At 44.9% G+C, this 144,179-nt stretch overlaps 1 protein-coding gene and 1 long non-coding RNA gene across 2 annotated transcripts; one reads left to right on the top strand and one right to left on the bottom strand.

The window, feature by feature from the left end:
• Positions 1–32,606: 32,606 nt before the first annotated feature.
• On the top strand, positions 32,607–35,829 carry LOC138283804 (uncharacterized). Its single transcript, XR_011201308.1, has 3 exons — positions 32,607–32,943; positions 34,368–34,470; positions 34,996–35,829. It is a non-coding gene; the product is annotated as an uncharacterized lncRNA (long non-coding RNA).
• A 9,855-nt stretch (positions 35,830–45,684) lies between these two features.
• Positions 45,685–129,431, bottom strand: DHCR7 (7-dehydrocholesterol reductase). The gene is made up of 8 exons (XM_069221910.1): positions 129,333–129,431; positions 92,775–92,881; positions 86,227–86,449; positions 83,793–83,883; positions 79,042–79,255; positions 68,936–69,140; positions 52,085–52,216; positions 45,685–46,256 (listed from the first exon to the last, which is right to left on the bottom strand). Exons 2-8 carry the CDS (start codon positions 92,873–92,875, stop codon positions 45,792–45,794), a joined length of 1,431 nt encoding a protein of 476 aa, XP_069078011.1. The 5' UTR covers positions 92,876–92,881; positions 129,333–129,431; the 3' UTR covers positions 45,685–45,791.
• Positions 129,432–144,179: the final 14,748 nt, after the last annotated feature.

The raw sequence follows: 144,179 nt of genomic DNA, 5'->3' as shown, positions 1-144,179 counted from the left end.
CAGGTGGCGGTCTTGTCCGCCGTGCAGGTTGGCGGCGACTTCCCTTTCTTTCTCTGGCCCTTCCCCACCTTGGATGGTGGCGCAGCTGTCTTGCCCCTCCCAACTGTTATAATGGCTGAGCCCTTGGTGGCAGGTGTTTTGGCCTTATTCCTCTGGGCTGTGGGCAACTTCTTTTGTTTTGGAGGTGGGGGAATGTCCTTAGCCTCGCTCCTTTGGACACTGGCTGCCCTGCTGCTTGGTGCACTCCAGAAGCCGGTTACTGCTGGCACCACTGTTCCTGGTGATGTGGTGGCTGAGGTGCTGGGTTGGGACCTGGAAAGGTGGGCCCTAGGGGACAGAAGGGGTGGGGGAGGTGAAGGGAAGAGGTCAAGGTTTGACAGGAAAAGTTTTTTAGACACACTGGGACGGGTAGATGGAGGCGGTTTGGGAGTGGAGGAAGAGGTAGTGGTTGTAGGAGGTGTTCGTTTGCTGACTTTGGGTGAAGGTGCATGGGCTTGAGGCTGTCGTGAGGTGGATGGCTGTTGGGTGGGTGTGTGACTGCATTTGTGTAGTTTGGGAGGAGGGCTCACAGACACACTGGGAGAGGACACAGGGGATGTGTGAATGGTAGTGGGGTGGTGAGTGCACATGAACGGTGTGTGGTGATGGGCGTTCTGGTAATGGAGGTAGTGGCTGAAGATGTAGTGCATGCAGGTGTGAGTTGAGACGTGACAGTTAGGGAGAAGGGAGACGTGGAGGAGGGGGACACAGTGGAGGCAGTGGATGTTGGTATGGGTGCATGGGTATGATAGTTGTGTGAGTGCCTGTGGGATGTGTGGTGGTTATGTTTGCCAGAGCTACCCTTGTGTGTTGAGGTGTGTGCATGCTGGTCTGATGGTGTGCTTGGGATAGGCTGAGGTACTGGGGATTGGGTCTGGGTGGAGAAGGTTGGAGGGGGAGGTTGGACACAGGGACAATGGCTGCCATCAGTGCTGAGGCCAGAGTCTGAAATGCTCGCTGTTGGGCTGCCTGGCCAGAATGAATGCCCTCCAGGTATGAATTTGTCTGTTGCAACTGCCGCTCTACACCCTGGATGGCATTCAGAATTATAGACTGCCCAACAGTGAGGGATCTCAGGAGGTCAATGGCCTCCTCACTGAGGGCAGCAGGGCTGACTGGGCAGGGGCTGAGGTGCCTGGGGCGAAGGAGATGCCCACCCTCCTGGGTGAGCGGCCATGGGGCACATGCTGAGGGGCTGCTGGGAGGGCAGTGCTGGTAGGGGGGGTGGTGGCTGTACCTGTAGATGTGGTGGGCACAGAGGGGCCCGCCACCGCAAGGGAGCTCCCATCAGAGGAGGAGTCGGTGTCGCTGGTGTCAGCTCCTGTCCCCGCCGTGGAGCTCCCCTCGCCCTCCGTCCCACTGGTGAATTCTGAGTCCGAAGTCTCATCCTCCAGGGCCATGTGGGATGCAGCTCCCTCCTGCTCCAGTGGCACAGCTACTCCGCCTGATGATGCTAATGCATACAAGAACAGGGAGACCACAAAGAGGGGGGGAAAGAAAGTAGAAAGACATGTTCAGTGCATGCAATACTGATACCGTTGGCGGACACTAGAGACACAGCAGCCTTCTGCACTACGCCTTGCACTTTGAGTTCCCTAATTGATCACAGGGACATGGGGTACAAGGCCTATGCCCGATTGCTGCACACATGCAAGTCACAGGAGCCTGACTAGGTGTAGATAGCTCTTACCACTGGAGGGGATGGGGTGCCACTGAGCCTGCCTCACAAAGGGTCCTTGCCTACAAGGCTCGCCCTAGCCATGGGGAACCCACAGCCCACCTTCCCCACCCAGACACCTCCAATGCGATCTGAATCAGATGGATGTGAGTGTACTCACCCCCTTGTGGCTGCTGTGATGCCCTCAAGCACCCATCCAACTCCGGATACGCCACCGCCAGGATCCGGAACATCAGGGGGGTCATGGTGCGACGGGCACCCCTCCCACCTTGGGAGGCCATCCCCAGCTGGGCCTCCGCCGTCTTCTTGCTCCAGCGCGAATGTCTTCCCATCTTTTACGGCAGTGGGTGCTCTGTCTGTGGTGGACCCCCAGGGCCCGGACGTCCTTGCCGATGGCACACCAAATATCCTTCTTCTGGTGGGCGCTGACCTACAGGAATAGTACAGGGGAAAAGGAAAAACTATAACCATCCGGACCGTCACAGTCATTGGCCCACGTTCCCACCCTTGCCCTGATGCATATCCACTCACCGTTGTTTCATGCACGCCTCATTCCCCCCCTCATCTCCCATCCACACCACTCCAAACAGGCATTGCCCATACAGCATGCTCACAGTGTACTCACCTGTCTGTCTGGAGGCCCGTAGAGTAGCGTGTACTGGGGGAGGACCCCATCCACTAGTTTCTCCAACTCCTCCGATGTGAAGGCAGGGGCCCTTTCCCCAGACACTTGAGCCATTGTCGCTTCCAGACTGAGGTCACAGCAGCACTTGCAGTGTAGGTCCTCTCCTGTCGAAGATCAGGTATCAAGTGAGTGAATAGAGATAAAATGGTGGTCACGTCCGCGGCAGTGCATACCGTCACCGCTGGCGTACATCATCATTAGCTCCTGGGACCCATAGAGTCCAATGTTAACCAATGCAGGATTGCACCGCGGTCTTCGACCGCCTACCGCAACGGTGTACAATGCCAGCGCAGTTACCTCATATCCCCTTGTCCCACATTACAGGTCAGGCAGCCGCCATTTCAGGGGGCCACATGGCATTAATTTAAATGCGTCACACCAATGTAGGCGTTGCATACACACTATGACAGGCACATAGCGGATTGACAAATGTGTGCAATAAAGTTGTTTATTTCGTACCTCAGTATTGGCTGACCCTCTGATCGCTGTTCTCATCCTTAGAGCACGTCCGCTGGGGCAGATGAGGAGATGGCGGCATCCTCCGGTGTACAGACCGCTGGTGGACCTGTCGACAATGGAAGAGCGACATGTAATAGTCACCTACAGTCTTGATCGTGCCACAACCCAGGAACTGTGTGCCCAGTTGGAGCCAGACCTGATGTCAGCTATCCGCCATCCCACAGGAATCCCCCCTCTAGTATAGGTCCTGTCAGTACTCCATTTCGTGGCAAGTGGGTCCTTTCAAACAACAGTGGCCATTGCATCAGGAATGTCCCAGCCAATGTTCTCTAACGTGTTGTCCAGAGTGTTGTCTGCCCTGCTGAAACACATGCGCAGCTACATCGTTTTCCCTCAGGTGGAGGATTTGCCTACAGTGAAAGGTGACTTCTATGCCCTGGGACATATCCCCAACATCATAGGTGCCATTGATGGGACACATGTGGCCTTGGTACCCCCCCGCAGGAGTGAACAGGTGTACAGAAACCGGAAGAGTTACCATTCAATGAATGTGCAGATGGTGTGTTTGGCCGACCAGTACATCTCCCATAAGAACCCCAAGTTTCCTGGCTCAGTGCATGACGCTTACATTCTGAGGAATAGCAGCATCCCTTATGTGATGGGGCAACTCCAGAGGCACCGTGTGTGGCTATTAGGTGAGGACATGGAGCCTATACAGTGTGAATAGTTGTCTGGGTCTGGGGTTGTCCCTAAGGGTTTCTGTGTGTCTAACAGTTGTCCTTCGACATTTGCAGGTGACTCTGGCTACCCCAACCTGTCATGGCTACTGACCCCAGTGAGGAATCCCAGGACAAGGGCAGAGGAACGCTACAATGAGGCACATGGGCGAACTAGGAGGGTTATAGAGAGGACCTTCGGCCTCCAGAAGGCCAGGTACAGGTGCCTCCATATGACAGGTGGTTCCCTATACTACTCACCAAAGAAGGTGTGCCAGATCATCGTGGCCTGCTGTATGCTGCACAACTTGGCTTTACGATGACAGGTGCCTTTTCTGCAGGAGGATGGTCCTGAAGGAGGTGTTGTGGCAGCTGTGGAGCCTGGGGACACTGAAGAAGAGGAGGCAGGAGAAGAGGACATAGACAACAGAAACACCGTGATCCATCAATACTTCCAGTGAGACACAGGTAAGAAGACATCACTGCCTCCTACATCTGATAAAATTGTTCGACCTCTCATCTGTCAGTCACTTTCTCCTCCTGTCCGGTGACATTGGGTAGGGGTCCTGCAGGGGTGTAAAGGCATGATTATTGCATCTGTGTGTGCCATGGTGTGCAATGGGTGGGTGACCCTGTACCCCGTCCTTCCATTCCTGTGTAGGACCTTGTGTGATCATTGTTTAGGGGTCTGTGTGGGTATGTGTAGTGGACATGCATTGGTGATGGGTCTCCATGCTTTGTTGTTGCATGCAGGGCTTGGTGTTGGGATGTGTGATAGTGGGACATATGTGAGGAGTTTGAGTGATGGGGGTGAGGGCGAGGGTGGGGGTATGTGATAGCATGCAGGTAGGGTGGGGGATGAAGTAGTGAAAGATTTAACTTACCAGAGTCCATTACTCCAGCTACTCCTGCAAGGCCCTCAGGATGCAGTATAGCCAAGACCTGCTCCTCCCATGTTGTTAGTTGTGGGGAGGAGGTGGGGGTCCGCCGCCAGTCCTCTGAACCGCAATGTGGTGTCTTGAGACGACGGACTGCACCTTAACCCGTAGGTCGTTCCACCTCTTCCTGATGTCATCCCGTGTTCTTGGGTGCTGTCCCACTGCGTTGACCCTGTCCACGATTCTGCGCCATAGCTCCATCTTCCTAGCTCTGGTGGTGTGCTACACCTGTGATCCGAATAGCTGTGGCTCGACCCGGATGATTTCCTCCACCATGACGCTGAGCTCCTCCTCAGAAAACCTGGGGTGTCTTTGCGGTGCCATGGGGTGGTGTGGGTGATGTGTGAGCTGGTGTGTGTTGTGATGTGTGGGGTGATGTTTAGGAGTGGGTGGTGTTTTGTGGATGGATGTGTATGTGTGATGGTGTTGTGTGCCTCTGTATGCTGGTGTTGTCTTTGCTTTGCTGTCTCTCTGGCCTTCTTCAAAGTTTTTGGTAGTAAGGGTTTGTTGGTAATGTGGGTGTGTGTTTTATATTGTATTGGGTGTGTGGGAGTGGTGTGTGTATGTGTATCAGGTGTGTGTATTTTGATTTGTCCAATGTGGCTGTGTTTTGTAAATGTGTGTGTATTTTGAGCGCAGCGGTGTGTACCGCCAATGGAATCCGTGGATGAAAGACCGCAGCGTGGATTCATGGGTCGTGATAGTGTGGGCATATTCCTGTTGGCGTGACGGTGGAGGTTTTGTTATCGCCATGTTATCACTGACCTTAGGTGTGGCGGACGTGTGTGGGTGTCTAGATTAGGCGGTTTCTGAGATGTGGGTGGTAATAGCTGTGGCGGAATTCCGCGGCGGTGTGTTGGCGGTCTTCTGAACGGCGTTAGGCGGTTTTTACCGCCGATGTTGTAATGAGGGCCTAAGTCTTTATTGCCTTGTCTCAATTCTAGCAGTTCTCGGTCTGCGGATAAAGTGACTGTTCTTCGATCAAACACTCTTTCAAATTCTCAAATTATAAAGCAGGGGACTGTCTTTACGCACAAGAGGGATTGCCCAAGTGACCGCGTCTCCAGCCAAATAGGATAGCAGGAAGGCCACCCTGAATTGGGCATCAGGGAAGGTGTTTGGTCGACAGGTGAAATGCATTTCTAATTGAGTCAAAAAGGATTGTGCTTTCTGAGTATCACCTGAAAACCTTTCTGGAGGAGCCAAAGGAATAGCTGAGGGAACTGTGAGGGAAATGTTTATTGGAGGGTTTCCTCCTGAACCTTGAGAAGGAGGACCAAACCAACCTGTACCCAGAGGACCTTGCTCCTTCTTTTCTACTCTGTATTGCAACTGACTCACTCTCTCTGCTAGACTGGTTGCTACATCTTTAGATGCTACTACATCCGATTGGAGCTGCGTAATTACTTTAACTAACCCATCCAATGTGGCCATATTGACAACCTAGCGCAAACCAGGAGGATTAAAAATTTGTGGGCTCACTATTCTGTCAGAGTCCGGATCCTCGGGGTTTGCGCCTGTTCCCAATATGTCCACCTCTTGGCAGCTCCAAACTCTACTAGCTATTATAGCACAGAGTTAAAGAATGGCCAAGTGGGGGATGGGGTTTTAGGTTGGGAATAGCGGGGAAGGAGACCTGTGGAAGCAAAAATTAAGAACACAATAGCAAGATTACTCACATTGACTTTCATAAACTTTGTTCCTAATATTTATATACTGATAACATGAATGATCAAGAGCTTTCCTCTATCATGACCTTATTAGCTCTGGGTAACTGGAAAATAAAGAAGGATTATGCAAACTTTCTTATGTATGTTTTTAGAATAACATCTTTTGCTCTGAACCTTGAACTGTCTCAAGTTATTTCTTGGAATAGCAACTACATTATACCAGTAATCAATGAACACATTAGTTTTCAGGAATAAACTACGTTAGACTCATGAATGATACTGCAAGGTCACACTCTGTCTTGACTTTCAGAATTCAATTGCTTAGATATTATTATACACTTTAATATCAAACTGAGCATCAAGATTTCAATGCCTAGAAATGATCGCGCACTCTGCCGATCTGAAACACAGGGCATAAATGCCAAGAATGAATCATGCACTCTGCTGCCGATTCAACCATCAAGTTTCAAATGTCAAGATACGATCACGCACTGGGTGGCATGGTCCACCAAGACCAGGATGAACCTGTTGCCCAGGGCTGTCTTGGGGTCCAAAGGGGTGCTCACAACAGGAAAAGGTTGGAGGGGAGCTTTATGTTTCCCTCCGCTTTTGCCACTTGCTTGGCAAGTCTGACAGGCCCTACAGAAAGCATCTGTATTTTTCTCATTTGGGGCCAGTAGAAGTGGGTGACAAGCCTGTGAACGGTTTTGACCTGCCCTGAATGTCCTGCCAGAGGCACATCATGAGCCCAACCCAGCAGGAAGGCTCTCAAGCACTGGGATACCACCAGCACATGGACTGCCCCAGGCTCAGCAGCTTTGGGCTCGCTATACAGGAGACCATTCTCCCAATAGATCAGGTGATTCTTGGGCTCAGCGCCAGCTGCCTGCTCCCTAGGACCTATGAGAGTAGAACACACCTTCTGCCCTGCACAGAACTCTTCCCTGGTGGGACCCCCTTCTTGCTGCCAATGGGTCAGCTCAGGTAGGTCTCAGAGTTCAGCCATTTGTTCCCCTGTAGGTGCCGGGACACCCCCTTGAGGTCAGCCTCCTCCCGGAATTTGGGAACTTCAAGGGTGGGTTTCCAGTGCCCCTTGCCCTTTCTTTTGGCAGGCACCTGGGCCACTCTTTCAGACTCCAGGTTCTTCTGATCACCCCGACTGGTCAACATTTACCGAGTGGTCACGCATGCCCACCTGCAACCCCAACATCCCCAAGTGTGACCAGAGCTCCACCTCCTTCCATGCAGAAGCCTTCAGGTCATGGCCCAGCAGACAATCAACTGGCATGGTGGGACTCACAGCTACCCTCAAGGATCCTGAGACCACCCCCCATTTAAAGGGAATCTGCGCCACACTGGCGCTCTGAGTTGTCCACTGCAACTACTTAGTGGAATACACCAGGGACTATCTGCTCTTCAGACACCAGGTGATACCGGACCGTGGTCACACTGGCTCTAGTATCTCTGAGAGCTTCTATCCTCTGCCGATTGATGGTTACCCACTGCATGTATTTTTTTGTGTTACCAGGCGTTAGGTTTCTCTGGACCATCTCACCGTCCCCTAGTGAGACAAGGGTCATCTCGGTTGGTTTCTCACACCCACCTGGTACCAACTCCTCCCCAAGGTCTACACTGTCCAACCCCTTGGCCTGCCCACCGGTGGGTGGCTGTGCCCACTTGGGACATTTGGGATCCTCCTTCATGTGACCCACCTGGTCACAAGCAATGCATTTACAGGGTCCCGCCTCTGCAGGCTTTCCTGAAGAGGCCCATAGTTTCTTATCTCCTGGGGGGTGGGACTTTTTACCCTGGGTACTAGATTGGGGCCCTTTGGAGGACTCCTTTTGTTTATCCCCCCACTCTGTTGCTGGGGACCCTGCCCACCTTTAGCGGAGTCTCCCCATTCTTGTGGACCCTGATACTCACCAGCCGTCCGCCTCCATAGCAAGCTTCCTGGGGTCAGTCAGCTTACTATCAGTCAAGTGCTGGTACCTCTCTGCAAAACACAGACTAGACAAGTGCTCCCATGCAATTAAGTTGTACAGCCCCTGAAAATCTGTGACATTACTGCCCTTCACCCAACCACCCTGTGCCCTGCAAAAGGAATCCACAGATTCCAACTAGGTCTGTGGTTCTCCTTCTAAACGGATCTCTGTACTTGTCAGGAGTGAGACCATACCTGGTGAGAAGGGCCCACTTCATGTCAGAATAGGTGAGGTTGTACCCTTTACCCAAAGCTAAAAAAGTGTCCTTCCCCTCCTCTGTGAAGTGGTTCCACAATCCTGCTCCCCAATTCTTCTCAGGGACTCCATTCATGTGGATAGATGCCTCATATTCCTCAAACCTCCTCTGGCTATCATCTCCCTTCTTGTACTCTCTTCCTACATTCTTGAGAATGTGTACTATTCTGTTTGAGTGCACTGAGGTATTGCTGCCACCATCACTGCTAGATCTACTCCTCTGATCCAGCTCCTTTAATCTGAGGTCTAAAAGCATCTTCCTTTCCTCCATGGATCGCTTCTCCCTTTGGTCCTCCATTTTTAGCCTCTCCAACTCTATCTGATGTCTCCTAGTTTCCCTCCTGTCCCCCAGCTCTTCTGGGGTCAGACCCTTGGAAACACTACTGCTGCCTGGCCCAGGGGATACCTCTCCCCACCAGCAGCTCCTGTATCCTCAGCACATCTTCCCTTGGATTTGGCTCCACGGTCTCCCCAGTTGGATCCTCAGAATTCCCACTGCCATTTCTGGCTGCTCGCAGGCCTTCAGCACCTTTTGTAGCTCCTCCTTCTTGGTGAGGCCTCTAACTTGGACTTTGAGGCTATTGCAAACTGACTTCAGTTTCTTCACGTGTAGGTTTCCAACCTATCTTCTTCAAAAACCAAATCCAGGGATGTAACTGATGATGCTCTTGACTGAGACATGATGTTGGAGGACGCAACTTGAACGCAAGACCAAAAGTAACAAACAGTAACAAATCCAAATCCAAAAACAACAACCTGTATGTTGTACGTAGTGGTGTGCAATATTGTAGTAGTGCACACCAATCACTGTAGGTCAAGTGCAAATGCAAGTCCTATCCTTACTGCTGACAACCAATGTTAGAAATGGGGTCTGTAGTTGGCAGTCGGTTTGCACCCTGTCCAAGTAGGGACCCTCACTCAAGTCAGGATAAGGAAGATATCCAGCTCAGACAACTTCAGCTCACCCCCTTGGTAGCTTGGTATGAGCAGTCAGGCTTATCTCAGAAGCAATGTGTAAAGCATTTGCACATAGCACACAGTAATACAATGAAAACACTATAAAAGGACACCGCACCAATTTGAGAAAAATAGCCAATATTTATCTGTGTAAAACAAGACCAATATGAGAACCATCCAACATACAGTAAGAAAGATATGAATTTTGCAATAATTACTTCAAAATACAGTTCCTTGAAGTTGATAGCTCCATCTGGGGCTATCACAGCGTCGTGAACAACAAATCTAACAGTTCAGGCCGGCGGCGGCGCCGGGGGCCATCTACGGTGTCGGGAAGACCCTCAAACAGTACCTTGGAAATACAGAGCGTTGTAATCCTCGCGATGAGACCCGGAGTGCGGCGTCGCTTGTATCGGTTCCGGAGGTCGTGCGGGAGTCATCAGGCCCTTGAAGTCACAGGCGCTGCAGTTCGAACTCCTGGCCGATGATGAAGTCAGGAGTGCTGGTGTAGATGGCGTTGGGGCTGTGGTGCGAATCAGGACGATGCAACATGTGGTGCCCACAGGTCACGGTGAAGGCAGCGGCTCGGTAACAGCACCCTGCTGCGTCGGTGAGACTGGAGAAGTGTCTCCAGGTCATGGTGCAGGCAGCGGCATCATCATTGCTGAAGTGCTCTCGTCGGTCGGCCCAAGATGGCAGGGTAGCGCGGGTTCCATGTGGTGCCCACGGCTCGTGGTGCAGACATGGTGTCTACTGATGACACTGGAGTTGATGGCGCTGGCGTCGGTGGACCGGGGCTGCTGAGCAGGACGGGACGGTGCTCTGTGTACCTCACGAGCAGTGTCCTCAGGCCACGGTGCAGGCAGCGGCGTTGCAAAGTGCGGGTCCCATAAGTCACGGTGCAAGCAACGGCTCGGTGACGGCGTCAGGTGGCGATGTTGGTGAGACCAGGGTTGCGGTGCGATATGGGGCACGCCTCTGTGTGGTGTCGTCAGGTCATGGTACAGTCATCTGCGTCGTTGACGCCGTCACAGTGGTTTTTGCAGCAAAAAACAAACAGTTCCCAGTGCTGCAGGCAGATGAAGCTAAGTATTTGATATCCCTGAGACTTCCAACAGGAGGCAAGCTCTGCTCCAAACCCTTGGAGAAACTTCACAAGCAGGATACACAGCAAAGTCCAGTCTTTGCCGTCTTTAGGGCAGAAACAGCAATTGCAGGCCAACCCAGCAACCCAGCAAAGCACACACAGCAACTGGGCAGTACTCCTTCTCCAGCTCTTCTCCTTGGCAGAGGTTCCTCTTGATCCAGAAGTCTGGAGTTTTGGGTCCACTATGTATACCCTTTTCTGCCTTTGAAGTAGGCAACCTTCAAAGAAAAGTCTGTTGTCAACAATATCCTGCCTTGCCCAGGCCTGGCCCCAGACACACACCAGGGGGTTATAGACTGCATTGAGTGAGGGATGGCACAGCCCTTTCAGGTGTAAGTGACCACTCCTCCCTCCACTCTAGCCCAGATGGCCCTTCAGGTTATGCAGGCTATACCACCAGCTCCCTTTATGTTACTGTCTAGAGGGAATTCACAACAGCCCAACTGTCAGTCTGACCCAGACAAGCAGCCAGAGGCACAGAATGGTTTAAACAAGAAAATGCCCACTTTCTAAAAGTGGCATTTTCAAACAGACAATTTAAAAAACAACTTTACCAAAAGGTGTATTTTTAAATTGTGAGTTCAGAGACCCCACAACTCCATATTTCAATTTGCTTTCAAAGGATATGCAGGCTACACCTAAGCTCCCTTTGTGTCACTGTCTAGAGGGAATTCACAACAGCCCAACTGTCAGCCTGACCCAGATGTGGAATACACAGGCATGCAGAGGCACAGAATGTTTTAAGCAACAAAATGTTCACTTTCTAAAAGTGGCATTTTCAAACAGAGAATTTAAAAAACAACATCATCTAAAGGTGTATTTTTAAATTGTGAGTTCAGAGACCCCAAACTCCACATTTCAATCTGCTCTCAAATGGAAACTGTACTTTAGGGATATTTAAAGGCAGCCCCCATGCTAACCTATGAGAGATAGGCCTTGCAACAGTGAAAACCAAATTTGGCAGTATTTCACCGTTAGTACATGTAGAACACACCAGTACATGTCCCACCTTCTAAATACACTGCACCCTGCTCATGGGGCTACCTAGGGCCTACCTTAGGGGTGCTTTACATGTAGTAAAGGGGAAGGGTTGGTCCTGGCAAGTGGGTACACCTGCCAGGTCGAATTGGCAGTTTAAAACTGCACATACAGACATTGTAGTGGCAGGTCTGAGACATGTTCAGAGGGCTACTCATGTGGGTGGCACAACCAGTGCTGCAGGCACACTAGTAGCATTTGATTCACAGACCCTGGGCACCTCTGGTGCACTTTACTAGGGACTTACCAGTAAATCAAATATGCCAATCATGGATAAACCAATCACCAACACAATTTACATAGGGAGCACTTGCACTTTAGCACTGATCAGCAGTGGTAAAGTGTGCAGAGACAATACACCAGTAAAAACAGATCCCAGCATACCATAAAAACAGGAGGTCAGAAGGCAAAAAGACAGGGGAAACATGTCAAAAGATGCCAGGTCTAACAATGGTAATTGATTAAAGGCCCAACACATCAAGGAGGTCATACTCTTGATCTGATTCTGGCCCCAACAGACCTGAATATAATAAGGGATACGATCCCAGTATGCTGGTCACATCACCGATTAAGAACCTCTGGTCTAGGGGGCCTAAAATGAAAGAGGACGGAAACATAACCACAAGGGTAGTGCAGAGTAGAGGCAAGATAAGGAAGTTGAAAAAGGTTAAACTATGCATAACAACTAATTGTTACCAAGAGAAATACACGGGGATGAAAACTATGTATATTTTCAGAATTCCATCGGAGATACCCTAATTATTATATTGGTGCCTGTGATTTGGCAAGTGAAACCAAAACCATCAGCCCCTTCGTTTACAGAAGCCTTGAAAGAAAGTAAAACCAAGTGCAGGAAACCTGAAAGGCAATGGCGAAGGACCTATTTAGAGAATGATAAACTGCAATTAGAAACTGCACTAAATAATTTAAAAAATGAAATTAGAAAAGCTAAAGAAAACTTCTACACTAAAACTATGACAGAAGCAGCAAATTGACCGAAAAAATATTTGGCATAGTGAAAAAGCTGGTAAATCCAGACTGTTGAAAACAAACTGTGAAACCTTCACAAGAGTTGTGTAACTGTCTGTCAGAATTTTTGAATAATAAAATCGAGCTAGTAATAAACCACATAAAAAAATTACTCTCTGATAATGACCTTCAGTGCGACAAAGGGTATACTAGTAAAACCAGATGATCAACACTTTTACAATCTAGAACGACCAGTAATAGATTAGAAACTATAGAAATTCTGAATGAAGAGGAGTTTACACTGACCTTGTCAGTCTCCTCACATTGCTTATAAGATCTAATTCCACCCACTCTGTGAAAGGGAAAAGTACACAAATTGGACCCAGCCTTATTAAAAATATGCAATCAAGCTTTGTCTGGGGGCCTCCTGGAAGAAAGCACTGGTTTCCCCTTTATTTAAAAAGCCAACAGCTGATATAAATGATCCTAATAACTACCGGCCACTCTGTCATCTCCCCTATCCGGTGAAAATTGTGGAGAAATACGTTAGCAAAAAGTTAGCTGGCTTTCTGGAATCACAACATTTTGGAGGACGAACACACAGGCTTCAGACCAGCACATGGCACAGAAACAGCACTAACTTTAACCATGGATGGCCTGAGGATGATGGTTGACAGAGGCCAGGTAGCAGTACTGATATTATTAGATTTGTCAGCTGCATTTGTTTCTGTCAACCATCAAACATTAATGCACAGACTGGAAGAGGTAGGATTGGAGGGCACCTTTTGGAGTGGATTAAATCCTACCTAGTAGATAGATATCAAGCAATCTCACCCCCCTCCCTGGTTCTGCTCGGAGGTGAAGGAAATTATACATGGGGTACCTCAGGGATCACTGTTAAGGCCCATTCTCTTTAATGTATATTTACGACCACTACTGACCCTGATTAAATCTCATGGGATTTTGTTCATCAACTACACGGACAATTCCCAGTTAATCCTGTCCTTGAATGAAAACAGCTCGATTCAGATTGAAGGACTGCATAACTGCCTGAAAGAGATAGCAAATTGGCTCAGGAGGAACACATTAAAATTTAATGGAAGTAAAACTGAGCTCTTATGCTGTTCTCCTTCCAATGTGCCTTACTCACTCCCGAACAATTTCTGGCTGTGGACCACCTCGGGGAACCTGTAAACGGCGCTGGCAGCACGAAACCTGGGAGTTATTGTGGTTGAAAAATTATCTATGGGAACTCATATCAATAAAACTGCCACATGTTTTGGACTGATGAGGAATCTGAGAAAAATTGTTCCACTTTTACCCCAGCCAGTTAGTAAACTAGTGGTACAATGCACTATATCAAGCAGAATTGACTACTTCAATACAATATTACTAGTAGGTCCAGATTATCTTATTAAAAGACTATGGGGGTTATTCTAACTTTGGAGGAGGGGTTAATCCGTCCCAAAAGTGACGGAAAAGTGACGGATTTACCACCAGACGTATTACGAGTCCATTATATCCTATGGAACTCGTAATACGGCTGGTGGTATATCCGTCACTTTACCGTCACTTTTGGGACGGATTAACACTCCTCCAAAGTTAGAATAACCCCCAATATAAGGTCCAAACAATAGCAGTGAATCTGGCACTGAATAAATCAAGATATGACTCAGCTTTGAGTAACCTAAAATAACTTCACTGGGTACTTGTGAGAGAGAGAACTGCCTTCAAAGCACTGTGTGTGATCCATAAAGCCATACATGGGTTAGGTTCTGTGTTACTGCAGAGGAAATTAAGGCACTATAGGCCCCAGAGGTGTTTGTGGACTTCATCAGCTAATTTAGTCTGTGTGCCAAGGTTTCAGAAAGTAAAGTCGGGCAGTAGGTCTTTTCAGGTCAAGGCAGCCAAGTTGGGGAACAGAATTCCAGCCTCCTCAGAGCTAATGACAATCTGCGTAGCTTTATGAAGAAGCCAAATTAGAAGTTTATTGGACTTGACTTTTAAGGGTAACTGTTGCAGAATTGGGAAGGTTTTTGCGATGCAGGACGTATTGATAGCACCCTGATACCTGTTAGGTGAACGCTGTGTTCTACAAATGTTTTTATTATTATTATGATGATTAATAATATTATTATTATTATTCACAGTATTATTATTATTATTATTACTTATAATAATAATAATATTAACAGGAGCTCATAGTTTCATGTAGTCGCCTACATTTACAGCAATCTCCTTTACTCTTTTCAGCAAATCAAAATGTGATTTCATCTCACACAATTTCTTCTGCACATTCGTTCTCCAGTAATCCTTCACAGACACTGCAGCCCTCCTTTCTTCCAATCCATCCATCCAGGAATTAACTTAGAACAAGGCTTTCTACCCTGAAATAATTCAAATAGCATTTTCCTAGTGGTAGAGTGTGGGTATTGCTCTTGGAAAACTTTTTCCCCAGTCAAGTCTATTGGATACATTATTTGATGGCTCTGTTAAAGTGGTCAGCAATACCTTTAGTTTCTTGATGATTGGAGCAGGGTCAAGACTGATTTGCATATGGCTAGTTCCAAACTGAGTTGGCATGGTGAGCAAAAGAACAATAAGTTGTGATGATACCCTGAACGATTGCCAGTGGTTAGACAAATTGCAGATAAATTAAAAGCATTCATCCCATCACTTTCAGTGTGTTTGAATCCTTGCTGTTTGCCATGTAACCCACAGAGAATACAGTTCCCTTTAAATAAAGGAGTAGGCTTATGTACTCTCACATACCCCTGTGTCTCAGCCACACAGACATATGCTTTTAACTTGCCCACCCCCTTTCAATTCCTCTTCTCAACTTCAGCCCGTTTTTCATGTGCTATCATTTCACACAACGTTAGTTCATCTTCGAGCCGTAATTGTTCTCTTATTTCTGTCTTATTTTAGCTTAACAAATTGATCCCTTATCCTTTCTTCACACCAAGTTCAAACTTTGCATGAAGCTGCTAACTTCCTTGAAGCAGTCACATGCTCCTCAATCATTTCATTATTTTTTATACTCTGCTTCTAAAATAATTTCTTTTGAGAATAGTGCCTATTCTTGGTAGAGTTTTAAATAAAAATCTAAAATATGTTCAATCCTTCTGCATCTTCTGAATCAAGAGCACTCTTTTTCTTCTGTGGTTAAGCTGGAACCACAAATGTACCATTATTCAATAATACTGTCTTCTTATTTACCCCATTGCAACACGTCTTCAGGTATGCAAGAGATAAAACAGCAGAGGTGCCATGTTTTGAATGCTGGCTTCCAGCCTTTACTTCTTTTGTCTCAATGCTTTCGCCAAAATATAAACTTGGATCCCAACTGGGTCATTTGAGGAATGGTCCAATGACTCAAAAAAGTAACATATGTTCCAATTTGACCTTAATTCATACAACAACATATGCACAGATGCCGCTTATGGATTAATTTTAAGGATGCTTAACGTGACTGCTTCGATAAGCATTCTTAACATTAAGCATCCAGTAGACAAATACTTCCAGTTGCTCGATTTTTCATTGCATTAAGCAAGGTACAATGAATTAACTGGGGAGCACAAGCACACACATAAAGATCCCACTTTAATAAAGAGAAACTAGCTTCAAAATCTCTTTAACTTAACCCCCTTGGCCTGTTAGGAGTCAAATCGTTCAGCAATGCTTCTCCACACCATGCCTTTACTAGGATAACACCCCAAAACTGGGTTGCTGCTTTTCAGTTAGCATTTTACACAATGGGTCTGATTCACAAAGGTAACAAGCAATTTTTATGTATGTATACATTTCTATGTTCGTTTACTACTTTTTGGTATTCATAAGACCCCAAATGTAAGTTACTAGTAAATAAAAAAACATAATAAGTCCTGCACTACACATGGCCAACCACTGGTACTGTAAAACCCTCCCATAGAAAATAATGGAGGTGGCCACTTAAAATAAAACCCAATAGGAAATAATGTTAAATGAAATTATTTTAAATAGTATATATGTATTATTTAATTAAAATATTTTGACTTTAAAGATAATGTAACAATACATTTCATGAAAAAATAATTAAAGTGATTTTAATCTTATAAATCACTTGTAATAATTATTAATAATATACATTAAAATTATTTTTTTCTTAACTTAGGAGTTTGTTTAAATGTAAACTTCAGAAAAATAATTTTAATTTAATATATTTCCATTGATTAATGTTTTAATTCAAAATAATTTACTAGTGCTGTAGCATTTGTTTTATATTTTGCTGGTCATTTAAAGTAAATTTATACCGTACAAATACTTTTAATATTTATTTTCGAGTCAAATATTTTTTTTTGCATTTTTAAAATGTTTCCTATACTTTACTATAGGGAGACTTTGCAGTCGGGGTGTAAAGCTCCACAGATCATCATCACTGTGGAGACGCATCACTGTGGTGATGCCCAAAACAGGAGGCTCATGCAGGAGTTAGGCAGGTAAGAACTTCATTATCTCCTCATCCACCAACGAAGCTAATTGTATGCACTACAGAGAATCTGGGAGAAGTAAAATCCTATTTGATCTTTTGACAATGTTTAATTTGGTCACTGAATGTGAAATGACTGGCTCATAAGAGACTTGCCCAATATGTACTATCACATTTTCACATTTTTATTATTTCATAGACACAGAATGGATAGGTAAAACCGTTTGCTACATCAGCCCCCTTGGTCTAATGACAGGTACAGGTGAAAAGTGTGTTTTCACCATGTAAAAAGAACAGTGGTGAAAGCATGACACAACAATTTGTATGTAGAAAAGCAGCAAAACAACAAACTTCATAGCTGCAAGGTGTCTCACAGTTAGCTGTGTCACCTTTGGCTAATCTTGACTTTTTTACCCAATTGCACTTACACAGCTGGGCTTGTTAACCCATGCTTCCAATGTTAACAACAAATATTTTAAGTCCCAGAATACAATATTATGTTGGTTGAATGGTCATGACTAACTTAAAGTGAGACACTTGACATGCACTTATGAGAGTCCTCACAACAACACCACAACAATCTGAGTATGCTCAGGTTAAGAGTGCAGAAGAGAAGTGGCATGCATGCTGAAAGCATCAGGTTTCAGGTGTTTTAGACTGCAGGGCTACAAATTAATCTGGAAAATTAACAGAAAAAGTGGCCAGGTATAGAGAGGTGCAGTCTCAGGTGTACCAACATAAATTATAATAGAGAAACCATATATGGTATACAAGAGAGGGTGAAGAGCCACCTCAAACTCTGTATAGAAGCCTAGGCTTCTTAATCAAACAACACCAGGCTTCCCTGAGTGACCAAAACGTATTGATTACCATCAATTGTTAATATTTAAAAAAAAAATCCTTTATTCAGGTCTTCAAGTTCTTCAAGCATTCCAGATGAACATCGTAGCCAACACATTTCGTCACTGTGGTACAATAACCAATGACTTTGTTAGGTCTACAATTAAAATACGCAAAAACAGTCTTAGGAAAGGCACTATGTTCTACATTTTTTGATCCATCACCACAAACAGCTCATAAGTGAAAATTAAAAAGTAGAAAGTTTTTCACAGAAAGTTCATGAATAATCTCTCACATCTCATCTCAGCTAAAACGGGAAGCCAGAGTAACCTCCCTGATAGAAACCGCTAGTAAGCACTAAGTACCGAAAAAAAGAGAGATAAAGCAAAAGGTTCATGCCAAGATAGGGAATAGTGAAAAATGAGACTAAGGGCCTGATATGGAGTTTGGCGGAGGGGATTACATGTAACAAATGTGACAGATATCCAGTCTACCGTATTACAATCCTATTATAGCCTATGGGTATCGTAATACGGTGGACAGGATATCTGTGATGGTTGTGACGGAGTAACCGACTGCCAAACTCTAAATCAGGCCCTAAATTTCAAGAGTATTATCTGAAGGTACCCATCACCAAGTCAAATCTCCACGTGGGTGTGAGCCATAACAATGCTCCAGATTCCGTACTTAAATATTAGGTCACCACTCCCAGACACCTAATATGAACAAAAAATCTAACCTAAATCAGTATATTACTACAAAGTTTTCACAGATGAGAGCTAAGTAGATCTCTGTATATTCTGAAAGAAAGAGTAAGCAAGTGATGTCGATATCAAAGCCAGGCTCTTGTAAAGTATCCTCCAAATTAATCACCCGAGCCTGAGCATCCATTTGTGCACTCTCGTTATCCAAGAAAAAGTAAACCATATTACCCTGCTCGTACATATGCACAGTTATGTAAAAGAAAACAGCTCTTGTTACCCGACACATTGCTCGCTCCATTTCCATTATGTGCTAGTCACGCACAGCCAGTAACATGTACGTACAAATGCTAAAGCACGCTCTTATAAAATAGAATTACAATTAATCGACTGAGCATCTATTCGGCACTCCCGTTGTCCAAGAAATGAAAAAGAGAAAAGAACCAAATTCACCTACTTGTCACATATCAAAGTCCCAGGTACTCATAATGAGAATACTTCAAAACACCTTGTGTGTTCGATCGGCGTCTAACTTTATGAACCTATGTGACTTTAATAGTCCCAGTATGATGCCCGTAACTTCCATTAGTTAAAAATAAACAACGGCCATGCTTGTTGATCACAGTCATTCCCTGTGTAGGTCTAGCAGTCAACTTTTAAATCGAAACAACAGACTAATATGTTAATGTGTACACTACCATACAGTACCATAGATATAAAATTGACACAATTTCTTTATAAGAGTATCAAACACCAAATTGTCACCAACATTATAATCTCTCATAGACCTGTGCGCTATTAATATCAATACGGTTACATCCATAGTGTCCATGACAACTCCGAATACGCCCATGCAGCCTAAACATCAACAAGAGAGCAGGTCAGTATTTCCCATTCGGGAGATCGAAGATAAGTATACAAATTAGCGACATACTTATCCCAAGTGGATGTGGCGCCAAATTTAGGAACAGTGCCAGTATCTCATTATACCATTACCAATAAAATTCTACAGTGTAGTATATAAATGTGCACCAATAATAGTCTGTTATTCTACTGACTAATCTAACCATGCAACTCAATGTGTATCTCTAATCATAATTTCAATAATAAGAGCCAAAAATCAATAACGAGACACAGAATCCAAACGCAAATGAAAACATTTGTGTTGCAACTCAGATTGTATCTTGTTACATACTTCGCTATATCGGCCAACTGGTATAGTTTATTTAGTAACAAAAACAGAAAATCAAGGGTGGTCGCATTAATAACTGGAGACAATGTCACATCACCCACATGTAAGCGGAGACACAGAAGTTGAATAATAGAATAAAAGAGAAGCCTGAGGTAAAGGTAATGTCACATCACCCATATGTAAGCGGAGACACAGAAGTTGAATAATAGAGTAAAAGAGAAGCCTGAGGTAAAGGTAATGTCACTTCACCTACATGTAAGCAGATACACAAAGAAGAGATAATGAAGCAAACTGAATTCTGAAGTAAAAGTAACCATTCTAGGTAGATAACTGTGAGTAAACACAATGAGAAACACTTAGGAAAAGAGTAATACATTGTTCTTTGTTGAGACATGGTTGACAGATCATCCGTAAAAATAGAACACCCTTAAACAGCATTATAATCACCACTGGTAAGAGATCTACATCATTAGAACTGGAACTGATTAAGTCCCAAGAAAGTATTACATTTCACGATCAACGTTGAGGCCTCGTTCAACTGAGTGTAGTCTCATGATCCAATGTGCCTCTCTCTGATGTAGTTTTCATATCCGGTTTCCACCCCTAGCATCCTTCTCTACCATATCAATCCCATGAAAACCAAATTTTGGTGAGTATCCTGTGCCACACAATCTTTAGCATGTAACGCTATTGGGTATTGGGCTACAAATTAATCTGGTGTAATTTAAAATGTCAAACGTTTTGCAGGGTACCATGCTGTTGGCAGGGTTCAGCATCCCTACAATGTCGTAATATTCATTAAGAAGTAGGTTAATGACCCCAACGGTTTCCAGGAATGTGTGCATTAAAAGAAGTTTGACTAGAACACTTTCTTAATCTATTGATAGTCCTATAAATCAGACAAGATCCTGAGAGAGTGAGTGTGAGAGGTAATGAGATGTGAGAAAGCACACGTGACAAAGTCTGTGAGCCTGACTGCTTAGCTCTGTTTACCATAAGTCTATTGGAGGCTACATACTTTACAACATTTCTGCTTTCAAATCAAATCAAATCAGGGTTTATAAAGCACAACTACTCACCTGTAAGGATCTCAAAGCGCTAAGGGTTGGGTTTTGAACTTTAAATTAAATAAGTGCACCATACCTACAATGGCAAACAAGCAACATGTTTGTTAACACTGAAAAACACAAGTTTTGTCTAGTTTGGGTGTTAGGCAGCTCAACAAAAACATACCAAGCACTGATTTCAAAGAATTTGGAAAAACTGATAAAGCACTCCTGAAATCAACAAAAAATGTAAACTAAAAACTGGAAAGACTAGGCATATTCCATTTCCACTGCTGGGCAGGTTTTGGCAATGGGTATTATATGGCTATGTTAGACAGGGCTTAGTCTTCTCAGTGAAGGGCACCTGGTCCGGTTCTCAGCTGGTCTGTTACTTTTCTCTTGTTTGTTAACTGAATAGTATCTGCACACATGAGGAGGGCAACTGCACATTTAATAGGATAGTGCCAGCACTCGCAGCACGGTTGACCTACCTTTATACAGCAGGCAGTGCACTTCTCAGTGGGCTGTTATGCTATTCCTAGACAGAAGTAACATTTTTCAGCACAGTTGCCATACATTAGTTGGCCTCTACCAGCATTTCATAGCAAGCCCACAGACCTTTCATAGATACTCCACAAAGCTTCACTGCAAGGCAGCTACAACATTAATAGATATAATTAACATTTACTGCACTCGTTTATTAGACAGTACCAGCTTGTTTTCAAAAAGTCTAACAGACTGTAACTGGAACCTGCCAACATTTCTAATCAGGGTGCTATACATTTCATTGACAGTACAAACAGTCCTCAGCACAACTGCAATCTAAAGTGTCCACCTGCTCAAGTCTCTGTGTGGTAGTTGGCAGAACTGGCAACTGGCCAGTGGTCATGAGGATTATCCTCACTGTGACATAGCTTCTTATCCAGCACTTTGGTCCGTCTACAGGTTTCATGCCCTGACTGGCATGGTGCCAGAGTTAATAGCTCAGTGAAATAATGCCCATGTGGTGGAGATGTGTGTGTAACCTTAAAGTCTCAGGTTTGAATCCCAAAAGGCCCCTCAGCTTTTCATCCTGTACAGGTTGACAAAGTGTGCACCACTAAGTTGGGGGTCAGGGGTGGTAATGTTCTCAGTGCCTAGAGACCACACAAATGGTAGAGTGCACTACATCAGTGTCTTCATTATTATCATTAGTGGGCAGTAGCAATGTCTTGTACTGTTGCTCCCACCAATGGCCAAAGGACTCTGGATATTATTGCCGACTTAGGATAATCAAGACCCCCTTCGTTTCCCTGGCACAGGGACAGCATTCCTGTTACCAGCTCAGTGCTAGAAAGAGCAAACAATAAAGATAAGGAGGGATCTTTAAAATATCATGCATGTATTGATTTTGAATTAAAATATTTGTTTTACTACAGCAGACTCAATTATTGTCAGTATGATACTGAGCGGGGTCACATAACCTTTGGCAGGTGGCCTGAAGCCCATCTGGTCAGTGGAGGTTCTGGCCCACACTCTTGTGGGGAGGGCCACCTACCACCATTAGAGATTGCTGCCTGCCAGGCAGGGATCTGTTTTACTTCACCCACTTTTCCAGTGTGGCAGATGTACTTAAGGCAGAGCAGTTTGCAGAGTGGATGGCTTTTTATTTTTGACCCCAGTCGGCAAACGTTTGGTTTTAATGAAATGAAAGTCCCACAGCAGTAGTCTGTTTCAGTGAAACAAATGAAAAGAGCAGTAGCCCTGGCCCACAAGGAGATTTCTCCCACTGCATCAGGGCCATTGTTTGTTTTCTCTGCCTGGAACGACCAAGCCCCGTATGGTGGTCGTCGGTGGGGAAAACCAGTAATAGTTGCAGTAATACGGTGGTCCAAGTGTCACTGTGACCTGCTAGTCTAGTGGTACATGAGCCTCTGAGTCATGGGTTTCCACTAGTGGAGAACCTGAGGCTCCTTTGCTGGAAAAACTGAGGTTCGCCCATCTCGAAAGGGGGCAAGGAATGAAATGGTTATTTACCTGTAGGTATAGTTTTGAAACTGTCGGAATTCACATGCTGTGCATCAATCTAGTGATCTAGTGGTTGGGTCTGGAATAGTCTTTCCTCTATCTTTTTTTGCATGTGGGTGTCGTCCATGTCGATCACCATTTGGTGCAAAGACCATCCTCCATAGACATGGGGTGTATGTCCCGGAAACCCTTGCATGTGGTGGCCATCTTCAGATTCTTTTTCCCCCTGATGACTTGCTAATGTTGTTTTGCTTCCCAGATATTAGTCTGTCTAATTATAAATAAGTAAATTAAAGTAAAAATAATAAATAAATAAAGAATAATGAATAAATAAATTAAAGAAAAATAAAACAATGATTAAAAAAGTATATATATATATATAAAAAAAGAATAGAGAACTCTGGGTAGTTCCCAAGTTTAGGTGGAGAGCAGCTCTAGTAAGGAGCACCCTGCAACACCAGCGACAATCTAGATTTGCTCACCTTAAATGTCTGTTTATTTAGCAAAGTTTTTAAGCATTGGATCAGCACAGTGCTATCCACGCCGAGCTAGATAATGACAAAGGGCCTGATTCTAACCTTGGCGGACGGCGGAGGCCGTCCGCCAAGGTTCCGCCGCCAAATGACCGCACCGCGGTCACAAGACCGCGGCGGCCATTCTAACATTTCCTCTGGGCCGGCGGGCGCTCTCCAAAAGAGCGCCCGCCGGCCCAGAGGAAATGCCCCTGCAACGAGGACGCTGGCTCAGAATTGAGCCGGCGTAGTTGCAGGGGTGCGACGGGTGCAGTTGCACCCGTCGCGTATTTCAGTGTCTGCATGGCAGACACTGAAATACTTTGCGGGGCCCTCTTACGGTGGCCCCTGCAGTGCCCATGCCATGGGCATGGGCACTGCAGGGGCCCCCAGGGGCCCCGCGGCACCCCCTACCGCCATCCTGTTCCTGGCGGGAGACCCGCCAGGAACAGGATGGCGGTAGGGGGTGTCAGAATCCCCATGGCTGCGGAGCGCGCTCCGCAGCCATGGAGGATTCCCCGAGCAGCGGAAAGTCGGCGGGAGACCGCTGACTTTCCGCTTCTGACCGCGGCTGACCCCCAAAGTCTTTTGCCAAAGCTGTAATACTGTGCCTGGAGTGGTAAATGGCTTTTGTCATTTTACAGCTCGGCAAGGTTGACACTGTGTCAAACCTATGCTTAAAGACTTTGCTGTACAAATGGCAAAAGACTTTGTCATTATCTAGCTCGGCGTGGATAGCACTGTGCTGATCCAATGCTTAAAAACTTTGCTAGATAAACAGATGCAGGGTGCTCCTTACTAGAGCTGCTCTCCACCTAAACTTGGGAACTACCCAGAGTTCTCTATTCTTTTTTGCATAATTTATGCAGCACTCTAACCCTGAAAGGGATTTGTTTTGATATATATATATATATATATGGAAAATGTCACTTACCCAGTGTACATCTGTTCGTGGCATGAGACGCTGCAGATTCACATGCTGTGCACTGTTCCTGCCATATAGTGTTGGGCTCGGAGTGTTACAAGTTGTTTTTCTTCGAAGAAGTCTTTTCGAGTCACAGGACCGAGTGACTCCTCCCTTTCGGCTCCATTGCGCATGGGCATCGACTCCATCTTAGATTGTTTTCCCGCATAGGGTGAGGTAGGAGTGGTAGAATAAGAATAGTAATAATGCCCATGCAATGGAATAGATATGCATGTACATAGTTTAGTCTAAAGGAATGTTTATTTACATATATACAGTTTTCTAATTGCAACTTAAACGGCTACAGGCTCCCGGGGAGGTGGGAGGGCGCATGTGAATCTGCAGCGGAACATGCCACGAACAGATGTACACTGGGTAAGTGACATTTTCCGTTCGATGGCATGTGTAGCTGCAGATACACATGCTGTGCATAGATTACAAAGCAGTAATCCTCCCAAAAAGCGGTGGTCAGCCTGTAGGAGTTGAAATTGTTTGAAATAATGTTCTTAGTACAGCTTGTCCTACTGTGGCTTGTTGTGTTGCTAACACATCTACACAGTAGTGTTTGGTAAATGTATGAGGTGTGGACCAAGTGGCTGCCTTACAAATCTCTGTCATTGGTATGTTACTTAGGAAGGCCATTGTTGCGCCTTTCTTCCTAGTGGAGTGTGCCTTTGGTGTAATGAGTAGTTCTCTTTTAGCTTTTAGGTAACAAGTCTGTATGCATTTAACTATCCATCTGGCTATACCTTGTTTGGATATTGGGTTACCAGCATGGGGTTTCTGGAATGTGACATACAATTGTTTAGTTTTCCTAAATGGTTTTCATAAGGAAATGGCTCCCTGTTGCAGTTACCCCCTACTTTTTGCCTGATACTGATGCTGACTTGACTGAGAAGTGTGCTGGGACCCTGCTAACCAGGCCCCAGCACCAGTGTTCTTTCACCCAAAATGTACCATTGTTTCCACAATTGGCACACCCCTGGCACACAGATAAGTCCCTTGTAAAAGGTACCAGTGGTACCAAGGGCCCTGTGACCAGGGAAGGTCCATAAGGGATACAGCATATGTTGTGCCACCCTAAGGGACCCCTCACCTCACACATGCACACTGCCATTGCAGATTGTGTGTGTTGGTGGGGAGAAAAAGGCAAAGTCGACATAGCATCCCCCTCAGGATGCCATGCACACAAAATGCTGCCTGTGGCATAGGTAAGTCACCCCTCTAGCAGGCCTTACAGCCCTAAGGCAGGGTGCACTATACCACAGGTGAGGGCATAGCTGCATGAGCAATATGCCCCTACAGTGTCTAAGTCTATTCTTAGACACTGTAAGTACAGTTGTGGCCATATTAAGTATATGGTCTGGGAGTTTGTCAAAAACAATCTCCACAGCTCCATAATGGCTACACTGAATACTGGGAAGTTTGGTATCAAACTTCTCAGAATAATAAACCCACACTGATGCCAGTGTTGGATTTATTAAAAAATGCACACAGAGGGCATCTTAGTTCAATGCAGGACTGACTGGTCTGTGCCAGCCTGCTGCTGAGAGACAAGTTTCTGACCCCATGTGGTGAGGGCCTTTGTGTCCTCTGAGGCCAGAAACAAAGCCTGCTCTGGGTGGAGGTGCTTCACACCTCCCCCTGCAGGAACTGTAACGCCTAGCAGTGAGCCTCAAAGGCTCAGGCTTCGTGTTACAATGCCCCAGGGCACTCCAGCTAGTGGAGATGCCCACCCCTGGACACAGCCCCCACTTTTGGCAGCAAGTCCAGGGGAGATAATGAGAAAAACAAGGAGGAGTCACCCACCAGTCAGGATAGCCCCTAAGGTGTCCTGAGCTGAGGTGACCCCTGCCTTTAGAAATCCTCCATCTTGGTTTTGGAGGATTCCCCGAATAGGAATAGGGATGTGCCCCCCTTCCCTCAGGGAGGAGGCACAAGGAGGGTGTAGCCACCCTCAAGGACAGTAGCCACCCTCAAGGACAGTAGCCGTTGGCTACTGCCCTCCCAGACCTAAACACAACCCTAAATTCAGTATTTAGGGGCTCCCCAGAACCGAGGAAACTAGATTCCTTCAACCTAAAGAAGAAGAAGGTCTGCTGACCTGAAGCCCTGCAGTGAAGACGGAGCCGACAACTGATTTGGCCCAAGCCCCACCGGCCTGCCTCCCTACTTCGACGAAAGCTGCAACAGCGACGCATCCAACAGGGACCAGCGACCTCTGAAGCCTCAGAGACCTGCCCTGCATCTAAAAGGACCAAGAAGCTCCCGAGAACAGCGGCCCTGTTCAACAAACTGCAACTTTCTGCAACAAAGTAGCAACTTTAAAGACTTCACGTTTCCCGCCGGAAGCGTGAGAATTTCCACTCTGCACCCAACACCCCCGGCTCGACCTGCGGAAAACCAACACCTCTGGGAGGACTCCCCGGCGACTGCGAGCCTGTGAGTAACCAGAGACGACTCCCCTGAGCCCCAACACCGATGCCTGCAGAGGAAATCCAGAGGCTCCCCCTGACCGCGACTGCCTGTAACAAGGGACCTGACGCCTGGAACCAGCACTGCACCCGCAGCCCCCAGGACCTGAAGGAACCGAACTCCAGTGCAGGAGCGAGCCCCAGGCGAACCTCTGCTTAGCCCAGGTGGTGGCTACCCCGAAGAGCCCCCCCTGTGCTTGCCTGCATCGCTGAAGAGACCCCCGGGTCTCCCCATTGCTTTCAACCTAAAACCTGTTGCACTCTGCACCCGGCCGCCCCTGTGGAGCTGAGGGTGTACTTTCTGTGCCTGCTTGTGTCCCCCCCGGTGCCCTACAAAACCCCCCTGGTCTGCCCCCCGAGGACACGGGTACTTACCTGCTGGCAGACTAGAAACCGGGGCACCCCTGTTTCCATTGAAGTCTATGTGTTTTGAGCACCTCTTTGACCTCTGCACCTGACCGGCCCTGAGCTGCTGGTGTGGTAATTTTGGGGTTGCCTTAAACCCCCAACGGTGGACTACCTTGGACCCAACTTTGAACCCTGTAAGTGCTTTACCTGTGAACTTAACCTTTACTTACCTCCCACAGGAACTGTTGATTTTTGCACATTGTCCACTTTGAAAATAGCTTATTGCCATTTTTACAAAGACTGTACATGATATTGTTTTCATTCAAAGTTCCTAAAGTATCTAAGTGAAGTACCTTACCTTTAAAGTATTAACTGTAAATCTTGAACCTGTGGTTCTTAAAATAAACTAAGAAAATATATTTTTCAATATAAAAACCTATTGGCCTGGAGTAAGTCTTTAAATGTGTGTTCCTCGTTTATTGCCTGTGTGTGCACAACAAATGCTTAACACTACCCTCTGATAAGCCTACTGCTCGACCACACTACCACAAAATAGAGCATTAGAATGATCTCTTTTTGCCACTATCTTACCTCTAAGGGGAACCCTTGGACTCTGTGCACACTATTTCTTACTTTGAAATAGTATATACAGAGCCAACTTCCTACAGTTTTGTTCTGTCTATATAGTACATTAGAGCTCTTTTTATGTCTAATGTGTGCAGTGCTCTTTCTGCTACTGAGTCTGGCTGTGGGAAGAAGACTGGAAGTTCCACTGTTTGGTTTAAATGAAACGGTGAAATGACTTTTGGTAGAAATGTTTGATTTGTGCGGAGAACCACTTAATGTTTGTGTACCTGAATAAAGGGTTCCTCAATAGTGAAAGCCTGTATTTCGCTAACTCTTCGTAGTGAAGTAATAGCCACTAAAAATGCCACTTTCCAAGTTAAGAATTGGATTTGACAAGAATGCATGGGTTCAAAAGGTGGAGCCATGAGTCGTGTAAGGACAATATTAAGGTTCCACGAGGGTACTGGTGGTGTTCTTGGCGGTATGATCCGCTTTAGTCCTTCCATGAAGGCTTTAATAACTGGTATTCTAAATAGTGATTTTGTGTGGTTAATCTGCAGGTAAGCAGAGATTGCAGTGAGATGAATTTTGATGGAAGAAAAAGCGAGATTTGCTTTTTGTAGGTGTAATAAATAACCCACAATGTCTTGTATGGAGGCATCTAACGGTGTGATTTTGTTTGCTTCGCAGTAGAAGACAAACCTTTTCCATTTATTAGCATAGCAATGCCTTGTGGTAGGTTTTCTTGCCTGGTTAATGACTTCCATACACTCATTTGGAAGATTTAGACAGCCAAACTCTAAGACTTCAGGAGCCAGATTGCTAGGTTGAGCGTTGCTGGATTGGGGTATCTGATCTATTGTTTGTGTTGTGTTAACAGATCTGGTCTGTTTGGGAGTTTGATGTGAGGTACTACTGAGAGGTCCAACAGTGTGGTGTACCACGGTTGGCGTACCCACGTTGGTGCTATGAGTATTAGTTTGAGTTTGTTTTGACCCAGTTTGTTGACTAGAAAAGGAATGAGTGGGAGAGGGGGAAAAGCGTAAGCAAATATCCCTGACTAATTGATCCATAGAGCATTGCCCTTGGACTGAGGGTGTGGGTACCTGGACGCGAAGTTTTGGCATTTTGCGTTTTGTTTTGTGGCGAACAGGTCTATGTCTGGTGTCCCCCACTGGTGAAAGTATTCTTGTAGTATCTGGGGATGTATTTCCCACTCGTGAGTTTGCTGGTAATCTCAACTGAGATTGTCCGCTAATTGATTGTGAATGCCTGGAATATATTGCGCTATTAGGCGAAAGTTGTTGTGAATTGCCCAATGCCAAATCTTTTGTGCTAGGAGGCTTAGTTGTGATGAGTGTGTTCCCCCCTGTTTGTTTAGGTAGTACATTGTTGTCATATTGTCTGTTTTGACAAGAATGTGTTTGTGAGCTATAAGAGGTTGAAATGCTTTTAGTGCTAGGAAGACCGCTAGCAGTTCTAAGTGATTTATGTGTAGTTGTTTTTGTTGTCTGTCCCGTTGCCCTTGTATATTGTGATTGTTGAGGTGTGCTCCCCACCCAATCATTGATGCATCTGTTGTGAGAATGGCGTGAGGCACAGGGTCTTGAAAAGGCCGCCCTTTGTTCAAATTTACAGGGTTCCACCATTGAAGCGAATAGTGTGTTTGGCGGTCTATCAACACTAGATCTTGGAGGTGACCCTGTGCCTGCGACCATTGCTATGCAAGGCACTGCTGTAAGGGCTGCATGTGTAGCTGCGCGTTTGGGACAATTGCGATGCATGATGCCATCATGCCTAGGAGTTTTATGACAAAACTGACTGTGTACTGCCGATTTGGTTGTATGTTTGATACCATGGTTTGGAATGATTGTCCTCTTTGGGGGCTTGGAGTGGCAATCTCTCTTTGAGTGTTGAGTGTTGCTCCCAAGTATTGTTGTAGTTGGGATGGTTGTAATTGTGATTTTTGGTAATTTATAGAGAACCCTAGTCTGTGTAGGGTATCTATTACGTACTGTGTGTAATTTTGACACCGTTGTTGAGTGTTGGCTTTTATTACCCAATAGTCGAGATACGGGAATACGTGCATGTGTTGTCTCCTTATGTGGGCCGCTACTACAGCGAGGCATTTTGTAAATACTCTGGGGGCTGTTGTTATCCTGAAGGGCAATACTTTGAATTGGTAGTGTTTTCTCTGTATGACAAACCTGAGGTATTTTCTGTGAGATGGATGGATGGGTATGTGGAAATACGCATCTTTGTTGTTGACAGTGTTGACATGTATTCTCCATGTTTTAGTAAGGGGACTACATCTTGTAGTGTGACCATGTGGAAGTGTTCTGATTTGATGAATAGGTTGAGAGTCCTGAGATCTAAAATTGGTCTTAGTGTTTTGTCCTTTTTGGGAATAAGGAAATATAGGGAATAAACCCCTGTTCCCTTTTGTTGGTGAGGTACTAGTTCTATGGCTTGTTTCGTTAATAGTGCTTGCACTTCTATTTGTAACATCTCTAGATGTTGCGCCGAATGTTTGTGCGCTCTTGGGGGAATATCTGGAGGAAAATGTGTGAATTCTATACAGTAACCATGTTGGATAATTGATAGGACCCATGTGTCCGTGGTTATGTCTGACCAATGTTTGTGGTAAAATCTTAGTCTTCCTCCCACAGGCGATGTGTGTTGGTGGAGGGTGACAGGCAAGTCACTGTTTGTTATTAGTGGCCTGCTTAGAGGGCTGAAATTTTCCCCTTGACCTTGGGAATTGTCCCCTGAAGGACCCGCAAAACCCCCCTCTCTGATATTGGGATTGGTAGCTGTGTTTTGTTCTTGAGAGGTGGATGCCTCTGAAGGCTGTTGTCTGAAACCTTCCCTATATCGCGGTTTCCTGAATGTGCCTCTATATTGGGACGAGTAGAACGCGCCCATGGCTTTGGCCGTGTCAGTGTCCTTCTTCATCTTCTCGATGGCTGTGTCCACTTGTGGCCCAAACAGTTGTTGCTGATTAAATGGCATGTTCGGTACTGCCTGTTGTATCTCAGGTTTGAACCCCGAGGACCTTAGCCAAGCTTGTCGTCTTATTGTGACTACCGTGTTCACTGTTCTTGCGGCAGTGTCTGCGGAATCTAATGCCGAACGAATTTGATTGTTCAATATTGCCTGACCTTCCTCTACCACTTGTTGAGCCCGTTTTTGATATTCCTTGGGGAGATGCTGGATGATATCACTCATCTCGTCCCAATGAGCTCGGTCATAAAGTGCGAGGAGGGCTTGAGAATTTGCAATACGCCAGTGGTTGGCAGCCTGTGACGCCACTCTCTTTCCTGCTGCGTCGAATTTCCGACTCTCTTTATCTGGAGGTGGTGCATCTCCCGATGATTGTGAGTTGGCTCTTTTTCTTGCAGCTCCAACCACTACAGAGTCCGGTGGCAGCTGTTGTGTGATGAACACTGGGTCCGACGGGGGTGGCTTGTACTTCTTTTCCACCCATGGTGTGATGGCTCTCCCCTTCACAGGCTCTTGAAAAACTTGCTGAGCATGTTTAAGCATGCCTGGGAGCATAGGCAGGCTCTGGTAGGAGGCATGCGTGGAGGCCAGGGTATTAAAGAGGAAGTCGTCCTCTAATGGCTCTGAGTGCATGCTAACATTATGGAATGCAGCAGCCCTGTCCAAGACTTGGGTGTATGAGGTGCCATCCTCCGGTGGAGACAGTTTTGAAGGGTAGCAATCAGGGCTATTGTCTGACATAGGGGGGTCATAGAGGTCCTAGGGGTCTACATCATCTTGCGACTGCACAGTGCAGTGGGCATGGCATTAGGTGACCCTGCCCTTTGTGGCGAATGTGGGGGAGAAAGTTCTGCGAAAAATGGCGAGTTGGCGATTTTTCCCTGGCCACTTTAGCTCTTGGCTGATCAGTCTCTGATTGTTCCTGGAAAGCCAGTTTTCTCTTGAATTTGAGAGGAGGGGCAGTTTGGATCTTCCCAGTGTCCTTATGGATCTGTATCCTTGCCTGCGTTTGATCAAACTCTTCAATTTGAAGTTCCTCCTCAAATCTGTGCCTCTCTTTTAGCTGCTTAGAGAGCCCATGTTCCTCGGTGTACGAGGCCTTTTTCGTCTCCGAAGCCGGTTTTCTCGGCACCGAAATGCCCATGCTGATGGAAGGCCTCGGCTCCGAAAGGCTCTTTCGAGGCTTTGTCGACTCGACAAGTCGGTGTCGAGGTTTTTGGACACCGGGTTCTCGGCTCGAGTCCGAAGACTTTGGCACGATTTTGGCCTTTTTCGGTGTCCTGCCATTTGATAAAGTTTGTTTTGACCAATGACTTTGTGTTTCACCACTGCGCATATTAGTTGCTCAATGTTCACCAGTAGCACATGGTATGTTTTATTCAGTTTAGCCGTCTATGGGCTTTGACATTGCATTAGTCATTACATTCTGTATTGTGCCTATTGGCTTTGACATGGCATTAGCCATTGCTTTCTGTATTCAGTTTAGCCGCCTATGGGCTTTGACATTGCATTAGCCATTACATTCTGTATTCTGCCTATTGGCTTTGACATGCTGTATCCAGTCTAGCCGCCTATTGGCTTTGACATTGCATTCCTATTGGCTTTGACATGATGTATTCAGTTTAGCTGCCTATTGACTTTGACATGCTATTAGATATTCTGCCTATTGGCTTTGACATGATATCATATATTACATTTTGTATTCAGCTCCGCTGCCTATTGGCTTTGACATGATATCATATATTACACTTTGTATTCAGCTTAGATGCCTATTGGCTTTGACATGACACTAGACATTGCATTTGATATTTAGGTTAGCTGCCTATTGCCTTTAACATGACATTGCATTTGATATTTAGGTTAGCTGCCCATTGCCTTTAACGTGGAGTTAGACATGGCAGTTGAGAATCTAAGCTGTATTTTTCCAAGCTGTGTTTTTGCACCAGAGAACCAAGATGTTTTGCTCTCACAGTAGACTAGACCTGATAAGAGAGAGTACATGGGCGTCGTTTCTCTTCCCTTGAGCTTGGGAACAGGAGTAGTCTTGGAGACCTGGCCAGTCTCCAAAAGGCTTGCTCAGTTTCCCAGGTCTGAGAGGAGGGGGCACACCTTTGTAACGAATGTAACAGGCTGCAGAGTCAGATTCGAATCTGCCGGACCTCGTGCTGGAGCTTGGCGCCAGCTGCCAGCATCCCGTGTGGGTAGATGACACTCTTTCTCGCGGCTGACAGGGGTCATCAGCTTGCAGACCTTAGAAAGATGTAGCTGTAAATAGTTCCTACACGGTGAAGTATTTGTTTTGCTTTGCATTCAATATCTTACAAATATAACCTGCTGTGTATATTGCAAACTGATATATTTTGTTTGATTAACGCGGACTTGAAAGCTACTAATTCGTCATTCATTCATAAACATTGTGGTTGGGGAAGAATAAAATAACAATAAAAGTCTTCTTTGACCTCAGAAGTGCATTTCTGTTGTGTTATGTTAGTGCTTAGAGACTAAATAAGAGGAAAGCACTACAATTGGTACCAGAAGTGGGGTCGGTCATTAAGAGGTGATTAAAGGGTTTGACGAGTTAGTAGATTTCTAAGTGCACACTTTAAAAGTGTAATTGTTTTTTTGTTGTTTGGAGAATTACAGAAATTGTTTTCTGTTTGGGGAATCACAGTAGCACGGCAGACCATGTCTGAGAATACATGTGTTGATGAACTGCCTGATGGTGCTAAGAAAAACTGTGAATTGTTTTCTGTTTGGGGAATTACAGAAGAAAATGCATGTGTAGCTAAAAGGCCTGATAATGTTTTGAGAAATAATTCCCGTTGTATATATGTAGAAAACGTGTGTTTTGGAAGTAATGATGACAGAAAGGTCTGGATACCTTTATCTGCTTACAGAGAAATGCAGGAGAAATGTAGGAAGTTGGAACATGAAAATAGGAATTTACGTGAGCAAATTAGCCCGACTGAAAGTTATAAAAGGGCTGTTTTTGAAGAATCTTTCTTGTCCCATTCCAGTAATGAGGGGGTTAAGACAGCTCCGAGCTGCACTGAGTTTTCGTGTGAGCCAGGGTTTTTGGCAGCCAAAATGCATTCCTTAACTGATAACACGGAGGAGAGAGACCAGAATGTGATTTACGAGTTACCGTTGCAAAATGCACAAGTAAAACGAAGGATTTTAGAGCAAGACACCCCGAGTTTCATTAGCTTGTTTGATTTTTGGAAAAAGAAAAGCCCTCATTTGAGTGAAATCCTAACACTTTTGTATATGGTCACTGTGAAAAATAATATGCAGCTGCGCGCTTGTGATTTGGCAAATGAAATAATGCAGACTTTAGGTTTCTGCGCAGTGCAAGAAGGAAATACTTATGTACATTTAAATCATGAACAAGGGAAGAAAATAGTGCCCCTAGCTAGAATCATACAATGGATCTGGTACTTGCAAGACAGGGCTAGAGTACCACAGATAAAAGAATTACCGATGAAATTGTGTGCACCATTTGAATTCGTGTCTACTGAAGATAAAAAGCATGTTTGTTTTACTAATGATTCATTGACTGAAATGTTGCTTTCTGGCACAGTAGAAGGAACAGCGTGGTATAATGTGTGTCAGATTTTAAAGCAAGAGCTACGTGAGATGTGTCATTTTTATGCTGATTTTTGGTTCTTTGATAATGTTTTAGCACCTAACTGGTTCAATTACCTTGCAGATGTTAATGAGAAAAATGCAGAGAGAGAAGTGTTCACCCAGAATTCTGCCTTAGTGGGGATGGCTATGTGGGTGCCCCAGAAATGTGAAAAGGCCACTTACAGGTGGGCAGAGATGAGAGAGATGCACATTCCCCTAGATTTGATAAAAACTGTGCAGCACGCACAAAAGCAATCTGTCATGCAAGCAGTCACAGAGCAGTTGGGGAGAGGAAAGTTACCAGAACAGAAATGGCAAATTGATCAGGTTTTAGGGAGAGTGATTGCTGCAAATTACCAAGGAAAAATCGAAATTATGCTGATACCTAGAAAAGAATCTGATTCATTCATACAAATTGGAGACAGAATGGCCCAAATTGACAAAAGTGCAGTGAATGGAGGTTTGGTAAAGAATGAGTCTGCCCCAGCCCTTCTGACAGTGCAAGAAAAAGGAAGCTGTGGCGCAGCAGATAAAAACCTCAGTACTGATGTGTGGGCTGAAGCCCCAAGTGACCCTCCAGAACCTGCAGAAAATATAACAAAGGGCCCCAAAAACGTCCTGCTGATTATAAAACAGGGAAAGAAAGAGGAAGGTGCAGTTTAAATGAAAAATGTTATTTGCAAGAAAAGTCATACTTGTTTCTTTTACAGATCCTACCACGTTTCGCCACTGTCCCTGAGTGCGCTGTGTGGTCCCCCTTCCGGTGTGTGGTGTGGGGTCGGGGAAGGGACCGAATCCCCAACCTGAACCTGGCTGAGTAAAGTGCCAGCACCATGGATCCATTTTGCGCAAACTGCGCCTTCAGTTCAAGTTCAACTTGTTTGCTGTGTTTTTTTTTTTTTCCCCTCTCGTATGGAACTCTGACTTTTGCTTATCTTCCAGCAAACCTTTCAGGTGGACCGTGCACCTTTACATGAGCAGAACTCATGCCACATCAAATTGCTAACACTGTTGAATTAGAGACTCATTCAGAGAAAAAAAAAAAAATGTGCCCAGTCTTTTCTATGTAGATGTATCTGATGTGAAAAGGTCATGAAATCAATGTGTTAATTCACTTCTATTGCTTTACAGGGATTGCTTTGATCATAATGTTTTTTTTGTGCTGATGTTTTTTTTTTGTTTTTTTGAAATATGAGATATGTGAAACAAAAATTCATTGGTCAAAGGGCGGAATGTCCTGCCATTTGATAAAGTTTGTTTTGACCAATGACTTTGTGTTTCACCACTGCGCATATTAGTTGCTCAATGTTCACCAGTAGCACATGGTATGTTTTATTCAGTTTAGCCGTCTATGGGCTTTGACATTGCATTAGTCATTACATTCTGTATTGTGCCTATTGGCTTTGACATGGCATTAGCCATTGCTTTCTGTATTCAGTTTAGCCGCCTATGGGCTTTGACATTGCATTAGCCATTACATTCTGTATTCTGCCTATTGGCTTTGACATGCTGTATCCAGTCTAGCCGCCTATTGGCTTTGACATTGCATTCCTATTGGCTTTGACATGATGTATTCAGTTTAGCTGCCTATTGACTTTGACATGCTATTAGATATTCTGCCTATTGGCTTTGACATGATATCATATATTACATTTTGTATTCAGCTCCGCTGCCTATTGGCTTTGACATGATATCATATATTACACTTTGTATTCAGCTTAGATGCCTATTGGCTTTGACATGACACTAGACATTGCATTTGATATTTAGGTTAGCTGCCTATTGCCTTTAACATGACATTGCATTTGATATTTAGGTTAGCTGCCCATTGCCTTTAACGTGGAGTTAGACATGGCAGTTGAGAATCTAAGCTGTATTTTTCCAAGCTGTGTTTTTGCACCAGAGAACCAAGATGTTTTGCTCTCACAGTAGACTAGACCTGATAAGAGAGAGTACATGGGCGTCGTTTCTCTTCCCTTGAGCTTGGGAACAGGAGTAGTCTTGGAGACCTGGCCAGTCTCCAAAAGGCTTGCTCAGTTTCCCAGGTCTGAGAGGAGGGGGCACACCTTTGTAACGAATGTAACAGGCTGCAGAGAGTCAGATTCGAATCTGCCGGACCTCGTGCTGGAGCTTGGCGCCAGCTGCCAGCATCCCGTGTGGGTAGATGACACTCTTTCTCGCGGCTGACAGGGGTCATCAGCTTGCAGACCTTAGAAAGATGTAGCTGTAAATAGTTCCTACACGATGAAGTATTTGTTTTGCTTTGCATTCAATATCTTATAAATATAACCTGCTGTGTATATTGCAAACTGATATATTTTGTTTGATTAACGCGGACTTGAAAGCTACTAATTCGTCATTCATTCATAAACATTGTGGTTGGGGAAGAATAAAATAACAATAAAAGTCTTCTTTGACCTCAGAAGTGCATTTCTGTTGTGTTATGTTAGTGCTTAGAGACTAAATAAGAGGAAAGCACTACATTCGGTGCCGAAGGTGTTGCTTGGTCACCGCTTTGTTTTTTATGGGTCGAGCCATGTCCTTCAGGCAGTGGCGCCCCCGAGGCCTTATGTTTCTTAGGCTGACTGTGGGCTTGGGTCGGGGCAGGCGTACTCACTTGTTGGCCTGCTGTAGGTGGTCGGTCTCCGTCGGAGTCGTCCGAGTCCGATCCTTGGATGGAGATAGCCATCTCCTCCTCTTCGACGTCGAGGTGTTCTGAAGTTTTCGACGCCATCTGCATCCGTCTCGCCCTCCAATCCCTCAAGGTCTTCTTTGATCGAAAGGACTTGCAGGCCTCGCAAGTATCTTCTCTGTGCTCCGGTGACAGGCACAGATTACAGACCCGATGCTGGCCTGTATAGGGATACTTAGTGTGGCACTTCGGGCAGAAACGGAAAGGGGTCCGGTCCATTAGGCTTGGACGACGTTGGTGGTCGGGCCGACCAGGCCTCGGCTGGGCGCGGAAGCCCCGAAGGGCCACCGAAACTGTCGTGTCGGTGTCCGATTCGAATAACAGAGCGAAGAGGAACACGTATGAACCCGATGGCGGAAAGAAAACAATCTAAGATGGAGTCGATGCCCATGCGCAATGGAGCCGAAAGGGAGGAGTCACTCAGTCCCGTGACTCCAAAAGACTTCTACGAACAAAAAAAACTTGTAACACTCCGAGCCCAACACTAGATGGCAGGAACAGTGCATAGCATGTGTATCTGCAGCTACACATGCCATTGAACATATATATATATATAAAATGTCACTTACCCAGTGTACATCTGTTTATGGCATTTGGTGGTGCAGATTCACATGCTATGCATTACTTCCGCCATCTAGTGTTGGGCTCAGAGTGTTACAAGTTGTTTTTCTTTGAAGAAGTCTTTTCGGAGTCACAGGATCGAGTGACTCCTCCTCTCGGTCATACTGCCCATGGGCATCGACTCCATTGTTAGATTGTTTTCCCGCAAAAGGGTGTAGGAAGGAGTGATAGAGTGTAAGAATATAAATGTTCTATAAAAATAGTAATCAAAAATAGATGTTCATGCAAATGTGAATGTATATACATATGTACATATGAGAAACTGCAATGACTACAGGCTTCCTGGGAGGAGGTAGGGTACATGTGAATCTGCAGCACTACATGCCACAAAGAGATGTACACTGGGTAAGTGACATTTTACGTTCAATGGCATGTGTAGCTGCAGATACACATGCTATGCATAGACTACAAAGCAGTTTCTGTCCCCAAAAAATGCGGTGTCTAGCCTGTAGGAGTTGGAGTTGGAGTTGTTTCAAATAATGTTCTCAAGACAGCTTGACCAACATTGGCCTGTTGCTTTGAAAATACATCTACACAGTAATGCTTTGTAAATGTATGTGATGTAGACCATGGGGCAGCTTTACATACGTCTGCTATTGGTATGTTTCCTAAAAATGCCATAGATGCACCTTTTTTCCTAGTGGAATGAGCTTTAGGTGTGATTAAAAGTTGTCTTTTTGCCTTAATGTAACATGTTTAAATACATTTAACAATCCATCTAGCTAATCCTTGTTTAGAGATAGGATTACCTTTATGTGGTTGTTGAAAGGCAACAAAAAGCTGTTGCTGGTTAGTTTTCCTAAATTATTTTATTCTATCCACATAATACATTAGAGCTCTTTTAAGTTCAAGAGTGTGAAGGGATCTTTCTGCAGTTGATTCTGGCAATTCTACTATTTGGTTTATGTGAAAAGGTGATACAATCTTTTTCATAAATTTAGGATTAGTTCTAAGTACAAATTTATGTTTGTGTACTTTGAAAAAAAGGTTCCTCAAGGGTGAATGCCTGTATTTCACAGACTCTTCTTAATGAAGTAATTGCTACTAGGAAAGCAACTTTCCAGGATAAAAATTGAATCTCACAGGAATGCATGTCTTGTGAGTACAATATTCAGATTACAAGCAGGAACAGGTGGTGTTCTAGGTGGAATAATACGTTTTAGTCCTTCCATGATAACTGGGACTCTAAAAAGAGAGGTAGGTTGTAGTTTGCAAATATGCTGATATTGCAGTAAGATGAATGTTAATAGATGAGAAAGCTAAATTTGACTTGTGTAAATGAAGTAGGTAGCATACAATATCCTGTATAGATGCTGCAAGTGGGTCAGTATTTTTAGATTGACGAGAGTAAACAAATCGTTTCCACTTGTTAGCATAGCATTGTCTAGTTGTAGGCTTGCATGCTTGTTTGAGAACTTCCATGCATTCTAATGGGAGTTGCAAGTATCCAAATTCTCTGACTTCAGGAGCCAAATCGCTAAGTGGAGAGCACTGGGATTTGGGTGTCTAATTTGTCCTGTGTTTTGTGTTAGCAAATCCGGTCTGTTTGGAAGAAGCTAGTGAGGTATTACTGATAGTTCTAGGAGTGTTGTGTATCAATGTTGTGGTGCGCACGTGGGGGCTATGAGTATCATGGTGAGAGAGGTCTGACGCAGTTTGTGGACCAGAAATGGAAGTAGTGGGAGAGGGGGAAAAGCATAAGCAAATATCCCTGACCAGTTGATCCTTAGAGCATTGCCCTTGGACAGAAGGTGTGGGTGTCTGGATGTGAAGTTTTGGCATTTTGCGTTTTCGCTTGTTGCGAATAGGTCTATTTCTGATGTCCCCCACTTTTGAAAGTACTTATGAAGTACCTGAGAGTGAATCTCCCATTCATGTTTCTCTTGGTGTGTCCTGCTTAGGAGATCCGCTAGCTGATTGTGTATTCCTGGGATGTATTCTGCTAGTAGATTAATGTAATTGTGAATTGCCCATTTCCATATTGTTTGGGCTAGAAGGGACAGTTGAGATGAATGTGTCCCGCCTTGTTTCTTCAAGTAATACATCGTTGTTATATTGTTTGTTTTTATCAATACAGTTTTGTGTTTGAGAAGCGGTTGAAACGCTTTTAGGGCAAGGAACACAGCAAATAATTTTAAATAGTTTATGTGATAATTTAGCTGTTTCGAATCCCATTCCCCTTGAATGGTAAGGTTGTTGAGATGAGCTCCCCAACCTATCATCGATGCATCGGTTGTTATAGTGGTCTGAGGCACAGGATCTTGAAATGACAGCCCCTTCATTAAATTGCTGAGATTTCACCATTGAAGGGACCCGTGTGTTTGGCGGTCTACCAACACTAGATCTTGCAATTGATCCTGTGCTTGAGACCATTGCTGTGAGAGGCACTGTTGTAGTGTTCTCATGTTTAGTCTTGCATGCAGTACTATTGCTATGCAGGATGCCATCATTCCGAATAGTTTCATGATATATCTCACAGTGTATTGTTGATTTGGCTGTATTTGTGGTATGAGATTTTGGAAAGCTTGTATTCTTTGTGTATTTGGATAGGCTAAGGCTTTTTGTGTATTGAGAATAGCACTTAAGTAAGGTTGTACCTGTGCTGGGTGAAGATGGGATTTTTGGAAGTTGAGAGTGAACCCTAATGTATGTAGGGTTTCTATTGTGTATTGAGTGTGCTGTTGACATTGTATAAAATTGCTTGATTTTAGCCAATCGTCTAGATAAGGAAAGACATGTATGTGTTGTCTTCTTAGGTAAGCTGCTACTACGGCTGGACATTTTGTGAATACTCTTGGAGCTGTTGTTATGCCGAATGGCAGAACTTTGAATTGGTAATGTTTTCCCGCTATCACAAACCTTAGGCATTTTCTGGGAGCTGGATGGATGGGTATATGGAAATACACATCTTTGAGGTCTAATGCAGTCATGTAATCTTGTTTTTTGTAGTAGTGGAATAACGTCCTGCAGAGTTACCATGTGAAAGTGTTCTGACAGGATATATAAATTTAGTGGTCTGAGATCTAGAATGGGTCTGAGAGTGCCATTCTTTTTGGGAATGAGGAAGTATAGTGAGTATACCCCTATTCCTTGTTGAGATTTTGGGACTAATTCTATTGCCTCTTTTAATAGTAGCGATTGTACTTCTTGTTGTAATAGAACGTTGTGTTCTGGGGACAACCTGTGATAACGTGGAGGAATGTTTGGAGGGGTAGAAATCAATTCTAGGCAATAACCATTGCAGATAACTGAAAGTACCCATTGGTCTGTGGTGGTAGTTTGCCATTGGGAGTGGAATTGTTGCAGTCTGCCCCCCACAGGAGATGTGTGGGGTTGTGGCATGCTTAGTAAGTCACTGTTTTGATGGGGTAGTGACATGTTTTGAGGCCTGGAATTTGCCTCTGGCTCTAAAGTGCTGGCCTCTAAATCCCCCTCTCTGGTACTGCTGTTGTTGCCCTTGTTTAGGCTTGGAGGTAGAAGCTTCTATAGATTGTGGCTTGAACCCCCCTCTAAATTGCTGCTTATGAAAGGAGCCTCTGTAAGGTGTTGTATATAAGGCTCCCATTGCTTTAGCAGTGTCTGAGTCCTTCCTGAGTTTTTCTATTGTGGTGTCAACCTCAGGACCAAATAGGTGTTTTTTATCGAAAGGCATATTCAGTACTGCCTGCTGTATTTCTGGCTTGAATCCAGAGGAATGTAACCATGCGTGTCTGCATATGGTGACAGCAGTATTCACGCTTCTAGCTGCTGTATCTGCATCATCAAGGGCAGACCGCATCTGGTTATTACTTATGGCCTGACCTTCCTCAACAATTTGTTGAGCTCTTTTTTGACGTTCTTTTGGCAGGTGTTGTAAAAGCTCCTGCATCTCACCCAAGTGAGCTCTATCATACCTTGCTAGCAAGGCTTGTGAGTTTGCAATTCGCTACTGGTTAGCTTCTTGTGTAGCTACCCTCTTCCCAACAGCATCGAATTTCCTACTTTCTTTTTTGTCAGGGGGAGGGGTATCCCCTGACGACTGACTATTGGCCCTTTTTCTAGCAGCACTGACAACCACTGAGTCTGGAGGTACCTGGTGGGTAATATAAGCAGGGTCTGTAGGTGCCGGCTTATATTTTTGATCAATACGTGGTGATAAAACCCCAGCATTAACCGGCTCACTAAATATCTGTTTTATCATTCCAGGTAGCACTGGGAGGCACTGGTAACGTGAGTGTGTGGAGGATAAGGTATTAAAAAGGAAATCCTCTTCCAAAGGATTACTGTGCATAAGTACCCCGTGGTACACTGCTGCCCGAGAAATGACCTGCATGTATGCAGTAGTGTCTTCTGGTGGGGAAGGTTTGGAAGGATATAAATCTGGGTCATTAGCAGTTATCGGATCTGGATTATACAGATCCCAAGGATCAACCGTATCACCATGAGAATACGTCTGTGAGTGAGTTGGTGAAGGTAAGGGTGGTGGGCTAGTGGGTGGGGATATGTGAGGTACTGCATCTCTCACGCTCCATAAGTCTCTGACATTCAGTTTTCCTATGTGCATCCCCCATCCTCTGTGAGACACGTCTGTTGGAATGGTTAGACAGGGAGTTGGGAGTTAGAAAGGTCAGCCTTCCGTGTTATTCCATATGCTCAACCACTGTATTTCCCTGATCATCTCACTTCCTACTTGCATGTGATCAATGATGCAGCACACCTGGAGTGATCTCATGTGTAACGTGGTGAGGGGTATTAGTGGGATGCAAGAAGCCATCATGCACAGTAGTTTCCCCACTGGCCTCACAGTCACACCTCTGGTAATGGAGAGTCTGCTCTGTTATTGCCAAGATCATTTTTTGTACTGGGTAAGCATGGTTTTTCTTGATGCTAGTCTCGTCCCCACAAAAATATTTTTCTTTCTGTGGAGTTGGGGGTGATTTTTCTTTGATCAATGAGAAGCTCAGCTAGTGGAACATGCCCATACCTATATTTTTCTTTCTTTTTTGGCACTGCATGAATATTCTAACTTTTACTAACCAATCGTCTAGATGAGGGTATCCATGGATTAGTTGGCTACTCAAGTGTGCTGCTACTACTGCTAGACACTTTGTGAAAACTCTTGGAGCAGACTGAACCCAAAGGGAAGCAAGGGAACTAGCTTGTGGCATAAAAGTAACATGTGGGGTGACTGTATTCTTGACTGTATTCCTCTGCTAGGGACAAATCCTCCTGTTCATATTCCTCTAGACTGCAGTGCACCCAATGCCTTTGCAGTGACATTGTCTTTTTTATCCTATTCTTTGTAATGGATCATCTACTGCAGTTGCTAAGAGTCTTTCACCATTCAGTGGCATGTTGGCCTCTGCTGCCTGTACTTCAATCAATCATAGTATTTATAAAGCGCGCTATGTACCCGTCAGGGTTTCGAGGCGCTGGGGGGGGGGGAGCGCTGCTGATTTAGCGGTCGAAGAGCCAGGTCTTGAGGAGCCTTCTGAATGCGAGGAGGTCCTGGGTCTGGCGAAGAGATGTGGGGAGAGAGTTCCAGGTCTTGGCGGCGAGGAAGGAGAAGGATCTGCCGCCGGATGTCTTGCGCTGGATTCGGGGTACGATGGCGAGGGCGAGGTTGGCGGATCGGATTTGACGTGTTGGAGTGTAGAAGTTAAGTCTGGTGTTGAGGCAGGAGGGTCCGGTGTTGTGAAGTGCCTTGTGAGCGTGGGTCAGGAGTTTAAAGGTGATCCTCTTGTCTACCGGGAGCCAGAGGAGTTCCTTTAGGTGAGGGGAGATGTGACTTCGGCGGGGTATGTCGAGGATCAGTCGGGCGGAGGCATTTTGGATACGTTGGAGTTGTTTGATGTCTTTGGTTGGGATGCCTGTGTAGAGTGCGTTGCCGTAGTCAAGTCTGCTGCTGACGAGGGCCTGGGTCACCGTCTTTCTGGTTTCTGTTGGAATCCACTTGAAGATTCTGCGGAGCATTCGAAGGGTGTTGAAACAGGAGGAGGAGACGGCGCTGATCTGTTTGGACATGGTGAGGGCGGAGTCCAGGATGAAGCCGAGGTTTCTTGCGTGGCTGGCAGGGGTGGGCGGGGGTCCGAGGACGGAGGGCCACCATGAGTCGTTCCAGGCCGAGGGAGTGCGCCCGAGGATGAGGACTTGAAGCCTAACCTCAGCCAAGCATGTCTTCTTAGGGTGGCTACCTAGTTGAGAAGTCTGCTTGCTGTATCTACTGCATGTAGCAGACTTCAAACATGTATTGGTGATAGTTTTGCCTTCCTGGATGATTCTATGTGCTCTCTTCTTATGCTGCGATGGGAGGCGTTGTATGAGTCCTTCTGTCTCCTACCATTTTTGGTGGCCTTATCTGTTAAGTACAGTTTTAAAATTTGCGATACACCATTGTGTTGCGGCTGATGTCTCCATTCTCCTCCCAACTATGTCCATCCTCTTGCTTTCCTTGTCAGGTCGTGGTCCCATTGCTGCGGGCCAGGGCCTCGTTTATGGGCTGTGGCCAGGATGATGGAGTCCACCACTGCATTCCCCTTGATATAAACTGGTGAAGGCTTGTATATTTTCTCTATCCTCAGCATTACAGCCTTTGTCATGGCTGGTGCCTTTAAAATATTGTGTCCATAAACTAGCATGCTTAGTAACATTGGCATGAATTGATTTTTTCGTTGGGAGGGCAACAGTGTCTCCAGTAGGAAGTATGATTTTGTTTCCTTTTCCTCCAGCGGTACCCCAGTAGGTATACACCACTTTTTAATGAGGACATTGTACACGGCCAAATCATCTGGGAGTGAGAATCTCGAGCCCTTCCTTGGTGGAATCAGAGTCTATATCCCGCCACCTTTCAGTCATTTTGATGTCAATGTAGTGACCTTTGTACTAGCCCTCCCCTTGCTCACCTTTGTAGTCGAAGAAGACCTCTTCCAGTTCCTCCTTCGGGTTCTGATGTTGAAGGTGGCTCCAGGTAAGTGGGTTTCTTCTATAGTGACTTTCCCTATTTATTTTTCTTTGAAATTCAGTTACACTACAAAGTTTTTGAACTCCTGTTTTCTTTTCATCAGACCTTCCATTTCAGCTTTGAAGTAATGATTTTTCTTTTCGTCATCAAGGGCCTTTTGTTCGATGGAGCCTTCCCCTTGTGCCAAAGCTGTTTCTCCATGTTTCTCCTTATCGCTGTCCGTCAACAATGCGGCTTTGGATTGGATTGTGCCATTGCCAAGTGTGCCCAACTTTGTTTTTCTTGGCTTTTCAAGGTCTTGGGTTGGAATTCGGTCTCGTGTTGCAGCCCTTCGTGCTGTGATACCTTGGCAAACAAAGATTCCACACCTTGTGGCTGCTTATCTAAAAGACATATGTTCCATAGCCCTCTCTGACTCTTCAGTGTAAGGAATCTTTGATGAAAATCCCTAAATCTTTGGTTTTCTTCAGTGCTTTCGAAATCCTTCGACCATTCATTTAGAGTCTTCGAGTCTTCCCCTTTTTCCTTCGGGATCCTGCAAAAAAACCTCTTGCTTGCTCAATGGAGCTCTTGATGGTGCTTCCACACCAAACAGAGGGAAAAAGTATCTGAAGATGGTGACCGCATGCAGGGGATTCAAGGGGATACGTCTGACATCTCATTGGAAGATAGGCATGGCAACGGTGGTTGACATTAAAAACGCCCACACCCTAAAAAAAAAAAAAAAAAGCGAAAGAGAGAAAATAAAGACTTTCCTGGAGCCAACTACTAGATGGCGGAATAATGTACAAAATGCAACTCCAGAAAAGATTCACGCTACAAAACTGCATGTTTGGTTGTAACGCATTCACTCCTCATCTACTAACCTCTAAATGAGGCTGCTAATCTTCAGGGCAGCAAGAGAAGCAGGGGCATAATACTGCTGAAATATTAATCTGTTTTGGTGTAATATACAAACTACTGATATAACCTATGTGACAATTTTACACAATGGCACTCCACTCTTCTTAACTGTTTAGTACAAGAAAATACAATACATACAGAAAAGAATTATTTTTTAGGTCAGTCAAATGAGTCCAACTTGGCTTAAGTACGGTTCACAGTTTTCATTTGGTAATCTACAAAAATAGACTGCTGGGAACAAGGTTGTTTTTGAAAGAATGTTTAATACAAAACAAGCAATTTGATGCAAATGGCATTTTTCAGTACATTATTCATTATCTTCAAAATAAAATATGAAACCTAATTACAATTTAAAATATTCCTGGTAGTAGTCGATAAGGCACGGCGTCGGTGTACCGCTTCCAGTCCTTGCCGTACTTGCTGGAACAACGATGTTCATCCCGGATGCAGCGGTGGACCAGCAGAATAGTCATATAGATAATGTAGAAATAGGGCAGTATATGATCGAAGCCACAGGCCAGGCAGTAGGACAGAGAGCCCATCAAGTCTCCAGTGTAGTTGAAATGTCTTGCCACACCCCAGAACCCAGAGATCATCAGTTTACTGTAGTGCCGCGCTCCGTCCACAGATGTATAGGAGCACTCGATGTACTCAGGTTTTTTACCCCAAATTCTGCAGTTTCCATCAGTACGGCGAAACAGATCTTTTTGGTGATTGGTCATTCTGAAGATATAATAACCAACCAGGCCCAGAAGTAAGATAGCCACTGCACCACCAGTGGACAGCTGGACAGGATTGTAAACCAGATATAAGCCCTGAAAGAAGACACAAATAATTGTGTGACAAATGGCATTGTATATAGGGTGCATACATACATCTACTAAGGTCCCCTGTTTTGCATCTACTAAGGTTAGTAAACATCTACAATAAACAATATATAGTCGCTGGAAAATAAAAGTTTAGCCTGCAGCACTACAGCACTTCAGCATCAAACCCATCCTCTGATGCCACAAAATAAGCAAAGAACCCCAGTGGCATCTGGGACAACAGGCTCACTGCTTTTTTTCCAATATGGATCATGTTGTAGTCAAATTCACCCTGTTTTCATAAGCAGAGAATCAGCCCAACCCAGTTCTGAAGCTGGATGCAGAGAACCCATTCCAACCCGTTCCACTTCCAAATTCTCCATAATCAAGGAAGGGAAGGCTTCTTGCAGTACCTAAAGAATTGCTGAGGGACCAGAGTTGGTGTCTGACAACCAGTCTCCCAGAGGTGAGGGACATCACCTGCAGGAGGAGCTGGGGGTCTACCTAGTGCCTAGAGAGCCTGCTGCCAGCTCAAAGAGAAAAGGAGTTTTCCTTGCTCTGCGGGACAGACTGTCCAGCAGGAGAAGCCCAGCGAGTCCCAGGGGCTGAGGACATCCAGAGGAGGTGGACTACCTCATAGTGATGCCAGGAGCAACCTGTGCTGCCGAGGGCCTTTCTGTATAAGGTTCCTAGCACGAACCGCTTCAAGTCTTTGAAAGTGAGTTGGCCTGATTGGAGCTGCCACTGCTCTATGACTCTCTATGCAATTCACTCTATGCCACTCCATGCTGCTTTACTCCACTTTGTTCTACGACACACTACTTCACTCTACTCCACTATATGCCGCTCCACACCACTCCTCTCTGACACTCCACTGTATGCCATTCTATGCCATTCCCCTCTACACTCTACAATAAATACAGTTACAGTCTACTCTACTCTACAACACTCTACACCCTTCCACTCTTTGCAAGTGTGTTGGCCTGATTGGAGCTGTAACTGCCTGCACCTGCACAATCAGAGCCACAACTGTTGTAGGGACTGCTATGGCTTAATCGAGGGCTGTACATAATTTGGCAGAATAGCCAGCTGGGGCTAACTCCATCCAGTGGCTGGATGGTGCCGCAGCAGCCGGGCTGGCACACAAGCATCAGGGCCACAGCTCTCCACTGAATGAAGCCAAGCAGCCACTTGTATGGATCCGTGGGCCGGCTGGGCTCCTCAGCAGCCGCTAAGGCTGTCTTTGTGGGCCTCTGCTCGTGAGAGGGCAGCAAGGTGCCAGATTCCTTTAAGAGGAGCATGAAAGACCAAACAGATTACCCACTACACCAACAGCATCAAGAGCCATGAGAAACGTGAACTGACTGCACATTTGATTTGTGAGTTTAATTGACACTGCAGCGCTCCATCAAGAGGTCATGTGGGTGGGATTAGCAGAAGGGAAATTAGTAAGCGTAGTGCCACAAGAGAGTATCGTAACCAAAATCACTTTCCTGTGTACTGGATTGACTTTTCTAGGATTTAGTATTGGTGTGTGATTCTTTTCTTGAAGACAAGTACAGGGGCAGACAATGAGGTTATTGTGTCTGTTGGTTGTTGAGTTCTAAACTTGTGCCCACCACATTACCTCCTTGCAAGGCTGTGACTGCTCACCCGTGCTACCCTACCAGTCACGCGCGGAAACCGTACTTTACCCATTTGCAGAGATGTAGCACAACAGATCCCAGGACAGGAGCAGCAAAGTACCTAAACCACCACAATTTGGGCCCAGTAACCCCGTCTGCCCTGAATAAGGGTCTGGAAGAAGAACTGTGGAAAGAAATATGTTGCATAATGCTCAACATAATGCTCAACTTTTAACAATTGAAATAATTATTGTCCCACATGGAAAGGCTGCTCTGACATCAACTTTCCAATAAAATGCACTGCATTGGAAGAGAGTAATACCGAGTAACTAACCTTTCTTTACAGGCCTAAAGATGGAGGGAGGGAGGGGAGGCAGATAATTCAAAGTGCCACTTGAGAGCTAGGTAGCTAGATTCTATATATTGTATGGCAATCTGTAAGAAACTAACTACTCAACTGTAACAATAGTTTTGCAGCTGGACTCTTCTAGATTAACATACTATGCATATATTCAGCTGCCTAGCGGTTACAGTCAGAAGGTACTACTTGTTTTGTTGTTAAACTCTTTTTTATTTAAAAGGGCATGTGCAAAACCAGATCCCTCCAGTTTAGGCTAGATACTCCCTTTGTGTGTGTGCAAATGGTCAGATTATTCCCCCCCCCCCTTGTAGAACAGAGGTGCCTACTAGGCTGCAGAAAAGCAGCAAAGACATACAAGAAGAGAAACCCACCAGAAGCATCAAGAGATAGATGGTATGAAGGAATGTTGCATGAGATGGTAATTTTGAGAATTGTTTTCTCTGGACATGAATGCCATTTTTGATGGAGGGGAGAAGCGGCTAGTTTGGCACTGCTCCCATTGCACCTCATGCAACAAAGCAAGTACACTTTCTGTGACTTTTTAAATACACTCAACCCACTAGGTGGTAGGATATATGCATAGTGGGTTCTAGAAGACATTAATGCTGCAAAACAAAAGCTCTTTTAAGATGATCTGCTTCCAACTTACTTTGCTTTTTCTATCATCTTTTACCTCTTGCCAGCTGTATCTCCCCCGTTCCTATTGCCCACCCTCCATTTCCACTGGCGCATTTGAATCTCAACATGGCCAATACTCAGTCACTAGTTTTGTTACTTGCTCTGACTACTCATTGTAATCCTTTTTAATTCGAAGCCTTTCAGACAGCCCAGCTGTCTGGTTTGTGAATGACATCCTGGGGACATTCAAAAAGCTTCCCTGGGAATGCGTTCAGCTTGTTGCTTACTACTGGCATTTTGGTTTGCAAATCACATTTCCGTGCTTTCCATTTGCTGGCTTTATTTGTTTTAGGCTGTCCAGCTTCAGTTTGTCTCTTCATTTGCCCACCTTATTTACAATATCCTTCTGAGTGCTCCCTTTCTGGAAACAGGCCTTTAATCTTGTTCTTATCATGTCACATTTGCGGTGTATTCAAAGATAGAGGTGGTCAATTATCAGGCTCTGTGTCCAGAGGGAGCCTGGTGTTTATTTTAATTTCTCTGACTTCATGGTGAGAGGATTTATGTGACAACCAATTCTGGTGATTCTAAAGTGTGGTGATAACAAATATTTTAATAGGAGAAAAACAAATCAATACACTAGGTGATGACATTTCCACAAATGATTGTTTGTGCGCTGTATACTTTTATCAGTAAAACTATATGTCTGTGCAAATGTAATGGCCATTTCAATAAAGATGTGTTGTCTTTAATTGCAGTGTGCTACCACACCATGCATACTCCACCCTACGCCACTCCACTATACTCTGCACCATTCCATGCCTCTGCAGTCTACTCTGCACCACTCCACACTAGCCACTCCACTGTACCCACTCCACGTCACTGCACTCTACTCTGCATTATTCCACTATACTGTAAACCACTGCACTCTACCCAAGTACTCTACGCCACTTTACTCAAAAACCAATGCACTCTAGGCCACTGCACTCTACTTTCCGCCACTGCACTCTACTCCAACTATTCTGCACCACTACACTCTACGTCACTGTACTAGACTGTGCAATGCTCAGTGCCACTGCACTCTATGCCGCAGCATGCTACCCCACTCTATATTATTGTGTTCTACATCACTGCACTCTATGCTACTCTGCAACAGTGTACTGTATGACACAGCTCTTTATAGGACTCTACTCTGCAACACTCTACACCTTGCAGTCTAAGCCAATGTACTCGATGCCAATGCATTCTACACCACTGCAGTCTAAGACACTTTACTCTGCAAGACTGCACTCTCCGTCACTAAACTCTATACTACTCTGCACTTTATGCTACAGCACTCTACTCTGCACCACTCAACTCTACAGCAATGCACTCTCCGCCACTCCACTCTCCGCCACTCTAATCTACTCTGCAGTCTACGTCACTCTCCTCTACAATCTATCCTGCACCACTCCACTTTACCTTGCACCACTTCACTTTACTCTGAAATAACCTCCTCTATGCCACTGCACAGTACTTCACTCCACCCTGCACCACTCCACTCTGTGCCATTGCACTTTACGCTACTGCAAACTACTCTGCACCACTGTACTCTACACTACTTTACTCTGCACCACTCAACTCTAACACTGTACTCTGTACCACTTTACTCAAAACCAATGCACTATAAGCCACTGAACTGTATGCCAATCTACTCTGCACCACTGTACTTTATGCCACTCTAATCCACTCTACAACACTCCACTCTGACACTCTACTCCATTAAACTCTACTCCACTCTATGACACTCCACAAAACTCTACTCCACTGTGTGCCACTCTACGACACTACTCTATGACGCTCTACGCAATTCACTCTATGCCACTCCATGCTGCTTTACTCCACTTTGTTCTATGACACACTACTTCACTCTACCCCACTATTCCACTATATGCCACTCCACACCACTCCTCTCTGACATTCCATTGTATGCCATTATATGCCATTCCCCTCTACTACAATACTTCAATCTACAATAAATACAGTTACAGTCTACTCTGCTCTACAACAATCTACACCCTTCCACTCTACGACACTCTACTCCTTCCACAGCACTCCATGCCATTCTACTCTGAGCCACACCATGACTCTACTTCGCTCCATGTTGCTCAACTCTACACCATTCCACGCCACTCCACGCCACACCATAACACTCCACTCTCCTCCACACCACTCTACTTTATGACACTCCACACCACTCTCCTTTACACCACTAACTTATAGCCATGCTGAATAGCAACTAAGCTGGAATACAACATGGCTAAAATATATTGGAAAAGCCAATAGCTTTTGCATAAGCGAAAACTATTGGCTTTGCCAGTGCTTCTTTTTTCCAGCCATACTGTTATCCAAGACTGCTATCTCCTTCCTCTGGCATATTAGTTACAATTCTGCCTTTCACATGGTACACTCACCCCTTTGCCCATTTTTTCTCTACTCTTGCTTGTTTGCCCTCTCATTTATTGCCGACTTGGTTTTTCCCTCATCTGCTTTGCCCTAGGATTGGATCTCCTCTTTAAATCTTCTTACCATTATCTCTAGCTCACCCAGTGTCCTCCTGGACAATCTTTGTTGTTCTCTTTCCCCTTGCCCAGGAATATTCTTCCTGTTTTCTTTTGGGTTTTACTCAATTGTTCTCCTAGGGACTGTCCCCTTCTTTGGGGTCAGAGGGAAACTGATATTTAGCAAATGGTTCTATGTACAGAGGCAATACGTCACCATTGATTAAGACACTTCATAGCTGCCTGGGCACACAGAAAAAGTCTTCTCTGCCAATGTCACACTTCAGCTCACTGGTCAACTGTCAGCTTCACGCTTGCCAAGGACAAGAGCAAATGTTCAACTTCCACACAGGCAGGACTTTGGGATTACCTTAACCAGAGTTTATGCCAAACAATCTGCCATATATTTCACATCAGTGCCGGTCTGGTACAAAACTAGGCTAGAAACTTGCTAGACAATATATGCCTATCATTCTCCTGGAAGAGCTTCGGCATTTCATTATAGGGCAAGGTTAAATCCAGTGAAAGTTCCACTTCAGTCTGATCCCTTCTAGACTCTTAGCTAAGAACAGGCACAGGTGACTTACTGCACATTGCGAAAGAGGAAGCCTGACCCAGCCCAATCATTCTGTTTCGATGCAAATAGTTACAGATCGTGTCATCAAAGGAACATCCCCAGACTTCTACAATTACCTGCAATGTGTAGAGATAAGGTAACCAGACGCAGTCTCCCCATCCCAGGTACCATCCAAAGTGGTCGTGGCAGATGTCAATGGTCTTCAGGTACCAGGCCTCGTTCCAGAAAAAGTCCAACACATAAATGCCCTACAAATGAGCACAGAGAAGGCGTTGGTTAAGCAATTGAGATGAGTCAAAGCCAAGGTAAGCAATGTAATGGTATATTTCAAAGGTGCTTACATGACTGTTTCTATGCATTTAATTAATGTAAATAAACCAGTGTTATTATTTATCTGGAGTGATAGACTTAATACACAAATGGAACATCATGCAACAGAACAAATACATGTAGATGTCAAAGGCATTGCCTAATTAAATTCATGGACTGTTTACAAAGGCAATTAATGAGGAAAATGTGCTGGGGCAGGTGAGAGAGGAACCTAAGTAAGTTTCAACATAAGAGAGCCGCACAGGAAACCAGACCCAGGGATAGGAGAGACATCAATCTATTATGAAGCCAAGCAAAAGAGGTGAGGATAAGGTCAGGTGAACAACCTAGAGATCAACACAAACTATAGAGAAGTGAATTTATGTCATGGAGCCACCACAGATAAAGACAGTTAGAGGTCAAAGCCAGCAATATATTTAAATAGCTTAAAAATCAAAACAAATAACAAAACAGAGAATGGATTGGATGGTAGCAGGAATCAGTAGGAAAGAATAGTGTCATTCTACAGAACAAAGAAAATATCGGTGTTAGTGTAATAGTTAACTTAATCATCTGTAAAAGACTTTGGATGAATAATGAACCAAGAAAACGAAGACAGCTGACATGTTGTGTGGCGCTGGGACACTATCTTTCTCGGCTGTCTTTAAGTTCACAAAGAGATATTGGGAGTCATTTTCTTTGTATACAGAAAACCACTGGACCAAAATAAGAACTAAGTCAAGAATATCCAAACTTGGCCGATGAGGTAGGTAGTTTTTCAGGATAATTTGACATGTTGTATATGACTTCAAAGTACTCTCTTATAATAACCACAAGAAGCCCATTTTGCTTGCGTAGCTACTACAGCAAACAATCATTCTCAGCAAATGTTTGCTGCTCCCTGGTGGCCCTATTTGTAATGTTCCACTGAGGTTTGACTGCTGGCGCGTTGGAGGTGTTGTGGCTGAGGTGCCACTTCTGACTTCTGTTTCCAGTAGCGGCAGGCTGCCTACTTTTTCCCTGTCATAGTATTTAATAATATCTACTGACTTTATTGGTGGCTATTTGCCTTTTTTATCATCGCATCAAAAGTCACATTTTGTTGTGGGTTTCTTTTTTCTGTGTTCAGATCCCCTATACCTTATCTCTTCTCTCCTTGTTAACCAGCACTTCCGTATACCTGTTCCTAGGTCCTTCCTCCACGAAACTGAAGGTAGGTTAATAAGCCCATCTTCTTTTACAACTCCTACTGTGCTGAGAGGTTTATAAAGCTTTTGAGATGTCATGAAGTGTGTTACCTGTGCAACCGTATTGTTACTTAAGCCAAGCTGCACATCTTACAACTAAACAGTTATCTCCTCAGGACATCTGCAAATCAAGCATGTGGGTACCATGTGCATAAATGTTTGAGCACACAAGTAGTATCTTTAATCAACATCTTCAATTTGACAAGACTGTTCTAGACTTGGTCCACAAATTCAGACCTACTGGAGGATCTCTTGAACCCAATCGATTATTAAGTTGGACAGGGGTGCAACAATGAAACACTGAATCTAGGTACTGCACCAAACAAGAAGACTACATCACTGATGCCCAAAGACATACTTCTAAAACTCCCATTATGCAATCCCAGGTCACATTCCCTGGAAAATAAACAAGACAATCCACACCTGGCTGAAATGAAAGAGGTCAGACATCCAGCACTGTTACCTTCTGTGGTGTCAAATGAGATAATGGAAATAATCAAAAGCAGGATTTTCCAACAAGTAGCTCGTGAGCTAGTGGTGGCTCGCCAGCTATGTTAAAGTAGCTCTGCTATGTGCAGCCGAGTCTACCAAACTAGAAGCAGCCGCTAGGTTGAATTAATATATCTATCCCAAAATGAAAACAGTGCATTTAAGGTGAAAATGTGTTTATTTTCAGAACTCATAAGCTGATAGTTTGCGCAAATTTTTTTTTAACAATATTTGAGCTATGCAGCATAAGGAAGATGTATGACTCATATTAGCACCAGATAATTACAGCTTTGGCTGATATGTATTACCCATGTAGAAGAGTTCCAAATTGATAAAGCCTTTTTTACATTACTGGTGGCAACCTTGTATGTGGCACTGAGGTGATCACTGCTTGTAATCTTGCACGGGTTGTCTCTAATGTAACCTTGTCTAATATGCTTGCTATAAAAGTAGCTCGGGTGATATTCATTGAACATAAGTATCTTTTATAAACACAAAAAGAAAGGAGCCCCCTGATCTGAGACAGTCAATCGGAAAAAGTGCATTTCATATAAGATGCATTGTATGGTGTTTTTCTTCGTATATCACTGTCTGCCCAAATTACTTTTGACTCATCACAAACTTAAAAGTTGATTCATAGGCCAGTTTGAATCCAGAAATATTTTTAAAAGAAAGTTGATAAAGGTGGATATTACCAGGATCTTTCTACAGGCATAAAATATCAGGTTCAATGCTGGCTCCAACAAACAAAGGACATACAGATGGGGACACCCATTTTTTAAAAACTCAGTTACAAAGCACTACAATATAGCCAACCCCAACATGAAAAATTGTGTGAAACAATTAACTGTCTTAATAAAGAGGTGCCTAACTCTATTCCATGAACATTGGAACCATGCCCAATTTCAAGATAAACATTAAGTAAATTGTTCCCTTTTAGATTTCATCTATGTAAATTTTGCTCAAGTGGAAACCGTGAAAACAAGTCAAGACTGCAGCGCATACTGATGGATTTCATCATTTTGTTTATCTGCTTTACCATCCGCCTCAGGGAGATGTAAGGGGGGTCTAGGGGTTCTGATCTTAAAGAATGGTCTTCTAAAAGCTGGAATAATTACATGTATGTCCTGTTCTCAAATTTTGCGTTTAGTAATTCCAGGAATTATGGATGTTTTATTATAATTTTTTATTTTCATTATTTTGTTAATCACCCCATTGAGTTGATAAGGGTATCTCTCAAGGCATCCGACAAATGGGGCCATTCTTTGGATGGGTGATTTGAACTTTGCTACCTGTCCCCCTGCCGGCACCTGGGTGTGCAGGGTTTCTGATCTGTCAAAGGATAACTTGACGCATTTCCTTCCCACCTCTTACGGGAATGTCCTGAACCAGAGCATAATGAAGTTCAACTTATTTTTTTGTTCTGATTTCTTCAGGGTAGTGACTCTATCCTGCAACCTTAATTAGTAAAGTAAAGGGCTCAACAATAGACTTTATTTTGTTTTCGCCCCACATAGTCCCACTTATTCAGGACTCCTTTATTGCGACCTCCATATTAAGTGATCATAATCCCAGTGGCTTAGTTCTATCATGTTTCTCTCTCAAGGTGCAAAAGCATTGCCGTTCCTCTGTCACTCAGCTTTCTAAGAGTAAGGGTATCTGTCTTACATAGGACAAAGTCAATCGTAGTAAATTTTTGGAAAAGCTAATCTCTGAGAAATATAAGGGCCTTTTGACTTGTCTGTCTGATAAGGCCAGCGATGTAGGGGTTGTTGAGAGCCTTCACAGCATTTCTAAACATGCTTCTAGCTTGTTGATCTTCCAACCGAAGACTTTGGATGTAAGTTCTTTTATGTTGCAAGCTTCGAGTCGGGTTGTGGCGGCCGCGGTTCAGCTCCTGGGCCGCCAGTCATGTCACACTCCTTTATTTTGTGCATTTCCTCGCACGAGGCCCTGGGGTTTTCTCACGCCTCGACGAGCTTGGAGTGCGGCGCAACCTGGGAGCTAGTGACAGGCCCTTCCCCCCACATTGGCACTTACCTGGTTCTTTGTTTTCTTCTGTTCTTTTCTCTTCTGTTTTTGCGCTCTCCTTTTATTCTCTGTCTCTTGTTGGGTGGAGCCATGTTTTTTGCTCCTTTTTTCCCCAGCATGTCTTTCTCTTCCCTGCATGCATCAGGATGCCTATCTAACATGGTGACTTCATCTATATTCCTATGGTAGTTTTTCCCAAACTAACATGGCGTCTTTTCCCCTCCTGAAGGTCACTTCCTGTTCTTGGGTATATAAGGTCTAAGACACTTGGGGGGTCATTCCTACATTGGCGGGCGGCGGGCGCCGCCCGCCAAGCGGGAACCGCCACTTGGCCGCTCCGCGGTCAAAAGACCGCGGAGGCCATTCAGACTTTCCTGCTGGGCCGGCGGGCGCCCGCCAAGGGAGCGCCCGCCGGCCCAGCGGGAAAGGCCCTGCAACATTGAAGCCGGCTCCGAATGGAGCCGGGGGTGTTGCAGGGGTGCGACGGGTGCAGTTGCACCCGTCGCGATTTTCACTGTCTGCTATGCAGACAGTGAAAATCATGCTGGGGCCCTGTTAGGGGGCCCCTGCACTGCCCATGCCAGTGGCATGGGCAGTGCAGGGGCCCCCAGGGCCCCACGACACCCGTTCCCGCCATCCTGTTTCTGGTGGTGAAAACCACCAGAAACAGGCTGGCGGGAAGGGGGTCGGAATCCCCTTGGCGGCGCTGCTTGCAGCGCCGCCATGGAGGATTCTCCCAGCCGGGGGTAATTCGTCGGGAAACCGCCGGACCCGGCTGGGCGACCGCGGCTAGCCTGTTGGCGGTGCTTCCGGCGACCTCCACCCTGGCGGGTCACCCATACCTCGGCCAAGGCAGGACCTACAAGCAGCAAGGCCATCCTGCAGATAAATCTGGTAAGCGACGAGTCAACTGTGACATTTTAAACGGTTTAACCCTAGCTACTCCACTACCTTAAAAGAGCTAAAAAGAACATCCCCTCGTAACATGGCACAAGGCAGATTGCTTAGGGCATCGAATAAAGCCACAGTAGAGTCTAAAGAACAGGGAATTCAGAAACAAGCTTGGGATGACCTACAAGAGGCTTCAGCCCTTAGGGATTCTAGAGCCGTCTGGGAGGTTATCAACAGGTCTTACTCCTCTGAGGACTATCAGCCTAATTTAGAATGTCATATCTCTGCAGACAATTGGGTTGATCACTTTTCTAAAATCTTTAGTGATGACATGCAAATCCTAGGAGAGGTTCCACCTCCGTCCCCTGATGAAATCCTTGCCCTATGTAATACTATTGATGTTAGTATTGTAACCAGAGCTATTTTAAGATCTTCTGCTGGTAAGGTGCCTGCCCCAGATGGGGTCTCTTTTGATGTTCATAGACAGAACCCCTCCTTCTGGGCTCCTCTGTTAACAAATGTTTTTTGTAATGCAGTAAGAGGAGAGATTCCCAATACCTGGGGAGATTCGATTCTGGTTCCCATTTTTAAAAAGGCAGTAGAAATCAGCCCTCTTGTCACAGATCGAACTCCCTCTTGGCTACCTCTGTTAAGATACTGGAAAGAGTCATCCTCCAATTTCTGAGGGATTGGGCTGCAGACAATACATTTTTTTGGGAGGCCCAATATGGCTTCCATCCGGGAGTCGGCACCGTTGAGCAAACACTGAAACTCCTTTTGATCTCAGAACTATGGGTATGGGCACTTCATATGGCTTTCATGGATCTTTCAAGCGCTTTTGATTTGGCGGATAGGGGTAAACTATGGCTAATGATGGGAAAAGCAGGGATTGACCCTGGTATGACAGACCTATTAAAATGTCTGCATTGGGCAACCAAGGCTCAGGTTCGCTATGGGACAAATGGTGAATGTACCCCCCCCCGCCCCCCATTTCTGTTTCAGTGAGGGTGTAAGACAGGGTTATATTTTAGCTCCCTTTTTATATCTCTATTATATCAATGCCAATGAGAAGGAGCTGGTGATAAGAGGTAAAGATCTGCCTAGAATTGGGAACTGTGCTGTCCCCAAATTGCGTTACGCAGATGTCATGGTCCTAATTGCTCACACTGCAAATAGTCCCCAGTTATTACTAGATATTTGTAACAATTTTATGGGGGAACTGAATTTGAAAATCAACCATCAGAAATCCCACATAATGATATGTGGCCCAAAAGACACCCGCTCTCGCTTGCATAATATATCGGGGAACCCCATGTCTAGAGTAAATAAGTTTGATTATTTGGGTGTCCTGTTGTCTAGTGACCTGACTTGGAACAAACTTCTGAGACAAAAGCCTGTAAATTTGAAGGTGCCATCGATGTTGTTTTTAGGTTTGCCATGAGATTCAGACAAAAGGCCATTAAAGAACTTACCACTTTATACACGAGCAAGTGTGTTCCTCAGAGGACATATGGGCCTGGTGTTTGGGGTTCAATTAACTCTGGTAATCTCCAAATTACTGACAATACATTTTGTCTTGGTTACTAGCAATGTCTAGAAGTAAGGCTAGCCTTATTACTCATTTGAAAGTTGGCCTCCCCTTTTTGGAGGATATAGTTCAGGTCGCCCCACTGCTGCTGTGGCTTAAAATCTGGCTTTCACTTTGTACATCCTAAATCCTCGGGTGCGTCGCACCAGAGGATTTTGTTTTGTTTTTTTTTGCCCCAGGGAGACACGGAAGCTCTTCCGTGTCTCCCCCCACCCCCCACCCGCCCCTTTGTGACATCACAAAGTTGATTTCCCCATCGGAGCAGGAAGCAGCCTTGCGGCCGCTTCCTGCTCCGATGGGGAAAACGGCCTTCCCCACGTTCGGGAAGGCCTCGTAGGAAAGGTGAGAGTCTCCCCTTTCTTACGAGGCCTTCTGAAAGTGTTTCCTGGCCCCTGATCGCAGCTGCGATCGGGGGCCAGGAAACATCACTAGACGCCAGGGATTTCACTTGGGGGGGTCGCCCCCCTCGGAAAACGGGCCGGTTCCCCCCCCCCCCCGGGCATATTTTTTTTAAAACAGGTAGTCCCCCCCCCCCGGGGCAACATTTTTTTTTCTTCAAAAAATAAAAATACAAAAATAAAAAATGGACAGGGGGTCGCCCATGGGCAGGGCGACCCCCTGTGGGGGCAATATTTTTTTTAGTTGTTGTAGGGTTTCCCTGGGGGCCATTTTGCCCCCCCAAGGAAACCATACAACAACTAAAAAAATAGATCTATATATATATATATATATATATATATAGATATATCTATGTACATGGATATATCTATGTACATGGATATATCTATAGATAGATATATAGATATATGTATATATATATAGATCTATCTATAGATATAGCTATGTAGATATATATATATATCACTTTTGTCAATATGTGTGTGATTTACCTGGGGGCTGCGATCGGCCCCCAAGAAAACCAGACCCACATATAAAAGAGATATATGGAAAATGTCACTTACCCAGTGTACATCTGTTCGTGGCATGGGACGCTGCAGATTCACATGCTTTGCACATCCCGCCATCTAGTGTTGGGCTCGGAGTGTTACAAGTTGTTTTTCTTCGAAGAAGTCTTTTTCGAGTCACGAGATCGAGGGACACCTCCCCTTTCGGCTCCATTGCGCATGGGCGTCGACTCCATCTTAGATTGTTTTTCCCCGCAGAGGGTGAGGTAGGAGTTGTGTATTATGGTAATAGTGCCCATGCAATGGAGTAAGTATGTATGTACATAATGTGGTTTAAAGTGATATATTTACAAATTTACAAATGTTCAAGATCAACTTCAAACGGTTACAGACTCCCGGGGAGGCGGGCGGGCGCATGTGAATCTGCAGCGTCCCATGCCACGAACAGATGTACACTGGGTAAGTGACATTTTCCATTCCATGGCATGTGTAGCTGCAGATACACATGCTTTGCATAGACTAGTAAGCAGTTATCTCCCCAAAAGCGGTGGTTCAGACTGTAGGAGTTGAAGTTGTTTGGAACAAAGTTAGTAGAAGTCTTGTCCTACTGTGGCTTGTTGTGTGGTTAACACGTCCACGCAGTAGTGTTTGGTAAACGTATGAGGCGTAGACCATGTGGCTGCCTTACATATTTCAGTCATTGGAATGTTTCCTAGAAAGGCCATGGTAGCACCTTTCTTTCTAGTTGAGTGTGCCTTTGGTGTTATAGACAGCTCATTTTTTGCTTTGAGATAACAGGTTTGAATGCATTTAACTATCCATCTAGCAATGCCTTGTTTGGATACTGGGTTTCCTGTATGAGGTTTTTGGAAAGCAACAAACAATTGTTTGGTTTTTCGAATTTGTTTTGTTCTGTCAATGTAGTACATTAACGCTCTTTTGATGTCTAATGTATGTAGTGCTCTTTCAGCTACGGAATCTGGCTCTGGAAAGAACACTGGTAGTTCCACTGTTTGATTCAAGTGGAACAGTGATATGACTTTTGGTAAGAACTTAGGATTTGTTCGTAAAACTACTTTATGCTTGTGTATTTGAATAAAGGGTTCTTGTATGGTAAATGCTTGTATCTCACTTACTCTTCTTAGAGATGTGATGGCAATTAGAAATGCTACTTTCCATGTTAAGTATTGTATCTCACATGAGTGCATGGCTTCAAACGGTGGACCCATGAGCCGTGTTAAGACAATGTTAAGGTTCCACGAAGGAACTGGTGGCATCCTTGGTGGGATAATTCTTTTCAGACCCTCCATAAAAGCCTTTATGACTGGGATCCTAAATAGTGATGTTGAATGCGTAATTTGCAGATAAGCCGAAATAGCGGTGAGATGAATTTTAATAGATGAAAAAGCTAGCTTTGACTTTTGTAAGTGCAGTAGGTAGCTGACGATGTCTTTAGCAGATGCGTGTAAGGGTTGTATTTGTTTATTATGGCAGTAATAAACAAATCTTTTCCACTTATTTGCATAGCAATGTCTTGTGGTTGGTTTCCTAGCTTCTTTTATGACCTCCATACATTCTTGTGTGAGGTCCAGATGTCCGAATTCTAAGACTTCAGCGATGCTGGATTTGGGTGTCTGATCCGTTGTTTGTGTTGGGTTAACAGATCTGGTCTGTTTGGTAGTTTGACATGAGGCACTACTGAGAGGTCTAGCAGTGTTGTATACCAGGGTTGTCTTGCCCAAGTTGGTGCTATTAGTATGAGTTTGAGTTTGTTTTGACTCAATTTATTTACCAGATATGGAAGGAGTGGGAGAGGGGGAAAAGCGTATGCAAATATCCCTGACCAACTCATCCATAACGCATTGCCCTGAGACTGATCCTGTGGGTGTCTGGATGCGAAGTTTTGGCATTTTGCGTTTTCTTTTGTTGCAAATAGGTCTATTTGTGGTGTTCCCCATCTTTGGAAGTAGGTGTTTAGTATTTGTGGGTGAATCTCCCATTCGTGGATCTGCTGGTGATCCCGAGAGAGATTGTCTGCTAACTGATTCTGAATCCCTGGAATATACTGTGCTATTAGGCGAATGCGGTTGTGAATCGTCCAATGCCATATTCTTTGTACCAGGAGACACAACTGTGTTGAGTGTGTTCCTCCTTGTTTGTTCAGATAATACATCGTTGTCATGTTGTCTGTTTTGACAAGAATGTGTTTGTGTCTTATTATAGGTTGAAATGCTTTCAACGCTAGAAACACTGCCAGTAGTTCTAAGTGATTTATGTGAAACTGTCTCTGCTGAGTGTCCCATTGTCCTTGGATGCTGTGTTGGTTGAGGTGTGCTCCCCACCCTATCATGGAGGCATCTGTCGTTATTATGTATTGAGGCACTGGGTCTTGGAAAGGCCGCCCTTGGTTTAAATTTATATTGTTCCACCATTGAAGCGAGGTGTATGTTTGGCGGTCTATCAACACTAGATCTAGAAGTTGACCCTGTGCCTGTGACCATTGTGATGCTAGGCACTGTTGTAAGGGACGCATGTGCAATCTTGCGTTTGGGACAATGGCTATGCATGGGGACATCATGCCTAATAGTTTCATCACCATCTTGACTTGTATCTTTTGTTTTGGATACATGGCCTGTATTACATTGTGAAATGCCTGTACCCTTTGCGGACTTGGAGTGGCAATCCCTTTTGTTGTGTTGATTGTCGCCCCTAAGTATTGCTGTGTTTGACACGGCTGAAGGTGTGACTTTGTGTAGTTGAGTGAGAAACCTAGTTTGTGGAGGGTTTCTATGACATACTTTGTGTGTTGTGAACACCGTTCTTGCATGTTGGTTTTGACTAACCAATCGTCTAGGTAAGGGAACACATGTATTTGCTGCCTTCTGATATGAGCAGCTACTACTGCCAGGCATTTTGTAAAAACTCTTGGCGCAGTTGTAATCCCGAATGGCAACACTTTGAATTGGTAATGTACCCCTTGGAATACAAACCTTAAGTACTTTCTGTGTGAAGGATGTATCGGTATATGGAAGTATGCATCCTTTAGGTCTAGTGTTGTCATGTAGTCTTGTTGTTTGAGCAGTGGGATTACGTTCTGTAATGTCACCATGTGAAAGTGATCTGATTTGATGTAGGTATTTAATGTTCTTAGATCTAATATGGGTCTTAGATTCTTGTCCTTTTTGGGTATGAGAAAGTACAGAGAGTAAACTCCTGTTCTTTTCTGTTGAATTGGTACTAATTCTATTGCTCCTTTTTGAAGCAACGTTTGGACCTCTAGTCCTAGAAGATCCATGTGTTGTTTTGACATATTGTGTGTTTTCGGTGGGACGCTTGGAGGGAATTTGTGAAATTCTATGCAATAACCATGCTGGATAATTGCTAGGACCCAAGTGTCTGTAGTTATTTCCTCCCAATGTTTGTAAAACTTGGTTAGTCTTCCCCCCACAGGTGTTAGGTGCTGGGGATTGGAGTTTTGGGACTTTGGAACTTTCCTCTACTCTTTTGGAATTGTCCCCCTCTATATTGTCCCCGAAAACTTCCCCGCTGATATTGGCTCTGATAAGTGGGCCTTGTTTGTGAGGTTGTGGGTTCTGTAGTTTGTCCTCGAAACCCCCCTCTAAACTGAGTTTTGCGAAATGTGCCTCTGCTCTGTGGGGAGTAGAGTGCGCCCATGGCTTTGCCCGTCTCAGTGTATTTTTTAAGTTTTTCGATAGCAGTGTCCACCTCCGGCCCAAACAACTGCTGTCCGTTAAAAGGCATATTACGCACGGCTTGTTGTATTTCCGGCTTGAATCCTGACGTACGCAACCATGCATGTCTCCTTATGGTTACTGCTGTACTGTATTTACTGTCCTAGCAGCTGTATCTGCTGCATCCATTGCTGACCGTATCTGATTATTTGAGATACTTTGTCCTTCTTCCACCACTTGTTGTGCCCTCTTCTGGAACTCCTTGGGTAAGTGTTCAATGAAATGTTGCATTTCGTCCCAATGAGCCCTATCATATCTTGCCAGCAGTGCCTGTGAGTTGGCAATACGCCATTGGTTGGCAGCTTGTGCTGCAACCCTTTTCCCCGCAGCGTCGAACTTGCGACTCTCCTTGTCTGGAGGTGGTGCATCTCCTGAGGTGTGAGAGTTTGCTCTCTTGCGAGCTGCCCCTCTCTCGGTGCCGACTTGTTTCGGTGCCGCTCTCTTGGTGCCGAACTTGCTCGGACCCGCTGTCTCGGGCTCGAGTTTGCTGTGTGCCGGTATCTCGACCGGAGTCGGATGACTTCGACACATGCGTGCCCTTTTTCCGTGCCGATGGTCGGTCACCTATTTTTCGGGTTAAGCCATGGCCTGCTGGCGGTGGCGTCCCCTGGGCTTTTGTGGTCCTCTTGTGAGTTTTGTGTGTCGACGTCTTACTCACGGTTGTAGGCGTCCCTTCGGGATCGAGCTCTTCCGAGTCCGAGTCCTGAATGAAAAAGGTTTCTTCTTCCTCCTCCAAGCGTGTTTGTCCTGTCGGCACCGACGCCATTTGTAGTCTTCTTGCTCTTCGGTCTCTTAGTGTCTTCCTCGACCGAAACGCTCGACAGGCTTCACAAGTATCTTCTTTGTGTTCTGGAGACAAACACAAGTTACAGACCAGGTGCTGATCTGTATACGGATACTTGTTGTGGCATTTGGGGCAGAAGCGGAATGGGGTCCGTTCCATCAGCCTTGAAGAGACATGTGGTCGGCCGACCAGGCCCCGACGGGGGATCGAAAAAAAAACGAAGGGCCACCGGAGCTCTTCAAAAGTCGGTGTCGATCTGTTGTAACTAACCCGATACCGAACGCAAACAATACCGTCTAATTTTCCGAGATTCTAACAATCTTTCCGAACCGAAACACGTCCGAACCCGATGGCGGAAAAAAAACAATCTAAGATGGAGTCGACGCCCATGCGCAATGGAGCCGAAAGGGGAGGAGTCCTTCGATCTCGTGACTCGAAAAAGACTTCTTTGAAGAAAAACAACTTGTAACATTCCGAGCCCAACACTAGATGGCGGGATGTGCAAAGCATGTGTATCTGCAGCTACACATGCCATCGAACATATATATTTATATATAGATTTGCCACCAGTTGTCTTGCAGTTGCAGCTTGCGTCTTCAAAGCAATGCACATACTTCAACTGACGCTTTTCAACTGTAGCTTTTAGGCAGCAATAAAAAAGTCAAGTAAGTATTGTGACTATGTTTCTGCTACAAAAGGGTCAGACTTGTCTAGTGGCAGATTTAGTGCCATAAAGAAGCGCAGAAGGTTTATATGCCTACTGCAAAGAGCAAATCTGTATTTTATGTAAATAGCTGAGTACATTAGTAAAGTCAGCCATTACCTGCGCTATATTACAAATGAAATGTATGTGCGGGGTGGAGGGCGGCTATGGAGAGATGAAGGGCACTTTTGCTGGGTGGTAATGAGGGAATCCGAGGAGGAGGGAGTGGGAGCACCAATAATGATTGTTGGACTGGGCGCAGGAGGTGCTAAAGACTGTGACAAATGGTATGTGACAAGGTATTTTTTGAGTGTCTTGAAAGAACGTGCTGATTGAGGGAAGAAGTGCAGGTAAGGTGGCCTCTACTGTTGCACGTATCTCACACACACCATTGATTTTGTGACTGTCTACGTAGGCGTAGTGTTTTAGAGCAACAGTTTAGCCAATAGCAGAGATGGCATCTTGATGGATGACTGCTGCCGTCACTCGGGTTATAGAGGACAGCTCTGACATAGGATCAGAGACTGAGACATCAGATACTGGGACAGCATCTGAGGGATAGGACAATGGCGCAGACTCTGGGAGTGATTTTTCAGTCGGAGGAGTCCCATTCGATAACTCCTCTTCCAGGACATTATGAGGGAGGTGATGAGGACAGTCCTGCTGTCCCTTCGCAAGCAGTCTGTGCAACTGGGTAATAGTGGGTTAGCCCAACCCAGAGAGCAGGTGAATGCGGCAGCAAGCAGAGAGAGAGAGTGCTCTCTTGGGAGCTCCCCAATTTAGTTCAGCCCCAAATTCCACCGCCCAAATCGTATTGTGGAGACATCAAAATTATCTTTTGCAAAACAAACTGTTTTTGTAAAGCAGGCACCTGTGTTTTTGGTCCTGGGTTCGGCGGCCATATAGAGAAACACACTAAACCCAAACATTTCTGGAAACTAGACATTCGGGGGGAGTCCACAGAGGTGTGACTTGTGTGGATTCCCCAAAGTTTTCTTACCCAGAATACCCTGCAAAGCTGAAATGTTGAATAAAAACTCTATTTTTCTCGCATTTCTGTCACACAAATTACAGGAATATGCTGGGATCCACAAAATTCCTACCACCCAGTGATTCCTCACCTGTCCTGATAAAAACACTACCCCACTTGAGTGCCTACACCTAGTGCCTGCGTCAGGAATGGATCACCCCAGGGTCAACAGCTGCCTCATGTAAGGACCAACATTGACTGTTGTGTAATCTATTCCTGTCGCGGGCACAAGGCCTATCCACACAAGTGAGGTACCATTTTTATCGGGAGACTTAGGGGAATGCTGGGTGGAAGGAAATTTGTGGCTCCTCTCAGATTCCAGAACTTTCTGTCACCGAAATGAGAGGAAAAAGTGTTATTTTGGCCACATTTTGATGTTTGCAAAGGATTCTGGGTAACAGAACCTGGTCAGAGCCCCACAAGTCACCCCATCTTGTATTCCCCTGGGTTTTTAGTTTTCAAAAATGCGCTGGTTTGCTAGGTTTCCCCAGGTGCCGGCTGAGCTAGAGGCCAGAATCCACAGCTAGGCACTTTGCAAAAATCAGCTCTGTTTTCTGTCAAAAAATGGGATGTGTCCACGTTGTGTTTTGGGGCATTTCCTGTCGCGGGCGCTAGGCCTACCCACACAAGTGAGGTATCATTTTTATCGGGAGACTTGGGGGAACATAGAATAGCAAAACAAGTGTTATTGCCCCTTATCTTTCTCTACATTTTTTCCTTCCAAATATAAGAGAGTGTGTAAAAAAGACGTCTATTCGAGAAATGCCCTGCAATTCACATGCTAGTATGGGCACCCCGGAATTCAGAGATGTGCAAATAACCACTGCTCCTCAAAACCTTATCTTGAGCCCATTTTGGAAATGCAAAGGTTTTCTTGATACCTATTTTTCACTCTTCATATTTCAGCAAATGAATTGCTGTATACCCAGTATAGAATGAAAACCAACTGCAGGGTGCAGCTCATTTATTGGCTCTGGGTACCTAGGGTTCTTGATGAACCTACAAGCCCTTTATATCCCCGCAACCAGAAGAGTCCAGCAGAAATAACGGTATATTGCTTTCAAAAATCTGACATCGCAGGAAAAAGTTACAGACTAAAACATAAAGAAAAATGGCTGTTGTTCTCAGCTCAATTTCAATATTTTTTTATTTCAGCTGTTATTTTCTGTAGGAAAACCATGTAGGATCTACACAAATGACCCCTTGCTGAATTCAGAATTTTGTCTAGTTTTCAGAAATGTTTAGCTTTCCGGGATCCAGCATTGGTTTCACACCCATTCCTGTCACTAACTGGAAGGAGGCTGAAAGCACCAAAAATAGTATAAATGGGGTATGTCCCAGTAAAATGCCAAATTTGTGTTCAAAAATGTGGTTTTCTGATTCAAGTCTGCCCGTTCCTGAAAGGTGGGAAGATGGTGATTTTAGCACCAGAAACCCTTTGTTGATGGCATTTTCAGGGAAAAAACCACAAGCCTTCTTCGGCAGCCCTTTTTCCAATTTTTTGGGAAAAAAAAGGAATTTTAACTGTATTTTGGCTAATTTCTTGGTCTCCTCCAGGGGAAACCACAAACTCTGGGTACCATTAGAATCCCTAGGATGTTGGACAAAAGGATGCAAATTTGGCGTGGATAGCTTATGTGGACAAAAAGTTATGAAGGCCTAAGCGCGAACCTCCCCAAATAGCCAAAAAAGGGCTCAGCACTGGGGGTTGGGTAAGGCCCAGCAGCTAAGAGGTTAAAGACTGTTTAAGGTAACACCAGGTGGCCTGTATCACATGGTTAATCTATGTCCACAAGCCCCTTTAGAAACTTGGGTTGTCAAAATTCTTCTTTTTGCCTAATGATATTCCTAGTAGTACAAAAAACATGGTGAAATCCCTTTTTACATCTTACAAAATCCAAGTTAGACTTGCTTTATGCCAATCTGTGAGTACAGTCTCCTGGTATTTAGTTTTAAAACAGGAGGAGGGTGTGGAACCCTACCTATCATGGATTATGAATCCTATCCCTATCAGAGTACCTGGTTTTCCACTCTACCACCATGTCCCTCTGATTGCACTTCCAAACAATCACTGGCCCATCTCATGTTCTTCTGTGGTTTTTACACCAGGTCGAGGGTGCATTTTCTACAGCCCCTGCTGCACACCTTTGGGTCTAGTTCTTTTATTGTTTGCTTGCAAAGTCTTCAACTATTAGAGTCTGAAGTCTGTTGCTCATCTGTTCTAGGTTTCTTTTGTCAAGCTGTTAATATCAAAACACTGTTGCGCTGTATCAGTGTGTGATACCCAAGTCTTATCCTGCGAAGATTTGTTTTAGACACAGCTCTTCTCTAACGGTTACCACTGAACCATATAGAAAGTGTAACCTTGGTTGCAAGACTGGATTATGTTCTGTTTATAAAGTGAATTTTAATAATGTTTTATTCTTTTAGCAGTATGTATGTTTTTTTCGGATTTATGATTTTTTTTTTATAGCCTTTGCTGAATAAAAGTTCTTTGACTGACTGACCCCATGTTCAACAAGTAGATCGGAAAGTTGTCCACCTGCTTTAGCAGCTTACGTATTATCATATGAATAAAGGAATGTAAGCAACATTATTTAGTCTATAATTATAGAGTGCTGGACAGTACTACCATAGTTAATCTGTTTATGTTTCGCCAAATTAGGCCACTCTGTGATGAAAAGAAATAGAGGCAATTTCCACTGACGAGGATGAACTGCGGAATATGTGCTAAAGGCCGACAATCACTGAAGCACTTTGACTGTCAAGCATTGGCTAAAATGAGGAGCTTTCCTCAACTTCAAAAGAGTGAAAGTGCTCTATCGAAGCAGATGTGGTAAGCACATTGAGAACTGGACTAGCCAGTGTCTCAGAATTTAAAGGGACGCCCACAATATGAGTGACTGATGCACTTGAAACATTGAGTTCTATGTCTCAGAATGTCTCTAAAAATGCATTGAAATAAACATAAATATAAATAGAGCATAAATACACATAAGGGAACAATAAGCTGAAAGTGCCATTGGCTCGAGGTATTTAATGTGTGACACAAGAAAAACTTGTACACAGATTCGTTTAAAATCACTGCAACACGTTTACAAATAAATCCCAAATAGTGAAGCAATGTTTATTAAAAAAGTTCTTAGAACTGCAAGACAGAACTGAACATTCTTGCAGCAACCAAAATAAGCTTATCAAGTTTAAAAAGAAATACAGAACTGTGCGTTTCTGGTCTTACCTGCAAGACGTTGACGAGGATCATGGAGTTGGTGACGTGTCCGTACAGCTCCTGCTGCTTGGCTGCATAGGACAGGTTTATGAGAGTCCAGGCGATGATACCGGGCCGGCCATTGAAGAACAACTTAAAATCAAACCATTTCCCAATTCGAGGGTTGAATTCTACTCCCATCATGAAGTCATAGAAGAAATTGCCAGTGGCTTTGCTGAAAGGGTACAGAAATGTAGAAATGAGGTGCTTCATTCCACAAAGGATTCGCTCTACAGGTAACAAATTAGACAGAAATCACTGTTTAATGCAAAATGCTAAGCTAAGGAGAATGCCTTAATGGGTGCTACGGGCTAAACATTGTTATTTGCAGCAGCCCACCATTACAACAATAGCAGTACTTTAATATTAGTATTCAAAACACAGCTCTTCTAAGACACTGCAGGATAACTTTCCAAACTCAGACTGGCCATGTCTTTCACTCAGCAGTGCCTTCCTGTGTACCCCTGCTTGTTGTCCACTCCTGCTTATTGTCCTGTGTCTTCCTGTGCACTCCTGCTTGTTGTCCACTCCTGCTTATTGTCCTGTGTCTTCCTGTGCACTCCTGCTTATTGTCCTGTGCCTTCCTGTGCACTCCTGCTTGGTGTCTGGTGCCCTCCTGTGCACCCATGCTTGTTGTCCGGGTCCTTCCTGTGCACTCCTGCTTCTTGTCCAGGTCCTTCCTGTGCACTCCTGCTTGTTGTCCACTCCTGCTTATTGTCCTGTGCCTTCCTGTGCACTCCTGCTTGTTGTCCTGTGCCTTCCTGTGCACTCCTGCTTGTTGTCCGGGGCCCTCCTGTGCACTCCTGCTTGTTGTCCGGTGCCTTCCTGTGCACTCCTGCTTATTGTCCGGTGCCTTCCTGTGCACTCCTGCTTGTTGTCCTGTGCCTTCCTGTGCACTCCTGCTTGTTGTCCTGTGCCTTCCTGTGCACTCCTGCTTGTTGTCCGGTGCCTTCCTGTGCACTCCTGCTTGTTGTCCGGTGCCTTCCTGTGCACTCCTGCTTGTTGTCCGGTGCCTTCCTGTGCAATCCTGCTTGTTGTCCGTTGCCTTCCTGTGCACTCCTGCTTGTTGTCCAGTGTCTTCCAGTGCACTCCTGCTTGTTGTCCGGGGCCCTCCTGTGCACTCCTGCTTGTTGTCCTGTGCCTTCCTGTCCACTCCTGCTTGTTGTCCTGTGCCTTCCTGTGCACTCCTGCTTGTTGTCCGGGGCCCTCCTGTGCACTCCTGCTTGTTGTCCGGTGCCTTCCTGTGCACTCCTGCTTGTTGTCCGGTGCCTTCCTGTGCAATCCTGCTTGTTGTCCGGTGCCTTCCTGTGCACTCCTGCTTGTTGTCCGGTGCCTTCCTGTGCACTCCTGCTTGTTGTCCGGGGCCCTCCTGTGCACTCCTGCTTGTTGTCCTGTGCCTTCCTGTCCACTCCTGCTTGTTGTCCGGTGCCTTCCTGTGCACTCCTGCTTGTTGTACGGGGCCCTCCTGTGCTCTCCTGCTTGTTGTCCGGTGCCTTCCTGTGCACTCCTGCTTGCTGTCCTGTGCCTTCCTGTCCACTCCTGCTTACCGTCCTGTGCCTTCCTGTGCACTCCTGCTTGTTGTCCGGTGCCTTCCTGTGCACCCCTGCTTATTGTCCGGTGCCTTCCTGTGCACTCCTGCTTGTTGTCCGGGGCCTTCCTGTGCACTCCTGCTTGTTGTCCGGGGCCTTCCTGTGCACTCCTGCTTGTTGTCCGGTGCCTTCCTGTGCACTCCTGATTGTTGTCCAGTGCTTTCCTGTGCACTCCTGCTTGTTGTCCGGTGCCTTCCTAAGCATTCCTGCTCGTTGTCCGATGCCTTTCTGTGCACTCCTGCGTATTGTCCGGTGCCTTCCTGTGTACTCCTGCTTGTTGTCCGGTGCCTTCCTGTGCACTCCTGCTTGTTGTCCACTCCTGCTTGTTGTCTGATGCCTTCCTGTTTACTCCTGCTTGTTGTCCTGTGCACTCCTGCTTGTTGTCTGGTGCCTTCCTGAGCATTCCTGCGTGTTGTCCGGTGCCTTCCTATGCACTCCTGCTTGTTGTCCGGTGCCCTCCTGTGCACTCCTGCTTGTTTTCCACTCCTGCTTATTGTCCTGTGCCTTCCTGTGCACTCCTGCTTATTGTCCTGTGCCTTCCTGTGCACTCCTGCTTGTTGTCTGGTGCCTTCCTGTGCCCTTCTACTTGTTGTCTGGTGCCTTCCTGTGCACCCCTGCTTGTTGTCCGGTGCCTTCCTGTGCACCCCTGCTTGTTGTCCGGGGCCTTCCTGTGCACTCCTGCTTGTTGTCCGGTGCCTTCCTGTGCACTCCTGCTTGTTGTCCTGCCTGTGCATTCCTGCTTGTTGTCCAGTGCCTTCCTGTGCACTCCTGCTTGTTGTCTGGTGCCTTCCTATGCACTCCTACGTGTTGTCCGGTGCCTTCCTGAGCACTCCTGCGTGTTGTCCGGTGCCTTCCTATCCACTCCTGCGTGTTGTCCGGTGCCTTCCTGTGCACTCCTGCTTGTTGTCCAGTGCCTTCCTGTGCACCCCTGCTTGTTGTCCTGTGCACTCCTACTTGTTGTCCGGTGCCTTCCTGTGCACTCCTGCTTGTTGTCCGGGGCCCTCCTGTGCACTCCTGCTTGTTGTCCGGTGCCTTCCTGTGCACTCCTGCTTGTTGTCCGGTACCTTCCTGTGCACTCCTGCTTGTTGTCCGGGGCCTTCCTGTGCACTCCTGCTTGTTGTCCCGGTGTCTTCCTGTGCACTCCTGCTTGTTGTCCGGTGCCTTCCTGTGCACTCCTGCTTGTTGCCCAGGGCTTTCCTGTTGTCCGGGGCCTTCCTGTGCACTCCTGCTTGTTGTCCGGGGCCTTCCGGTTGTCCGGGGCCTTCCTGTGCACTCCTGCTTGTTGCCCAGGGCCTTCCTGTTTTCCGGGGCCTTCCTGTGCACTCCTGCTTGTTGTCCAGTGCCTTCCTGTGCACTCCTGCTTATTGTCATGTGCCTTCCTGTGCACTCCTGCTTGTTGTCTGGTGCCTTCCTGTGCCCTTCTACTTGTTGTCTGGTGCCTTCCTGTGCACCTCTGCTTGTTGTCCGGTGCCTTCCTGTGCACCCCTGCTTGTTGTCCGGGGCCTTCCTGTGCACTCCGGCTTGTTGTCCGGTGCCTTCCTATGCACTCCTGAGTGTTGTCCGGTGCCTTCCTGAGCACTCCTGCGTGTTGTCCGGTGCCTTCCTATCCACTCCTGCGTGCTGTCCGGTGCCTTCCTGTGCACTCCTGCTTGTTGTCCAGTGCCTTCCTGTGCACCCCTGCTTGTTGTCCAGTGCCTTCCTGTGCACCCCTGCTTGTTGTCCTCTGCACTCCTACTTGTTGTCCGGTGCCTTTCAGTGCACTCCTGCTTGTTGTTCGGGGCCCTCCTGTGCACTCCTGCTTGTTGTCCGGTACCTTCCTGTGCACTCCTGCTTGTTGTCCGGGGCCTTCCTGTGCACTCCTGCTTGTTGTCCCGGTGCCTTCCTGTGCACTCCTGCTTGTTGTCCGGTGCCTTCCTGTGCACTCCTGCTTGTTGTCCAGTGCCTTCCTGTGCTCTCCTGCTTGTTGTCCGGTGCCTTCCTGTGCACTTCTGCTTGTTGTCCGGGGCCTTCCTGCTTGTTGTCCTGTGCACTCCTACTTGTTGTCCGGTGCCTTCCTGTGCACTCCTGCTTGTTGTCCGGTGCCTTCCTGTGCACTCCTGCTTGTTGTCCGGTGCCTTCCTGTGCACCCCTGCTTGTTGTCCGGGGCCTTCCTATGCACTCCTGCTTGTTGTCCCGGTGCCTTCCTGTGCACTCCTGCTTGTTGTCCGGTGCCTTCCTGTGCACTCCTGCTTGTTGTCCAGTGCCTTCCTGTGCTCTCCTGCTTGTTGTCCGGGGCCTTCCTGTTGTCCGGGGCCTTCCTGTGCACTCCTGCTTGTTGCCCAGGGCTTTCCTGTTGTCCGGGGCCTTCCTGTGCACTCCTGCTTGTTGTCCGGTGCCTTCCTGTGCACTCCTGCTTGTTGTCCAGTGCCTTCCTGTGCTCTCCTGCTTGTTGTCCGGGGCCTTCCTGTGCACTTCTGCTTGTTGTCCGGGGCCTTCCTGTGCACTCCTGCTTGTTGTCCGGGGCCTTCCTGTTGTCCGGGCCTTCCTGTGCACTCCTGCTTGTTGCCCAGGGCCTTCCTGTTTTCGGGGCCTTCCTGTGCACTCCTGCTTGTTGTCCAGTGCCTTCCTGTGCACTCCTGCTTGTTGTCCGGGGCCCTCCTGTGCACCCCTGCTTGTTGTCCGGGGCCCTCCTGTGCACCCCTGCTTGTTGTCCGGTGCCTTCCTGTGCACTTCTGAGGCTTGGTAGTCCTGCTTGTTGTTGCTACCCTCTCAAATGACATGAAATCGAAGAAGCCTGGCTGGTCCTGGACTTTCCTACCTAGTAGTTTTTAAGTGACCCTATCAGGTCAAAACAGTAGTTTATTCTGGACAGGATTGTACAAACTGGTTGATTAATTTAATTTATTCAGATGGCCAGGAATCCCTTTCAATGCTAGACTGACATGTTGGTAGTTCTGTGGGCCTCTGATTAATGACAGGATGTATCTTTAAAAATCAATTGTTCAATTGTAAATTGTGCTTGCTTTGCTCCATGTACTTTGTAAGAACCCTCTACCTAAAGCCATAAAAACGATATTATTTTCTCCAGCCGACTACTATGCCCCTCATCTGCACCCAGATGAGTAACACAACTTTTCACAGCCCCTTATAGACGAATCATGGTCACAGCACAAGCTACAAAACACCTACCTTATATCAGGGTCTTAGACAGTGGCAATGTTAACATGTTCAACAGATTCAGATTGCTGTGTTTACGCTGTTAATAATTTTGAAGAAGCTGTGCTCTATAATTATTCTACTACTTTTCTTCTCAAAAGATTACAAATATTTAAGTAATTTGAGACTGGAGCAACATTTGTTCGTTTTTGGGTGGCTGACGTTTTATTTTTATATCTTGCATTGTATTCATTTTGATTGAACAATTTAATATGACACATAGAAGACAGCATTTTAACATTTCCAAACATAATATCTGTTTTGTTGGTCAATAATCTTACGAATGAGTTTAGATAAGTCCACCTAATTCTTCATTCTTTTTAAGTGTTCACAGCAGTTCATCTCCTAGACCCTCTTCAATCTACTTTTCTATTCTACAATTCCTTGTCTCTCTATCTTCTTTCTTTTACTTACTCTGGGTCAATGTACTTCACAGCCGGGGATCCTTAATAATTAAAATGGAGCTTCTATCAGCATTTGCGTAAGAATAATTATCCGCAAACATAGAAGAGAAATATTTTTTGAAACAGTATCTTGCCTGTCTACATAGGTATATGTAACATGTATATCCGTATCTTGTGACCTTTGCTTGGTGTGTTAGCGTATCTTCATTCAATGTATGATACAGGAAATTGAACAATAAAGTAAATAGAACGCTAGGTTGCGCCTGGAAGAGCACATTTGAACTCAGATAACCAATCAAACAATCTTTTGCAAAGCCAATAATGTGTGCTGTGAATATTAGAACGTACTGGACCACCTTGCTGTTAGGCACCAGTTACATCTGATGCTAACCAAAACCATATGTGCAATACTTTTCATATGTTGCATCTCTTCCACCCTCTGGAATTGGGTCTTCCAGATGATGGACCAGATGACATTCTTGTATTGCTAACTGGCATCTGTGGCTGGATGGGATCCAAACAACCATATTTGCACAAGTTCGAAATTCTTATCAAAACCTGAGTGCCCACTGTCACCATGTGAGGGATTAAGGGCCAGATGTAGGAAGCCTTTTGCGCCTCGCAAACGGCTAAAAACGCAGTTTGCGAGGCGCAAAAGGCTGAACGCGATGCAGAATCACATTTTGCGAGTCGGTACCGACTCGCAAAATGTGATTCCGACTCGCAAATAGGAAGGGGTGTTCCCTTCCTATTTGCGACCGCATCACGATGTAGAGTTGCTTTGTGACCGCGAAAGCGGTCGCAAACCAACTCGCAGTTACCATCCACTTGAAGTGGATGGTAACTTATTCGCAAAAGGGAAGGGGTCCCTATGGGACCCCTTCCCCTTTGTGAATGCTCCCAAAAATATTTTTTCAGAGCAGGCAGTGGTCCTATGGACCACTCCCTGCTCTGAAAAAAAACGAAACAAAAAGGTTTCGGTATTTTTTCTTTTTGCAGCTCGTTTTCCTTTAAGGAAAACGGGCTGCAAAGAGAAAAAGAAAAAACTGCTTTATTTAAAAGCAGTCACCGACATGGTGGTCTGCTGTCTCCAGCAGGCCACCATCCCCGTGAGTGCCTAGACTCGCTATGGGGTCGCAAACTGCAACCCACCTCATAAATATTCATGAGGTGGGTCTTTGCGACCCCATAGCGAGTCGCTGAAGGTGTCTGAGACACCTTTCTGCATTTCCTTTTGCGAGTTGCAAATTGCGAGTCGCTGGGACTCGCAATTTGCAACTCGCAAAAGGAAACCTACCTACATCTGGCCCTTAGCAACTTTAGAACTCCTTGGGCAGTATCAACCATGGACACATGTAGCAGTGGCTTGTGGCTTTTTAGCTGCTGGATCTCTCGTTACACAATCCGGTCATCCCGAAATCGAAGAACGATGCAGGTTTTGGGGTTGATGCACTTGACTGCTTTACATGGTTTCCTTATCTTCTTTCCATTGATCTCCACTGAAGAGTTGGGATCCCTCGGCTGTGGTGCTCAGGCGTCTTCACAGTGTGCGTAGGGAAGGGAGGTTAGACCCAGGTTTCATACAGTGAAGTAGGTCAATGGACGGGCATCATGACTGGCACTGAAAATGTTTTCCGCTCTGCAGTGGTTAACTGCTGCGTGCATCAGGCTTGCGTTCCAGTGTCTTCACTTTGTGGCTGAAAGTTTCGCCCATGGTGACTCTATCTCATTGGGTAGCTGCCATCTGGACAAGGCATTAGCATCTATGTTTGACTTTCCAGGCTAGTACTGGAGGTGGAATTCATATGTGGGTAAGCGGTGACTTCTGGTGCATAACACTGCAATTTGTTAAGGAAGCTGTTGCCATTCCTTAACCCGGATGGGTTTGATGCTGTAGAAATACTTCTATCATTTTCTATGTGATGGCTCACTTCCGGTGGGGAATTGAAGCTTGTGCAAAGAGTAGTTGTTCTCTGACCCAAACATGGTTTGGTTGGCACAGGACACAGGCTTCCCAGCTACCCCTTCTTCTTGGCTTGTCACCGGGGCCGGACTGGCTGTAGCGGGCATCGGGCGTTTCCCCGGGAGGCTCGAAGGGTGCGTGCCAGTTTTGCAGCAGTGGGGACGGTTTTGTTAGTAGGGGGCCTGTTTTGCTGCATTGCTGCAGAATTGGTCTCAGAAACAAAAGCAGCAGTTCTTCACTATTGCACCCCCAAATACCTGCACCCGCCCCTCCCCCACCCCTGGGGGCCGGGCTGATAAGGTTGCCAGTGCTGCTTTGGCTTCCCAGTCCGGCTCTGTTTGTCACAAGCTAGCCCCTTAAAGTTGGCACCGACATGGCACTTGTAAGGCTCACTAGGGTCTGGATGGCAGACTAGGGGGCTGGGCCCAGCCTGTGGGTAAGCGGCTCCCAATCTATGCGCCGTGGCACCCCGGTGCCCCGTCTAAACTAGCCAGGGGCACCGCAAACAGATGCTGTAAATATTAATAATGTACAGTTAAGTCAAGGTTATGGGTAAACTTTAAGCTCAAACTACATTTCCCATCAGCCCGGGTGCGCTGAGACGCCACTGAATGCACCAGAGTGAAAGGCTGCTTGACCTCTGAGGCAGAAGCCGCCGCACATTGGTAAAGTGGATTTTACGGCAAAATATGTTGTTTTTATCTCGCCATTTAAACCAACTGACTTGAATAGAGACCAATAGAAAGTAGAACGGTTGCACCGCTCGCATGCACAGATAACGGCTGGTGTTTTTTATTAGTCATTTTGACTTCTGCTGCACACCAAATTGCTGTTCTTTGCTGCCGGCTGAAAGAAAGCGTCTCCATCTGCTGCCAGTGTCACTAGAGGCTGCACGCAGGCCTTGTGGGCCAAAGGGGAGCATTTAGATGCCTGGGGTGTAAGTGGATGGGAGATTCCAGTAAATGTCTTAAGAATGTGTCACAGATTCAGGGTATGATGCATGTACTGCGACATGCATCAATTAAGGTGATTTTATCTTAGCATCAGAGTCAAGGCATTCCCACCAGAGACCGTATCGGTGTTTTAACTGGCAGCCGTGCACGCGGAGGTAGATTTGGGTGTGATAAACTGCAGAAGCTTCCCTGCTAAATGCTTAACACTGGAGCTGTATAGTGGACGGAAGGCTGCTCTCCGAAACGAATTTCAACTGATGTGAAATTTAGCAGCGTCAGGCGTAAAGCTACAGCCTTCAGGTGGGTGCCAATAACCGAGTGGGCTGTCTGCAACTATGAGACCTTTGGTGTGCTTTATGTAGCTTTTAAAAATTGCTTTCCTTAAAGTTGATAGCTTTTTGAGAGGCAAATGCTCTCTTGTTCAGTCTCTTGCCCTCACTTCTGAGGTTGCAATTTTGCTTTTGTGCATTGTGACTACCAGGGTGAGAAATACAAACTACTACACACAGACCACCAAGTACTGCACACATCCGGGTGATTTTGATGACTAGTGACGTGTGACCAAATCGAACTATCAGCCCAAAGGAGTCAGATGAAGTTACCTTCTCCAGGAAACAATGATTCGCCCATCCCCCAGCATCTGTGACACACGCTGGCATTTGTACTTTGACCTGGAAGCACTCGGTTTACTTCTAACCCATATGTATCTCGGTGAGACCTTAACTTTGCGGATTCTGTTTCTTGGTCCAATATGTCTTCTGACATTGAGCTTCCCCCTCCCGCAGGCATGTTAACCACTAAGAACCTCACAGGAAATGCAGGTCATGTGCTGGTTGCCTCAGTGGAGTTCTGAACAGTAGCGCAACACACATTTTGGGCACCATTACCTAACATGCTTCTGCTGAAAATTATGGAGTCTGAACTCTTTCTTACAAAATAACATTTCATCATTACGTACATAGTGCTACTTTGGGATCTTTATTGCGTGTGAGGCGTTGCAAAAATATGTCATGTCTTGGCTCTGTCCAGTGGAGTATTCATCACTTGGATTTTTGGGTGCATCGATCCATGTCCACTTGAGTGTTTGCACTGAACTGCATGATGAATGAATTAATTACTATACTACTCTGCGTTCACTCTACTCCTGCTGGCATGCATTTGCACACCAATCCATGCTCGCCAAAGGTGCCCATCTTCCCCTCCACTTGGTTCCCAGGAGTGAGCCCCTCTAGAAGGATTTTTTTTTTAAACAAAAACTAGTTTTTAAAACTTCCGTATGCAGACCGTAGTGTTGAAGAGTATTATTTCTGACTTAACCAACTATTTTTTTTTTATAAACAATAGTTATATTTTTATTTTGTTACATCTACAAAGATTATACCGTATTGGCTTCATCCCAATTATTTTCAGGCAGAAAAATTGAAGTAATCCTGAGGCGGAGCTTACATCTCCCCACCCGCCAAAAAAAGTAACATAATGGGAAGCCGTGTCCAACGGCCAATAGGTCAATGGAGCCGCAGGTCAAAAAAGTTTGGGGACCACTGCTGTAGGTTAAAGTCATGAACGTTTTCTCAACGTGCAGTCTCTCAGTCTGTGCCTTTTTCAGGTTACCCAGTGTCCTGCTGCTGTTCCCAAAAACAAGTTATAGTATCTGTAGAACCACATAAAACTTGGCAAGACTTTCGAAGTGTAGGGTGGAGGTGTTGAGGGCCTCCACTTTTGAAGCAGGCATTGCTTGAGTTCCTTCCAGAGTCTCTCTGATGACAATGATATCACTAGGACATCACTGCAAGAGGCAGAATAAGTACCACAGTAAACCTTTGTTGAAAAGCATTTTATATCCATATATGTAACTACCTCTTGCTTCACAGAAGGACCACATCAGAAATTTACGGTACAACATACAATTAACCTGAAATTAGTGATGCCCCATGATTACAATAGAAAAACATATTTCAAAAACATAACTTACCAATCCTCAGCATTTGTAGGGAAGTAATTTGCTTTTATCCTTGCAAAAATGGAAACTGCATAGCCTAGAATATTAGCGCACCACAGGAGAGGGATCCAGTTGTCAAAAATGATGGTTGGAGAAAACCAGTGGAAGTGATAAGCATTGGCAAACCATAGAACATGCGTAATGATCCAAGCCTGAAGGCCGTTGATTTGATATTCATTCACTTTCCCTGAAAAGGGGAGAAAATCCCATGTATTATTCACTGAGTAAATTAATTAATTAAATCCATAATAAACTACATTTATTATACAGATCGAGCTTTTGATTTTTACAGTAATCAAAAGCAATGTATTTGCCACAACAGTTTAGTGCTTTGCATATGAAGATCTAGAACTTTCTCTACACAAGAACATTCCAATTACATGGACACAAAATACAACAAAAGGAAACTAGCTCAAGGAGCCGTTGAAAAATATCACTAGAGATTGTCACAAGTCCAGTAACATCAAGGACAAAATCAGTCACTTGCCTGTAATAATGGTTTAACAGCTTGAAGCTCACTAGATTGACATGTGGTGCATAATTTTACAATTTAGTGGTTGGGTCCAGAAATGTTTGTATACAAAACTTTGCTACTCTTGGTGGGCGTCGCTGGAGTCTGAGTATGACATCAACATTAAACCCACAATGCCAGCCTTAGATGCCCAACAGTTTTGATTATTTTTTTAATGATTTTTCTTCCTCCACTATATACCTTCGTTGGGGGGATTGGAGGGTCGCATGAAAATCTAACAGAGCTTCAAACCGCAATACAATTATTAAAGGTAAGTAACTGGCTTATTTTGGTGCATGAAATCTCTTCTAGATTTACAAACTGTGCACGGATTACATAGCAGGGTCAACTTCTTTGGGGAGAAGGGTTTGAAGCGGGAGTAGAAGATAATAAATGTCTTAGTACTAATTGCACCTCTGGTACCGCCCTGCGTGATTCTGTCTACACTATAGTGTCTTGTGAATGTGCATGAAAGTGTACTCTGTGGACCATATGGCTGCCTTAATACGTTGTGTAGAGAAATGTTGGCTGTGAATGCTAGGATGGTGGAAGGTGTTCTTAGCTTTGAGAGTAATCTGATAGTGCTACTATGGCGCTATGTTCTGCATTATCCATCTTGCTATGCAGTTCTTTGTCACACCTGTGCCCCGAGCCAGTGGTAAATGACCTACAAAACACTGTGAGGTCTTCGTAACATTCTGTGTCTCCTAAATGTAATAGATCACCACCCTCTTTACATCTAAGCTGTGTCATGCTGTGTCTGCTCTGTTAGCCTGTTTCTGAAAGTAAGCAAGTAGTGTTATGTAGTCTGTTTGATGTGGACGTTAAAGGTCTATTGCGGCTTAGCAACCATATGTGAGAGGAAGAGTCTTTTAGCTCCCTGCAGAAATTGTTTAATGACAGAAAAACTGCTTTGCGTGTACTTCACATATGTGTGCCACAGTGGCTGACAAAAGCGCTCTTAAAGAGGGGTAGGATAATCTGCATTCAACCAGACAAGTGAGATACCTAACCATCAGTGTCTCACCATAATTATAGTCCTGGATCTTGTTTCTTTAGCACCATTTAAAGTACATTTTAAAAGTTAGGGTATGGCATTTTCTAGTGGATGGCCTGTATGCCACTCTAATGATGTTTAGTGTTGTATCCAGTAGCTGTAAGTGACTGGATTCAGTTTGGAAGTGTCCTTGTGTACTGGTATGTTGACACGGACACCTTGTGATATATTTCTACGAGGCTCAACCTAACCACCTTGGAGATAACAAAATCAATGTCTTGTTGGATGCACTGAGTGTCTACAAAACTAAAGGAATCAGTGGCTCTGGAAGGAAAACATGAGCAAAAACCCTGTACCAGCTCATCGCCAGTGTATTCCCTAGTGACCCTAGATGGTAGTGTCTGGAAGGGATGGCCTGGCAATTTGTGTTCTGCTGTTGCAAAACAATTTACTTGTAGTATGCCCTAGTGATTACATATTGTGCTTACCTGAGACTGGAGTCCATCATGTGTGTGAGAGCTGTTTGTCTGCTTAGCTTGTCTGCAGGAGTGTTTACCACTCCCAGTCAGGGCTTGCCACCAGGTATATTTCTCACATGATGAACCACCTGCAGATGCTCTGTACTAAGTTCAACAGTCGATAAGAAACAATTCCCCTCTACTGTTCAGACAGAATATCACAGTTGTTCTGCCTCTTAGAATCTGCACTTTCTTGTTCTGTTATCTGGTTTTGGATAACTTTTAGTGCCAGGTAAACTGTTTTCATTTCCAAGTAACTGACCTGTTTTGGTCGCATTCTGAGAGGGGTCCCCTTATGCTCAGATAACCCATGTGCGTTCCCCAGCCCACATGTTAGGCATTTGTTGTTATGATGGTCTATTGCAGAGGACTACTGAACTCCCGCCCCTTTAACATGTTCTCTCTGCTCCACCGTTTCATCTCCATGTTGATCTTCTCTGTTACTGCCACTAAATCTTCCCAATTTTACAATGTTTGCGACCACTCTTGAATAGGTGTCATAAGTAAACTCATGTTTAGAATCTGATTAACGCAAGAGGCCATCACCCTAAACAGTTTCACCATCATAAGCACCATTAGTGACTGAGATGTCCAGTAAAGAGGAGCTTGGTCTCCAGTGCATGCATCATCTTCAGGGGGTAAGCCATTACTCATGCTTTGCTCAATTCTGCTCCCACGAACCTCTTTTTTGTCTCCAGGACTGGTGAAGACTATGGGTCTGATTTAGAACTTGGCAGATGGAATACTCAGTCAAAAAACGTGATGGATTTCCCGCCCGCCGTATTACGATCCCATGATATCCTATGGGGATCCTAATATGGCCGACGGGATATCCATCACGTTTGTGACATAAAATTACCATCCGCCAAGTTCTAAATCAGGCCCTATGTCTAGTTTATTGAAAGCCCTAGTTGGTGTAAATGTTTCACTGTATCCTGAGTGTTCAATAGGCCCTGTTTGAACATGCTTGCTTTTGCCAGCAAGTCGTCCAGATACGGATAGACATGAAAGGTTTGTCTCCTGCGATGGGCTGTTACACAGACTTGTGCTGAAAAGTAGCACTTTGAATTGGTAATGTACCACGCCTCCTCACAAACCTAAGATATCTCCTGTGTGAAGCGTGTATTGGGATACGGATGTAGGTATCCTTTAAATCTATAACCACAGGTAATTTTCCTTCTTTAGTGGGGTACGACTTCAGGGAAAGTTATTGTCTGGAACCTACGAGTACTGATGAACTTGTTCACAAAACTCATGTTCAGTACAGGTTGCACTGTTGGAACTTGCTTTGGGACCAGAAACTAGGCAGAATGCACACCTGTGTTTCTATCCTCCAGGGGCACTATTTCTTTTTTATCTTTCTGTAATAGTTTTTGTACCTCCAGTTGGAGTAATTGTATCTGGTCAATTTTTAATCTTTGCTGCTTTGGTGCTATTGTAGGTACTGTTTTTAGGTATTTGATACAATAACCATGTCTTGACAAATTTCGAATCCATTTGTCTATTTTGATGGACTCCCAGGGTGATACGCATGAGCGGGCCACTGGTGAATGACTGGGATGATGATGAGGCTGCTCCTCTTTAGGTGATGCCTCTACCTTTCTTTCTGCCTCGGAAAAAAAAATCTTTGTCTGCGAGGCTGCTGCCGCTGAGTAGCTTAGTCGAAGCGGACCCCCGATACATACCTTTGAGTTTTCATGGGTAGTGGATACCGATTCCCTGAGAAGTGAGATTTTGTTTAGGAACAAGTCTTGAAATACTTTGTATTCGGACTTAAAATGAGATGGAGTAGCTCATTTATAGCTCTGAGTTGCAATAATTATGTCGCCCTGTTAATATAGTTTTTAAGCAAAGAAAATTGATGCCAAGTATGTATTTTTTCATGGTTGCTTTGCACTTTTATTTGTTCTCCTCTTCCGATACCACCTTTATCCTGAAGACAAATTCATCAGAAAATAATGATTTGCATGACCTTGGTGTGATTTTTTTTGTTTTATGGGTACTATTTTGTTGATCAGTTTTCATATGACATTGTTCTAAATGCTGAATGAATGAATCATATCATTGGTTATTGTACTGGAAGTGAAAAAGATTTCCAAATTAATGAAGTTAGGATATTTAAATACGCAGCTTGTAGCTTGTCTAACTCGCAATAACTATCCTAATCTGTTTTTATCCATGCTGCTCTATCCTTTGATTCAAATGTATTTCACTAATGCAAATCAGTATTTCCAGATTATTATCAGATTGTTACAATTAGGAAATTATGGTTTTAAAGAAAAACATTTACATGCAGATGTCAAATTTAGATTTGTAAGAATAAGTATTAGAAGCATAAATTGCTCAGTGATTTGATGATTTAACTGTGCTTTTATGGGTTTTCTGTAAAACATAGTCAACAAAGACTTAAACTGAGACATCTGAAAAATGTTTTAGAGAACAACACTAATTCACAAAAAGCAACTTTCAAAACAGCAAAAAGTTGGACAGATTTGTCAAGCTTAAGTTTTTTCTTGGGAAAAGACTTCAGCCCCCCTCTTTGGCATACACGTTCATATAAAATATAATTTCACAGCTAGTTTTTAAGTTTAAAAATTATTCGAATGTTTTAAAGATATATATTTTACAATAATAATTAGTCACTTAAAATGAATGAACAGAAGTTTTTCGCCAAGAGTTTTTAAATATTAATTCTTACCAGCAGGCGTGCGTGCCCCTTCTTGCACTCCTCCAACGTAGCCTGGCAGAAACTTGTGGCACAGGTCAGGAATGAACATATATAAGAAAACCTAGAATGAACACAATATTAAGCATAAAATATGGATAAGAGCACCATTACTGTCCTCTACAGTCTTTTGCGTTAGAATCATAACCAAGTTTAGATGAAATAATGATGTGTTTCCTGACCCAAAGGACTTCATAGAAATAATTGATGACATACATGTGTCCTCTTGGCACCCTGGCCTGCCTTCACCTCATTAGCACAACTCATTGTCATCAAAATACCTTCACAGTGCAGTAATATTAGTTAGGGAAACTAGCAACAACTGAATGATATGCATTACTCACCACTGGCCAGCACTAGAGAGTAACTATTAATCAATCTTCTTCCTGCTCAGGGAGTTGGCTTCAATATTTTAATAGGTTCAAACTTCACCTTTCCTGAAAGCAGAAAGATGACTCAGATCTTTCCGCGTGCAGTGATCTTGCAGCACACTTGGTGACATACCTCTTAAGTTTGTAGAATTCATCACTTACTAATCCAGTTCTCTCGTGATAATGAGAGCAATATCTAGCTGTTGTTTATCACCTAGACTGTTTTGTTGCAGGACCTGTATTGACTGTGTTGTCATGCACTGTTGGTGTGCTATTTTCTATGCTATGTATTTATTCATTCAGTGACTTAGAGATGTTCATCCATTTCCAAATACTTCAAGGTGCTGACATAGTTTGACAATGTCAGCATCAAGCAGGGAGAAGGTGTTGACTCCATGTGAGGTGGCGGGCTGCGAACCCAGCTCAATATTGTTCAGTCACTACCTATGCCCTACTCCACGTTCAGTTGAAAGCACATTTCTTGGAGTTTGCAAAACTGCTTGTGGTTCGATTTTGCTTGCTGTTTGGGTTTATGGCATCAATTAGACACTTGAGGTTTAGGTGGTTTATAAAGCGTGTAGCTGCACAATATAGATCTCCGGTTAGCATGTAGTTGGGATCCATTTAGGCAGATGTTTTAGGCTTTCTAAACACCATAGGGGGTCTGAATTGCTCTTTGCATCCATTGGGATCTAGTGGAGCGCTTTTGGGTAGGTTTTGTGTGCTTGTGTTTTGGTTTGAACATGTTCTGGCTGCCAAGCCTTGTAGTTTCTGTAGCCTGTCGTTGCTTTTCATCTGCAGCCATGTGTATGTGATGCTGTAAGAGTTAAAGCTGCCACAATGATCTCTTGCCAGCTCCACCTGGGGCTGATTCAGAGCCACGTGAGGACAATATAGAGTACGGAGTAGCTGCCGGTTCTTATCCTTGACCAGTTTGTTAACCAGGGTATTGAGCATGAGCTTGCAGTATAGAAGTACCCCAAGACTCCTAACTTTCAGTTACTTATAAGTGGGCAATCGTATGAGTCTTTACAGAATGGATTTTTTAGTCGTGGCAGTGGTGGGGAGTTCCAAACATTAAAACAAGCATTTGCAGTGCAATGGGTCTCGCATTTGCTCGAGTTAGAGCTATTAGCGTTGTAAACTCCTAACCGGACTTTTTTTTGCCACATAAATCGGAAATGAAAAGTAAAACAGTTTCACATAAGCGAGCCGATTCACAGCGCTACGGCCACCATTAGCACCAGCGTGAAGAGACACACAAAAGGAAAAAGAAGTTCCCTCGAGGTCAAACTTATTGGCAAAAGTGCAACTAGCCATGTAATAGGGGCGATGGCCAAGGCGGTAACAAAACCTCCCTAAGGAGGGACAAACGTAAACCATTTACCAATGTCATCAAAGGATTTTTGAAGGGCAAGCCCACAAATGAGTGGTACTGATGGGCGTGAGGTCGGCGTTGTTAAAAGCCCAGATACATACCAACATGTCAGAAAAGCAGCGCATGCACGCTGCCATGCTCAACCTAAAAAGGTTGCTGAGCGTCTTCCGCATTAAAGAAAGCCCACTAAGTATGTCACACACTACTGCCTCTGGACACAAACAATAGAACAAATGCAGTCCAGTAATATGACTTATATATCCCTCGTCCAATGAGCAACATGGAGGAAAAGAGGATGAACAGATGCTTCATGGATAGGGAGGTGAAGGAACATAGAAGGTTATGTGCTGTAAAATTTATTTGTGCCCTCCACTTTGACCCCAATATAATGATGATACAATCTAATTATAGAACATGTAACACAGCTTTAACCATCATACAAAACATAATACGCAATTTGCACTTTGTGCGCAGATTATGAACTCTGAAAGCATATCGCTGTAGGCCTCACTTCCCAAACAACTGACTGTCCCTACAAGCTGGGTGACTACCGCACAATGACCTGTGTAGAGGAGGGAGCCCTACAAAGGGTCATTTTCACTTACAAAGATTATTGGCAGCTGTGAAGGTAAGTTGTGATCCTCGTAGAAGCACGTACCTGGAATGTAACCCACACAAAATAGATGTTTGCTGCTCTCCAGTTCAAAAGTGGCGTCCTGTTCCAGATGTCAGAGAGATAGGACGTTCTGGTGTAGACATCTGTGATGGGGCGGGTCAGAGAACACTGGTACTGGTCACAAGACATGACAAAGTAGTACACGATGAGCGGAGCGAACATCAGCAGAAAGAGGATGCTTGCCAAGGAAAACCAGTCCACCTCCCTGCAGATATGAGTGTAGAGGTTACTTTACAGTTCCAAACAGGTCAACCCCCTCTTTACAGAATGACACAAAAACCATGGAAGAAACAAAAGAAATAAATAGAAGACAATGGTGCTGCAGCAATCTGACTCCCTGACTTTAATTAGTCCTGATGTAGCTCCTTGGCCACAAAAAGACTGCTTAAAGTCTACAGTCCTACCACCGAAATAGTTCTTTTTTAGGATGCAGAAACAAATTTGGGCTCTAAAAACACACACATTTTAGGCTCCTTTTTTGTAACCTCTTGAACTATACTATGTGCAGTATGTCTCGGTGTATAGTTGGAAGTGGGCATGTGCTCTGATGCAATATTCCTCTTTGTGTGTCGTGCGCAACACGCATAAGGCCATAATTGTAGCCCTTAAGCGCAACGTAGCACACTTTACTGTCCCCTGTAGGTGATGCCTTAATGTGGCTACCTGAGTTCTCCGTATCGATGTGCTCCCAGGCCAAGCCCTCCCCATGCTGCTGCATCGCTCTTGCTCCTGTCTGCTTCTTGCTGCCCCCCTCCTCTTTTGTGAGTGCCTTCTCATTGCTTTTCCTTCTGTGTCACAACTTTCTCCTTGCTTTTCCCCATTTTTTGTGTGCCTTCTTGCTTTTCTCTCGTTTTCACTACTTTCGTCTTTCTTTTTCCCCTGTTTTTTGCGTGGCTTCTCCTTGCTTTTCCCTCATTTATATTGCTTTCTCCTTGCTTTTTCCTGTTTTTTGTGTGCCCTCTCCTCGCTTTTCCCTTGTTTTCACTGCTTTCTCCTTGCTTTTTCCCGCTTTTTTTTGCATGCCTTCTCCTTCCATTTCCCTTGTTTTCACTGCTTTCTCCTTGCTTTTTCCCCCCGTTTTCTGTGTGCCAGCGCCTTGAGACCCTCACAGGTGTATTCCCACGCTTTCTAAACCCTTGATTGATTGACCCGGATAACTGACACGCTATTTACCACCAAACTGAGTATGTCTCCAGTGAAGACCATGAGTACAGAATCCAGTGTTCCTGGATATATTTATGTGTATGTGGAAAAAGCATGACACATGTTTGGAACAATCACAATAAAGAGGATGTCCGCTCTCAGAAAGAACAGAGGTGAATGTGCTGGGTTGTGCCAGTTAACAGCAGGATGGGGAAGAAGGGATAAGGCTCATGAATCAATCAGGATAGGCTGAAGGATTCGAGCTGCGTCTAGCTAAATCCCTATGGCTTGGGCTTGGGCTTCTGTCCCAAACTCATTCGACCACTTAAAGATCACTGTGTATCCTATAACTCAGGGATGAAAGGGGCAGTGCTTAATCTATTTAAAAAATATAAGTGCCAGGCCCTTTTCAGGAGGCCACTGCAGCTTGAACCACCATCACAGCACCAAGACAACTACTAGGTATCACACTCCTCTAACTGTGACAATTCTGACTATTCCAGGCCCCCACAGCTATAAGAAAGGATTGGGAGGGCAGGTATTAGTCATTTTTGTGTATGTTGCATTAACAAACAACTGCTGTTGTACTTGTTCCTAAATTAGGCAAACAGCGCCACCATGTGGCAGACTATCATAGGTGCAGGTGCCGAGCACCAGAACGCACTGGCTCAAGTTAAGCACTGGTCAGAGGGGTTCCTGGAGTAACAGATTTTGGCCAGGTTTCGAGTAGGTCCACAAAGCAAATTACCATACAACATTTCTAATAGGAAATTCTTTACGTATTCAGAAGTTATCATGAAAATCCGCCTTGGATCCTCCTCTTCAGTGCTACCTGGACACCTTTGCCTTAAATGGTTCAAGTCATCAGCAGTCGGTCCTTGAGGAAAGGGATTTTCATGGCCTGTATTACAGCATCTGCCACGAGGCAGGAGAGGAGAGGAGGTAAACAGTCTCATCAGTGTCTGGTGGAAGTGCATTAAGGAAATTTTTGATTCACGTTCCTCACATTCGTTCAGGTTGCTTTTTCCATTACCTGCATTGGAATCACTGGAGTGATGGTGATTGCAAGGGAGGAAACAGTAATTATCCTCAAATTATTAGGTCTGTTTTTTTCCAGTCCTTGTGATTTAGAAATCTGTTATGTTATTTTATAAAAAAACAATGTAAAACACAACATAATTACTTTAAAAATGATCCTATACTAGTGTTAATGTTAATTATTAGGCAAGGTGGCACATTTAGGATCAGCTGAAGTCCTTTTGTTGAAGCTACCAAAAAGGTAGCATTGGTGTAGTCCATTCTGGACTGCACTAAGTTGTACAACATGGATATGAAAAGGGGAGGGAAAGAATTATAAAAAATGTTTTTAATATCTACAGCTGTAACTTAGTTGCATAGGCTTCTAAAAGAAGAGCATCATCTTCATAGACTTGTAGATTTTAAACTACTTTTGAGGGGGCGTTCTCTGGCTACCAAGTTACATCACAACTTAAAAATAAGAAGGGACAAGCAACGTATCAGTTCTGGAGAGATTTAAACACATGAGGTTATCTGATATACATCACTGTGCTGTTGATAACACAAAAGTTCAGCACAGAAATGCTATGATCAGAAGCCCATTGGGATTTAAGTCGAGGAAAGCAAAGCTCAGCAGCACATACTTCACATATGGATAAAATGTAGCTCCAAGCTGATGTAAAAGGACTGCGTTGTTAAACAACAATGGACAGAGAAAAGAGCCTTGTGGAACACCACAAACAAGGGGCTGAGAGAGATGAAAATGGGGCATTAAAACCTGCTGAGAGCTATCGGTGAGGAAGGATCGAATCTGCTGAAGGACAGTACCTTTGAAACAAGTATTCTTTTTAGGGTGGAAACAGGATGTGATTAGTCTAGGTCGTTTGCACATTACTGAGCAAATGCCAAGCGGACATGGGATCATTCATCAGTATTTGTATATATATATATATATATATACATATATATATATATATATATATATATATTCACAGCGTGGTTATTAGACACACACGATGCCATTTGTGTAATGTATGGTATATTTGCTCTGTTGATCACTCTTGGTTTAAAGTTCATGAAAATTTGTAAATTCAGACACAGAGGCAGCTCTTGAATTCCATTGGACGGATCATCATCTTCAGTTCAGCATGAGAGACTCCTCCCACCATACCTGGTGGGACAGTTCTTCCTTCACCCTCATCTACTTATAGATTAAGATGAGTTTGATAGATATTACGACAAAACTCTATGAATGTTATTTGGACAGGGTAGTTATAGAAATTCTGTGGCCTGGTTAGAACATGTCAATATACCATATGTGACACCTTCAATAACAGAGTTACTGCAAAAATAACCTAGCTCCAGAATGTAAAACTCTTTGTTCAGACCAATTTTAAAGCAAGAGGAGCCCAGCATGTCTGGAGAAAGATCTACTCTGAAGCTGAGAAAAGACCTTATGAAAGTGAACAAAAGACTTGCAAGCCAAATGACTCGAACAGTTATCAGTCAAGAACTTGTGTCTTTACTAGCAAAAATATTAGCGAAACCGCATGCCAAAGTTATGCGATCTTTATATTCCTGACCCCTTGCAGGTAGGGTTTAGATCTCGACATGGAACAGTAACTACATTTGTGTTCATTTTTTATTAAATCGATTGCATTGGAACTAACATTTCCACTCTGATATAAACTTGTGGCTGCCAAGTATGGAATCTCCTCCAAGACCAGTTTCAAAAGAAAACTTCTGAAGTGATAATGGATCAGGAGGCATAACTGAAGGCACAGGTATGGTTTTTACACTCTCCCACTCCTGGAAACAATCTTCCATTTCTCCCCAGTGTTTCAAATGCCCAGGAAGTTGTGGCCCTGTTTAAGCCCGATTACTGAAAAAGCCTCTGTTTGATGTTTCCTGAGCATCTTTTCGTGATACTTCAAAATGCTCTAAACCTTTTAGGCAGCTGAGTGCTTCAACTTCACAAGTTTGACCATGTGTCAGAACTTTGGAGGGACCTGCACTAGCTTGCAGTGGAACAGGGGATGGAGTTCAAATGTCTCTGTGTGACTCACAGATTCTTATCTGTATGTGAAAAGCCAAAGTTGACAAAGATGCAGTTGAAGATTCACTTACAGCCACTCCTAGCAGTCAAAAATTGGACGGCAACTATGTGTACCTCTCATTAAGAGAGAATGCTTTCCAAACTATGTCGGCCCCTCAGGTTAGGAGAGACTGGGAATTATCTGGACATTTGGAAACAAATGATGGCACTAACAAATGTTGCTGATTTTAGCAGGATTGGGACCGGCCCAAGGCAATGCACAGCAGTATTTGTTAGACAGCACTCATGTCTGCTGGAGCCTGCTGTGATGTAACAGAAGCATTAATCCACTGTTGCCTAGGGCCATGGCACTGACAAGAAGGGAAAGAGGAAATCCCAGCTGGCAGCAGACCTGGAATAGACTTAGGGGGTTATTACAACTTTGGAGGAAGTGGTAATCCGTCCCAAAAGTGACGGTAAAGTGACGGATATACCACCAGCCGTATTACGAGTCCATTATATCCTATGGAACTCGTAATACGGCTGGTGGTAAATCCGTCACATTTGGGACGGATTACCACCTCCTCCAAAGTTGTAATAACCCCCTTAGCCACCCCAAGGTAGAATACTGGACTGTTCTACAAGGTGAAATTCATTTGGAAGGTGTACTCCATTGCTGAGACAAGGCAGGGACCAAGTCCTCTGTGATTAAGACACATGTTAGCGCCTAAAAATGACATGAACACCGTCATGTAAAAGCAACTTTTGAACTGAAAATTCACTCTAAAATATATTTTTCATTTTAGGCAATGGATTTTGTTTTAACAAGATCCATAGCTACTAATTTGTAACAAAGAAAAGAATGCACTTTTGACCTCAAACCTCTCCTCAGACCAGGCATCAAAAGTCGTAAAATCCCCTGTTTTGGCTTGTCAGTGAAGATTTCTCAATTTGGACTTTGCTGCCAGAGCTGGGGTGGTAGCATCTTGGGCAGCCTTGTATATACGTTAGCTGCTTTTATTTATGTTGCGAATATTTACCCACCTGTAGGGTAGAGCAGCCCAGTACATCACTCGTCTGTGGTCAGACACCCGATAACTTACCTGGCTTAATTAAAAAGCAGACGGACTAGCATCTAGAAGCCACAAAGGGACCAAAAATCACCGCTAGGAGACCAGCATAATATGGACTTTGGTATTAGAGCAGTTTGTCTGGGCAGCATTTCCAGTAATGAGGCACAGACATCACAATATGAAAGTATGAATGTTTTCGTCAGATGAATCCTATGTATGTATTTTCATCTTTAGAGTAAAATATTTTTCTGAACTTGGGGAGGTGGATCCAGAGGTGTCATCTGTGGCTCCTATGGGGAAGCACTGTTATAAGTGTTTAAGTCCATGAGGCAAAGCAAATTCGTAATCAGGATTTGAAATTGTTTACAGAGTACATAAGTATTTGTTTGAAAAGAATCCAGGTAGTGCACCTCGGTGCTCATATTGGAGATGAAAGAGAACTTTGTTCCTGGCTCTCGGTCGAAGCCACAAAGTCTTTCATTTGTAAGAATATTATATATTGAAGGCCTGGTCAAAGTCCAGATCCTTGACACTGGGATAAGATAAAAACAGGTACGTTCTAATTTGCTACCTTCCTTGAAAAGGAAATGCAAAAGTGTTCCGAGTATACAATTTTTATATGCCCTCTGGCCAGTCATATATTGGCTTAAGGAGAATTTTGTACTTGTACACACGTTTTGGCTGAGCTCGCGACTCAGAACTAGACTTTGCGGGATATATACAGATTGCTGCAGGCACTAAGTACATAACATTAAATTCCACCTTGCTTTTAACATCTTCAACACTGCAACCAGACATACATTGATTTGGTCTCTTCATTCCATAAATGTGAGTGTAGGTGCAACATAATGAACCATTTTTGGTATCACACTATGTACCATGCCGAAACAACTAAGCCTGACTGCTGGCAGCACAGATGGTGGGGAATAGGAAAGCTTTAGCAGTATGTGAGCTGTAATATGCCTTCTGTTTTTGTGTGTGCGATGATGTTCTTCTTTAGCTCTTATAAATGATCAATAGAAAGTTATACCAATGTAGTGTTTCTGCTTCAGAATGTTTGAAACCTCCATCCCAAACATGAATGTCATGCAATGTATAAGTTATCTGCGATCCACCGTAAGATTGTACTGCAGTGTCATCCTTCGCAGGGTCACTAGTCAGATTATGGTTTGTTTTGTGTTACAGAAAGGAGACATACAGATTTTAAATATAAACTATGACAATACAAACTCTGCCCTCTCTGTCTCAAAAGGGCAACTTACCAGGCTCTTCCCCATTGTCCCACATTGGCTTTTCCATCGTTTGGAACACCTCTGCTCCGCTTGTTAGAAGACACCCTCGATTCTTGGCCTTCCCCGCCCATTGTAAACTGTAAAATTGGAACAAAATACAATTTTCTTTAACATCAAGGATCATAATTTCACTATTTTTACACATTAAGGATACCATTTCACTACTCCAGCAAGATAAAGATAATCTAGAAGTTTTGTTTCCCCAACCAGGGTTGAATGTGAAATCCAGGAAAAGCCCCCTGGAAATCCAGTAGGTCTGGCAGTTTCATGGCACAAGAAAAATGGACCATGAGACAGTCCATTTAACCATTTAAATAAATTGAACCTCTTACAAAAGGCTGCATTGAGTACAGTGCTTAATTTGTAAATAAAAAGGTGCCGTTTCCCAAAGCCATCCTCTTAAACACGCGGCTGCTGCACTTAAATGTGCGAACACAGAATACTGAGGCAGCTTAATCCTGAAGCCATCTCGGGCCTCTTCAATCCACATAAAGCCACTCCCTGCCCCTTCAGCTCACTCTTGCCTCTCTCTTCTTTCTCCCTTTGTGACGCTTTTTCGTTTTCCCCTTCCTCCGTCTGTCCCATATGTGTCTTTTGTTCGCAGCAAACGTTTGAGGCAGAAGAATAAGCCCCAGCCCTCAAAAAAAAGTGCCGGTGCTCAGCCCCGGAAACAACAAGTACAAATTAAGCACTGATTGTGTGAGGAAAGGAAGATATATGACGCTGTGTGCTTGAATGCATTGAATATTTTATTGAAGTGGCAAAACGTAGTAGAAGTTTACACTAACAGAAACATAGATCACACCAGATTGATACAGCCAAAATAAATTACAACATTTAAAATGCTGTTACTTGAGTTAGAAACTCACGGCTATGAATTGTGATGATTTGCAGGACACACCCTCGAATCTCAAAAAGGCCATCTCAGCCCCCATCCCTCTAAAGTAGGTAAAATGAGTACCATTAAATCGAATAATCGTATGGTCTGCTAAATAAAGCTCTTAGAAACAGCAGATGTGGCGTATGACACTCTAGCTAAAAGACAAATTATTATACCATTGACATCTAGAGATCAATATGTCTTTTTTAGGTCTCGGCTGTAGACAACGCAAGACATATACATCATGCCTCTTCCGGTGTTTAGCCCTCCCCGAGCGCACCGTTCAAGTACTGCTAAACATACTCAGTGGGCATTTTCTGGCATTGTTTTGGGACTACTTTTTTTGTTTTTTACAAACGGATTTGGGTGAGGGTCCCACCACCGGTTAGAAGAGCTGGTGTTTTAAGAAGCGACAAGGAGCATTCACGCCTGCCACCATTGTTTTATAAGTAATGTCAAGTACTTTTTTTTCTGTCTTGCATCTAAAATTATATAAAGATTTTCAGATAGTTCCAAGGCGGATTTTAGTTTGGCAGGTTTGCAGTTTGTGTAGCGTGAGCAATATTCCTCCGTGATTAGAGTCCACGATACTGCAGCAGAAATTGTTTCTGGGGAAGTTTTAACGGTGCTAAGTTATTTGTGCGAGATAAAGCAGTACTTTTCAGAAAGGCAGCGGCCTCGGGTGTGGCGGGGGTAACTCGAAGCACTCTCGGGTGTCTGCAGGATGCCGGCGTGTTTGCCTCACTTCTGCTGAGAGCTGAGCATCCCGAGGCTCAGTGAGCGGGTCTATGTGTAACCAGCCTCCTTTGATACCAGACACTCGGGCCTACTGTGCAAACAGAAGTTTAATGTCGAGATCTGGAAAGGTGATTGAAGGGGTGGGACAAAGGGACAAAGGATGTTCGGGGATCGCTTTGTAATGCCTTTGGAATGTTCTGGAATGTTCTGTGTACTGTCTCGTGAAAACGCTCTGGGATCTGTTGATGCTGTCCCACGAAATGCTCTCGAGTCAACCTGTCAGTCTTTTCACTATTGCAGCGCACGTGCAGCAGGTCTGCAGAGATCTCTATACGTCACACTGTCTCAGCAGTAGTGGAGGATGCCTGCTGAGAAGTGCTGGCCCTGACCCACTAAATGTGATCAACTTCTTCCGAGAATTGCTTCAGAGGCTGTGGAAAGCTTTGCAGTAGTTTGAGACGGGCCTGGTGTGGAGGCGTGAAGCGGGCGCTGCCCCTTTAAACGTGATACACAGTTTAGGGTGACCAGATTTTGAGGAGCAAAAACCGTGACAGGTCAGACATAAAAGGACTGAAGACATTACTTTCACTTTTATATCTGGCCTGTCCCGTTTTTCTGCGTAACTTTGTGAATGTGTGCCTGTAAATGTGTGTGTTTTTAGATGTATATATAATAATACATGCACACACATATTTACAAGACTACATATATAAAAATAGCTGTGGTATGGCTTGACCTCCTACCATGCACCCCCAACCCGCCCCCACCCGCCTCTCTCTGCTCCCCACTCCTTCTCTCTGCTGGGAGCAGACAGGGGACTGTGTTGCCTGACAGCAACAGATGAAATACTTTATTTCGTACTTTGTAGGCCTCTTTAACTTATGCTTCCCTAGATGATCTGACCTTTGTCCCAAAAACCGGGACATTTATTTAAAATTAAGAGAAGCGTCGGGACACCGGGACAGTCCTCTAAAAACCGGGACTGTCCGGGGGAATCCGGGACGTCTGGTCACCCTAAAGTGCTCTCCCTGCCCCGATGTAGGTGTGAAGCAGGCAGTGCCCCTTTAAATGTGATGTTGAGTTCTAGTTGTGAAGTTCTGCTCCTCTCCTGATGAAAATATATGTAGGTGTGAAAAAAGCAGTGTCCCTTTAAACGTGACGTAGCTGTAGATGCGAAATGCCGCCACTGTCCCGTTGAATGCTGCACTTTTTGGATGTTAATTGTCTGTAATTTGGCTCACTCCTTCATCGTGGTGTATCGGGTGAGTTACTGCGCTTGTAGCTGCTGGTGTCATGCCACCATTAACTCGTTCAGAACACTGGATGTTTCACTCGCCGTCTTAGCAGCGAAGAGACAGTGCAGTTCCATGAAAGTGCCAGCTCTATCTGTAAAGTGCTGCTACTGTCTAAAGTGATGCAGTCAGCTTGGAAAGAGCTAGGTGCGCCCCACGCAAAGTGCTGTGGTCCTCTTTGTGAAGTGCTGTCAGGTTGAAAAGTGCTAGGATCGCCACCAGTAAAGTGCCGCGATCCTCGTGAAGTCCTGTCAGGTTGGAAAGTGCCGGAAATGCCCCACATAAAGTGCTGTGGTCCACGTCTCGTTGTGAAATGCTGGAACCAAGCAAATTAAAGGCATTTTATACATTTGTGAATGAAATTTAAAGAAACCCTTTGTAGTTCATTTTTAAAAGTAATTAGGTGCTTTCCAGTTTGCCGGAAATAAAAAGCAGAATTATTAGGAGACACAGTTAATCAATATATTGATTTTAAAATCTGTTCTTATTGATTTTTCTTTTTGTATTTTTTTATTTATTTTGTGTTTTTTTTTCTTTCCTTTTGCGGCCTTCACGAGTTCAGAGCTGAAACGTGAGCATTTACTTGTATTTTTTTTAACTCGCGATGTTACTGTGGCAGGCTGGCAGTGCTAAGTGTGGGGGGGCGCATTGTTGACTGCTGGATAAAACAGAGGCGCTATCAGTCCGCTCAGATAACCTTTAGCAATAAATGGGCTCCAAGCAAGTGGTGACCTTAAGGCTTGAACTTTTTTGCCATCACATGGCCAACTGGTAAACTGACCTGCACGGGTGAGTGTGGCCGCCCCAGCAGGCTGGAGAGAGAGGACTGGCAGAAGCAACATGAGGCTTGGCACCAGGCACTGCTGCCGGCCGGCCTGTAGCGCTTGCTATCCCTCAAATGGCTTCACAGCACATTTAGAGAGGCACGAAATGGACATATGGGGAGATAAGCAACAGATTCATTTATAGAATGGGAGTTTTGGGGGTTGAGGGCACTCCTGAAATGGTAAGAACGGTCCGCGAAATTCGACGAAATTCGCGTAAATTGTGGTATGTGTTATGTCTCCATTTAACCTCACCCTGTCGCCACTTTTGATGACCTGAGATGTTTTCGTCTCACAGTCGTGTTGCTTTTTGAGGGAAATTAGAAGATTAAAAACAAAGACAGCATGCAAATTAGCAGCCCCTGATTTGCAAACGTGATTGAATTGGCAGCTGCGCGCAGTTTCTGATTTCAGGCAGACGCGTTGTGGGCTCTGTGTCTCCTACAATTACAATTCTGGAATCCGCGCGGCCATCTGGAAAAGCTTTGCTTTGTAGTGTTAATTATTAATTATGTGCACTAGTGAAGAGATCGAGATTGACGGGTACTCTGGTGCAATAACTGCCATTGGCGTGTTCACCTGCAAAACAGTAATGGATGTTTTTCTGGCAATTTTTTTTTTTTATGGCTGTGCATAAAATGACACAACAATGTGAGTATTCTTTAGCGTTGTCATTAAGGGCATATGTGTGACACCGAAATTTGTGATGGGCCAGTAATTGTGATGTAGATATTATTTAGCACAATAGCTTTTTAGAAAAAGTCGAATTCACTTGTGTGATAATTGTGATGGCCATTTTATCTGAAATATTATGTGTGATAGACATAATCACTGCCTTAATAAATGTGTTAGAAATTTCTTCTGACATAATAGTTGTAGTGGTCATGTGCTACTGCTCCCTGTACTTTGACAGCACATTTCACTGCGAAATTAACTGTATTAAGTATATTTTTCTGAAACATTAATTATAATGAACGTGTTTATCAATAAAGTTTGTGATGGCATAATCAAGTGTAAAGGTAATTCTGACTGGCATATGTTATGGATCCAATCTGTACTATTACTGGCATATTTTAAACTTGCATACGTGTACAAGGGTATTTATTCTCTTCAGTTTTTGGAAATTCTGATGTTCATATCTGGTAAGCACTGAATCTGAAAGGGAATTATGCCATGACACTGTTGGCATTGCTGTGTGGCACAATATTTCAAAAGGCATTATTCTATTGTTTATGGCCAGTAGTTCTATACAAATCATTATTCATGATGAAGATAACTTCTTTTGTTACAATGTTTTGTATGTTTACTTCTCCTGATAAGTAGTGTCTTCCATTGTACATTAATACATACAGAAATCATGTAAGTGACCCATTTTTAGGGTCGAGGGCACGCAAGCGCTCGAGGCTATGTTGTAATCTCTATGTGGGCTTCTAACCACGCCCATGTCACGCCGGTCACTTTCATTAGTTTGCAGGCTTGCCTTTTAAAAATCGTTTGATTCCATTTGTGAAAGGTATACATACGTCATGCCTACTCCGGTGTTTAGCCCTCCTCGAGTGCACCGGTAAACTACTGAAAACATACGAGGCTCTTTCTTTTCAGCTGGTTTCTGGACTATTTTATTTTTTCATTTACTGCGCAGCCCGATCTCGCTGGGCAGAAGTCGAGCGCTTTGCATGTCATGCCAACCATTGGCTCACATATTTGAAACTGTTTTACTTCTCATTATTAGTTTATGTGGCAAGAAAAGTCTGGTTAGGAGTTTGCTCGCGTTCGAGCTATTAGCATTGCAAACTCGAGACCCATTGCATTGCAAATGCTTGTTAGGTTTGGCAGCGTAGCTCAGTGCTAGATCTAGTACTACCATTGCTTTAAAATATACATAGAGTGGACTTAGGCTCCAACCAGAGGAGTTTTCTCACTTTCACCTTATGCTGTTGGCTGGTTGGCGTTGCCTTCCACTCCCTACAGAGTGCTTGCGTGTGCATGAGGGACTCTGTGCTCAAGGTGATGCTCTATTAATCAACACTAGGCCCTTGAAATCCAGACCTCTTAAAGGGCGGTTTGATGGTGCCTGTACTAGCTATGGGTCCACCGAGCTTTAAACCAGGCCCTCCACTCAGTTCCAAGGGACTCAATTGCTATCTCCAGTTAGCGTGCCAATTACAAATAGATTTTAAGAAATAGGAAAAACACTTTGAGAGAAAATGCATGTGAGAATTTGCTTCAAGCCAGTCAGAATAAAGACTCCTGCCTATTTTGGACTGCTATCATCTCAGAGTTGTTAGTCAGGGTGCTCTGTCCACCGCTATTACCATTAGTATCAGAAAAGGATTGGGTCGAGCCTTGTGGGAAAATGTTGGTAAAGCCAATAGGTCTAGGCGATCCGTCAAACTGAGAGCCATAAGCGTTTGCAGAGTAAATGTATCTGTGTATGGCTCTGGGGCTGTTGCTATACACAAAAGCATCAACACTCCCAACGCTTATAGAGCTCAGATTGCTGAATTGCAAAGACCTATTGGTTTTGTCAATTCTTGGTTTTAGAAAAGTACTTTCAAGTGAGAACTCGATATACTATATTCTGGTTACCCTACATTTTAGTGATAATCACAGTGTTCTGCCTTTTTTGTCGCTCAGTCCACTGTCCAAAACGCCTATCATTCAAAGCTGTGATGTAATGTAAATGACTATTAATTGGTCTCATTTTTTCCGCTTATTAAAACCACCAGTTGGTTTCCTCCCAATGAAACACAGGTGTGGCATTCGTATGTAAAAGGGCTCATACATGACGTAAACGTCTGCCGCATGTGACATGTAATGCTGCCTTCTACAGAACATACTAGACAGAATTCTGTGCAAGCAGCCTTGCTTACAGCTAGACTAGCTCCAACAACTCGAACCACCAACTCACAGCACAGCAAATTCCAACACGACATATTAGACTGAACTTCTCACATCCAACATGGTACAGATTTACCATATAACAGGATTAGTGGTGATCTAGTCAGGAGGGAGTACTTTTTGTAGTTCACTAACACTGTGGTCATCGTTTTCTAGTTCTCCAGATGCTGTTTTATGTATCTTTGTGTACAACATCTGCTTTGTATATAAAATGTGTTCTAGCATTTGCTGTAAGGTGTTATCATGTTATGCTCTTCTCTTTGTTATTCTGTTGTGACGCTTGGCATATTGAAGTTGGGTTTCCTGGCATCGTTAAGCTTCATGAACAATCTAAATAAAAAGCTCGGAGAACATTTGAGTTACTTTTCAATGCATCATTTTACCGCGAGTGATGCGATACTGAGTAGGATGTGTACTGCTGCAAGAACACTATTATTCACTCCTTGGAAAAATGTGAAAACGTATACAGTAATAATTAATTCACTCGTTGGGAAGACTGACTTAAGAAAATGCGCCTTCCCAGGGCTTAATTTGTAAAAAAAAAAAAAAAAAAATTAAAACAAAAAGGATAAAGAGTGCCGGTGCCCAAAGAGCTGCTCTGAAACAAGCGTTCGGCGCTATTGAACGTAAATTGTTTGTGACGAGTTTTACGTCTTTCTCTTATTTTCTTTTTCCCAGTTTGTGTGTTTTTCACTGTCTTGCTCTCTGGAAACGTCTATTGAGGAAAAATAAGTCTGATCCCCAAAAATATGTGCCAGTGGACCCCACCGGCTGAAATTAAGCACTGCTGTCTGCCCTACATGTTAAATGGGTTGATGATTCTTTTTTTAATTGAGTGGGACAAACATGAGGAGGAGCCCGGGGGTGTTTGTAGTCTGAAGGGAATATTTGAATCTCAAACACAACTGGCCTGTCCAAACACACAATAATCCGCCCTCTCTCCCGCCCCTCTGTTCATTTTGCATGTCAATGGGCTTTCTCCTGAAAAGGGTCGAGCACATGGCCCCCAAGACTTGACAAAGCATAGACAGCTGAAGATAAATCATGTGCACTGTGATGTAATACAACATTTCAAATTTCATTATGAAAAACCGGTTAAATTTACTCCGACCACAATAAGCAAATTGCAAATGATATATCACGACCAGTGCTATTCAAGCAGCCAATGAAAAGAATGGAGAATTAAAAAGAGTTTAATCAGCACTCTGTAAGCCTACAATATGTAAATATTTCAGACTGTAATAGATTTAAGAATGACTGTTGTACCTGTTTTTGGCAAAAGTCCTCTATTGTAAAAAAGAGTAATACCAGCCATCCTAGAGTATTTTGATCCAAAAATGTATTATTTCTTGTCTTGATGCCAAACCAATACTCCTGTAATTCAGGGGTCCCAAAAGTATTACGTTGTCGGACAAAGTACTGACTATGTATGGGCTCGACTCAATTCACTGCAGCGGGGTTAAAGATAAGCTTACATTCCCCCAGCATCAGTTTTGGATTTTCCAGCAGTACCTCAGTGCCCCATTCTTCTGTCCGTTTGTCAGTCACATCATTCATGCGTGAATATCTGTGCATTGTTTGTGATCTATGACTGTGTGTGTATGTGTGAGTGAATGAATGAGTGCCCGCATGTTCTGTCTCTGTGGGTAGAACAAAGTCACATGTATTATTGGCTTCATCAATGCTTTTTGGTCCTGCCTTGACAGCTCTGAGGAGCTGCTGTTACCAGTAAGGGTAGAAGAAAAATTCTGCTCCGCTGGTGGAGTTCACAGAGTTTTTGGCCACTCCGCGTAACATGGAGCTCCAGCCACAGTCTGTACTCCGCCACATGGCGGAGTTTTGTCTCAAGCATGACTCGCCAACGGTAAATTGGCGAGCGAGAACTGCTGTCGCCTAGTGCGATTTTTGGGAGCTAGGAGGACATGCGGTGAGATTTTCTCAACACAGGCAGTTGCAACTATTCACGTTTGGGAAAGCTGCCACTCGAGTAGAAAATCTACACAAGCTGCAGCAAAACCAACCCGAGCAGCAACGCCCTCTGGTGTGCCGCGTGGTGCCATTCGTGCTGATTTCTCAGCATGGAAAATGCTCAAGGTGCTAAAAATCGGCGCACGCAGTGTGACATAACAATTTCCGCCGGCGGAACTCCGCTGAGTTTGTATGTAATTCTGCGGAATTCTGCAGAGTGAAACTCCGCGTTTTCCAAGCATCCCTAGTTACCAGTGCTGCAATACCTTAAACATGTACACAGAATAGGCTTTGTCTCCGTCCAGATTTATATCTTTTGCTCTCACCCCCCGCATGAATCGGCCTCCTTTGGATTCCTTACACTGTAGTGCAGGAGGGCCACTCTTACCACTGAAAAGTAGATCGACTCATCAAACATGCTTTAGCTCGGAGTTGCATTATATAGAGAAGGTAGTCGATTTTTCTTCTTTGATTTCCACTGTAGCATTTTTTTTAAATGTTTAGTTAGGCCTTAAAATTCGAGCTAGACATACTGGCTTCGCCAATGTTTGTTTAAAACGAGGTTCCACACCAGTGTCAGTGACGCCGACATGCCACAGCGTGCTGAAGCCCGTCACTTCAAAGCCTAAGGCTCTTCCTGCGGAGCAGCGGGCATCAGGTCACCTCAGTGGCGTCACGAAATTTGAGGGGGCCCCCTCCCCCCTGGACCCAGTCAAGAGCCTGCCGCCCGTGTACAGTTTACTGTGCCAAGGAGGCCTCCAGGACATCAACTCCGCCCCCAACCCTCTTCCCAGGGGCTGCGGGGCCTTTATTACGCCACTGGGTCACCTGTGTTTGATCACATGCTACCATCAACGCCCTTTCTCATCGCCTTAACGCTGTGTGAATGACCCGTCTGTGAAGTTCCACAGGGGGCATCGTCGGCCCCACGGAGTGGATAGCGCAAGAGTTTACAGCTGCTGGGGAGGAACAATCGCGCCTAAACTCAAGACATTAGATTACACAGTAGGCGCATTTACCACTAGCCAGTGCTTAGTTTGTAAATAAAAAGGTGCCGGTGCCCAAAGCCCTCATCTTAAACACGCGGCTACTGAAATTAAATGTGCGAACATGGAATACTGTAGCAGCGTAATCCTGAAGCCACCTCGGGCCTCTTCAATCTATTTACAGCCACTCCCTGCCCCTTCAGCTCACTCTTGCAGCTTTCTCTCTTTGTGACGCTTTTTCGGTTTGCTCTTCCTCCTTCTTTCCCATATGTGTCTTTTGCTCGCAGCAAATGCTGGAGGCAGAAGAATAAGCCCCGGCCCTCACACATAAGTGCCAGTGCTCAGCACCGGAAACAACAGGCACAAATTAAGCACTGCCACTAGCCACAAAAAGTACAATGTCCAAAAAACAGTCAGAAGGTAAGCCCCACCAGGTGTTTCACACGTAGACCAAAAGTGCAACTCCTGAACTTCCCATCCCTGCAGCCATGAACCACATGACAGGCCCACTCTTGATTAGGCGTAAATAGGTTTCTAAAAACACAGGATAGCACAATAAGGCCGGACTCGGGAGAAGGCATGGCCCAGCGCCTTTGTATGACAAAGGGCTTTTTAGTTTAGTGCTGTTGAATGATTGGTGACGCCACTATCCCGCGCCAAAAGTCATTTAACAGCACTGTGCTACATCTTACAGTAGCGCAGTGCTCTTTTTACCTAATGTGGTGATTTTTGTATTTCACTGTACATTAGTGCAGTGCTTCCTGCTCCTGCCAGGATGGAAGGCTGCGCCACCCTACTTGATTTCGAATCAGAAAACTGCATTAAGTTCCGGCTCGATACCAACAGCCTGTGCCTAACCCACTGTGCTGCCTTGCCGACTGCTAAAATCCTTAACTAAGGGCGACATGCATTTCAGTAAGATATCATTTTGTCTCGCGGGGTCTCATTAGATTTAAAAAATAATTCAGCACTTAAGTTGGGCTCAAAACCAAAAACATTTGCTTTGACTGTGTAAATTTATACTGTCTATATAAAAAAAAATAAACACAAATGTGCTCACATGTAGTATTACAATAATGTTGTGCTCTTTATATCATACTGTACTGCAGTGCAGTGCTCTTTACATCTTACTGCAGTGCTCCTTATATCTTACTGTAGTGAAGTGCTCTTAATATCTTACTGCAGTGCAGTGCTCCTTATATCTTACTGCAGGGCAGTGCTCTATTACAGAGGCAGAGTGCTCTTTATATCTAACTGTAGCGCAGGGCTCTTTATAGCCAACTGTAGCGCAGGGCTCTTTATATATTACTTAAGCACAGTGCGCTTTATATTTTACTTGAGTGCAGTGTTCTTTATATCTTAGTGCAGTGTTCTTTATAGCTTACTGCAGTGCAGTGCTCTTTATATCTCACTGTAGCGCAGTGCTCTTTATATTTTACTCGAGTGTAGTGTTCTTTATATCTTACTGCAGCACAGTGCTCCTCATATATTACTGTAGTACAGTGTTCTTTATATCTTACTGCAGTGCAGTGTTCTTCATATATTACTGTAGCACAGTGCTCTTTATATTTTAGTGCAGTCTTCTTTATATCTGACTGCAGGGCAGTGTTCTTTATATCTTACTGCAGTGTGCTTCATATCTTACTGTAGCACAGCGCTCTTTATATGTTAAATGAGTATAGTGTTCTTTTATCTTACTGCGGGGCAGTGTTCTTTATATCTTACTGCAGTGCAGTGCTCCTTACATCTTTTTGTAGCACAGTGCTCTTTATATGTTACTTGAGTGTACTGTTCTTTTATCTTACTGAAGGGCAGCGTTTTTGTGTCTTACTGCAGTTCAGTGCTCGAAGCAATGCAATTTGCACTGCGCACCTAACCCCCTCTTGAAGAACATGAGTATTAATTAGGGTGTTGGGTGTAATTTGGCCTGTACGGGAGGCGTCAGGTAAGGTTCCTAAGATTCAAACATGTGCTTCAAACCTGGTCTGAAGGTGGCCACGGAGCATTAACATAAGGTGTTGTGCTGCATGTGCGATAGACGCAACCAGACATACCTATTCTTTTAGAAACTGTTAGTATCCTAAAGTTGAGACATCACAGGATGCATAGTATGTGGATTGGTGGAATCCGCCAGGGAGTATGTCATAAAACGTACACTCTGCCTCCAGGGCATGTGTCTCTGTTACTGCGCTGTTTAATAAGGCACAACCTCAGGACCGCCTGCGAAATAACTACAGTATTGATTGTACGAAGCCCACGAAGGGCTCCTGGCACTTTGAAGCTATTAGGACACATACGATTACAATAAATGGGTTCAAGCATACATCCTGAAAACCTGTGCATCCAATTTGTTTTTAAATGCCCCAAGGTGAGCCCCAAGACCAAACTACTCCCACAGCTTTTAGGCCATTCAAACTGCTTCCAACTAGCCTCGCTTTGTAGCTATAGAAAGCAGCACCATCGCAAATATCTCAACTACAAAGTGTTTTATATCTTCATCTTAAGGTTGAAGGTCACCCTAACTGCAAGGTTGTCCACAACATGGTAAGGACGGTCACCTCATGCCAGTGTCACAAGTATGATATTTTGCATCACTATGCATGGGATGACCATGATAAACCAAGGATGTCCACACTATGCCATGAACAGCAACCAAGATACCAGGGGCACCACCATTATGCCATACATACCGTCCCGTGACACGGGCGGCCACCATAATGCCATTGATGTCTTTCACTATACCTGGCATTGCCACTTCTGCACCTGGGGTGACACCTATTAAGCCAATGCACTCCCTCCCAAAGATGACCTTGATGGATATCATCCTTGCACACCTCACACTCAAACTCTGCCCCATGCTTATCTAGCTCTGGTCGCTGTTTTCATCTTGCGCTGCCTGATCGTGAAAGGCCTGCCAGCAGACTTCGCCTAGCCACAAGGCATGGTATTGAGCCGCCCCCCAGTAGACCTCATAATTCTCAGAGAGGTTTTTTGCATGAGCACCACCAATAGAAGCCAGGGTCCAGCAAGACAAAGGAGGCACAGCCGGGAAAGGTAGCAATAGTTGCTGCACGTCCATTGTCCCCAAGGGCAGATAATCAGTCATTGCTCTTCTTACATAAACTCTTAAAGGAATTGGCAGCAAACTCCTGCCTTCACAATAGACATGCCAAAAGAAAATACAAAGATGCAGAATTGGATACAATCTCTCTCTTTCTCCTTTTCTTCCATTCTGTCCAGGCACACCTACTGTCCAGACTTGACACTGAGCATGCACAAGAGCAGGTTTTGCTTCCCAGCTAGAACAGATGCCCCTTAAAGCATATAGAAATATGCTGCACAGCCGTCACGTGGCCCTTAGTTACACGTACTTTGTTATGAGTGGCACGTTCAAGTAGGTTCTTCTTAAACAACTATGTGCATATTGCTAACTAAGGTCTTTACTTAGACATTCTACAGTGTTGTTGGCTAAAAACAGACTGAAAGTGTAGAGTTGTCAAGATGCTTCACTACAGCTGTGAATAACTTATGTAGTCATGGATTTATTATTTGCAGTTCGATTTTTCTCCCCCTGTTCCACGTTACAAGCAGAACTACAAAGTCCACAAAGCGAAGAAAACACAAAATCTGGTTATTCTTGCTTGCGCAGTACGTCCTGGGCTCCATGTATCTATCACAATAACGCCTGCCAAGTGCCCTGGCTGTCCTTTGTGACAACTTCTGTGAATCCTGGTCTTTTAGCCAAAGTGTATTTTCGCATCCGACCCTAGGAATGCTGGTGGCACCAAGAATGGCTAAAAGTATCACATTACTTTTTTAACATGTGGCTACTTGGCAGCTAGGAACACACAAATAAAGGATGAGTTGGCAACTGCGTTTTTGCCAATACTCTGAGACCTCTCAAGTTTCTCAGTTCCATGCTTGAGCAAATCATCTTCCTTGTTTCTTTCTTTGGATTCAGGGGACATAAAATTCTGGTTTTTAATGTGTTAAACCGGACTGAAAATCCCAGCATGCCAGGAACAGGACTGATGAAATTATGTCAGGACCGGAGGCTTAGATTATGCTTCTCTTTCTATGCTTTATTTTTTACAGCAGCCAATAACAATAAAGTTTAATAAACACTACATTTCCCTATAAACCTTCTCAGTCACATGATCAACCATGGAGCTGACCCTATTTATACTTCTGACTGTAGATACTTGTCCTTTCTTTGCTGCTTCACAGCCAGTTAAGTACCTCTTGATTACTTGATGTGTTTTCTTATTCATTATGTCTACAAAAGAATGAAATTGTATATAGCATAGCATATTGCGTTATTTCAGTAATTCTTTCAACTTGCATGTCCGAAGGGCGCGCTCTTGCTTGATCCATTTATACGTCTGCCTCCCTTTCATCACACAATATTTGCTGATATATTATCTTGGAGGCAGAACTCCCCTCCAAGCAAAGCGCAGAGCAGCCTTTACTCTAACATCTGTGGAGTGGGAATTATTGCGAGCTAGGAGGACTCGACCAAAGGCCGCGTCATTCTCTTTCGAATGCTACACTCGGGATCGGACTGCGCATGCACAACCCAATCCCCAGCCACTGTGGGGTTTTTCAAAGGCGCAAACTCGTCTTCAAGCGACCCCATAGACGGCAAGCTTCAGGTAATGCCCTGACGAATCAGAGAGCATTTTTCAGGCTACCTCTCCTCTATCTAAAAGTATCAAATATTGCCTAACTTGGGGTACAATAATTTCACATTCCAGCTGCAGGGCTCCCCCTGAATACTCCTATTGGGGCTATAATATATAGATTTCCCACTTTATTAACAGGGCTATAATCTAATATCTAATCCACTAAAATAGTTCTGATCATATAAAACAGTCTGAGCAAATAAAGGTGTTCGAAGATAATGACTCAAAGACCCCCATTAATGCAGAGATTTTGGTGGGATGGGCCAAGCGGGCCATATGTCACTTAAGAAATGCCAACTGCGCCATATTTAGTGAACGGAGCAGGTCCATTTTGATGAAGCTAGACCCTAAACAGACAGTTCTGGCCTCTTCGAGGGCAGGTCTTGCTGCGCAAGGCCTCCTCTTTGGAGCCCCTTTCCTGAAGGACCTCTCAAAAGTTTGTGGGGAGATACTCCAATCTGGACAAAGCACAAGGCTTCATTAAGAACATCCTTTATCAACTTTTTAGCAGGGCCAGACGCTTTAGGAGGGTCGAGTGTTCGGGCAGGGATACCTGCAAGGCCCACAAAGAGACTACTCCCAACGACAGTACTACCAAACAGGCAGAGTCAGTAATCAAGGCCAGTCTGCCACCATCTACCCATCCAAAACTCACAGCTTCAGAGGGTGACTCCAGAAAGGGCAAGCCAGGGGTGTCCAAAACTCCTTCCAAGACTCTGACACTGCAGGTGAGAATCATTTTTTTATCAGAGGTATCGGGGGGAAGAGCAAAGCTGTTTGTACACAACTGGCAGAAAATTTCACAGGACCTGTGGGTTCTAGAAACTATTCAGGGTTTCAAACTGGAATTAGTTCTCAATCTTCGTCATTTTAATCAATGGATTATTTACCGCCATTTCAAGATGGAAGGGGTCCATCTTTTAAGGGCCATTCTACAAGAGAGAGATTGGATGGTTTGGTTAGATTTAAAAGATGCTTATTTGACCATTCCAGTTTTGTGTTAGGAGTTCAAAGTCCTTCCCTTCAGCACCTTAGTGCTTCACAAAGATTATGAAGCCAGTGGTGGAGTTTTCTAAGGTCCCACAGGGTTCGCCTCATCATTTACCCAGACAACATTATCATGTCCCAGTGTGCACAAAGGACCATAACTCACCTAGAGTGGACTATCGTCCTGCTCCAGGAGTATATATAGGGTTGGCTCTATGGTTAATCATGTGACTGAGAAGGTTTACTGGGAAATGTAGTGTTTATTAAACTTTGCTATTGGCTTCTGAAAAAATAAAGCATGGAAAGAAAAGCATAATTCCCACCTCTGTGTCCTTAATAGAACTGAAAATTCTTTGTCGTGAAGATTTTATATCTCACATCTGAGCGCTGTACTTACCCACCCTGTAAAAACGTTTGACATTGTACTAGCCACGCAGAAGGACAGAGTCCGGTGAATAGATAATACACAATAGGCGAGTCTGGTTTTTGTTCCTTCACCTTCACCTCTCGAGCTAAGCGCACAGTGTACTTTTCACCATCCGGCTCAGATTACCTTACGCAAAGAAACTCTTCACAACCACCTGGCACCGTGCCTCAACCGCATTTGACTAATTCAATTATTAAAAACAAACATACGGCTTCTGTGCACAGACCACGCAACGATAGCGGACATCTTGGAACGGAGCTGTTCCCCCTGAAGAAAACGTACAGATCGATCCACCTAACAGAAATAGTGCATAATTTTCGAAAAGAATATCGACGTTTAATTATTACACCCAACTACCTTCAGGGAATAATTACGTTTTGTCTATAATGTGATGGATGCCTTTCACTCTAAGTTTTGTATAGGCAATGCTCAGGTTTAAAAATAGCGTTTACCCAATTAAACTGAATTCATTTGTTAATGGAACCTGATTTCAGTACAGCTAAAGATTAAAAGCTGCGTTGACAGGCGAGCCTAATACCTACGTTACAAAAGTGGGCTCTCTTGCGATCGAAAAGCCGCAGGCCAAGAAACAGAAAACGGACTACAGTCTACGGCGTGGTGTGCACTTCCGGCGCCCGAGGGTGCAGGACTGAACATTGTTTTCCCATGACTGACTGACTGAGCAAACAGCAGCTTGCAATTTCTCTAAAAAAACAGGCTGAAATATCAAGAGCTTTGATTTTTTTTTTTCCATAAAAATATTACGTTTGATGATTACTGTGAAGTGGTTAAATTATCTGTCTACCCAAGTTCATATTTATTGCGGTCGCTACAACACACAGCCCTGTCTGCGTTTCTAAAATAATCCTGCAATAGCATAAAATACGTGTGTTCAGTGCTGTTTAAAAAAATACTGCCAGGGGTGTAATAAAATGAGTATGGCAGGAGGGGGGACCTGATTTCAAAATTATTGAATGGGCGGTGGTGCTGTGCAATACGTCTAATAGCATATCTGTCCAAATGAAGAGGCTAGCATACATGCCTAGAGACCCAATTCAGGCGGGCGACTCTCGAATTTTGAACCAAAAAGGACATTGTCTCTTGCCCGAAACTGTCTTTTCTCCAATAGATGTCAGCAGTGGAAATGCGTTCTCCCATTTCCTCTTCTAAAATGTTGACAATTATGGACTAGTAACGTGCAAGGAGAACACAAAACAAAGCAAACAATACTGAGCCAGAAATAAGCATTGCGTTGAATCCTAGCCGAGCTAGACTGCTACAGCACAGGGCCTCAACTGAGGTTGCCTAGGTGCCTATTCTAGTAGAGCTCATATTCTCGTGGCTTACCAAAGGCAAGGGCCCACATTTAAGAAACGTGTAAAGAGGCATTGCACAGACCCCTGCGTGAGCGAGTCAGTAAATATACGAATCTCGACTCATACTAATTCTTATGTGTGTGACCCCTAAGCCAGAGAGATCAGCCATTTGTACTTCAGAGTTCTAGAAAGTGCAGATAAACATCCAAAGCCTGTACCCTTCCCCTTCTCTGCTTCTCATTCACTTCCCTTTGCTCCTCCAGTCAGTAGGTTTTGTATGCAAGCTACAACCCATCCAGTAGTACGCCTCACTTCCCCAGTATCTATTACGGTTCACCTTCGCCTATTCCAGGGAGCTCTAACCAAGTAATACCCATAGAACATAAAATCCACGGAACACTAGGATATTACAGTTCCACAGGAAGGCAGATACGATATAATCACATCACACACATTACTCAACCAGACAAGCACCTAACCATAAAGAATGAAAAAACAAGTACAGGGAGTGCAGAATTATTAGGCAAATGAGTATTTTGACCACATGATCCTCTTTATGCATGTTGTCTTACTCCAAGCTGTATAGGCTCGAAAGCCTACTACCAATTAAGCATATTAGGTGATGTGCATCTCTGTAATGAGAAGGGGTGTGGTCTAATGACATCAACACCCTATATCAGGTGTGCATAATTATTAGGCAACTTAACAAAAAACAAATATATACCCATTTCAATTATTTATTATTACCAGTGAAACCAATATAACATCTCAACATTCACAAATATACATTTCTGACATTCAAAAACAAAACAAAAACAAATCAGTGACCAATATAGCCACCTTTCTTTGCAAGGACACTCAAAAGCCTGCCATCCATGGATTCTGTCAGTGTTTTGATCTGTTCACCATCAACATTGCGTGCAGCAGCAACCACAGCCTCCCAGACACTGTTCAGAGAGGTGTACTGTTTTCCCTCCTTGTAAATCTCACATTTGATGATGGACCACAGGTTCTCAATGGGGTTCAGATCAGGTGAACAAGGAGGCCATGTCATTAGATTTCCTTCTTTTATACCCTTTCTTGCCAGCCACGCTGTGGAGTACTTGGACGCGTGTGATGGAGCATTGTCCTGCATGAAAATCATGTTTTTCTTGAAGGATGCAGACTTCTTCCTGTACCACTGCTTGAAGAAGGTGTCTTCCAGGAACTGGCAGTAGGACTGGGAGTTGAGCTTGACTCCATCCTCAACCCGAAAAGGCCCCACAAGCTCATCTTTGATGATACCAGCCCAAACCAGTACTCCACCTCCACCTTGCTGGCGTCTGAGTCGGACTGGAGCTCTCTGCCCTTTACCAATCCAGCCACGGGCCCGTCCATCTGGCCCATCAAGACTCACTCTCATTTCATTAGTCCATAAAACCTTAGAAAAATCAGTCTTGAGATATTTCTTGGCCCAGTCTTGACGTTTCAGCTTGTGTGTCTTGTTCAGTGGTGGTCGTCTTTCAGCCTTTCTTACCTTGGCCATGTCTCTGAGTATTGCACACCTTGTGCTTTTGGGCACTCCAGTGATGTTGCAGCTCTGAAATATGGCCAAACTGGTGGCAAGTGGCATTGTGGCAGCTGCACGCTTGACTTTTCTCAGTTCATGGGCAGTTATTTTGCGCCTTGGTTTTTCCACACGCTTCTTGCGACCCTGTTGACTATTTTGAATGAAACGCTTGATTGTTCGATGATCACGCTTCAGAAGCTTTGCAATTTTAAGAGTGCTGCATCCCTCTGCAAGATATCTCACTATTTTTTACTTTTCTGAGCCTGTCAAGTCCTTCTTTTGACCCATTTTGCCAAAGGAAAGGAAGTTGCCTAATAATTATGCACACCTGATATAGGGTGTTGATGTCATTAGACCACACCCCTTCTCATTACAGAGATGCACATCACCTAATATGCTTAATTGGTAGTAGGCTTTCGAGCCTATACAGCTTGGAGTAAGACAACATGCATAAAGAGGATGATGTGGTCAAAATACTCATTTGCCTAATAATTCTGCACTCCCTGTATAAGTGCCCTGTAAGTAAATCTGAAATCACCCATATCTGCATGTCAGAGGTTTTTGCAACACACACATCTCATGATTTACTGGAATGTGTAAGTATTACAATAAACTAAGAACTAGAATAAATTAACATCAAACCAATGGACCAGTCCCTCCTATCCCCATTGAAGTAGATGTGACTTGCCTACAATGCCATGATTAGCAACAGGCCAATGTAATAAACGTGACTTTCAGCCAGCCCTTGTTTTTCGTTACTAGCGTTAAGCATGCTGGATCTTGTAGTTGTACTTTTCATATGATTGATATGAACTTACAAGTCCCAGCATACTTTGTGCTGCTGACTGAAAAATAGGATTGGCTGCAAACTATTACCAAGTGATTGGACAGTTTGACAGCTAGGTGCAAATCGATAAGTTTGTTAAGTTGCAACACACTCAACATGTGATGGAAAAAAATTGAATAAGCAGTCACTGGGCAGACAGTACCCCTTTGTGCAGACTGCATCTTTTGCAGTTCCTCAAATGTATCTTTAAATTGAGGAACTGAAATAAACAACGTATGCAGGTCCAGGTTTCCAGGTTGTAGGAAGCTGGCTCTGTATATACTATATCAAAATGAGATATAGTGTGCACAGACTCCAGGTGTTCCCCAGAGGGTTGACAGAGGCAATAATAGATAATACTAATGCTTTATTTGTGGTAGTGTGTTCAAGCAGTTAGGCTTATCAGAGGGTAGTGTTAAGCATTTGTTGTACACACACAAGCAATAGAAGAAACACACACTCAATGACTTAACTCCAGACCAATAGGATTTTATATAGAAAAATATTCTTTCTTAATTTATTTCTAGAACCACAAGATTCATTTAGCAGGTAAGTACATTAAATGAAAGGTACTTTGCATAGATACCTATGGACTTTGAATGGAATCAACAATCTACACAGCTTTCTTAAAATGGCAAAAAGCTATTTTAAAAGTGGACACTGCAATTTTCAACAGTTTCTGGGGGAGGTAAGTAAAGTACAGTTTTTAAGGTAAGTAACAAACTTACAGGTTCAGTCTCCGGTGCCTAGGTAGCCCACCAGTGGGGGTTCAAGATAACCCCAAACACCCAGCACCAGCAACACCGCTTAGGTGCAGAGGTCAAACAGAAGCCAAATTAACGTGGACGCCTATGTAGACAAGGGGTACTCTGGTTCCGGTCTGCTTGCAGGTAAGTACCCATGTTGTCAAAGGGCAGACCGGAGGGGTTAGAGGAGCACGGGGGGGTAGCCATGTAGGCACCAAACACGCACCCTCAGCGGCCACCCCGGTGCAGGGTGCAAACAGGGCGTCGGGTTCCCAATGGTCACATAGGCACTGTAGGAAGGACACAGAAGAGCTTCTCGAGCAAGCCACCGAGTGGATAGGGAGGAGGGCTGCCTGCTAGTCACTGCTGCACCGGTGGTCGGTTTCTCTTGAGTCTGGGGGCTGTTGGTGCAGTGCTTCTCCAGTCATCAGATATCTTCTTCCTGGGCAGTCGCGGTCAGGGGGGTCCTTGGGATTCCCTCTGCAGGCGTCGTCCTGGAAAGGTCAGCCCAGGGTGGACACTTGGTCGGAATCGCCTGGGGGTCCTCTCTGGCTGGTTGGTTCCTCTGGACACGGGCCAGGGGCGTCGGGTGCAGAGTAGTTTTGGACTCACGGTTCTGGAGTGAGGTGGGAGTCCCTTTAAAGATGGTTGCCTTTTCTTCTTGTTGGACAGGTCCACTGGAGTTTCTTGGTCCTCTGTGATGCAGGCAGTCCCCTTGAGGCTTTTCAGGGGTCGCTGCACCTGTAGAACACGTCCCTTTTCTTTTGCAGGGTCTTTGAAGCAGGAGACAGGCCGGTAGGCCTGGGGCCGAGTCAGTTGTTGTCTCCTTTTCTTCACTGCTGGGTTTTCAGCTCAGCAGTCCTTCTTTTTCTATTGAGGTCGTCAGGAATCTGACCTGCTTGGTTCAGTGTGCCCTTAAATACAAGATTTGGGGGTGTTTTAGTGATCAGAGTGCAGTAGCTAATGGCTACTGTCCCTGAGGGTGGCTACACCCTCCTCGTGCTCACTCCCTTTGGGGAGGGGAGCACATTCCTATTCCTCCAAACCAAGATGGAGGATTCTGCAAGGAGGGGTGACTTCAGCTCTGGACACCTTAGGGGTGGTCCTGGCTGAGGTGGTGACTCCTCCTTGTTTTTCCTAACTATCCCTCTGGACTTGCCACCAAAAGAGGGGGCTTTGTCCGGGGGCTCGGCATCTCCACTAGCTGGTAACATGAAGCCTGAGCCTTTGAGGCTCACTGCTGCAGGGGGGAGGTGTGAAGCACCTCCACCCAGTGCAGGCTTTGTTTCTGGCCCCAGAGAGCACAAAGGCTCATACCCCATGGTGTCAGAAACTCGCCTCGTAGTGGCAGGCTGGCACAAACCAGCCCGTCCTGCACTGAAGGAGTGGGTAAAATACAGGGGGCATCTCTAAGATGCCCTCTGTGTGCATTTTTTTAAAAACCCAACACTGGCATCAGTGTGGGTTTATTATTTGATACCAAACTTCCCAGTATTCAGTGTAGCCATTATTGAACTGTGGATTGCGTTTTGTCAGACTCCCAGACCATATACTTAATATGGCCACACTGTACTTACAATGTCTAAGAATGGACTTAGACGCTGTAGGGGCATATTGCTCATGCAGCTATGCCCTTACCTGTGTTATAGTGCACCCTGCCTTAGGGCTTTAAGGCCTGCTAGAGGGGTGACTTACCTATGCCACAGGCAATGTTTTGTGTGCATGGCAACCTGAGGGGGATGCCATGTCGACTTTGCCTTTTTCTCCCCACAAATTCACACAATCTGCAATGGCAGTGTGCATGTGTTAGGTGAGGGGTCCCTTTGGGTGGCACAACACATGCTGCAGCCCTTAGGGACCTTCCCTGGTCACAGGGACCTTGGTTCCACTGGTACCTTTTACAAGGGACTTATCTGTGTGCCAGGGGTGTGCCAATTGTGGAAACAATGGTACATTGTTAGTGAAAGAACACTGGTACTGGGGCCTAGTTAGCAGGGTCCCAGTACACTCTCATTCAAGTCAGCATCAATATCAGGCAAAAAGTGTGGGGGGGGGTGTGTGAGGGGGGGCTAACTGCAACAAGAGACATTTTCCTACACAGGTTTATCAACATGGGTTATTCAGTTTCCAGAGCATGACACAATTTTTGCTTCCACTTAAATGGGGCTATCAAGGCTGGGCCTGGTAGTCTAGCACGAGGGTATGCTGGGATCAGGTGACGATGCATGTGGTGGGTGCAGATATACTCTGAACAGTGTGACTCCATAGTAGTACCCATGCTTGCACCAGCAGCACCTCAGGAGTATTTTCCTGTACAACTTTAACATGTCTACAGGCCTCTTGGAAATAGTGGGATCAGACAATTGGTCTACTCCATTCGTATTGGTTGTGCTTGCTTGGTAATCTTTCAAAAGCAGAATGAACTGACCAGAGGTGCTGTTGAGCCTGGTTCTTCTCTCTGACCTATGAACACTGGGCTGGCAAGCAAAATTATAGGTCATCCTATAAAGTGGAAACAGGGTCTCTCGGTTATTGGCAAGCGGCATAGCCCAAATGAGAGGACCTAGACAAGAAACACAAGGATTGTGCGAGTCTCCGATACTTGGAGAGGCCTGCTCCATGTATAAATTGAGTAGGCTCGGTGCTAATAATTAACTAAGTCTCATCCTGTCCTCTATTGGTAGACGGATGCTTACAAACCTGAATGCTCATTTTGTACTGTGGTCTATTTTACATTTGGAGGCTCTTGCAATGGGTCAGATTGTTATTGCTTTTGTCAGAGATCTTTTTGTTACTTGCAATTTCTAAATTAAAATCCTAATATAGAACAGTGAGCCATTAACTGTTAAATTCTGAGTTTATGCTTTTCAACCAAAGTAGTCTTAAACTATACAGTCTACCAGTATGGATGACCTGTGACTCCTACACCTTGTAGTCCTCTGACTTACATAACATTTCCTGTACACTGATTTGACACACGTAGGATTGATTGTCTCTGTACTGTGACATCCTACCATACACTCGTATGAATGATGCTAAAACTAATTAAATGCATCTGAGAGAGAGTGTTTATGGAGACGTGAGTGGCTCTGTTAGAGGGTGGTAGTGAGGGAATCCATGGCGGAGATGGTAATTGGGAGGCCGCCTGCAATCATTGTCGCACTGGCGCCACCAGCGCTAAAGCCACCCCTGGCTGGGCCTGATGTAGTCTTTTTTTTTTTAGCAGAAATAGGCCCTAAACCTACATGGCTGCAGCCCACATTATTGTAATGATACCAGACTTTGGGCCTGATTACAACTTTGGAGGAGGTGTTAATCCGTCCCAAATGTGACGGATATACCACCAGCCGTATTACGAGTTCCATAGGATATAATGGACTCGTAATACGGCTGGTGGTATATCCATCACTTTTGGGACGGATTAGCACCTTCCTCCAAAGTTGTAATCAGGCCCTTTGTCTTTTCTTAATCGTTTTGCTGCAGCAGTCATCATCATCATATCAGGGAGCTATTTTATTTTGGGCTTGTGCTCGCTGTGGTACTGGACACTTCAACTCTGGATGCATTTTTCCTAATTAATTATGGACTCTGTTATTTTACGTGCACTGTTTTTATATAGTGCATATCCGCATTTGATTCGGTCCTTCAGACCTTTTCCTTGAACACATATGTGCTTGTAGTTGTAAATTAGTCCATGGGGAGCCGCCCATGCATAGACCATGACTAGCCCAGTCACAGTAGTGTTGTGTCGCATGTTGGGTTTCCCCTGCACTTGCTTTTTGAAGGGGGCAGTCATTGCAACCTGCCAGGGTGTATTGCAAGTCACTAGACTAGTTTGTCCTGCTAGGCTTGTGCTGTAAAGGGTACAACTGTACTTTCCTGGTTGTTACTGGATGGTTTGTGTAAATAGGTATGAGGACTAGATGGGGCAGAATCTATTACCGACAGTATTTAAGTTCATACTAGTGTCAGGCTGATGGGTTGCTTATCTGTGTAATCTCTGAGGAAGGGTTTTAGTTTGATTTCTCCTGCAGTTTCGAATCAGCCCTTTCAACAGGTCCTTTAGGACTCTGAATTTACAAGCCTGTCTATATATACTCCCCTATCTGACCTGCACCATGCACCTATATGCCAGCACTGAGTCATTTAGAGGGGTCTCACTAGGCACAGACCTACACTCTCTTGACTGATAGGCCAGTAATGGCATACTGACAGGGCTCTTGTGATGCTTCTCTACGCTGCCCTCTTCAATGCACCACTCTCCCACTACTGAGACATCCACAGGGCTCTATGTTGAATGCCGACATGCATTAATAGCCCTTTATTGAGATACTCCTAGAGAAGTGTGACATGAGACTTTTTTGTGGCCCAAGCCATAAATAAAGATGCCTTTAAATTCTGTCTTTATCATGTCACATATGCAAGTGCTTCACAGACAGAGGTCCAATGTGAGGCTATGTATGACAAATACCTGCTTCTTTTAACATGGGATTGGTGTTACTTTTCTTTCTTTGACTGCAAAGTGAGAGGAGTTTTTAAGAGTGAATTATGAGAAATTTTTGCTGGAGTACAGGAAGTGTGAAAGGAAAGGCTATAGGATGTTGTTTTTTACAACATGCAACACACTGTAAATAACTGTAAATGAACTGTTTGCATTCAGCAGATAAGGAAGCAAGAGTAAAGCAACTTTTTTATGTAATTCTGAAATGTGCTAGAAACAAATTTTAATAGGAACAAAACAAATCAAGACACTTCACTTGGTGATGCACAAATGATAAATATTCCCAGAAACCTGATTTCCACACATTATCATTTGAGTGCTATATAGTTTTATCAGTAAACTATGGTGGTCATTCTGACCCTGGCGGTCAAAGACCGCCAGGGCGGAGGACCGCGGGAGCACCGCCGACAGGCCGGCGGTGCTCCAATGGGGATTCCGACCGCGGCGGTAAAGCCGCGGTCGGACCGGCAACACTGGCGGGCTCCCGCCAGTGTACCGCCGCCCCATTGAATCCTCCAAGGCGGCGCAGCTTGCTGCGCCGCCGAGGGGATTCCGACCCCCCCTACCGCCATCCAGATCCCGGCGGTCCGACCGCCGGGATCCGGATGGCGGTAGGGGGGGTCGCGGGGCCCCTGGGGGCCCCTGCAGTGCCCATGCCACTGGCATGGGCATTGCAGGGGCCCCCGTAAGAGGGCCCCTAAATGTATTTCACTGTCTGCTGCGCAGACAGTGAAATACGCGACGGGTGCAACTGCACCCGTCGCACAGCTTCCACTCCGCCGGCTCGATTCCGAGCCGGCTTCATCGTGGAAGCCTCTTTCCCCCTGGGCTGGCGGGCGGCCTGAAGGCGACCGCCCGCCAGCCCAGCGGGAAAGTCAGAATTACCGCCGCGGTCTTTCGACCGCGGAACGGTAACCTGACGGCGGGACTTTGGCGGGCGGCCTCCGCCGCCCGCCAAGGTCAGAATGAGGGCCTATATGTCTGTGCAAAGGTAGTGGTCATTCCAGTGGAAAATGTGCTGTCTGTAAAGGACAATGCACACAATGCTTTAGCTATATTCAGAAATTGCATGCCTCTTGTCCTTTGAAGGTAGGTGTGTCCCAAAATGTTGTTATTCTAAAATAACATAAAATAATTTCTAAACCGTTTGGGAAGCACTGTCATAGAGTTCTCACACGTATGTTCTGCCATGCTCCAAGTACAGACATCCCACCAATGACATGGAAAGTTCACACAAACACCAGCTTTTCCTGTCTGCATCATGCACTCATGGGTCAGTACTGAGATGCTGATAGCAGAGACTAATCTGCACCCTCCCCTGTTATGTCAGTATTGAGAGTCTTAGAGGTCTCCAGCTGTGCAGCACTGTACTGATTTGCACCATGCACTGATATTTCAGTACTCTGAAATAAAATACACTACCCATAAATCATCAGTGGGCTGAGCACATGTTGCATAGTTATAGATAGAATCCCAATTGGATAGTTCGTGTGCTTGAAGTCCACTACAGAGATCTGGGTGTAACCTGCATGGCAGGAGCTCCAGGTTGAGTCAGACAGCTTGGAGGGTTGATGCACCAGCTGTAGGGTTCTGCATGCAAACTGCAAGCTACAGTTCAAGCCATATTAATGAGACTAGGGCATTCATTCAGTTCATAATAAGATAGCTCGAGGAATTGATGTCTCTTCACAAATGTCTACTCTACTCTACAGGTGACAGGTCCCGTTGGCATATGGCAGAAGGTGGCAGGCCCTACATTTATGTGCATTTACTAGGCGCGCATTGAGAGCACACGCTGGCTTCAGTGCACAAGAGGATCAATTTCAGAATCTTCTGGACTGAAAGGCTTCCCGGCATAAAGGATCACTATACGTCAAAAACCTTGCATCGCGCTATGCCCCAAACAGAAGCCTGCCCTCATCTACAAACTTTATCACCATTGAAACATGGAGAGATTACTGATAGTCCAGAACCCCAGGCTGTGGAAAGCACTGAACTAAACACCGATGGCAGGGCCTACCCATCTGAATTTCAGGAAAAGATTGAAAACTGAACTGCTCTAGATTCCCTGCATCTGATCTGATCAGAAATTTGGGAAGTAATTGAAGAATATTGGACCAGGCCCATATTCCCCATCAACTCACTAATACAACACTTTGCCCAACTGCAGTGCTGGGAAGTATCTCAAAGGCAAGTTTTGCATGCAATTCTGTCTGTCTTAGGTGTTGACTGCAATGTTTATGTACTTGTGAGTGTGTGTGTGTACTCACCCTCTGTCTCGTGTTTTTGCTATCACACCGTTCTGATGTTCTAAATCAATATAAAGATGTAGTGTATTTAAAATTTGAGGCGAGCTTGCCTTGCAGTCAACATTATACAACATGGCGAAGAGCATTAGACTGGGCAACAACAGCGTAATTTAATTGCAGCACTTAGAAATGGCAGACGTGTGGTATGTAGTACCATACCAAGCACACATTTTAAATATTTTGTATTATTGAATTGAAGGGGTTCACAGGTAGGAGACTGAGCCAATGCCTGGGGCACATGAGAAAAGTCTGTGAAAAATACCTTTTCCCTAGCCCCACTTCTAAGCCCTCCCCCACCAATGGAAGGCAAAGCACTGAAAGAATTGAGCTGGGACAAGTGGGTTTGCGTTTTGAAAATCAGTTCTCAGGCTGTATTTATTACAACAATTAATATTACATAAACAGAAATTGCTTGGAAAAAAATATACATAAATCACCTAACCACACATCTTAAGTCATGTTTGGCCACCCTGCTGGTCCTCAGAGCACTGGTTAATTGACTAGTGAGCCCGAGTGCTACCCACCAGGCCGTATACACACTCAACAAGGCAAACTCCCTTCTCCATCACAGAGAGAGGAGCAAAAGGCCAGCAAGTCAGCTGAGCCCGAAATCACCCAGGCCAGAGCAACCCAAAGAGGGATCCTCCCTACCACCCTTTGGGAGATGGGCCTGGACAACCAGGCCAGATCTTGGTCCCCTGGCACAAGGTCCAACTCCCCACAATCTACGGGCAGTGCCATAGAGTACCCGTAGAGCCAGGGGCAATCAGAGTAGCAGAGATCCCTAGTCCTGCCTTACAATCCGTAGTACTTCTGCCCCTAGTTAATCAAAAGTTAAAAAACAACTGCATCCGGAATTCTCCTGCCTTCTTGTTTCCACCACCAAGGTGCCTACCAGCTTTGAGGCCAAACCTTACTCTATCACTGTTGTAAATATGACAAAAACAACAGTGTATGCAGGACAAATGAGATGTAGCAAGTGAAAAAAAATCAAAAAACACCCTGAATACCCGTTCACACCCTATGCATTGTACTTGGGATGGGTGGGTGGGTTAAAGATGCTCCCAGGTGTAGCAGGTGGTATCGGCGGTCTGCAGGGGCACAAAACACCACAAAGCTAAGTGGGTGTTCATTACTACCTACAGCTTAAATGCCCCTACCTGTGCCCCTCCTGGCCATCCAAAAGATCCCGCTGACCTCTGGCAGCTAATGGGCGCCGACTGAGCCTCGCGGGCAGGAGTGCACAATATCAAATAAAACAAAAACACCAAGGGCAAGCATGCCGCTGGCAGTCATCCCTCCCAGGTCAGGCATCGGCCCCAGCTTTGCCCCTCGATTTCATTGTGAATGCGAGCTTGGTGCTAGAGGGCTCTAGGTGCACATGTGCATTAAGCGTGCGTGAGAAAGTGCACAGTCAAATGCCTGTGTAAACTGGTTTCAGTCGCTGGGAGCTTTCTACTGTTACTATGACCCAGTTTATTTTTAAAATATGCTGGTTTCCTGCTTTTCTTCTGAGCTACTGTGTTTTTAATAAACACTGGCCAATGTAGGCTTATGTGATCATGTGTAAGCAAAACACTGCCTTCACCAACGAGCGACAGCACACTTCCTGAACCAAGAGGAGTAATATATATATATATATATATATATAAAAAATATCTTGCAAGCCACCCTTCTTCGAAATCACCAAGTATTCATTTCTAACAACACAGATCTTTTATGTAAAACACCATACATTCTAGTGGTAACAGAGATCCCAGACTCTGCTCGTACCATCCCAGCTCAAAGGACTCTGTTCCACCACTGGTACCGAGACATGTTACAATGCCACAAATCTGCTACCTCTCCTCCAGAACTCTACTTCCTAAATATACTAGTGTGTGGGTCTCTTTACAGAGCTGCGGGATAAGCATAGGGCCTTGTAGACATGTCATCCTTAAAGGGCCCAGTCCTGCCCCCGTCCCCTGTACCAAGTGCTACTGGTAGGCTGGGTCCTTGTGTGAGAGCAGCCAAAATAATGCATCTCTGGGATTTGCATGTGGGTTTGGTAACATGGGTACTACAGTGCCTCATTGAGGTTCTAGCCTCCCACCCTATACCACACCAGGTAACATATACAGACTTGGTTCTCCATACAGAAGTGTCCCAAGAATCTGATCAACTCACCTACTTAGCCATTATTATTTTATTACAAAGAGATCATAACTGTTAAGCTGAGTCTAAGCACTTTGTGGGGATTAGAAGGAAGGTAGTTAAATACCTGCCAAAGGACGATATAGATTGTGTGCAATCAGTGTATCCCAAACATTATTCCATACAACCACCTCACTGTGCAGAGATAATGGTGGAGTCTCAGTTGTAAAAAAGTGGGTTTTGGGAACACGCTGAAGAGCCACTGGTGCTTTCTGGGGAGCCGTACCCTATGTCTGTCACAGGCATTCAAGCATAAAGAGAAGGACAGACCAATGGGACAGAGAGATGGGATACTGAGTTTTATGGGAGGTAGAGTGGCTGGCCCCAGCCTGGTAATAGTGGAAGAGTAACATCTAGAGTGTAATTGGGGTCTTTCTGTTGATTCAAGGCTTCATTGTCTGAGAGGAGAAAAGTGCCCTGGGCGCATGAACAGATCTGTGTTCTACTACTGAGACACCGCTGGTTCTTTCAACAACCAGATCTAGCGTCTCTCAGGCAGGCTGCCGATTTGTGTCATATTCCTGATCCCTCTTAAGGTAGATCTTGGTGGCATCTGCATACAGATGGCATCCAATGCTGTAGACTTCTGAGAAATCAACCAGTGTGGCCTTGTAGATGAAGAGATTCATATGGGGGGAGATGTCCTTCATGGGTCACCATAGACATCTAGTCCCCTAACAAGCTATTCCAGTAGCCAAGAATCAGCTAGTATATCTATGTGAGGTGTTCTAAGGGCAAGCGTGAGGACTTAGGAATGAAGTCTCGCCCTGTTTTTTTCGAAGATGACTCATCACTCAACACCTTGTTACTTTCACAGCAACACCCCACTATGTGCGCTCCTATTTACCCTCATACAGTGGTGGACTAGACCAAACATTACCCACCATGGCTACAGGGAGTTGATGAGCTCAATCTCACTCTATGTAGTGGATCAGGGATGATGGACTCCAGCTAGGAAAATAGACTTTGCAAAATTAAATCTTAATGTAGGGCAGTGCGATCTATACCAGTGGCATAAAGGACAACCTTTAAAAGTGTGTGGGAATTGAGGGCTGAGCATGCCAAAGGTCATTTTAATGAGGGCCCAGTTATAGGTGGATGTGGGTATTAGAGCTCCCTTATACATGTAACGGAAGACACTTAGAAAAACCATATTTTGAAATTATATCCAGATAAGTATACTAGTTGTAAATATCTAGTGCACCCCTAAGGAAGATGCATATAGCCATTTCCAAGGTAATTACTTGGAGGCAAGGCTACCTATGTTGGGACAAGAGTTTTCCATACAGATCATCATACAGATCATCGTAGGGTGATTCCTAATTCCACCTCTCCAACCCGATCCTTGCTATTACAATGGAAACATGTAGGTCGTTGCTACCAAGAATGAAAATACAGACCTGTAAGACACTGTCAGGATTCCAGCTTTGGCTTTATGCTGGGTGAGGCTGAGATTGGCTGTGCTCGGTTGTACGCTGGAGCAAGCACCGGACATAGCACTTGGTTGGGCTGCTCTCATGGTGAATTTTTGCAGCACTCTGAACGTAAACTAATTACTCCACACAATACTTTTTTCAGCAAGTTTATGGCAAATGCTGCTTGATGCACACATTCTAGTTCGATGTCCATAAATTTAAACTATGCAGGCATCATACTTATGAGGAGAGTACCTGGGCACTGGAATAGCTGCTAACAGGGCTGTACCGTGCATATTCATCTTATACTGTGAATAATCTAAAATTGTATGCCTCCAACTTTTCAGGAACACAGTTTTCCCAGGGATTCTGCTGAAATCCCTATGACTTGTCAGCCCCTGGTCCCAGGCCAGCATCTCATCATTAACAATTAAGGAAGAAGGGTGCTCTCCCTTCACACGCCCTATTGGGGGGAGCCCTGAGTTTAATTTACATACCTCTCACTATTAACATGTGCACTCCCTTTCATACAATTAGTGCCTTGTTTACAAATATGTGTGTGTGTTTAAGTGCTGTGGTAGCTCAAGTTTTTCACTAAGTGCCTAATCACTAGGGGCCTTGAGTCACTGATCATATGGATCAAAAACAGAAAGGAGAGACAGGGAGCGTGTCTAAGGTCCAGTATACATGCTCCTAAGTGTATATGTCCTTGCATGTCCGCCTAGATTGGAAAGAGCAGCCGGAAGATGTGGTCACAACAAGGCAGAGTTTTATAATATGTTATTTAATTCTTATGGAGTACACGAGGGCAGTATATAGTCTGTCGTGGCAGTATATATGTGACATGCCTCCATGGTGTGGATGGGGGCTGTACATTCAAAACTGCAGCAGCCTTTGAAGACCCATGTCAGATCTTTGAGACTAGGAGATGTGGTCAGCCAGGGCTTTCGCACATGCCTGTGGGGAAGCCTTCCTGCAAGGGATGGCTCGTCGCATTTGGAGAGTAAAGAAAGAAACAAGTACAATTTTTAGTTTGTTGTTTTTACTTGCATTAAAGTTTCAAGAATATTTTCTTTTCCACATAGAGCCATTTTAAGGATTTTGAGGTCCCAGACAAAATATGGGGATACCCTTTGCAGCAACGTTGAATTTATTACCCATTTCCAGTGAATTCAAGACCTGATAATGCCAAACAATAGTGAATGATACATTACGTTTCTGAAATGATAAAAGAAATGCTAATTCCCTCATTGTACTCTTAGAAGCTTAGGAGAACCTCTGTTTTTCTGCGTGGTCAGCCCTTACCGACCTACTGCTTTGCTCTTTCCTTTCCTTTAGTCTGTACAGGAACTGCATACCTTTTGGGGATCCTGGTGACATGGACCCAGCACTTGCCCAAATGAATTCTCTGGTGAGCAGTGCCCAAGAAAAGTGACTAAAACACAGGACAAACAAGCATTTACAATGCAATGTGTCTTGTGTTTGCTTGAGTTAGAGTTATTAGCATTGTAAATTCCTAACTAGAATGTTCTTGCCTCATAAATTGAAAATAAAAAGTAAAACAGTTGACATAAGTGGGCCAATGCAAAGTGCCATGGCCGCCATGAGCGCGAAGGAGAGACACAAAAGGAAAAAGACATTTGCACAGTCAAAAGTATCGGCAAATGTGCCATTATCCATGTAACAGGGTCGATGACCAAGGTGGTAACAAAACTTCCCGAAGGAGGGACAAACTTAAAGCATTTACCAATGATAAGAAAGGATTTTTGAAAGGCAAGCCTATGAATGAGTGATAGTGATGGGCGTGTCTATGATGGGCGTGTCTAAAAGCCCACAGATACATTACAACATGTTGCTTGTGAGCTCAACCTAAAAATGAAAAAGCCCTTTAGAAGAATTAGGTGCCTCTTGAGGTTACTTTTTTAAAAAAGATCCAGGGTAGCAGTTCCCAACCTGTGGTACGGGGCCCTCAGGTGTCCTTGACACATTCCCAGGGGTCCGCGGCCCTGGGCCTGCAGGAAGGCACTTCTCCATCTGGGGCCTCTCAGAAACATGTGTATTTTTACCTAATTTGTGCAGCAGTTTTAAAAGCACTGCAAATTTCCTTGTGCATCCAGTGGCTTTCCAGCAAAAATAAAAGCGTCATGCTAACTCTGGTGATTAATGTTCCAGCTGGAAAGAGATGGGAGTTTTGTCTACTGGCATTTTGGACTCATCTAAGGTAGCGCAGATGGTTAATATACCTGCTGCAAAGAATGTGTATCATTCAGAGAACAGTATTTTATGGCCATAGCACAGTGGGTTACTGCTTTTGTTACATACATTCTTTCGTCACTGTGCAGTTCATAAGTTACACTCGTAATGTAGAACAGGGAGCTATGAACTGCCAAAGAGCTACATGCAAACTGCATGGCACAAATTAGAAAGTTATGTTTTTCCCCCTGTCTTCATTATCCTAACGCTGCTAAAACAGGTTTGCTTGTGTAGAAATACACTCTTATTATTAAAGTCAATGCTAATCACTGTGTTTTGTTCTGAATACTGAGTTTGTGCTTCTCCAGACCAAGCACTTAGAAAATGCCTACCGCTATGGATGACATGTGATCCTTGAGACTTTAATGTGAGTAAAAACTCCTAACTGAAAAATATACTGGATTCTTTCTTTACTCTCCAGATGCGGCGAGCGGTGCCATGCGGGAAGGCTTCCCCGCAGGCATCTGCGAGAGCCCTGGCTGGCCACATCTCACCGGTTTCAAAGTCCGAAGTGAGGCTTCAAAGCTGGTGCAGTTTTAAATGTACATCCTCCATCCACGCCATGGGGACACGTCACATATGTACTGCCCTCGTGAACACTGGCAGAGGCCCATAACATGTTATAAAACTCTGCGTTGTGGTGACCACGCCTTCCAGCTACTCTTTCCAATCCAGGCAGACACACAATGATTTATTTACAGTGGCAAAGGTGCCTCAGGGTTTAAGGGAAACGCCTTTCTTTGGTTTAAGGGGGCGGGGGAGAGAATCTGTTTCCTGATGTCCTTCCTTCAGGGATCAGTCGTAATTTGCATGTAAATGGGCTTTTTGTTTAAAAAGTATCAGCAGTGGGGGTAATACACAAATGCAAAGCTGGACAGAGACAAAAAGGCAGCAACTGAATAAACAAGCATTTGCAATGCAATAGGTCTCGCATTTGTTCGAGTTAGAGCTATTAGCGTTGTTAATTCCTAACCGGACTTTTGTTGCTACATATTTTTAAAGAAAAAAAATGAGCGCGATCGTGCTATGTAAAACCCAGCGCGATTGCGCTGAAATTGAAATCCAAAAAAACAAGCTTTGTGACAATTTAAAAACAAACAAAAAAGGTCGCCCCCCCCCAACAACAGATGAGGAATGGAAGCGCAAGAAAACTGTAGTTGAGAGGTGCGTTGCTGCAAAAACCGGAAGTGATGTTGCTGCCTGAACCACCTAGGAGGCTGCACAGAAGAGGGACACTGGACTGGACCAAGCAGGTGGGAGAAAAGTCCATTATACAATACAGCAGGTCCTCCAAACAGCGCATGCGCGCTGCCTAGGCTCGACCTAAACAGGGAAAAACACGCAAGATGTGCTGAGTAGCTAATCTGATCCTCTTTATGGAATGTATTCTGCTACATTCAGTGCTGCATTTATAGTGGGAAAAGTGAGTGACGCTATAAACCCCTTATGTGCCCCCAGATGCATAGTTCTCCCCTTCAAGAGGATAAACCTCAGGCTACTGCACAGCGCGCCATTCCAACCTTTAGCTTGTCTCCAACCACAACCCATGTTGGCAGATATGGAAACCGATGACAGTTCATGGACAAGTGAGAGACAATTTTGTGATTCTCAGCTATTCTGCTTCACCATAATGTGTGATCCTGGCCAAATGGTTTTGTTTCTGTGTTTGGGTTACTGTATTTCTAAAAAATGTGAGCACTCTCAAACTCATTTACCCTCCGCATGGTATTAAGAATAAATGGAGTGTAAAAAGACGTTGCTGCTTTTTCTGCTTGAGGTATCGCTCATTTGTAGTCCACAGGATCTATGTTTGATGTGACAACAATTGTGTCATGTGTGTGTGTGTGTCCGTCCGTCCTTGCGGAATCCAAGAAGTGGGGAGGAGGCTCTGGTTTTGAGTGGGAAGCCGTTCCACGCTTTAGGAGGGATGTAAGAGAACGCCTCCTGATCTGCTGCTTAGTATAAATGGGCAGAGTAGCAGCCTAGTTAGGTGGAAGGAAGTGTGACTTCAGATAGGTAGGGCCTAAGTTCTGTAGTGTCTTGAACGTGTGTGCGAGGAGTTTGAAAGGAGGTTGCTTGTGAACCGGGCGCCAGTAGAGCTCCCTGAGGGTGTGGTGTGATGGGAGTTCCGTGCGGCAGGATGAGGCTGAGTCTGGCTGCCGAGTTCTGCATGGTTTATAGTCTTTTGGTGAGTTGCTTGGTGATTCCGGAATAGAGAGTGTGTCCGTCTTTCAACTTTAATATTGATTAGGGCCTAAATGATGTATTGAATTTACAATGTCACTAATTTCACGTGACCTGGGGAAGCAGACGTGTGTCCTGAGAAAACATGACTAAGCTTGCTTATAGCTAGTTAACTAAAATCCAGTTTTAATAACAGGCCTGACAGGCAAGCCGACGCATACCCAAAAGCTAGCATCAAAATCTTTCCGTCTCCTCTCAGTGCACGGTTTGCATACACGACAAGGAGAAATCATACAAACCAACACAGTGAACTAAAACGTGTGATCTGTGAACACGCTTTGGGTGGCACAGAACCACCGTGAAGAGAATACGAACGGTAATCCTTGCGAGTCAAATACCTAACTTTTTTGTTTCATGTTGCTTTTGTTTGCTTATTCTCGATGATCTTTTGAAGGACATGCTAAGTGTTTCCCAAATACACAGACCTGTTACTAAGACTTTTTAAAGAGCTGCGACACACACAGAAACATGTTTTTATAAAAGTGGTGTGGGTGTGTGGTCGACTGAGATCCAGCAATGGTCACATTATTAGGAAGCAGGCATCGTTACAGCTGTACTAAACACATGCGAGATTCTGACAACACAACACTAATGCAATACCGAACATGCATTTAGTGGTCATTTCCGTTACACCAAAATCAGTATTTTGGCGACAAGATCACTGGAGTACAAGGTCAGACAGAATCAGCAGCAGGAGTTTTACCAGTGAGATGTGGCTCTGTATTAAGAATATTCAGGGAGGGGCGCCACATAGCATCAGAAATTGCTAATTTTCTAGAGACACTGTTACTTGTTCACACATTGCTTTTCTGTGAAGCTCCTGCGGTCATTTATTTGGGGGGAGGGAGGGGGCTGCCGTGCCCCTGTGGCGTAAAATACTTAATATTAGGTGCAGGAGATGAAATAGCCAGACATCTATGTGAACATTAAGTCCAGGTATATCCGACGTTACGTGTAAAACGTCCTGCCAATGGACCCGATCTCGGTAGAACCAAGTCCACAATTTCTGGCCGTCTGGTATGCAACTCTCCCCGGTACTTTTGTGATTCTGGCCAATCCTAAAAAATAAGGAGTGTATCACATGCGGACGAGGAACAACTACAACACCTGGCATAATCCAGGAGGTGAGCTATGTTCGATTTTGCCGTTTCTAATGTCAAAATTATACTTTCAACTACTGGAATGTGGTTTGAAATGTAAAAATGACGAAATAAAAAACACCCGAGTGGGCTAACATCAGAAATACCACAATGCTTTACCTCCCATGCTTTACGATCACTGTTATTTGGCAATGGTATACATAAAATATGTTGTTATTGCCAAACTCCTGCTACGCCTTGACCTAGTATCGACCTCAGAAGGATGAAAGGCGTTAGTTCAATGCGTGAGACCTGCAGGTTAAATTCAGAGCTCTGCGGCAGGTACGTTAACCCACCCCGCTACCGTACCGCCTATGGCACACAGTAAAACATCTGCCCTCGCGCTCCTTACCTCTAGTGGTTGCGCCGCTGCCTTTTAATTCCACATACCACAGTCCGGGCTCCTTTGTGCGGGTGCAAGCGGAGACTAGCAGGAGGATGTGATATCTAAGACCACGCCCCACGGGGGTGACGCGCTGGGCCTGCCGCCCAATGGGCGGCCGCTCGCGAGGACATCACGGGCTGCCGCACAGCTGGATTGGTGCAGCTGCCTGGAGCCATCCGCTAGTCCGATTCCGGTAACCATAGCAACTGCCAGCAGCAGGAGGAGGAGGAGAGAGCAGGCAGCAGATAAGATGCGGAGGCCGCGGCCTTGTTTCTTGTTTATCTCTAAACTCTGCAAGTTACCGTGCCGCCCCCTCCCCCCATGGATGGACCTTTGTGATGCCAGTCTCTGCCCGGGGCCCGTGAGCAGAGATAACGAGGACTTCCGGGTATTTTATTCGCACAAGGCCTTTGTGTGTGCTCTTGACTTCTGGTCCTTGTGGTTCTGTCACAATAATATACACAGAAAAACTATAAGTACTAGTAAAAAGTTATGTGTGAGCTGTCCTCGTTTGGCATAGACGACTGCCAAACCTATGACGTTAGCTGTCATGCCCGTTTGGGTTTCATAATAAACACGTGGATCATGTCCCCAGAGATCTCACGTTTGCCGTGCCCTCCTGTGAGCAGCTCATCCGCTCTATGTGTGATTTTTCTTTGCATTATGCGAGTTGTAGTCCTGGTTTTATAATGGGAAAGATAGGACTAAAAATCCCAGAATACAAAGAAAAATCACGCACTTCATCATCTGCTCATGCACGGCCTGGGAATCAGGGTTGTGTAACCTTCAGCTAGTTGTTACATTTCGCAATGCACTTGTCCCGTGCAGAATAAACAAGGACACTTTTGTGAAAATCGGGCTCCTCCCCAGCTCCAGAGTAGATTGTATTTAAATAGACACCGACACCTAGCGCGCACCTCCTAGTCCTAACTAAAAGTCACTGAGTCCGTGTCCTCGCACTGCCTCCCTCGCCCTGTTCCGCTGTGCGTCATGGCATTCAAGTCTGAGCAGGAAACACTCAAGGACACAGGAGCAGGGGGCACCAGACAAGTAAAGTAACTCAAGCCCCTGAGGCGACGGTGGTCCCGAACCCAGGGGCGTAGCTTCCGGGTTTTTTCGGGGTGGTGTTATGCCCCACCAATAAATGTATTTTTCTGGAAAATAGTTGTGTACAGGTGCTGTCAGTCGGGTATGGTGAGGTGTCTGTCGGACTTCACAATACATTTTTTTCCGCTCACACAGACAAAAGCCTCTCTGGTTTAAACGTCTTCAAAAATTTTGGTTATTTTTTTTTTCCCACAAAATATTGTCCGGACCCTTCAGGGTGCCCCTATTTAGCCCAAGGCACTTGAACATCTCTGACATATGTGAGACTCAGGGGGCCCTCTTCGCATTCTGCTGGGGAAGGAGCACTGCTATATCCTTACAGCCAGCCACACAAACGGGTACCGTTGCTTCCCGGACATAATAGACAGGCAACGAACTATTGAGACATTGGCGACTCCATCCCGAAATTTAAAGCGATGGCATCTAGTCGGAGATGCCTGACTAGCATAGCGTTAATCACCTTAAATAGAACTCCCCAATATTTCTGAAGAGACAAACAAATGCACCCTCTTAGTGATGGGTTCCAAACATCTGGGACTTGGTCCTGGTCCTTGATGCCCAGTTTTCCACTTAGCATTCAGAATCGAAGTGATGATGCCATGGGCCGAGGTGCAGGCAAGGAAATGGCCTCTTTGGCTGCGTTGGGTAGTAAAATACCGCATTATTAGGGTTCAATGGGTCCCGGTGCCACTGAACCTGCTGCACCAATGGTAGCTACATCCCTGCTAGCATCCTTGTCAGGAGTCGCATAAAAAACAAAGGTAGACCTACGCTGTAGGGCTTGCAGCCAAAGCAATGTAAGCACTTAACTCATATTAATTAAGGTTTTTTTGTATAAATTCCTGTTCCTTGGCAGTGCCGACCTAATTTGTCCATTTTCTATAACTTTTAGTATTACGCCTTGGTTATCCTGCATCAGTATACAATCAGTCGTTTTAAAATTGTCGCCTGAAAAAACAAGAAGTGAAATGCCCTGTTTTAGATTTATTGAAAGATTATTACAATCATTTCTTATCTATAGTTTAAAAAAATAAGTTTGCCACTCCACTCTGTTTTTAGAATGTCAAAGCTGTTGAGTACTTCCTCTTCAAAAATATCTAAGATTATTGTCATCTAAGATGGTCCAAAGTCCTTGGTTTGTGAAGGAGCTTCAATCTTTATTCAGCAGCGGCTCGTCGTCCTTTCTTTTGAAGACCGCAATAGGAGGTGGCAGTCTAGACACTGGAAGTATGGGCGCGGGGGTGCTACAGCACCTCCAAAATAACTGTGATAGAGTCTCGAAGGCGAATGAGCAATAAAAATGCCTTTACATTTTGTTTTCATCTTGTCATTTTCAGCCACGGCTTCTCCTCAATGGTGGAGGAGCGTCGCCACACTGGCTCAGAGCCAGCAGTAGAAAAATAAAACAATATTTTATTATGGTTGGTTTTTCAGCTGCTGGGAGGGGTGGGGCAGGGCCATGGGAGGGGGGAAGAGGAGTGGACTGCGCTTAAGTGCTCATATCAGTTTGGCCGGGTGTCTTAGGCCGGCCAAACAGACACGCACACTTAGGTTTCTCCCACCCAGCCGTATTTGACAGCAGATTTGGAGAAATAGCACAGACTCCCTGTACCTGAGCGAGCGGTAAACCAGCCCGCTCAGGCCAATTCCCACACAGCTCTCAAGCTTGGTAATAGCATGAGAGCAGAGCGGGGATTGCACAGGGAGTCTCTGGCTGGGTGGGCTGTCCTTAAAGCCATGGCATTTCATATAAAGTTACATGGTACTTTAAGTAGTCTCTGCAATAACATCATCCATATGCTGCTGTCACCCCTCACTGTCTAGGTGCCCAACACCCACCCAGCAGCCTTTTGCCACCCCTCCAGTGCATGAAATCCCTCCCGCTACTGCCTCTCTCCTTCTGTGTCCTATTTAGCGCCGACTTGCACAGAATTTGAATTTGCCAATGCCTGCTGAATTGTTTCACAAGCACTGGTAAAGCACGTGGGAAAGACGGAGGAAGAGAAAAACAAAAAGGCGTCAGAGAGGGGAAAAGCAGAAAGCTGCCAGAGTGAGCTGAAGGAGCAGGGAGTGGCTATAAATGGACTGAAGAGGCCCGAGGTGGCTTCAGGATTACGCTACCTCAGTATTATCTGCTCGCACTTTCGATTGCTGCAGCCGCGTGTTTAAGAGGAGAGCTTTGAGCACCTGCACCTTTTTATTTACAAATTAAGCCCTGGGGCACAAGTTCTAGTTAGCTCAGAAGACTACAACTGGTGAATGTCAGTATTTCTGTAAGTTTACTTGTGTTCAGATCCCTGGCTTCAGCCTGCCGGTTGAGGGCTGATTCCCACTGTGCCCATGGTCAAGTGTTTGCTGGATGTTTTATTTGGACAAGTGTGGTAAAAGTGTCTCAGTTTGTACAGCGTTCACTTGTAGATGTAGCTCATGATTTCTAGCCTTGGAATTACATTTAACTCCTTTCACAGACAGGAGTAAAGACCTGCACATGTCTTAATAGCATTATTTGTATCCCTTTTAGGGGCACAGTAGGACTACTTCCTGTGCTTGCCTTGGGGGTCTGATTTTCAGCTCCTGTTTCATATATAGGGGTTTGTGTTAACTCACTTATAGGGATGCCCTTGAGCTTTAATGGTGGGCTTCAGCCTGCTTCATGCTTCCCCTCTCACTCTGCCTCACCATTGCTTCCTCTTCTATTGTTGCTGTTTTATGGGCCTGGGTTGATCGCATACTGTTTCGCAACGCCACTGTGTTTTTTATTCACTCAGCTGACAGTGTACTTGTGCCTTGTTTATCTTTCTCATGTTTTCAGGCAGGGCTGGCTTTAGGGTGTTTAGAGCGCTGCAGAGGCACCGGTTGCTGACCTGAATTAGGGGGCGACGACCTCAGGGGGGCGCTGTGTTTAGCAATAACTTAGAAACTTGCGATTTAAAAGCATCTGCTGAAAAGTTCCTTGAGTGTCCAGCCTTCAGTAAGCAATTAACATGTCAAGATAACTCTTGTGATTAATGTTCCTGCTAGGAAGAGAGATGGGAGTTTTGTGTAGGGGCAGCTTTGACTCTCCATAAAGTAGCACAGAGGGTTAATGTGCCTGCTGCAAAGAACAAAACTATATTTTATGTGGATAGCTGAGTAGATTAGTAAAGCCATCCTTTACAAGCGATATAAAACGAATGCGTGTGAAAGGGCGGCTATGCAGAGATGAGGAGCACATTTGCCGGGTGGTAGTGAGGGAATCCCAGGAGGTGGTCATGGGGCGAGGGGGTGCCAAAAAAGTCTGTCGCACAGGGCGCCACCAGCGCTAAAGCCAGCCCTGTTCTCTGGCCCACTCTGCCTGACGCCTTGGGGCCTGGCTTGAGCATCCAACCGTGGCCAATGGTATGAGCTACCAAGGGTATTCTTCGCATAACTTACAAGAATTACATATTGGCCTAATCAATGCAAGATCGCTTCCAAAACATAATATTTGGGATCTTTTAAATGATAATAACTGGGACGTTTTATTTCTATCTTGTAAATGTTTTATTTCTAACTGAAACATGACTTAACTCCAACTTATACCCCGCCATCTCTCTGTCTGTAGCAGAGGGCCACTCAGTCACCCATATTGATCTATCTACTGGCCTGGGTGGAAAGATTTCCATAATTTATCATTCCAAAGTCCGCTGCACCCCCGCCAAGCTTGACGGTTTGGACCTAATTGACAGGCTGGTCTTTTCCCTCAAGGTCTCAACCAATTTTTCCCTCTCGGATGCCTTAGTCTATCACCCTCCAAAAGCCTCTTCTTTGTTCCTAAACACACTTATTAATGCACTCACCCCTTCTATCTACAATAGTCTAATTTAGTGGTCTTGGGACATATGAATGATCCCAACTGTAGTTTGGCAGAACAGTTTAGGGAAGCAGTGGACAACCTTAACATACCTCAGTTGGCCAAGAGTGCCACTCATAGTGGAGGGCATACCCTTGACTTGATTTTCTCCAACTAGCCTTCCATTGGTATTGACTTTCCCCTTCCACTAGCCTGGACAAATCACTTTTTAGTACCCTTTGTCATACCCCACGCCACGGTCCAGTCCGACACAATCAAGGTCAAGAGAACTTCCAGGCCATGGCATATCATCTCGGAGTGTAGTCTATCCAATATGTTTTTACGGTAGATCTATCTGCGGGAATGGATAGAGCAAGTTTTTTTCTTAATGATGTCTTGTTACTAGGTTTTGAAAACCTGGCTCCTCTAAAAAGTGCACTAGTAAGTGAACTGTGCCCTCAACCAGCTGGTTTTCACCCATTTTCCAGACAGAAAAACCTAAATGTAAACAACTTGAAAGGAAGGAGAGGTGGAGTTATGACACTGAGGAAACACAGGCTTATAGTATTGCCCTTAAACAGTTCCGGAAAAACATTAAGAAAGCTACAATTATTTTTTTTTGCTAAGCAAATTGCTGCCTCTGATAATGCCTTTAGAACACACTTTAAAATTATTAAAACATTTTTGTAGCTGGAGGCTCACAAACAAAGCGTTCCCACTTCTCAGTCTTTGGCCGAGGCTCTTTCTTTTTTTTTCCCAAACGAAATTGGCAAACATCTGCTCCAATTTTAATAGCTTTGTGGAACACCCTGCCTCCGGGACGAACTCTACCTTTTCTCCAGATAGGACTGTTTTGAGGCTTGAGTCATTTGAACATATTATTGAAAAAGTCAAATCTGGTTCGCCACTTAACCCCTGCACATGCTTTCTAAGGCTTTCACGGCAATTAATCTACAATTTATTGTCCTTTTCGATTTGTCCTTAGAACATGGTGAGGTGCCTTCCAGTTGGAAAAAGGCACTGGTGGTACGTCTTTTAAGAAATGTTAATGTGGATCCACTCATTTTGAGCAACTATAGGCCCAACTCACTCCTCCACTCATTTTGAGCAACTATAGGCCCATGTCACTCCTTCCGATGATTGGGAAGACGTTGGAATCCCTGGTGATCACCAGGCATGTTGAGCAGAATAATATTCTTCATCCCACTCAGTCAGGTTTTCGCGTTGGCTTTAGCATGGAGCTGGCCCTGCTTGAGGTTACTCAACACATCAGAGGGAATCTCGTATTGGCTCGTAAAGCAGCAATCATTTTATTAGATCTTTCTGCCACATTCAACACTGTGTCTCATGAGATCCTTGCACAGAGATTGGAGAAGGCAGAAATTACATGCCGAGCTTTGGAATGGCTTTGCTCCCACTATCACCTTTCACCTCCCAGTTCAGAGCCATAGATTGTGCTGTCCCTCAAGGCTCAGTATTAATCCCATCTCTTTTCAAATCTATATGGCCCTATTGGCCACAATAGTACGTAGCTGAGGTATGAACATTGTCTCATATGCAGATCATGCACAACTTATGCTGACGTTTCATCAGCCTAATTACACTGTGGTTGGTGACTTCCAGGGCTGTCTCACTTCTGTCACTCACTGGATGCACAATATCTGCTCACAACTCAACTCTGATAAATCAGAAACTTTGATGTTTGGCACTTCCTCCACACTTGATGCTATGAGACTTTGGCCCCCTGAGCTGGGGCTAGGACCCACTCCATCCACAATGGTATAGAATCTGGGGGTGCTGATGGATTTGGCTTTATCTTACAAACCTCAGGTTTTGGCTACCACTGCCACCTGTTTCAAGCTCTTAAAATCATTAAGGAAGACTCTATAATATCTACCGCTAGACTCCCGGCAAGGGATTGTACATGTGATAATCACCTCCTGGCTGGATTACGCTGATGTACTCTATCTGGGAGCTCCTCAGAATCTGCTAACTCGGCTTCAGCGTGTACAGAATGCCGCAGCTCAGCTCATCTTGAACATCCACAAAAAGACACTCCCATCAGACAAGGTCTTAATCAACTGCACTGGTTACTGGTTAAATGAAGAACCAAATTTAGAACTGTCATGATCACACTGAAAGCATTCTGTCAGAAGAGCCCTAGCTACCTTCAAGACAAGCTCAAAATATATCTACCTTCTAGGGCTCTCCTCTCATCCATTCATAATTTATGGTGCATTCCTAAAATTCGGAAAGCCAGATCCGGGGACAGATCTTTCTCCCTCCTGGCCCCCAGTCTCTGAAATGCCCTAGCATCTTACCTTCGCTCCATCCCTAGCGAAAGTCTGTTTAAGGATCAGCTGAAGACCATTCTGTTTGATGAGGTGTAAATCTGTTCCTACTCTACTTACTCAAAGCACCAGAGCACCTCTTATGAAGCAACAGTGGTGCTATATTATTTTATTTTCATTCATTCACTCATTCAGGTCTCTAAAACTGCTTCCTGCTTATTTATTTGAGAATGCCACTCGTGGCCTCGTGGTTACGATCTCAGACTTTCTGTCTGAAAGTTGAGTTCAAGTCCATTTCAGTTGTGAGCGTGTGTCTGCCTGAAAGAGTGTTCAATCACCAAAAATATTTGGATGTTTCCCCCATAAGTGAAAAGCAAATAGCCTTCATGTTACAGTGCATCCTCTAAAGTGGTTGTTATGTATCCCTTCTTATGGGTTTAAATTCCATTGGTCCTATGGTACCTTCAGGGGTTGTTACTGTCAATACTGTTGGCTGAGTTTGTTTTCATTTCTTTGCCCATCTTCTGAAATTAGGAAGTGCCCCTTTTGCATTGAGAACCTCCCATGTTATGGGTTATCATTTGGCCAGTCTTCCCTCTTTATCTTGGAAGAGTGATGATGGGCTGAGCAGTCGGTTCCATGCAAGCCCAATACTTTTCTACATCCAGGAGAACCTTGCTCTTTCAAGGTTACATAAAGAGGCATTCTCCTGACTTTCTAGGATTTCCTCATTGACAACCTCAGTGTTAGACAATTTCAGGGTAAAAACCAGACAATGTAGTGAAAGGAGACTTACACAGCTGTCATTGTGTCTGCTAGTTTAGGAGCCTGGCACAGATTTTGTTAATCTTAGTCCTGGTTTTCTCTGATCTGTGAGCCTTGTGAAGCACACAGTTTATATGTCTCCTCAAGTTAATTTTCCTTCTGATCTTCTCTGTCTGGTCCCTTCCAGCTCTCCGCTACCCCCCCATTAATTGTGCACTCACCTCTAACAATGGATCCTTGATATGAATAAGTGTAATTTCCTGTCCTAGACATCTCCAAATTCAACCTCCATGAATGCTAGTGCCAGCCAGCAGAGTGTGTTGAGTGTGCCTGCTGGAAATTGCAGCTTAAGTCTGCCCTTGAAGAGCCGATACTTTGTTTGTTTGTTCATCTAAGAAATCTGGCCTTGGGACCTGTAGGCACATTTTATGGCGATATCAGACTACCCCTTACTACTTCAATGATGGGCACAATATCTCGGACTGGCCTTATTGATTTGTTGCTTGGCCCCATCCTGCTGACCCTCCCCATTACAAAGATATGACCCACTATCTGCCTTTATGGCATTAGAAGATGAAAGTATACTAACCCATGCCAACCAGGAAGAATCTTACTACCCCCTGTTATCGAAGCCAGACTGGCCGTACCAGACATCAGGCTTTTTCCTGGGAGGCTAGAGGGGGGAGGGAGTGCTTTTGTTAAAGGGCGGACGGTTTTGTAGCAGTGCAGCAGTTTTAAATTTAAAAAGCACTACAGAGTTCCTTGTGTATCCAGTATTTTTCAGGCAACAATAAAAGTGCCACGATAACTTTGGTGATTAATGTACCTGCTTGAGAGATATCAGCGTTTTGTTTAGTGGCAGTCTTGACACATCTAAGGTAGTGCAGGGGGTTAATATACCTGCTACAGATCACAGAATATTATTTTATGTGCAATGCTCAGTGGGATACTGATTTTATCACAGAGATCCTTTTGTTACTGTGCAGTTCATAAGTTAGAATCATAATCTAGCACAGTGAGCTATGAACTCCCAACAAAGAGCTGCAAGCAAACTGCATGGTACAGGTTAGAAAGTTATGTTTTTTTCCCAGTCATTGATTATCCTAATTTTGCTAAATAAGGGTTTGTTTGGGTAGAAATACATTATTAGTAAAGTCAGTCTTAACCACTGTGTTACAATAGGAATCATGAGTTTATGCATCCCCAGACCAAGGACTCTTACAAATGCCTACCAGCATGGATGACATGTGAATCCTACACCTTGTAGTCCCCTTTGTGTTATGTAAAATGTTCAATACATTGATTTATACATGCACACTTCATTGTCTGTGTGTGTGATTTAAAGTGCTCCCACATCTTGTGATGGTAAGAGAGGCTCCATAAAACAAATGAAATACATGCGATAGAGGGTCTATGGAGAAATGAGAGGCACTGTTAGATGGTGAGTGGTTGGAGAGCACCAGTAAAGATTGGCGTATACTGGTGTGCTGTAAGTTTGTCATTTACTAAGCTTTAAACTTTAAAAACTAATACAATTGACTATATAATGAAGAATGTGTTGTAGAATACTCCAGGTCTTCTGCGTCTTGCAGAGCTCAAGAAGTGAGAAGGAGGCTCTGATGTGTTAGGGGAGGTCGTTCCATGTTGTTGGTGTGATGGAGGAGAATGATTTACCTCCAGTTTTGGTTTTGCGGATACAAGGAGTGCGTGCGAGTGAAAGTGAGGGAGGTGGGTTGGTGAAAATTAATGCAGCTGTTCAGGTGTTCTGGCCCTATGTTGTGTTGTGCTTTGTGTGTGTGCATGAGAAGGTTAAATTGGCTGTGCTTTTACATGGGAGCCAGTGAAGTTTCCTGAGGTGTGTTGTGATGTGGGTGCAGCATAGGTGATTGAGTATGAGTCTTGCAGCAGTGTTTTGGATGGTTTGTAGCATATGTAGGAGTTGTTTTGAGATTTTGGCATAGAGAATGTTGCCGTAGTCCAGCCTGCTGGTGATGAGTGCTTGTGTGATGGCCTGGTGTTCTGAGGCAACCATTTGAAGATCTTTCGCAGCATGTGTAGCACACGGAAGCAGGAGGTGTACTCTCCATTGACTTGAGATGGCACATTCAGCTTGTCGCTTTAGGCTACTCCCTAGATTTCTTGCACAGTCTGTAGATGTGGGTGTTGATCCCAGCTCAGTCGGCCAAAAGGTGGAGTCTCATGAGGAGGTCTTGTTGCCAAAGATCAGTACAGCGTCTTATCAAAGCTGAACTTCAGGCAGTTGGTTCACATCCAGTCTGCTACAATAGTCATGAAGTTGTTGAAGTTGGTTTGAATGGTAGTTTTCTTGCCCGTCAGGGAGAGGATGAGTCAGGTGTCATCAGTGTGGGAAATGACGGTGATGTCTAGTGAGTGGATGATGTTGGCGGGCGGTGTCATGTATATTTTGAAAAGGATGGGGCTGAGGGACAATCCCTGTGGGAATCCGTATATCAGTTTCTTAGTCTCTGATGTGAAGGGTGGCAGCCTGACCCTTTGGATTCTTTCTGTGAGATAGGAAAAGATCCATTTGAGAGCGTATCCTTGTATGCCAGTTTCCTGGAGTCTTCTGATGAGGGTGTTGTGGGAGCTAGTATCAAAGACTGTGGGGACGTCAAGCAGGGTGGGGGCCTCTGATCCTCCTCGGTTCTGAAAGATTTGAATGTCGTCGGAAGCAGAGCTGAGTGCTCATTCGGCGCTGGATTGCTACTAGTGTCCTAAGCCCCTACTCAGGAGAAGACCTTCCCTGAAGAGGCACCTAACTACTGGACATGCAAATGTGGAGAAACAGAGCAAACTGGTATTATCCTAGACAAAACATAGCATTGGAAACGGAGGGAGCTCTGCAATGACACATGGAAATCAACAGTGTGGATTTTTTGTCCTGGAAGGGGCTCTGGAAAGCAGGGTGGCCGTCAAGACCTCCTCTAGGGGTGAATTGATATCGTGATGCAGAGTTCGTGAGAGAATGCGCTGTGGGGTTAGATGGAAGAAGATTGAGCTACGATCATCCCTAAATGGCAAGCGGTGCTAAAACCCTTGCCTCAGCCCACTAGCTCTTCAGAAATACCTTGGATTTGGGAATGCCTGGCCTGCTAAGGAACATCGGAACTGAACAAGTTAACATTTAGTATTCATTTGCTAGAGCCAGAAACTGCATACTAAGGAACTTAACTTTTGGGAAGATCAGAGTGGTTAGGCAATGAGCATGTCTAATACCCAAGGAGCCTGCTGACCAGTCTGCAGAAACCTAGTTAACTAGTGTGCGGCAGATACCTGCATCAGTTGTGCCCCCTACAAATCTGATCGAAATCAATCCTGAAATAAAGAACAAACACAGCTGCTGAACACGAATGCACTGTTATCATTCAATCTGGAATTCCTCCGTGATTCCCATTGAAAAGCAGACTGTTATTCCTAGGTAATTGACTAAGCCAGCCAGTGGCGTGAGGAAACCTGAGCCCCCCCCCTCCTGGTGGCCCCCTAGACCAAGTGAGGGACCTGCCGTCCGTGCACAGTGTACTGTGCGGAGCACCCGCCCCAAGCACAGCGGGGGCTGCGGGCGCCTTTGTTAAGCCACTGAACTCGGCCCTACAGGCCTGTCTGGACGCTCGTACTCTGAGATTCCCTGCTGCGGATTCCTTGCCTACAGCTTCCCTTTAGCAGACACGCTGACACATGGCTTTTGCCATTTTTTTGGATACGGAGAAGTTTGTTAGGCACGATAACTTTTGATCTCACGCATTAACTGCCTTCAGTGTGTTTCTTTTTAATAATAGTTAATAAGCAGACAAACAGAACAGGATTGTTCAACAGGCTGCGGATTGTATTTGTAATAACTCCTTTGAATAGTTGCTGATGCCAAGCTACCATAGGTGAGGCAAGGTCACACTCATTCGTCACCCGAGGAGTGCCCCGTTGGGCAGCTGGTGAGCCCAGTCACAGCTGTGGCATTTCTCTTCCAGATCCGACCGATGCACTTTGTCACAGACACAAATAGGAGATCGACATTAAGGCGGTCATTCTGACCGCGGCGGTCGGCGGTCGCCGCCCGCCAAGCGGTTCCCGCCGAAAGACCGCTCCGCTGTCAAAAGACCGCGGCGGCCATTCTGGCTTTCCCGCGGGGCCAGCGGACGACCGCCAGAAGACCGCCGGCTGGCCCAGCGGGAAAGCCCCTTCAACAATGAAGCCGGCTCGGAATGGTGCTGGCAAAGTTGCAGGGGTGCGACGGGTGCAGTGGCACCCGTCGCGATTTTCACTGTCTGCAAAGCAGACAGTGAAAATCTTTGTGGGGCCCTGTTAGGGGGCCCCTGCACTGCCCATGCCAGTGGCATGGGCAGTGCAGGGGCCCCCAGGGGCCCCACGGCACCCGTTCCCGCCATCCTGGTTCTGGCGGTGGACACCGCCAGAAACAGGCTGGCGGGAAGGCTGTCGGAATCCCCATGGCGGTGCTGCAAGCAGCGCCGCCATGGCGGATACCCTGGGCCAGCGGGAAACCAGCGGGAAACCGGCAGGAAACCGGCGGGAAACCGCTGGCTCCCCTTTTCTGACCGCGGCTTTACCGCCGCGGTCAGAATCACCCAGGAAGCACCGCCAGCCTGTTGGCGGTGCTTCTGCCGCTCTCCGCCATGGCGGTCATGGACCGCCAGGGTCAGAATGACCCCCTAAGTCAGCTAAGTCATTTTTGATCAATGAATAGGCAGATCCATCCATATGTATCAGGTCAGATAATGCAGATGAGCAGTTCAAGTCCCACATTTTTCCTGGATGACTAAACAACGAGGACTAAGGGTGAGATTGCTGTGCCCTGAAAGGTATGCTAGTCCCACAAAAGATATGTGCATGTAATATGAGGTCAACACAGGTGAAAACAGAAGGACATTTACTAGTGTGCTAGTTGCAAATGCAAGACTGCTGCCCCTCTACAACTGTTGTTGAAGTATTTAATGGGACATACATATGTGCACAGCACACACACACACGTGTGTATGTGTGCGTGTACATATACATTACCTATATCTACCTATATTATTCTGGCAGCAAGTATTATATACCGTTGGTGCAGTTTGAAAAAGCAGCAACAAAATGTGCAGAAACAGAAAGTTTTTCACTTTGGACCCTTTGTGTAGTTTTGCTTAACTGCGGCGGAGGGGGGCAGGGAATGTGGGGGGTTTAGGTTTGGTGAATGTTGACTTTTCATTTTAATTCTCATAGTAAAGTTTGCTCTGCAATACAGAAACAATGGCTGAGCGAAATTCCACCACATTTAGCAGAAAACTAGAACTTCACTCAAAAAGGTGTAAATCCATTTCTATTATTTCACTGGAACATGAATGAGATTATTGCTGCCATCACTTAGATTTAAAGAAAACATTGTTCAAATTAATAATGAGTACCTCGGTCACGGAGGTAATATGTAGGATCATAAACAGTGCATGGTGGGTGCGTAAATTATAGTTAATTGACTAAACTATAACTGGGGTATTTCTGTAGTTTTTTTTTTTTTTAAATATTAGTTCTTCTGTCAGTTCAATACATAACTATAACATCACTGTAACCTTCATTTTTTCAGTGACTATATTTGTACGTAGAATCATACATACATACACTGAGAGAAAGGATAGTATATCACCTAGTAGGTAATAAAAAGATCTGAAAGTAGCCATCTTGTTCTCATTGATGCTATGTTGGCATGCTAAAACAATATGGGGGTCTTTACGACCGCCAGGGGTTTCCCGCCGTTTTAGCCCCGGCGGTGATAATCCGCCAGGGCAGCGCTGCAAGCAGCAAGCAGCGCTGCCCTGGGGATTATGACACCCCTACCCCAGCCTGTTTCTGTCAGTTTGCACCGCCAGGAAGAGGCTGGCGGTAAGGGGTGTCCTGGGGCCCCTGGGGGCCCCTGCACTGCCCATGCCAATGGCATGGGCAGTGCAGGGGCCCCCTAACAGGGCCCCGGCCAGCTTTTCACTGTCTGCATAGCAGACAGTGAAAAGCGTGATGGGTGCAACTGCACCCGTCGCACGGCCGCAACACTGCCGGCTCCATTAGGAGCCGGCTCCTATGTTGCGGCCCAGTGGGAATGTCGTAATGGGGGCCGCTGGAGTGCGGCCGCATTGGCGGCCGCACGACGCCACCCGCCAATGTCGTAATGACCCCCTAAGTTTCTTAAACACAGACACTTCTCTGGCTGGTGAACGAAGTGCCAGACCTGAAGTGTCATCACTGGAAGCTGATTATTCCTGTCTCTAGGTGTGCTGAATCATGGTTTTTCATGTGTGTCAGCCCTGAAAGATTTGTTGGAATAATCGCCTGGAATGCCAGCAGTGTTTTGATTTCCAATGACAATTACATTTCGGAGCTAAAGTTTATTGCCAGAGTGTTGTTGGACATTAACTTTATTCTAGGAAGAAATAGCTTCTTATGGAAGCAAGTGTACCCGTGAGCATATGAGTGATTTTTTCCCAAGTGACCTGAGACAGCATCGTTTGGGCGCTCTGATACCACTTATAAGTAGCAGTCATGAAGTACTGAATTTTGGAAGAGGGGAAATCCCCCAGTTTTAGGATATTGCGGCTATGTGATAAAACAGTATTCTTACTTGCAATGAACGTTATTTTATTTATTCATGTATTAAAGCACTTCTTCAAATTCTGCTAAAATAGACCATTTACGAAGGTATTGGAGGACTGTCCGGATTTTAATGCCCATTCACTTTTGTAGGTCTATTGTTTGTGAGGAAGGCACTAGGATTTACATGGGAAGGAAAGATGAATGTGCTCAGTGTCCCAGATGGGATGAAGTTTCACAACCATGCCCATGAAG

The sequence above is a fragment of the Pleurodeles waltl genome, chromosome 3_1 (genome assembly GCF_031143425.1).
Source record: "Pleurodeles waltl isolate 20211129_DDA chromosome 3_1, aPleWal1.hap1.20221129, whole genome shotgun sequence".
NCBI lineage: Eukaryota > Metazoa > Chordata > Amphibia > Caudata > Salamandridae > Pleurodeles > Pleurodeles waltl.
The sequence above is the reverse complement of the archived record's forward strand: the minus strand, read 5'-3'. Positions and strand labels throughout refer to the sequence as shown.

Excerpts from the sequence above, each read along its gene's own strand:
- DHCR7 (XM_069221910.1), bottom strand. The coding sequence starts at position 92,875 with ATGGGCGGGGAAGGCCAAGAATCGAGGGTGTCTTCTAACAAGCGGAGC. Across the intron at positions 52,217-68,935 it reads TCCTCGTCAACGTCTTGCAG|GGCATTTATGTGTTGGACTT; the intron begins GTAAGACCAGAA and ends GCTCATTTGTAG. Across the intron at positions 46,257-52,084 it reads CTTATCTCTACACATTGCAG|GGCTTATATCTGGTTTACAA; the intron begins GTAATTGTAGAA and ends GTCTTCTTTCAG.